Below are 142,276 nucleotides of genomic sequence, written 5' to 3'. Positions count from 1 at the left end.
CACACATAGAACACTCATAGAACACACAGAGAACACTCGTAGAACACACGTAGAACACACAGAGAACACACATAGAAAACACACGTAGAATACACATAGAACACACGCATAGAACACATGTAGAAAACGTAGAACACACAGAGAACACACATAAAACACAGAGAACACTCAGAGAACACACATAAATCACAGAGAACACACGTAGAACACACGTAGAACACAGACTAGAACACACAGAACACTCATAGAACACATAAAACACACAGAGAACACACATAGAACACACAGAGAACACACAGAGAACACACATAGAACACAGACAACACTCAGAACACACATGAAACACACATAGAACACACATGTAAAACACACATAGAACACAGATGTAGAACACACGTAGAACACAGACGTAGAACACACGTAGAACACAGACGTAGAACACACATAGAACATACATAGAACACACAGAGAGCACTCATAGAACACACATAGAACACACACGTAGAACACACGTAGAACACATGTAGGACACACGTAGAACACAGAGAACACACATAGAACACTCATAGAACACATAAAACACAGAACACACATAGAACACACATAGGACACACGTAGAACACACACGTAGAACACACAGAGAACACACATAGAACACACAGAGAGCACTCATAGAACACACATAAAACACACAGAGAACACACATAGAACACACGTAGAACACAGACGTAGAACACACAGAGAACACATAGAACACTCATAGAACACATAAAACACAGAGAGAACACATAGAACACACATAGAACACAGACGTAGAACACAGAGAACACACGTAGAACACACAGAACACACAGAGAACACACATTGAACACACAGAGAACACTCATAGAACACACATAATACACACATAGAACACACTCGTAGAACACATAGAACACAGACGTAGAACACACGTAGAACACAGACGTAGAACACACAGAGAACACACATAGAACACACATAGAACACTCATAGAACACAGAGAACACACACGTAGAACACACAGAACACACAGAGAACACTCAGAACACACACGTAGAACACACAGATCACACAGAGAACACTCATAGAACACACATAGAACACACGCATAGAACACACAGAACACATGTAGAACACTCAGAGAACACACAGAACACACACGTAGAACACACATAGCACACATATAGAACACACATAAAACACACGTAGAACACAGAACACACATAGCACATACATAGAACACACAAAGAACACACATAGAACATACATAGACCACTCATAGAACACTCATAGAACATACATAGAACACACACTGCCGCTCTGGGTTTAGTTCTCAGATACACTGAGATCATTCAAACATTAAAACAGTATTAATATTCAATTCTGAGTTAGGTTTAGGTCTAGGAGATTAGGGTTCTGGTTAACCTGTCTAAATCCAGCCTCCGTCTGTTGGTTCTAGTTCCTGGATTAGGGTCAGGTCTAGTGGGTTACTAGGTTAGTGGTCTAGTGGGTTGGTGGGTTAGTGGTCTAGTGGGTTATTAGGCTAATGGTCTAGTGGGTTGGTGGGTTAGTGGTCTAGTGGGGTGGTGGGTCAGTGGTCTAGTGGGTTACTGGGTTAGTAGTCTAGTTGGTTGGTGGGTTAGTGGTCTAGTGGGTTACTAGGTTAGTGGTCTAGTGGGGTGGTGGGTTAGTGGTCTAGTGGGTTACTAGGTTAGTGGTCTAGTGGAGTGGTGGGTTAGTGGTCTAGTGGGTTACTGGGTTAGTAGTCTAGTTGGTTGGTGGGTTAGTGGTCTAGTGGGTTACTAGGTTAGTGGTCTAGTGGGGTGGTGGGTTAGTGGTCTAGTGGGTTATTAGGCTAATGGTCTAGTGGGTTGGTGGGTTAGTGGGTTAGTGGTCTAGTGGGGTGGTGGGTTAGTGGTCTAGTGGGTTACTGGGTTAGTAGTCTAGTTGGTTGGTGGGTTAGTGGTCTAGTGGGTTACTAGGTTAGTGGTCTAGTGGGGTGGTGGGTTAGTGGTCTAGTGGGTTATTAGGCTAATGGTCTAGTGGGTTGGTGGGTTAGTGGTCTAGTGGGGTGGTGGGCTAGTGGTCTAGTGGGTTACTGGGTTAGTAGTCTAGTTGGTTGGTGGGTTAGTGGTCTAGTGGGTTACTAGGTTAGTGGTCTAGTGGGGTGGTGGGTTAGTGGTCTAGTGGGTTATTAGGCTAATGGTCTAGTGGGTTGGTGGGTTAGTGGTCTAGTGGGGTGGTGGGTTAGTGGTCTAGTGGGTTACTGGGTTAGTAGTCTAGTTGGTTGGTGGGTTAGTGGTCTAGTGGGTTACTGGGTTAGTAGTCTAGTGGGTTGGTGGGTTAGTGGTCTAGTGGGGTGGTGGGTTAGTGGTCTAGTGGGTTACTGGGTTAGTAGTCTAGTTGGTTGGTGGGTTAGTGGTCTAGTGGGTTACTAGGTTAGTGGTCTAGTGGGGTGGTGGGTTAGTGGTCTAGTGGGTTACTAGGTTAGTGGTCTAGTGGGGTGGTGGGTTAGTGGTCTAGTGGGTTACTAGGTTAGTGGTCTAGTGGGGTGGTGGGTTAGTGGTCTAGTGGGTTACTAGGTTAGTGGTCTAGTGGGGTGGTGGGTTAGTGGTCTAGTGGGTTACTAGGTTAGTGGTCTAGTTGGTTGATAGGCTAGTGGTCTAGTGGGTTACTGGGTTAGTAGTCTAGTGGGTTGGTGGGTTATTGGTCTAGTGGGTTGGTGGGTTAGTGGTCTAGTAGGTTACTGGGTTAGTAGTCTAGTGGGTTGGTGGGTTAGTGGTCTAGTGGGTTACTGGGTCACGGGTTCTGGTTAACCCTGTCTAAATCCAGCCTTCGTCTGTTGGTTCCAGTTCCTGCGGCTGTCCTGTGACACCCCCCCTCAGATCGTCTACACCCTGATGACGGCCCACTGGAACCTGCCTTCACCCAACCTGGTGGTGTCGGTGGTGGGGGGCGAAGGCCACGAGAAGATCAAGACATGGGTGAGAGACGTGCTGAGGAATGGGCTGGTCAGAGCTGCTCAGAGCACAGGTGAGAACACCTGGAACACAGGTGAGAACACCTGGAGCAGGTTAGTTAGTAGAAACCTGGTTTGTGTTTTGTCTCGTTGCTCAGAGATCATTCCTTACAGTAGAACACAAACTAGAACACAGGAAACATTCAGGTCACTTCCTGTCCAGTCTGACATCACTAAGGCAGAGCAGGAAGATGGAATCTGGAGTTAATGATTTACTGTGAAATAAATCTGTAGCATCTTCAGGTAAAATGCCGACCCTTCATGAAGAGATTCTCATTTCTATTTGTCTCACTAAAACAAATGTTGCTGAATCCTTTATGACACTGACATGTAGAACTAAATGATCAGTGTGTTTGATCAGTGGTTCTGGTTCTGTTCTGGTTGTGGTCCTGGTCCGGTCTGGTCCAGGGGCCTGGATCCTGACTGGGGGCCTGAGGGAGGGCGTGGCCCGCTGTGTGGGGGAGGCGGTGAGGGACCACGGCGCTGCAGCTCCAGCTCTCTGCCATAAGAAGGTGATCGCCGTGGGTTTGGCTCCATGGGGTTTGGTCCACAACCGGCAACAGCTGGTCAACGCCAAGGTACCGCCCCGTCCAGGTGTGCAGGTGTATCTGGTAAGCGCGGCAGCTGACTCTTGTGTCTGTCTGAAGGGCAGCTTTCCTGCTCGGTATTACGTCCAGAACACGTCCCGGGACTCCTGCTGCCTGGACAACAACTGCCAGGCGTTCCTCCTGGTGGACGACGGGAGCATCGGCCGGCGGGGAGGAGAGACCGCCTTCAGGGCCAGTCTGGAGGACTACATCTCCCATCAGCGCACCGGCATCTGGGGTGAGATGTTTGAGGTCTCTGTAGTCCTGCAGCTCAGAACTGTTCAGAGACTTTTAATTAACGTCAGCGATGATAGAGTTCACCCAGAGGAATTAGTTTCTCTCATTTACATCCAGATTATTACCTGTCAAGTGTTTTAGTCCACAGTGGAGAGAGGAAGCATTCTGAAGAAGTCCTGGTTTGGCTGAGCAGCTGGTTCTCGTAGTTTTTTATTTGCTTAACCTGAACCCAAAATAACAGAATCAGTCTTTAGGATCCTTTTTACTGAACAACTCAAACGTCATGTTCTGGCTTCATTTGATTTTCTTTCTACTGATGATTTTAAAGCTCTTCACTGGACTCCTGGTTTTTATTTGACTCCACATCTGGAGCTGACAGAAGCTTCAAGGAGCTGAAAGTCTGAAAACAAATCATAAAATCTAACAAACTGAGCAGACAGAAGATCGAGTTTACTGTGAGTATTTGATGGCTCCGTGTTATAAATCACACTCTGGTGTTTGAGGTAGGAGCTGAAGGAGCTCATCACCTGATGGTAGATAGTCTGGTCCGGAGGGAACACCCTGTTAGAACCTGATGTTAGATCGTCTGGTCTGGAGGGAACACCCTGTTAGAACCTGATGTTAGATCGTCTGGTCTGGAGGGAACACCCTGTTAGAACCTGATGTTAGATCGTCTGGTCTGGAGGGAACACCCTGTTAGAACCTGATGTTAGATCGTCTGGTCTGGAGGGAACACCCTGTTAGAACCTGATGTTAGATCGTCTGGTCTGGAGGGAACATCCTGTTCGAACCTGATGTTAAATAGTCTGGTCTGGAGGGAACATCCTGTTCAAACCTGGTGGCTGAAGACCACAGAGCACAGAGAGGACAGAACATAGAACACTGTGATTGGATGTGAGAAAGTTTCTCTGCTTGTTGGTTCTATGGAGGACTTTTCTTCTCACCTGTCTTCTGGCTGCAGGTAGCGGCAGCATTGAGATCCCGGTTCTCTGCATGCTGATCTCTGGAGACGCCAGCATGCTGGAGGTGAGGAACCTTAAACACTCAGTGGTGGGTTCCACGTCTACCTCTACTGTATCTGGAACCTGCTTGTTCTGTTTGTTCTGGGAGGTTTAGTGGCTCCTCCCTGGATAAATACAGGATTAATTCTGATCCGTTTCCATCCAGAGGTTAGACGCCTCCCTGAGGAAGGCTACGCCCTGGTTGGTTCTGGCCGGTTCTGGTCCAGCTGCAGATCTGATCAATGAGCTGCTGGTGGACCTCCCCTCCGTCCCCCTCAGCCCTGCCTCCCCCCCAGTAGAGGGGGAGGCGGCTGAGGGTCCGAGTCCAGAGCTCAGGGACCGGGTCCGAGAGAAGGTCCGGAGACAGTTTCCATCTGAAGCTAAAGCTGAAGCCGAGCTGGACAGACTGGTGGACAGCGTGAGTCCCAAAAAGACACTTCTATCAGTTATTAACAGTTATTATACATACGCAGACAAAATAATAATATTATACATGATTATCTTTTATTATTCATGATTATATTCTATTATTCATGATTATATTCTATTATTCATGATTATAATATAACATTATATATGATTATATTATATTATACATGATTATACAATAATATTATACATGATTATATTATAATATTATTCATGATTATACAATAATATTATACATGATTATCTTCTAATATTATTCATGATGATATAATAATATTATACATGATTATACAATAATATTATACATGATTATATAATATTATACATGATTATATTATATTATACATGATTATATTACATTATACATGATTATATAATATTATACATGATTATATTATATTATACATGATTATATTATATTATACATGATTATATTACATTATACATGATTATATTATAGTGTTATACATCATTATATTATAATGTTATACATCAATATATAATAATGTTATACTTGATTACATTATAGTGTTACACATGATTACATTATAGTGTTATACATGATTATATTATAATGTTATACATGATTATATAATAATATTATCCATGATTATATTATAATGTTTTGCGTACAGGTACACACACTTTAATAATATCATCCATGCTGTATAATATTATACATTCTTGCTATTATGCATCATATAATAATATTATTAATATAGATACTATATAATTTTTTTATAGATGCTGTATAAATCTGGTGGACAGTAATCAGACATTTAGTCAGTTATTTAAGGTTTTTCACTGGTTCTGAGCTTTAACCTCTAAACTAAATGATTCAAACTGAGTTTTTTATTGTGAGAATCCTGTAATAGCTGTGATACTGTATGAGATGATAGAATTAGAATAATCTGGGTCATGAATCTCCAGAACCTTTCTGTTCTGCTGGTTCTGTTCATCTGTGAACTGATCTCCTGTCTTTAGGCTCTGAGTATTTACCAAAACCGAGAGCTCATCACAGTTTTTCATGGAGAACAGGAGGGTTCTGATGACTTTGATACGGTTCTCCTCAAAGCCCTGGTTAGAGGTAAGTCAGAAAACAGTTTATTCACAATAGACCTTTCATTAAACTGCAGCTTTAAGGGTAGAAAGAATGAAAACTCCACAAATCTAGGTAAAATTCCAAACTTTCAGAAGCCCAGTCTGCTTTAGGTTTAATCCTGGAGTGAAAAACAAACCCTGAAGCTCCTTAAAGAACAAGAACTGATCAATAAATAACCAGTGAGGTCTTTATTTAAGCGTCATCTCAGATTTAGACAGAAACACAGGAACAATAGAACAGATAATGAACACTGACTGAGAACTGATCGATAAGGATCGCTGCCTTTAGCTGCAGCATCGGGTGGGATTTTCAGACCTTCTCTTAGATTTCATGATGCATAAAACCAAGAAACCATCAACTTATTTAGAAGCTTTTATCATTGCATTGGTCCTGATGTTCGGTTTAGTTCCAGACTGTAAATCATCCTTTCTTTCGGCTCCTCTTCATAGATTCAGTCTGAAAACATCCGTTAGAGTCTGTTGGTCGTCAGCTTCCTGTTCATCATCAGACTAACAGATAATAATCAATGAGCTGACTTCAGCTGCACATCTTTAAGTGTCTCTCCACAGGTTTCTTGGTGTTTTATTTCATTTCCGTGTTTCTAAGTGAAGTCTTTCTGTTTGTTCTGCCTCCGTCCTGCCTGGAAACGCTGCTTCATGCGTGTGAAGCCAGTAAACGTGTTTCCAGTGAAGCCAGCGAATGCACTGAAGAGCTGAAGCTGGCCGTGGCCTGGAATCGGGTGGACATCGCTAAAACGGAGCTCTTCAACGGAGACATCCAGTGGAAGGTCAGAGACTGGTTTAAATCAGCCACATTTACACACCAGAAGGTCAGAGGAAACCTGTGAAATGTGACCTCAATCCTCAGATATTCCAGTAAAGACAGGTTGAAAAGATGAAATTTTGTAATTTCTGGCTAAAACCTCCATAAAAACCAGAGATTGACCGAACACGACTCCAGCCACGGCCTGGTTTTAATAAACTGCAGCTTCCAGAAGTGTTTAGACGACTGAAGTACGCTGTTTTAATGGAAATAATCTGCACTAATAACCGTCTGAAAGCGTTTCATGACTTCATCAGTCTTTCTGTGAGTTCAGTTTCACAGCTTTCTCTGTGACGATGTACTGCAGTGTAACAGCAGTACTGGAGGAAGTATTCACAGCCTTCACGTACATGGAAGTACTAATACCATGCAGTAAAGTACTTTTTACAGATAAAGTCCTGCATGTTTCATTAGCTCCCAGCCAGTAAACAGCTGTTATCTCATCCACTAAACTCTGAAACTGGTGGAAATCTCCTTTAACAGGAATCTGAAGAAGCTAAATCTGGAAACAGACGTTGATTTTCTGTTCTTTTTGTTCTTCGTTCTAAATCTGCTGAGTTCTCTGCATGTTCTACAGCAGCTCTGATGAATGATGATGTTTTCAGTACGACGACCTGGAGGACTCCATGACCGACGCCCTCGTCAACGACAAGCCCCAGTTTGTGCGTCTGTTCTGTGAGAACGGGCTGAACATCCTGGACTACCTGACCTACCAGCGCCTGGAGAGCTTGTACCGCTCGCTGGCCGACAGCTCTCTGGCCTACATCCTCCTCCAGAGGCGTCTGAACGAGAGGCAGAACCTGGCCGGATCTCCTCCAAACCCAGATGGTCCTGGATCACCGCTGAAGAGTCCGCTGAGTGCTCTGACCGGACCGGCTTCAGCCACGGAGCTCAGCCTGTACGAGGTAAGAGCAGCTTCTGGTCTGTAGTCTCCTGGAGCTGGACTAGGATCCACCTTCAGATAACCTGGACCTCACTGAGGAACCAAAACATCTCAGAACCTGAAGATTCTTCAGTAAACGGCTCCTTTCTTATTTTAGATGCTGCACAGGTTTTATAGTTCTTTACATCATTAGTAATATTATCATGTCCATTATTTCATTTCCATGTGTTAAAACAGCATCAAACACAAACATGTTGTTCTCCTATAATGTGTTCAAAAGCATGTTGTTCTCCTATAACATGCTCTAAGCATGTTATTCTCCTATAACGTGTTCAAAAGCGTGTTGTTCTCCTATAACGTTCTAAAGTGTGTTGTTCTCCTATAACATGTTGTAAAGCGTGTTGTTCTCCTATAACGTGTTCTAAAGCGTGTTGTTCTCCTATAGCATGTTCTAAAGCGTGTTGTTCTCCTATAACGTGTTCTAATGCGTGTTGTTTTCCTATAACGTGTTCGAAAGTGTGTTGTTCTCCTATAACGTGTTCTAAAGTGTGTTGTTCTCCTATAGCATATTCTAAAGCGTGTTGTTCTCCTATAACGTGTTCTAATGCGTGTTGTTCTCTTATAACGTGTTCGAAAGCCTGTTGTTCTCCTATAACGTGTTCTAAAGCATGTTGTTCTCCTATAACGTATTCTAATGCGTGTTGTTCTCCTATCACATGTTCTAAAGCATGTTGTTCTCCTATAACATATTCTAAAGCATGTTGTTCTCCTATAACATGTTCTAAAACATGTTGATTTCCTATAACGTGTTCTAAGCATGTTGATCTCCTATAACATGTTCTAAGCATGTTGTTCTCCTATAATGTGTTCTAAGCATTTTGTTCTTCTATAATGTGTTCAAAAGCGTGTTGTTCTCTTATAACGTTCTAAAGCATGTTGTTCTCCTATAACGTGTTGTAAAGTGTGTTGTTCTCCTATAACGTGTTCTAAAGTGTGTTGTTCTCCTATAGCGTGTTCTAAAGCGTGTTGTTCTCCTATGATGTGTTCTAAGCATGTTGTTCTCCTACAATGTGCTCTAATGCGTGTTGTTCTCCTATAACGTGTTCTAAGCATGTTGTTCTCCTATGTGTTCTGAAGCGTGTTGTTCTCCTATAAGATGATGCAAAGCGTGTTGTTCTCCTATAACGTGTTCTAAAGTTTGTTCTCCTATAACGTGTTCTAAAGCATGTTGTTCGCCTATCACGTGTTCGAAAGTGTGTTGTTCTCCTATAACGTGTTCTAAGCATGTTGTTCTCCTATAACGTGATGTAAAGCGCGTTGTTCTCCTATAACGTGTTCTAAAGTTTGTTCTCCTATAACGTGTTCGAAAGCGTGTTGTTCTCCTATAACGTGTTCTAAAGCACGTGGTTCTCCTATAACGTGTTCTAAGCATGTTGTTCTCCTATAATGTGTTCTAAAGCGTGTTGTTCTCCTGTAGCATGTTCTAAAGCATGTTGTTCTCCTATCACGTGTTGTAAAGCGTGTTGTTCTCCTATAACATGTTCTAAAGCATGTTGTTCTCCTATAACGTGTTCTAAGCATGTTGTTCTCCTATAATGTGTTCTAAAGCATGTTGTTCTCCTATAGCGTGTTCTAAAGCATGTTGTTCTCCTATCACGTGTTCGAAAGCATGTTGTTCTCCTATCACATGTTCTAAAGCATGTTGTTCTCCTATAACATATTCTAAAGCATGTTGTTCTCCTATAACATGTTCTAAAACATGATTTCCTATAACGTGTTCTAAGCATGTTGATCTCCTATAACATGTTCTAAGCATGTTGTTTCCTATAATGTGTTCTAAGCATGTTGTTCTTCTATAATGTGTTCAAAAGCGTGTTGTTCTCATAATGTTCTCAAGTGTGTTGTTCTCCTATAACGTGTTGTAAAGCGTGTTGTTCTCCTATAACGTGTTCTAAAGTGTGTTGTTCTCCTATAGCGTGTTCTAAAGCGTGTTGTTCTCCTATGATGTGTTCTAAAGCATATTGTTCTCCTATAATGTGTTCTAAGCATGTTGTTCTCCTACAATGTGCTCTAATGCGTGTTGTTTTCCTATAACATGTTCGAAAGCGTGTTGTTCTCCTATAACATGTTCTAAAGCATGTTGTTCTCCTATAACATATTCTAAAGCATGTTGTTCTCCTATAACATGTTCTAAAACATGTTGTTCTCCTATAACGTGTTCTAAGCATGCTGTTCTCCTATAACGTATTCTAAAGCATGTTGTTCTCCTATAATGTGTTCTAAGCATGTTGTTCTCCTATAATGTGTTCTAAAGCGTATTGTTCTCCTATAACATGTTCTAAAACATGTTGTTCTCCTATAACATGTTATAAAGTGTGTTGTTCTCCTATAACGTGTTCTAAAGCGTGTTGTTCTCCTATAACGTGCTGTAAAGCGTGTTGTTCTCCTATAATGTGTTCTAAAGTGTGTTGTTCTCCTATAACGTGTTGTAAAACGTGTTCTTCTCCTATAACGTGTTCTAAAGCGTGTTGTTCTCCTATAACATGTTCTAAAACATGCTATTCTCCTATAACGTGTTCTAAGCATGTTGTTCTCCTATAACATGTTCTAAGCATGTTGTTCTCCTATGTGTTCTAAAGCATGTTGTTCTCCTATAAGATGATGCAAAGTGTGTTGTTCTCCTATAACGTGTTCTAAAGCATGTTGTTCTCCTATCACGTGTTCGAAAGTGTGTTGTTCTCCTATAAAATGTTCTAAAGCATGTTGTTCTCCTATAGCGTGTTTTAAAGCGTGTTTTTCTCCTATAACGGTTTCGAAAGCATGTTGTTCTCCTATAACGTGTTCTAAAGCAGTTTGTTCTTCTATCACGTGTTCGAAAGCGTGTTGTTCTCCTATAACGTTCTAAAGCGTGTTGCTCTATAGCGTGTTTGAAAGCGTGTTGTTCTCCTATCACGTGTTCTAAAGCATGTTGTTCTCCTATAGCGTGTTCTAAGCGTGTTGTGATGCTGCAGGTCTCCCGTCTGCTCTGGGACCTCCTGGGTGACGTCTGCCAGCCGTTTTATTACGGACCTCTTGAGCTGAAACCCAAAACCAGCACCAGAAAGGCTCTGAAGGTCAGAGAGGAGGAACATGTGGTCTGGGGTGATAACATACATGACACAAAGCTGCTTTTTCTTGTTTAAATATCAGATGAACATCCTTCTTCCCAGGCCACGTTAGCGGTTAGCATCTGAACCAAAGATTTCTGTGGTTCTTATTCTTTTAGAATGGGTCCATTATGAGCCCACAGTTTAAATCAAGCAAAAAATGAAACTTCTAAACTTCTAAAGTTTAGTAGAAATCTGGACCCAGTTATTGTCTGAGCATCATTTCAGTGATGATTGAATATAAGTTTAAATATATGAGTGGAATGATGTAATTTTAGCTGCTGAGGATCAATGTGGTCCATGCTGAACCCAGGTCTGCACAAAAAGGTTTTTAAAGGTTGCTCTCTCTCTCTTTCTCTCTCTCTTTCTCTTTAACGCATTCATTTCGATTAATTAATTACAGCGAAAATGACGCGTTAAAAATAACGTAATTAATTGCACCCTCCTCAGTTCCCTCATTTCTGGCACACAGGTAACTCTGATGAACACTCCAGCCCAGTAGGTGGCGGTAATGAACCTGAAGTCTGTCTGTAGCCATGAAGAAGAAGCACAGGAAGCACTGAGTGAAGTCAGGCACTGGTGAACAGTGAAGGAAGAAGAGATTGAGCTTGTTGGGCAGAAAGTTTTCTTTTAAAAATCTTCCCAATGGCAGCTTGGATAAAAGACTGGTTGTGTGTAAATTGTACAACAAAGAGTTTTGTGATTACTGCGTCACTTCAAGCCGACGGTATCATCCATCCATCCATTATCTATACACCGCTTAATCCTCACTAGGGTCGCGGGGGGTGCTGGAGTCTATCCCAGCTGACTCGGGCGAAGGCAGGGGACACCCTAGACAGGTCACCAGTCTGTCGCAGGGCTACATACAAAGACAAACAAGCACTCACACATTCACACCTATGGGCAATTTAGAGTAATCAATGAACCTCAGCATATTTTTGGACTGTGGGAGGAAGCCGGAGTACCCGGAGAGAACCCACGCATAAGATAAGATAAAGTTCTTTATTTCTCCCCACTCCAGGGGAAATTTACATTGTTACAGCAGCTTTCTTTACAATATATACAAGGGTGGCAAAATTTTTTAACAGAAAAAATAAAAATAAAAATAAAGTTTAAAAGTGCAGAGATGTGCAGTGCAATGCATAGGGAGAACATGCAAACTCCATGCAGAAAGATCCCGGGAAAGCCGGGACGCGAACCAGGGATCTTCTCGCTGCAAGGCGAAAGTGCTAACCACTACCCAGCCCCCCCGACGGTATCGCCTCAATGTAAAACATGTTGCTGTTAGCACCAGAGCTAACGTTAGCTACGAGTCATGCTAACGGCTAACGGTGTAGCCATCCCATAATAGACCACTTTTCTAGACAGTGCTTGAGTTTACAGAAAGTCTTAAAATGTTGAATAAAATCGCTATAATTGCACTTAGATTTGCAGTAATCTGTGAATGTAGCAGACAGATGAAAAATGCAGATAAATAGAAATGAAACATTTTTGTTTTTACAGTTTCAAGTTTTTACTCCGTCGAGGCTCTGCCTCCTTGGAGGAAGAATAACCTAAACAACAAAAATATCTCTATTAAATAACTTTTAATTATAAACTTTTTGTTTATGAAAAAATAGATGAATAAAAATTGATATTCCTATAAAAGAACCATCAAAATTACACCATTTATCAGACCCAGAAAAGATGAAAACAGAATGAATCTGTGGATTTTCAACTTTCTGAAGCTCCTTGAACTACTTATGCTGATTTTATGTGCTATACAGTGGAAAAAACAACTAAATTCAGGCTTTAAGTCATCAAAATCACTTTTTCATATATGTCCCATTTTCCTTTTTTTAAATAAATTGTAAATTATAAACACGTATGTCTAGTCATTGATTCAACTGTCAACCACAATTTTATTTGAACTGAAAAACTTCATTTGTTGTGTCAAATATTGCTATTTGACAAAACTGCAATTATTGCGATTAATTAATTACAAAGTCTGTAATCAATTAGAGTAATTTTTTAATCGCATCCACCACTGAGATATATATATATATATATATATATATATACATATATATATATATATATATACATATATATATATATACATATACATATATATATACATATACATATACATATATACATATACATATACATATACATATATATACATATACATATATATATATATATACATATACATATATATGCAATTATCCTATATTGCTTTTGTTATTGGTCATAAAAGTCTAAAAAATATTTGGACTTTCGGGTGCCTGTATAGCTCAACGGGTTAAGCGGGCGACCCACGTACAGGGGCTGGTCCCCAACACAGCAGCCTGGGTTCGATTCCCGCTTGCAGCCTGCATGTCTTTAACCGACTCTTCTCCCCTGTCTCTCACTATGCCTATCCAATAAAAGCTGAACAAAGGCCAAAAAATAACTTTCAAAAAAAAAAAATATTTGGACTTTATTTATGCCATGCAGAGCTGCATTTCAAAGTTTATTTTAATAGAATATATTAACTGTGAATCTTGGATCCCTACGGAAAATGAGGGAATAAAAAAGTGAGCTGATTTGTCTTTAAGCTGAGATATTCAGGGTTTTATTAGAGCTGCAATGTCACTGATACACAACTTTAATGTCTCCTACATTGATGAATCTATAATCAAACTTTGCAGGTTTCTTTATGGCAGAGCAGAGGGTTTGTGTTTGTGATGCTTGTGAGCACTAAGAAACATGAACTTTATCTGTTGTCTTCATTTGCACCTTCAGCACGTCAACAAGCTGCTGCTGGGGGAGTGTCGCTACCAGAACCAGCGCTGCTCCTCCCCCTGGGAAGCCCTCTTCATCTGGGCCGTCCTGCAGAACCGCAGTGAAATGGCGGTTTACTTCTGGGAGATGGTGAGTGGTATTTCACAGTGACATCTCAGAGGTTTTGTCTTTAATAAGTGGCTGTGAGCATCATCAGTGCTATTCATTCAGTGAGCTGCTGGAATATTTCCTCTCAGGCTGGAGAGTCGGTGCTGAGCGCTCTGGGCGGCTGTAAGATGCTCAGGGAGCTTTCAAAGCTTGAAAGTGAGACGGAGAACAAACTGGCCATGAAGGAACTGGCTCAGAAGTTTGAGAACCTGGCACAAGGTGAGTCTGACGTCCAGTTCACGTCTGCTTCTCAGATTCCACTTTTCCTGTTCGTTAAATCCACCAACACGCTGCATCCTCAGTGAGATCCACCGGAAACCTGGTCTGAGTTTAGAGGCTCGTTGTTTGGACGGACTCAGGAACAACAGGTAGAACATCTCCACTAAAACCAGGTGTTTGTGTCCAGATGTCTTCGGTGAGTGCTACCAGAACAGCGAGAGTCGCTCCTTCACTCTCCTCATCAGGAAGTCTCCAGTGTGGGGCGGAGCTACCTGCCTGCAGATGGCCACAGCGGCCGACGCTCGACTGTTCTTCAGCCACGACGGTGTTCAGGTACAGGTGTTCTTCTACAGGTGTTCAGGTACCTGAACTAGTTGTTTGGAACAGGTGTTCTGTTCCAGTCAGGGTATAACTAAATCATTTCTTAACTTGTTTGATTTGAAAATAAATAAATGACCTAAAATGTTACATTTATATTAATAATCCCTTGAATGAATCTGGCTTCTACTGTTGACGGTGTTCATGTGTTCATGTTGGTGTTCACATGTTCATGTTGATGTTCATGTGTTCATGTTGATGTTTATGTTGGTGTTAATTCATGTTGATGTTAATGTTGGTGTTCATGTGTTCATGATAATGTGTTCGTGTTAATATGTTCATGTTGGTATTCATGTGTTCACATTGATGTTCATGTTGATGTTAATGTTGGTATTCATGTGTTCACATTGATGTTCATGTTGATGTTAATGTTGGTGTTCATGTTGGTGTTCATGTGTTCATGATAATGTGTTTATGTTGATGTTAATGTTGGTGTTCATGTGTTCATGATAATGTGTTCGTGTTAATATGTTCATGTTGGTATTCATGTGTTCACATTGATGTTCATGTGTTCATGTTGGTGTTCATGTTGGTGTTCATGTGTTCATGATAATGTGTTCATGCTGATGTTAATGTTGGTGTTCATGCGTTAATGTCCATGTGTTCATGTTAATGTGTTCATGTTGATGTTAATGTTGGTGGTTCTCTGTAGTCTCTGCTGTCTCAGATCTGGTGGGGCGACATGGACAGAAGCACTGAAGTCTGGAAACTGGTCCTGACCTTCTTCCTGCCTCCTCTGCTGTACACGAACCTCATCAGCTTCAGGTCAGGGTTCTGCTCTCACTGAGTGACGATCATTTAGGGCTGACCTTTTAGATCATCAAAGAAGTTCATGTCTTTGTATTAGGTTGAAATGAAACCGCCACAGGACAGTCCATGGTTCTGAGACATTCGGACTGGAACCAGGATGAGATTAACATGTAGCCTCCTACATTAATACAACATATAAACTACATATTTAACAAAGTCAGGAACATTGTTCTCATTTTAATTCATATTTTTATTGGTTTAACTTAAGAAAACGTGTTTCCGTTCCAGGGAGCAGGAGGAGGAGGTGAAGTCTGTGGGGATCAGAGACACCGACAGTCTGGATGGAAACGATGCCAACGACAACACCGTCTTTTCTTTGGCTGACATCATCCAAACGTAAAGACAAACATTCATTCATCACACCATGCTGGGTTCTTTTCAGCTTTAACCAAAGGCTGTGGTTCTCTCTGGCTGCAGGAACGAAGATGCAGAGGAGTACAGGGCTCTGAAAGAAAACCCAGAAGGTTGGTTTGGATCATGGTTCTGCTGCTTTTACTGTTTGTGGTGGCTTCTTATAGGTTCTCCTCTCTGCAGGAACAAAGAACTGTTTAAATGCTGAAGACACGTTCATCAGTCCAATGATAACTCTGGTCTAATATCGTTGTTGTGATTTTAATTTCACTGTTTGAGTTTGATGAGTTTGGAGAAAAAAAACTACAAGTGATGTGTTCCCACTGTTTAATGAATGTACAAGGAGAAGCTGTTTACAGGACGTATCAATTAATAAGGATTAATGGGTTTTGTTGTAAAAATAAGCCTTTAAATGGTGCTGGGATGGCAGCCACGTTCCAGTGTGTTTGCTTCATCAGGCAGCCACCTCGACACAGTTTTATAGACATTTTCTTCACAAACCCAGAAAGTTTCTGGGAGATCTTAGCTGAGGAACAGTAGAGGACATGGAGGAGGTTCACATGTGAAGGTCCAGCTGTAGCATTATAAACTCACCTGCCAATCTCTGCTTCTAACCCAACAAAACAGACGAGCTTCTCATCAACAGAACAAGGGAACTTTCTCAGCTTGTTGCTCTGTTTAACTGAATCCATCCAATGGTGGTTTATATCCGTCCTCAGAGCAAAGTGCTCCCAGGAAAATTAGGACAGAATGTTTTTCATTAATTAAGGCAGGAAATGCTGCAGCTTCAGCTCGGAAACCTTCTTCATAAAGTGAATGTGATGTTCTTCACTTTGGGAACGCTGCTGCCTCATCCTGGTCCAAAGTATGGATGTCAACCATCACCAACCAGATAAATGCTTTGGAACAAAAGTACCCAGACTTACTTGAAATGACTCCAAGGGACTTCAGACTGAACCTACAAAAGAGTAAAACATGTTCATCAAAAGAATCTTCCCACTCAGGACAAGTGAACACTGAACTACTGCTACCTTTATGAAGATGCTGCTGCCTGTAAATCTGAAGAGAAGCACCAGTGACTGTTCTGATTGGATGATCTGAAGTGTTTTTCAAGTTGTGATGGCATCCTGGACAAACTGACAGACAGTAGGAACATTCAACCACTCATAGTGCTGTTGAACATGCAGAGCTGCTGAAGGATCATCTCATGTCCTCCGTCCTCCATGAGGCAGCTTGGTGTGTTACTGCCCTCCACAAGTACACAAAGTAAAACAGTGACGTAACTATCACAGTCCTCAGTACCGTCATGCTAGAGACCCTGGAGTCCAAACTGTCCCTGTATCTCCACTATCAGCAACTTCCTGACAGGAAACTGTGGGTGAGGCTGGGAAAGTCAGTCAGCTCCCGGAGGACTAGTCTTCTTCTTTATCTACACCAAAGGCTGCATTCAAGGACCCAACTGTTGAACTCCTGACGTTTGTAGGTCGCCCTACAGTCATCAGACTGTAGAGTGACCTGCCAGGATGGCGACATGTTTAGTTTGAAGAGTTCTGCTGCAGTCAGAGCGACCTGGACCTGGACCAACTCTCCAGGCTTTGCAGAAACTCCTCAGCTCTGCTCAGAGCTGCCGAGTCCTTCAGGCTCCTGGAGCTGATGGTCCAGGACTACAATCATCTGCTGATAATCCTCCATCATGATCTGGTTCTGAGCAGCCCAGAACTGGACAGAAACCATCTCCAACAAACAGTAAGAACTGCAGGAATGTCAGCGGTGCTTCTTTCAGGACCTGAACTCTTCAAGAACCAGGAGATTCAAGTATATTTCTTGTCATTTCCACAACATAACTTTGTTGGCACTTCAAAAAACAAAACAACATAGGATAACAAACAACAAACAGCTGTATAAAACAAGTATTAAATATATATATATATATATATATATATATATATATATATATATATACAAGTAAATAGAAATAAGTATGACAGTAGAACAAGTATAGATGGGAAGGAAAGATTATTACAGACACTCACCACAGCAGGCGCCACAGAGTCGTGTTTTCCAAAGCTGCCAGAACCAGGAGCAGGTTCTTCTGTGAAGACTTTATAAATACCTGAATAGATTCTAAACTTCTACATCTGATGCCCATCATTCTCTTTGCAACACAACAGACACATTTATTCAGATCAACTGTTTAGAGTTTGGTCACTGTCTGGATTTTAACCACAACTCAGCAAATCATTTGCTAATATTGCACAAATCACACACATGTGATGAGGTAAAGTGATGTCACTTCGTGTCCAAAAGGTCAGGGGTCAGTTTCACTGTGACATCATCAGGTTAGCTCAGTGGTTCCCAACCTGTTTGGCTTGGAGTTAGGTTTGCCACCCGTCCCTTAAAATACGGAATCGTCCTTTATTTGACAATTAATTGTTGCGTCCTGTATTGATTCAATACGGGACGCAAATTGTTCCATATTTTCAGAAATGTCCCGTACATGTCTGTCACACACTCATCCAAACTGTATAATGAACAAAATAAAACACAGGAAATATTAAGGGCAGCCAATTTCATCTTCGTAGGACCTTTGTAGCGAGGACCCGATGCCAGGTCCAGCGGAGCAGATAGACCTTCTCTGTGTGTCTGGTCCTGCCCGTTCCTTCGCGGGTTGCCTGGTTACAGTTGCTGCTGCACCTGCACGTTTAAAAATGTTCACACCCTGAGTGCCTGTATAGCTCAACGCGTTGAGCGGGCGACCCATGTACAGGGGCTGGTCCCCGACGCAGCGGGCCCGGGTTCGATTCCCGCTCGCGGCCCTTTGCTGCATGTCTTCCCCCAACTCTTCTCCCCTGTTTCCTGTCTCTTTCTCACTGTGCCTATCCAATAAAGCCGACAAAAAGGCCAAAAAAGTAACTTTAAAAAAAAAAAAAAAAAAAAGTCCACACCCGAAACTCCACGACGTCTACAGAAGCAAAAACGTCTGCAAATGTACAGACATGATTGGGAAGACTGGAACCCCTGGCAGTGGGTACGAGACAAACTGTGTTCTCTGTTGCTCATGGACTGGCTGAAGTAAGGCAGCATCAACATGTAAGAACCATGAGAACAGTGAGAACCCAACCAGCAGGTTGTATGTAGACTGTTGCATTTCTGTAGCTTGAAAGACAGCTACTTTTGATTAAACTGGGCTTGTAGCATATTGTCTACCTTACAACGATGGAAAAGAGGCATCGTTTATGTTTAGACAACATATATTTAATGAGTTATTGATGCCGGAAGTCCAAATTTGTGAATATCCTTCCGACTTTACCAAACTGTGTTTTGTTTCCTGATGTCGCCGTAATTCGCTGGCTTGATGCTGTCAATTACGAGCATTTCACTACAAATAACATAATTCTGTCTCGTCCTTCAATAAAACCAAATTTAAGGTAACTCTCGAGGTATAGCCGGAGTTTTTAAGGTACTGATGAATCTTCACCCATTTTGCGTTTATCAGACATCGTTCCCGTCAGTAATTTTCTAACTGCACACAAACTAATGAATCTGGATGAACTAGAAGCTGACCTGAAGAAAGCGTGGAGAGAAGTTGAAAGGTCAAGGAGGTGTGGCCATCGAAGCAGCAAAGGATTTTTGAAGAAAGACCAAATAAATGTGTTTTAAAAATGTTTTATAGGTAGACTTGTGATGACACAGTGAGTCTGTTACGCTGATTTTATCCAGAATGTAAAAATCTATTTTTTTTATAACATCACAGCCTCAGAGCAGACAAAGCTTCGCCCCCCCTCAGATCTCTGGCGCCCCCCCTGAGGGGTGTGGACCCCAGGATGGGAACCACTGGGTTAGCTCATAGTTCACGCTAGCCGATACTGAAACTGTGGTGACTAATGACACTTCCTGAGGAGGAACATTTACCTCATATTGTGATAATCGGTCAATAATAACAACAAAACATACCAATAATCATAAAAAGGTCAAATATCAGCCTCAATAATGGGTTGTTCCAATAATCCCTGATCTGACCTGGACTGGTTGGTGGAAGCAGACGTGTTGTTGGTCAGATTTTCCTAAAATTTCAAAGCTTCACCAACAATGACATTTTTATGGAGAATGTTTGTCTGTTCTTTTAAAAGTTTGTGTTCTTAAATACGAGCCAATGAGAATATAAATATGCTAATATACAACTGTAAGATAGTTTTGAAGGTTCTAACATTATTGATAATGTTAGAATTCATAACAGCGGTGTATTCAATTTTACGTCCCTTTCCTCCAGGTTCTGCTTCATCCACCTCCAAAAGATCGTTCACTGTGTCGCGGTGGAGACAGTTCTGGTTCGCTCCCGTCACCTCATTCCTCGGCAACGTGCTGATGTACTTCCTGTTCCTTTGCCTGTTCGCCTACGTTTTGTTGGTGGACTTCAAACCGCCGCCTCCAGACGGTCCTGCCACTCTGGAGTTTGTGCTTTACTTCTGGGTTTTCACCTTAGTCTGTGAAGAGATCCGGCAGGTTGGTAGTTCCTGTACGACAGGCTGCACAGAAACTACATAATAAAATGCATCAGCCACATCCAGGTCCAACATGTCTGATATGTTCTGTGGTCAGAGCTTCTTTGTGGGCAGCACATTTGTCCTCCAGAGGATCAGGAACTACATCCAGGATGTGTGGAACAAATGTGACCTGACGGCCATCGCTCTCTTCATTCTGGCTCTGTGCTGCAGGTCATTCTTCTTCTTCGCTCTGAATATACTACTATCAGCCCTCCATGTATCTGTGCAGACAGGATTTAAAGTTGCTCCTTTTATCTTTCTTCTTGTATTTCTTCCTGTGAGCTTGGATAGGATCATAATATACAGTAGGTGGATATTGGAACTATGACCCCTAACTGGCTGCTTTTGTTTTCCAGAATGTTTCCCTGGTCGTATGATTTTGGCCGAGCTGTGATGGCCATAGATTATATGGTCTTTACGCTACGTCTGATCCATATCTTTGCTATCCACAAACAGCTCGGACCCAAGATTATCATTGTTGGCAAAATGGTAAGAATACACAAACTGACCTACAAATGACAGAAATACGAGGAGCAGAAAAACTCCCTCCTGGTATTCCTAAATACTACTTCAGTGTACAGTGAGATGTGGAGGACTAGAGGCTGGTTAGAGGTGTTCTGAGAATAAAACTAATATAGAGGGTTAAACAGAACAACGTGGTCCCTAAGCTCAGCAGCCATGTGTTGGGATGATGAAGAACGCCTGATGTTAACAGTAACTGTGTACAAAAACCTATGAAGAGGATGTTGCTGCTAATTCCACCTCTTCAGTATAAATGTCTGGTCAGAGGTCAGATCCTTCCATCAGGATTAGCCCTAAACCTAAACCTGACCCTCTACAGTACTCATCACATAAGAACCAAATGGTCCTACAGACACATCCTGACAGATTTACTTTATATTTCAGTCCATTAGTGTCTTGACTGGAAACAGCAGATCTTCACACTAAAGCCCTCTGTGTCCTTCAGGTCAAAGATGTTTTCTTCTTCCTGTTTTTTCTGGCGGTTTGGCTCATGGCCTATGGAGTGGCCAATCAGGCGCTCCTCTACTCATATGATCCTCGCCCTAACTGGATATTTCGCAGAGTCTTCTACAGACCATATCTGCACATTTTTGGACAGATACCCATTAATGAAATGGATGGTGAGTGGTACAGTCTCTGGTGAACTTCCTCCATATTTGTCCAGAACATCAGTTTACCTTTTAGACTTCAGCCTTACCACATTCAGAAAGCTTTCATTTCTGTCAGTTCATCTCCTGTTCAGGTCAAATCAATTAAACACTTCTTTATTATAAGATTTGCATGATCTTTTTAAGACACAATGTCAGAATGTTTCTTAAGATGAACGTCCACATTTGGTCCAGCAGCTCACACTGATTGGTCAGATTGCAAGTTTTCTTAATCGCTTTGGTACATTTGGTACAAATAGCAGAACACCATGGATTACCAAATCTTTAGTTCATCTCTCAAAGTAAATATGTGTCAGTGAACATGTCAATGGCATCAGAATGACCAGTCCTGGTGTCGTGTGGATCAGACGGTCAGATTACTGAGTCATGTTGTCATTACAACAGTGTTCTCTGGAGGGATGTTCTGATTAAACTATGGATGAAGTGTAATGACAGTTTTTGTAAACTGTAAGTTCCTCCTTAGTGTATGTGGGAGATTGATTCCAAGAGACTGGACAAGATTCACATTTAGGCTTTCACTGTTTGTGCTGTAATTTGTTGACAGACCACATCATTGTAGAATATAGAATATAGAATATTCTTTATTGTCATTATACAATGTATAACGAGATTGCAGAGCTTCTCCTTTTCAGTGCAAGGAAATCTTAAAGATAGTGCAAAAACAATATATTTACATATATACAGTATAAATAACAGAGATAAATAACGGAATGAATATAAATAACAGTGAATGAGTCAGTGGTGTACTATATTGCACAGATACACTATATTGTTGGCTTTGTGTGAGACATGTGAGAGTTCAGGGTGGTGATACAAAAAGGAAAACAGCGCTGCATAGCACAAAGAAAAAACTACAGTAGAAATGTGAACATAGGACAATCTCCTGAGGGAAAACTGTACATACAGTGCTGTAGGAATTACAGTTCAGTCTTCCTACACCTCCTGACATTCCTGTCTGTTGGACACAAGTTCTCATCCACATCATGAATATCTTCTCTTGTGTCTTTGAATGATTTCAGAAAACCCGAACCCTTCACACATTTCCCTTTGTAGAGAAATTCAAGATTCACCTGGGAGCAATTTACCAACTCAGGACAGATTTAGAAAAACATCTAATGGAAATGTATAGAAACATCCTGACATATTCTGACAACTTTTTTAAAGACTGATGTGATGAACTAATACCTAAATGTTGTGGGGGGTGAGACTATTCAACAGAGACCCATTAGAATACATTTAGATCAGCAGGACATAAGCAGCTGATAATGGAGGAATCAGCAGAGAACTGGACAGAATCATTTGCATGGATGAACCAAAGCATTTACAGCTTGTTCAAAGAAATGAGAAACTGCCTTTTGATGTGAACAAGAGACACAATGATGTGAAGATTGAAGAAATAGTTTAGAGAATTTCAATTCTGATCTGAGAAATGAACCAAAGCCACTGAAAAAAACTGTAATAGTATAGTTAGTTAAATCTGGGACATTACATTACAAACCATTATAATACAATGAAAGGCATAGTACTTTAATGAACCTGTGTTGTATCTGGAAGCTGGTGCTGGTTATACAATCATGCAATAATAATACATTTCCCAACATCCCTTTCAGTAGATTAACGCTAGTACTGCAGCAGCACCACGACAACACTGGTCATTGTGTCCCTGAATTATTGGATATTGCAATATTTAATGATAGAAAATGAACACTTTATCAGTTATTGCTGCCATCATTGTTACGGTGGATGTTACTCTTTCAAGTCCTGACGTTTCCTCATGTGATGTTCTGAACTTGTGCTCTGGGTTCCAGCTGATAAATGGGAGGAGGTAAACTGTACAAACAATGCTGCAGAGATTGAAGCCGGAGCAGAGCCTTGTCTGAGCACCTACGCTAACTGGCTGGTGGTCATCCTCCTAGTCATCTACCTGCTGTTCACCAACATAGTTCTGGTCAACCTGCTCATCGCCATGTTCAGGTCCGTCTACAATGATCCGTTTCACTTCCTGTGTTGTTGTAGTTTACTGCTGCTTCCTGTAACCTTCTGAATATCCATGATAGCGTCTGAATTCACTGTCCACAGCTACACCTTCTCCAAAGTGCAGGAGCGCAGCGACACCTACTGGAAGTTTCAGCGTTACAACCTGATAGTGGAGTACCACTCACGGCCCTGCCTGGCTCCACCCTTCATCATCATCTCACACCTCCACCTGTTCATAAAGAGATACATCCGCGGCATCACCTCCGTTAAAGTGAAACACTTTGGTGAGAAACATTAGAGAATGAAGAGTAAAGAGGTCTAGCACTGATCCTGGATGTAGGGTTAGGGTTTGGTCCAAAGTCTTCTGATACGTTAAGATCTGAGAGGAAACTGTCATCAGATTAGAATCAGTTCAAGTGTTTGATCAGTTCAGGTACTGATCAGTGTGAACCTACTGTAGTGAACTGAAACTGATGGAAAGGTTCTCATTGGAACATTTGATCTTTATTCAAACGATCCATAAGCAATGCTTCAGGTATTTACCAAGAAAAATATTGATCGCTGCTGAAATTAGATTTCTGTAAAGAAAAATACACATTTTTTGTGAAAACTTGGAACAAAGAACAAAGGAAGCACATTAAATGTGGACACACACATTAAAGTATTTCATCCCACAGATGGATCAGAACCGGTTCTGTCACATACTGAGCTTTAAGGAACAAACAGAGATGAGCTTTCTGTTAAGATTCAAGATTCAAGACATGTATTTGTCACAAACACAATTATAAATCGTATAATGCGCAGTGAAATGCATTGTGCACCTGTTCCAAAACTGAAACAATAAGAATAACGAAATAAAACACACACAATTATGTATACATACATACATACTCACATATGTAATGCATACATACATACATACATACACATATACATACATACATACACCCATATACATTGAATATATACATATAGATATAAAGATAGAAATGAACAAAAAAAAAATATAAATCAAAGTGAAGTAGTGCAATAATGTATTTGTACAAGGTGAAAGTGAACAGATATTGAACACAGTTTGCAGGTTGGTTGTCTACTGAGTCTACTGTTTCAGGTTCAGCAGGAGGACAGCCTGTGGGAAGAAGCTCCTCCTCATCCTCTGTATTTGCCTTCAGGCAGCAGTAACGCCGCCCTGGTGGCAGCAGAGAGAACAGTCTGTGGCTGAGATGGGTGGCCTTTAACCTGCAGCGTTTGTAGTAAATGTCCTGCAGGTTGGGGAGGGTGGTTCTGATGGTTCTCAGTCGAGCGGACCACCCTCCTCAGGGACAAGAAGTCCTGCTGGGTGCTGCTGCCCATCCAGGTGGAGATACTCCCATCCAGGTGGAGATACTCCCATCCAGGTGGAGATACTCCCATCCAGGTGGAGATACTCCCATCCAGGTGGTGATACTCCCATCCAGGTGGAGATACTCCCAGCCGCAGGTGTAGACGTTCCTGAGCACCTTGAGAGGGAGCTTGAAGTCCCTCAGAGACACTGTGGAGCTTTCTTTACCAGGGTGTTGATGAGACAGGATCATGTCAGGTCCTGGAGATGTTAACATCCAGGTACTTGAAGCTCTCCACTCTCTGATCCTAAGTGGGTGGTATGCCCTCTGCTGCTTCTTGCTGTAGTCCACCATCAGCTCCTTGGTCTTGCTGATGTTCAGGAGGAAGCTGTTGTCTCTGCACCTGTCCTCCATGTTGGTGCTGTCCATCAGATAGTCCTCCTGGTTGTTGGAGATCAGACCCACCACTGCTGTAATGATGTGGACAGACAGTCATGAGTGTGCAGTGAGTACAGCAGAGGGCTCAGCACACAGCCCTGGGGGGCACCAATGTTCAGGTGAGGGGGACAGGTGTTTTCCCACTTGAACCACCTGTGGTCTGCTGGTCAGAAAGCTGCAGATCCAACTGCACAGGGAGAAGGTGAGTCTGAGGTCCTGCAGCTTAGTGACCAGTCTGGAGGGGATGATGGTCTTGAATGCTGAACTGAAGTCCACCAACAGCATTCACACATAATCCCCTTCCTAGTGTCCAGGTGGACCAGGGCTGTGCAGCAGGTGGTTGATGGTGTCCTCTGTGGATCTATGGGGCTGGTATGCAAACTGTAGGGGGTCCAGGGAGGCAGGTAGGGAGGAAGTGATGAAGTGTCTGACCAGTCTGTCCAAACATTTAATCACCCAAGAGGGGAGAGCTGTCATTCAGACAGCTGGGCTTGGCTTTCTAGGGGCCGGAACAATGACAGACTGCTTCAAGCACCTGGGGATGATGCACTGGGAGAGGACAGGTTGGATATTTCTGTGAACACCGGTGGTAGCTGGTTGCACAGGCTTTCAGGACACGGCCTGTTCTACCGTCAGGTCCTGCAGCCTTCTTGGTATTCAGGCGTTGAAACATCAGCCTCACATCATGCTCCGTCACGGTTTGTCTCCTCCTGTCGGCCGGGCAGGATGTACGCCTCTCTGCTGGGAGCCTCAAAGCATAAAAGTTGTTGAGTTGGTCGTCCAGAGAGATGTCATCATGGGCATCGGTGTTACTTTATAGTCTGTCTCAGGTCTTAGTCCCTGCCATAGTCCCCTGGTGTCCCTCTGTGACTCCAGCTTCTCCCCGTACCTCTGTTTGGCCTCCCTCATGGCTCTGAGGACGCCGTACGTAGCGGCCCGGTAAGGTCCCATCTCTCCGGCCCGGTAAGGTCCCATGTCTCCGGCCCGGTAAGCTCCCATGTCTCCAGCACGGTAAGGTCCCATGTCTCCGGCCCGGTAAGGTCCCATGTCTCCGGTCCGGTAAGCTCCCATGTCTCCGTTGGTGAGTCCTGTGTTGTAGGCGGCGGTGCGAGACTTCAGAGCATCTAAAGCAGATGCCTTTGTTTATCTTCTGGTTGGGAAACTCCCTGATGGTTCTTTTGGGGATAGTGTCCTTCACTAGTTTCCCAATAAATCCTACAACCGTCTCCATAAACACGCTGACATCATCACCAGAGCTGGAACATTTCCCAGTCTGCTGTCTCCACGGCGTCCTGCAGGGCAGCCTCTGATTGGTCAGACCAACACATCACTTCTCTCTCCACTGGGGCTGTTGGCTTCAGCCGCTGCTTGTACCTGGGCAGAAGGAGGATGGAGGCGTGGTCTGACCTGCCCAATGGTGGCTGAGTCTTTGCTGCATAGCATCTCTGAAGGGAAAATAACAGCGGTCCAAAGTTTGGTCTCCTCTAGTAGGGAAGGTGATGTGCTGGCGAAGTTCCGGCATCACCTTCCTCAGGTTGGTGCTGTTAAAATCCCCGACCATGAGGGCAGCTTCCCGGTGGTTAGCCTGCTAGCTGGAGATAGCCTCATGTAGCTCGGATAATGCAGCGTCCGTCTGCGGGTGAATGTAGACAGCACTGAGAATGGCGGAGGTGAATTCCAGAGGGAGGTAGAAAGGGCGGCATTTGATGGTTAAAAGTTCCAGGTTGGGCGAGCAGGACTCTGAGAGATAAATAACATCTCTGACCAGTTGCTGGTCATGAGACAGACCCCCACCTTTAGACATTCTGTCCATAAGGTGAACTGAAGAACTCTGCTGGTTGAATGGCGTGGTCTGGGATCGTGGGGGACAGCCATGTCTCCGTGAGGCAGATGATACTGCAGTCTCTGGTGTCCCTCTGGTACCGCATCCTGGCTCTGAGCTCGTCCAGCTTGTTGTCCAGGGACTGGACGTTAGCAGCAGGATGCTAGGTAGTGGTGGTCGGTGTGCTCAGCCTCAGCCTGTTCCTTATGCCGGCTCGTTTCCCCCGGGGCCCGTTATGCTGCCAGTGTCCTTTGTTGTTGGAGGGGCACCGCAGGATCTCACTGGGCAAGGATGCATCAGCAGTAAAAATCAGAGAATATGGTGAAAAACCAATATTCACCAGTGTGTCTCTGTCGTATTTGATACAACCAGGAGATGACATGGTGAATGCCGTTCAAAAAATTAAATTAAAAGTAGTGGTGGGATGCGATTACAAAACTTAATCTAATTAATTACAGGCTTTGTAATGAATTAATCACAATTAATTGCAGTTTTGTCAAATAGCAATATTTGACACAATAAGTTAAGTTTTTCAATTCAAATAAAATTGTGGTTGACAGTTGAATCAATGAATAGACATATACATATTTATAATTTAAAATTTATTTAAAAAAAGGAAAATGGGACATATAGAAAAAAGTGATTTTGATGACTTAAAGCCTGAATTTTGTTGTTTTTTCCACTGTACAACACATAAAATCAGCATAAGTAGTTCAAGGAGCTTCACAAAGTTGAAAATCCACAGATTCATTCTGTTTTCATCTTTTCTGGGTCTGATAAATAGTGGAATTTTGATGGTTCTTTTTATAGGAATATCAATTTTTATTTATGTAATTTTTTTATAAACTAAAAGTTTATAATTAAGTTATTAAAAGAGATATTTTTGTTGTTTAGGTTCTTACTCCTCCAAGGAGGCAGAGCCTCGACGGAGTAAAAACTTAAACCACAAAAATATTTCATTTCTATTTATCTGCATTTTTCATCTGTCTGCTACATTCACAGATTACTGCAAATCTAAGTGCAATTATAGCGATTTTATTCAACATTTTAAGACTTTCTGTAAACTCAAGCACTGTCTAGAAAAGTGGTCTATTATGGGATGGCTACACCGTTAGCCGTTAGCATGACTCGTAGCTAACGTTAGCTCTCCATGTTTTACATTGAGGTGATACCGTCGGCTTGAAGTGACGCAGTAATCACAAAACTCTTTGTTGTACAATTTACACACAACCAGGCTTTTATCCAAGCTGCCATCAGGAAGATTTTTAAAAGGAGACCTTCTGTCCAACAAGCTCAATCTCATCTTCCTTCACTGTTCACCAGTGCCTGACTTCACTCAGTGCTTCCTGTGCTTCTTCTTCATGGCTACAGACAGACTTTAGGTTCATTATCGCCACCTACTGGGCTGGAGTGTTCATCAGAGTTACCTGTGTGCCAGAAATGAGGGAACTGAGGAGGGTGCAATTAATTACGTTATTTTTAATGCGTCATTTTCGCTGTAATTAATTAATCGAAATTAATGCGTTAAAGTCCCAGCCCTAATAAGAAGTTAAATAACAATAAAAAATGTTGTAGCAGTGCTCGAGCATGTACGACGGCGGCCGCACTCACCAGCGCCATCTAGACCGTCAGAACAGTGTCATGTTCCGCCATATTCAAGGATCATGTTCTTGTTTCCAGGTTACACAGATCTCCATGTGCCTGAGCTACATGTTTGGTGATCTTCTCTCTCCTCAGCTCTGGAGCTACGCAGCAGAAAAGCAAGTCGACTCAACACATGGGAAGCAATCCAGAAGGAAAATCTCCTCTCAGCTCAGAACAAGAAGCAGAGGGAGAGCGACACGGCCAGACTCAGACACACTTCGGTCAAGTACGTCCAGCAGACCTAAAGATGTAGAAGACCGTTGTTGTCTGGAGGCTACAGCTTTACCTTCAGGTCTACAAGTAGATATGACCCACTGCTGCCATGGTACTGGTACTGGTGCTGGTACTGGTACTGGTGCTGGTGCTGGTCCTGGTGCTGGTGCTGGTGCTGGTGCTGGTGCTGGTCCTGGTCCTGGTGCTGGTGCTGGTCCTGGTGCTGGTCCTGGTCCTGGTCCTGGTCCTGGTGCTGGTCCTGGTGCTGGTGCTGGTCCTGATGCTGGTCCTGGTCCTGGTGCTGATGCTGGTCCTGGTCCTGGTCCTGGTGCTGGTGCTGGTCCTGGTGCTGGTGCTGGTCCTGATGCTGGTCCTGGTCCTGGTCCTGGTGCTGGTGCTGGTCCTGGTCCTGGTCCTGGTGCTGGTGCTGGCAGTGGCGTGCAGACATTTTGGGGGGCAGGTGCTCAGTGGAAGAAAAAGGGCACCTTGTGCAGCGTGTAGAACCACTGGCTTATGCTGCTTATGGCCTATTGCAAACAGCAGAAAGAAGCAAATATGTTTCTTAGATGAGACTGCTTGGTGAGAAGAGTCAGCGCATTACAACACTAAGATCACCACACCAGACTGTAAATGCCATGACCTAAGTTCAATTCCCTATTTACACAGTTGTGTTCTGAAGACACATTTTAATAGGGTATTTAAGTTATCATTGTCAAAGTTTTAATAATAGCCTATCAATGTAAATACAAAATTACTGCAAGTGTTGTAACGTAGAAGTGACTCATGGTTAGTACTAATACAGCCCATTGCCTGATTTAGTTCCATCAAATCACTTTGTGTTGACAAAATAAATCAGGAACAGTTTTTAAGATATCTCAATAAAATTAGAGGAAAAGGCCCTAAACAATTAACATGACTCTAATGTTGACTCTGACCTTTGTTCCTCATGATCATGATCTTTCTCCTCATCTTCCTTAGATGTTTTTTTAATCCAGGAGAGCAGAGAGCTGCTTCCCTGCTGTAGCTCCCTTTCTTTGTCTCTCTTCATCCTTTTCCTTCTGGGCATGCTGCGATTGGTAAATTAAAGGAGATCGACAATATCCAGACTGATTCCTGACATTAGGCTCCAACAAGGCAGAAAGATACTTTTTCTTTTTGTCATTTAGCAAATAAGTCACAGCAAGTGTTGCCTCTGCCTAATGTAGGCTAATAATATACCTACACAAACTAAATATTCAGTTATAGTATACCGATCATATGCTGTACCAGTTCACCAAATAACATTGGTTGTGAGGTCATCGTCGTCACGTTATGTCGATTAATTGATTATTATTATGGGTAGCATGGAGCTTGTTAAGCGGGAGGGCTTGTAAATATAAGAACTGGAGGAAGTTGCATACACCATGTACAGAGAAGTCTGACTAGACTTTGATGAGCTTTGCTGCATCTTTTTGTTTTGTTTTTTTTTACCTCTGACATCTTCTAAACTGTTAATCTTTTACATGATAAAACAAATATAGAAATTCTCTGTGACTTTGTGAGATACAGAAAGAACCTGGTACAGATTTTTATTACAATCCTGTAATTTTGAATATCATACTATAATATTAGATAATAGTTAATAAGTAAAACAGAAGTGAATTGTATTGATTATCCATCTCTGTTTTTCTAACTTCAGTTTGCTCCTCATGTCAGTGTTTCTCAGTTCCTGTTTCTCTGCAGGTTTTAGACGTGTACTGAGCTGAACTCTTTCCTGTCTTGGCGTTTGCAGGGTGGACAGTGTGTTGAAGCAGATGGCAGAGATCCGAGACCATGACCGAAGGATGCGTTTGCTGGAGACAGAGGTCAGATCAGCAGCACCCTGGATATTTATACTATATTTACTTTTTCCTCTTATTGTAGTCAGAATGTTTTTAAAAATCTAAAACATCTTAAATGATCTGGTTTAAATCCAAATCAAATCAAACTAATACAGTTGAAAAAAAGTTCTTTAAGTTGTGCAATGTCTGCATGCATGGCTGGACTGATGAGGCATCTTAGTGCACGTTAGTGCATGGTGTGTCTGGTTTCTGCAGCTGCTAGCTCAGCTATCTGCTAACTCTGCGTCTCTGTGCTGGTCAGATGGAGTACTGCTGCAGCGCCCTCTCCTGGATGGCCGACGCTCTGTCTCAGAGCAGCCTGATCAAAGCCGGCCGGCCTCCTCCTCAGCTCAGAGGTAAAACCATCGGACCACAACCAGTTCTGTTGTTTCAGTTAAATGATTAAAGTGGAAAGAGCATCTCTTTTTGTACCTGCTTGTTCTGCCACGGAATCGATCTTTTGCCTTTTTGTAGTTTTTATTTGTTGTTCTGCTGCAGATCTTCCTCCTCTTTCTCCGAGCTCACAGACGTCATAGGAAGCCTTCAGAGATCCCAACAGCTCAGAGCTCATCAGAAGCACCGTGTTCCACAGGTGCTTTTAATGTTTCTCTGATGTTTTCCACTGTATGTTGTTTAAGGTGTACATTAATCAGGTCAAATAACATTCTGCATTTGAAGTGTACTTTTTATACGTCATCTCTTTTATTTTCTGTCAGTGTTTGATTCTCCATCTTTAAAGTGCATTAATAGAGCTTTGAGCCCCAGATGTTACCAGATGTTGTGCCTTGTTAAGATGACTATCTAAGACAGTCATTCCCTTCATCAATCAAGGATTAAATGCTGTTGAGGACCACAGCATTTTCCAGGGAATCCACCCTGGCTCATCAAAGTTGCACTAATTGATATTTTTATGGAACAAATGGCTTCATGAAAGAATCTGACCCTTTTAGTCTCTTTGAGCTCATTGTTTTGCCTTTTATCTGCTTAATTCGCAGCAGCTGCTGTCTTTGAAAAGACTGAAAGGTCATTTAATGACCTTGTTGAGGTGTCTATATGGTATTTTTTATGGTTGAAGACATAACAAGAACCAGAGGAGATATTTTCATACTGTTACTGTTTTCTATGTTGTTTTTTTGTAAACCAATATGTGCTTCTGTTTTCAATCACAATGCAGATATTCAGATTTTATTCAAATGGACCAAAATTATTGTCTTCTTGATCTAATTGTATCTCATCAATAAAGATTGTCCATAAAAATGTAGGTCTCATGTATCGTTAGTAGCTAAAAGTCAGTCAGCATGTGCTCCTAGTTTTATTTTACTCTCACTGAACAGAAACAACTGTGGAGGATAAAACTCTGAGGATCACCAGAGATATTTCAATGAATCTGATTTCATCAGTAGTTCTTCAGCTACTTCAGTCTGTTTCTGTTGATAGAGTTGAAGCCCTTTAACACTGACGGTGTTAGAGATCCTCCTTAGATCAGTCAGAACATGAACAGACACCGAAAGGGTGGAAATGACCTGAGTGATATTCACTGAGCACTAAATATCCCTACTGGTGTTTAAATCAAAAAGTAATGTCAGGTTTTCTTGGGTTTCCTGTTCAGGAATTAGATCAGTCAGAGTCCAGGTCCACTAAAATGAAATGTGGATTTCTGGAGAGAGAAGTGAAGTGTGAGATAAAACCAGCTCAGATGGACTCTAAAACAGCGACAAACTGACTGTGTCGGTTACAACCTGCAAACTGCACACAAACCAGAACCCACAACTTTAAAATGATTTATTAGTGTTCAGTATTATTGATTATCGATTTGGTTAAAACTAGAGTTATCAGTCTGATGTCTGATTATCAGGAGAAGAGATGGTCATTCATTATTAGTCCTTAAACCTCAGACACACACATACACACTAACAGTAACACACTAAGAGTAACACACTAACAGTAACACACACATACACACTATCAGTAACACACACACACATACACACTAACAGTAGCACACACTAACAGTAACACACATGCACTAACAGTAACACACACTAACAGTAACACACTAACAGTAACACACACTAACAGTAACACACACACACACACTAACAGTAACACACACTAACAGTAACACACACACACACACTAACAGTAACACACACTAACAGTAACACACACATACACACTAACAGTAACACACTAACAGTAACACACACATACTAACAGTAACACACACACACACACATACACACTAACAGTAACACACACACACATACACACTAACAGTAGCACACACTAACAGTAACACACACACACATACACACTAACAGTAGCACACACTAACAGTAACACACACACACTAACAGTAACACACACACTAACAGTAACGAACACACACTAACAGTAACACACACACACATACACACTAACAGTAGCACACACTAACAGTAACACACACACATGCACGCTAACAGTAGCACACACTAACAGTAACACACACACGCTAACAGTAACACACACATACTATCAGTAACACACACACACACATACACACTAACAGTAGCACACACTAACAGTAACACACACACACTAACAGTAACACACACATACACACCAACAGTAGCACACACTAACAGAACACACACACTAACAGTAACACACACATACACACTATCAGTAACACACACACACACATACACACCAACAGTAGCACACACTAACAGTAACACACACACGCTAACAGTAACACACATACACACTATCGGTAACACACACACACACATACACACTAACAGTAGCACACACTAACAGTAACACACACATACACACCAGCAGTAGCACACACTAACAGAACACACACACTAACAGTAACACACACATACACACTATCAGTAACACACACACACATACACACCAACAGTAGCACACACTAACAGTAACACACACACGCTAACAGTAACACACATACACACTAACAGTAACACACACACATACACACTAACAGTAGCACGCACTAACAGTAACACACACACATACACACCAACAGTAGCACACACTAACAGTAACACACACACGCTAACAGTAACACACATACACACTAACAGTAACACACACACACATACACACTAACAGTAGCACGCACTAACAGTAACACACACACATACACACCAACAGTAGCACACACTAACAACACACACACTAACAGTAACACACACACATACACACTAACAGTAACACACACTAACAGTAACACACACACACTAACAGTAACACACACACACACACACACACACACACACACACACTAACAGTAACACACACACACACATACACACCAACAGTAACACACACACTTCCCTCTTTAGACTGGGTTCCTTACATGGAAGCAGCTCAGGGTTAATTTGGCAGCAGATTGAATTCAAGCAGGAAACAGAATCCTGATGTCAGATCTGGTTGATGAATAGTCGGGGAAGTTCTCTTCTGTCAGCTCTTCAGCTCCTCCAGACATTCTTCAGACCTGCTTGAGGTCATGTGTTCACATGGCCATCATCTAAAGCAGACTCAGTCAGTCAGATTCAACTCTGTGATTATTCCAACCTGACACTATCCAACCATAACAATCAAAACCAACCATGACCAACTATAACCAACTATACCCAACCATAACAACCATAACCAACCATAACAACCATAACCAACTATAACCAACCATAACAACCATAACCAACCATAACAACCATAACCAACCATAACAACCATAACATCCATAACCAACTATAACCAACCATAACAACCATAACCAAATATAACCAACCTTAACCAACCACAACAACCATAACCACCCATAACAACCATAACCAACTATAACCAACCATAACAACCACAACCAACCATAACCAACTATAACAACCATAACATCCATAACCAACTATAACCAACCATAACAACCATAACCAACTATAACCAACCTTAACCAACCATAACAACAATAACCAACCATGACAAGCATAACCAATCATAACCAACCATAACAAACTATAACCAACCATAGCCAACTATAACAACCATGACCAACTATAACCAACCATAACCAACCATGACCAACTATAACCAACTATAACCCACCATAACAACTATAACCAACTATAACCAACCATGACCAACCATAACCAACCATGACCAACTATAACCAACTATAACCAACCGTAACAACCATGACCAACTATAACCAACCATAATAACCACAACCAACAATAACCAACTATAACAACCATAACAACCATGACCAACCATAACAACAATAACCAACCATGACAACCATAACCAATCATAACCAACCATAACCAACTATAACAACCATAGCCAACTATAACAACCATGACAACCATGACCAACTATAACCAACCATAACCAACTATAACCAACTATAACTAACCATAGCCAACTATAACAACCATAACCAACCATGAACAACCATAACAACCATAACCAACTATAACTAACCATAGCCAACTATAACAACCATAACCAACCATGACCAACTATAACCAACCAAAACAACAATAACCAACCATAACCAACTATAACAACCACAACCAACCATAACAACTATAACAACCATAACAACCATGACCAACTATAACCAACCATAACCAACCATGACCAACTATAACCAACTATAACCCACCATAACAACTATAACCAACTATAACCAACCATGACCAACCATAACCAACCATGACCAACTATAACCAACTATAACCAACCGTAACAACCATAACCAACTATAACCAACCATAATAACCACAACCAACCATAACAACTATAACAACCATAACAACCATAACCAACTATAACCAACCATAACAACCATAACCAACCATAACCAACCATAACAACCATAACAACCATAACAACCATAACCAACCATAACCAACTATAATCAACTATAACCAACCATAACAACCATAACCAACTATAACCAACCATAAAAACCATAAACAACTATAACTGACTATAACCAACCATAACAACCATGACCAACCATAACAACGATAACCAACTATAACCAACCATAACAACCATAGCCAACTATAGCCAACCATAACAACCATAACCAACTATAACAACCATAACAACCACAACCAACCATAACAACTATAACAACCATAACAACCATAACCAACCATAACAACCATAACCAACTATAACCAACCACAACCAACCATAACAACCATAACCAACCATGACCAACCATAACAACCATGACCAACTATAACCAACTATAACTAACCATAGCCAACTATAACAACCATAACCAACCATGACCAACTATAACAACCATAACAACCATAACCAACCATAACCAACTTTAACCAACTATAACCAACCATAACAACCATAACCAACTATAACCAACCATAACAACCATAACCAACCATAACAACCATAACCAACTATAACCTACCATAACAACCATAACCAACCATAACAACCATAACCAACTATAACCAACCATAACAGTAACCAACTATAACCAACCATAACAACCATAGCCAACTATAACAACCATAACAACCATAACCAACTATAACCAACCATAAAAACCATAACCAACTATAACCGACTATAACCAACCATAACCAACCATAACAACCATGACCAACCATAACAACCATAACCAACCATGACCAACCATAACAACCATGACCAACTATAACCAACTATAACCAACTACAACCAACCATAGCCAACCATAACCGACTATGACCCACATAACCAACCATAACAACCATAACCAACCATGACCAACCATAACAACCATAGCCAACATAACCAACCATAACCAACTATAACCAACCATGACCAACCACAACTGACCATGACCAACCACAACTAACCATGACCAACCACAACAACTAACCATGACTAACATGACCAACGATCACTAACCATGACTGACTGGTTTTCTGTCCTGGCCTCCTGATAGCAGGGTTAAACAGTAAACAGCTGAGTGGTGGATGCAGGCCGACTGCAGGTCCAAACTGAGAGAAGACGTCTCTGGAATGTCTGAGCTCATCTCCACTTTCAGCCACTTTGCAGTCTTCATCTTGATCTGATCTCCTCTTTCCATCTCAGCTGTTTCTCACTTCCACTGCTCTGTCACTACCACCAACTGTATGATGACCCTAAAGCAGACATTATGGGCTGTATAAAGCAGTAAATAATGATCTGCTGAGGATGATACCAGGCTGAGTCCTGACGGCTTTGTTGGCTCTGACCTTATTCAGAGAATCCAGGTCAAGATGAAATCACAAACCAGCTTTCTTCCACTCATCATGTTCTGGTTAAGGATGTAAATGACTGGTCATTGGTCACTGATCATTGGTTGATCATGATTAAATACATTTAGTGTATTTTTGCGTTTGCTCACCTGTTGGTTATACATTTATTTGCTGTTACGCTTCAACAACGTGCAGGTCTGAGTTCCTCAGATCTTTTTAAAGATTTAACATCACGTACAGGAAGACATTAGTCCTGCTTATTCAAAGTAAATATCTTGTTTTTATTATGGATCATTCAATCAGACTGATTTTAACAATCAAGAAGCTCAAAGATAGTTACACATTAACCAAACTGTAATCCTGACTGGTAAAAACATTGAAAGTACACGTAAACCCCTGAAACCCTGAGCAGAAAGTAAAGCCAGGATGTGGGGCAGGATTTTAGTTTTAGTCTACAGCATGAGTCCAGAGCAGAGTTAATGGAGAACGTCACACAAAGTAGTAGCAGAAGTATTTCTGGACTTCAGTTTGTTTTATAAGGTGTTTCAGAGGTTGCTATCAGCAACCTATTTCCTGGTGGAGGTGAGAACTGACGGAGGGTGTGGATGCTCACATTACACTGACTCTGACACTGCAGGGTTTTAAATAGAGCAGTTGTCAACTCCTCCCTGCACAAATCCTATTTTAGGAACAGTGAGTAGGGGGAGGGCAGTAGATGGCCCACAGATCAGTGTCTTGGCCTGAACTCTTGATAGAGCAAACGCTTTGGCTGCATCAGCATGATGGAGATACTTGAGGTACAAGATGTATTAAAACATGCTCTGAAAGTGTCCCAGTAGCTCAGAATAATGAATATTTGAGTCTGACAGTCCTAGTAGCTGAAATGTTCATTACACGTCATAATGGAGTTACACAACAAAGCGGTGACTTGGCGTTTCTCAGAAATAAAAACATTTGACCTGAGATCAGCTGACGGACCAGGATCATAGAAACCACTTGGAGTTATATCCTCAGAATGGCCGTCCTCCCATTGGATCCTGGGATAGTCAGACCGGTGTCTCGAGGAATTAGGTTCTGTTTGGACCATTGAGTAGAGCACCATTCAGGTCCACTGCCAATGTTAGTGCAGAGAGTAGGATAGCCTTTGTGTCAGTGGAGAGTATTGGGGTCAGTTTGCTGTAAGTCAATCCCTTTTCCAACATAAAATGCGCTTTAGAGAGGAACTCCATAGCAGAAGGGTACCTGACAGTTGGTGTTGTCTGAAACCGATAATCTGACATTCACACCACTTCATACAATACCTGACCAGGTGAGAAGGACACTGACAACTACTGCTACTTCCTGTACGTACAAAGAAGTAAAACACCATGAATCTGCTGATGAGGAACTTCCTCGTTTGGTCCTCACCCTAAGCAGCCATTAGAGCTTTATTTTAGGTGTGGTGGGACAACACTTCCTTCAGAGTAGTTTATTTAAAGCAGACTGCAGCGCTGAGCTCATGATGCTGGTCCAACTTCACAGATTAACCTTAATGCAACCTCTATCCATCCTTCATGTTTGAACTTGAACCATTCCACACTTCATTGGTCAATAGCACGAAGAATCCTAAAGTCGCTATTCATAGGTAATTTGTTTGCCTCAAAAAGCATCAGGATTCATCTTCATACAAACATGAATGTCCTCAGAGGAATGACCTAGAAGTCAAATAAGTGGACTGGAAGGTTGTTCCAGGGGAGATGTTGGACTCTACACTACAGGAAAGGTCAGGGAGTCACTAAAACCATAATGATCCTCCTTTGAGGGTGTAAATATCTGGACCAAACGCTGTCATACCTACACTGTGCTCTGCTGCTACTGAGGCTAAAAGCTCAGCCACCTTCTTCTATCAGAACCAGCCTGGAGCTTGTACAACTACAAGTCCAGTATCCTGACAGCTCTACAAGAAGTCCTCCTCCTTACGTTCCCTGGCTGGACCAACTTCTGCCATGTGCCTCCCTGAAGTTAAGCCTCACCATTTGCTCTAAAGTTAAACTTAACCATTTGATGATGATGGAAAAGTGAGTACGCTCCACTTGTTCCTTATTCCCCCCGCCCCCAATCATTCCCCTCTTCTGTGAGTAGCCTAACTTATGGATAGCCCAGACCTGCCCACCAGCATTTGCCCCTGTCAGTCAGTCTAACTGCCCCCCTTCTTCTCAGCTTACCCAGGAGGTCGGTCTCACTCTTTTTCTGTCGCTCACATTAGTCCTGTATGTGTCTTCAGCGTTGACTCTCAGCTTCTTACTGCACTTTTACCTGATCACACTCGTGCTGCTCTGGACTTAGGACACCTGTCGTATTGTGGCCCCGGTTCAACGGTAGGACACCTGCTCTTCTGAGGATCGTTATAGCCAGGACTTGGCAACAGGTATCTGGATCTCAGGTGGGAATATTTTCTGTGCACTGGACCTTGTCCATTGGATGCTATTAGAGCTGGTGTCCATTGCATCCTGCAGCAGCCTGTCTGAGTGTGTCTGAATATCTGCGGTTGTGTGCGGGGGACAAACAGTGAAAGGCTGCAGTGCTGGACTCCTGCAGTGATTCCAGGTAGATTCCTCGTTAGAAGGCCCAGTCTGTCAACATGGCATCGTTGAGAAGTTTGATTCTGGCTCTGCTGCTGACGCTGCTCTGCTCCTTCCACACCCCAATGGCTCCCACCGCCAAGGCCCAGGACGTGCCGCTGCGCTCCGAGCAGGGCCTGGTGGCTGACGACGACGACGACGATGACGATGATGATGATGATGATGATGATGATGATGATGACGATGACGATGACGATGACGATGACGATGACGATGACGATGACGATAATGATGATGACGACGACGATGATGACGACGATGATGACGATGACGACGATGACGACGATGATGACGATGATGACGACGACGATGACGATGATGATGACGACGACGATGACGATGATGATGATGACGACGACGATGATGATGACGACGACGATGATGATGACGATGACGACGACGATGATGATGACGATGATGACGACGACGATGACGAAGACGATGACGATGACGACGACGATGACGATGACGACGATGATGATGACGACGACGATGATGACGATGACGACGACGATGATCATGAAGGTCAGTCCATTCAAAATTGTTCTTGTTTTGTCACATCTGTGCAGCTGCAGCTCTGCTAACTGTGTTCAAGCATCAGCCGTCACTGACTTCTGAGTTTTACTGACTTCTGCTGCTTGTTGTTCCTGGTCGGCTGTAAATTGAAAACATAGAAGCGGACGAATACATCACGTGATGAACGTAAAGTCGGAATGTCAGTGATGGCTGATGTGAAAAGGGGAGGGGCTAAGAGAAATGTTAACAGCTCCCCTCTCTTTAACATTTGTACAATCTTATCATCTCTTTGTCGACCGTATTGAATGTCTTAGAGCTCGTAGGTAATCAACGTCCCTCCTCCACCCCTTTCCAGCTGTCCATTTCCCCTGCTGTCTCTGACACTGTGTTCTTTTCCCTGCTTAACTAGAGTTATGAGCTCTCTGGGGAAATTGAACTGGCCCATCTGAAGTCCAACTGTCTGAAGTCCTTCGTACAGTACACTAGATATGAACTCAAGGACTGCAGAAGCTTTGATTTGAGAGAGAAAAACAACAAAAAACCTATTTCACACAAGCCAAGCCTGACTTGGAATTCAGTCATTGGGGTCACTAGTCTGAGATCTTTTGATTTGTGTTTCGTTTGAAAGAATGGTTCCTCCAGAATGGTTCCTCCACTAGTATCTTCCTTTCTCATTTGTTTTGGATCAGACTGACCTGTATTTGTGTCTTTATGCGAACCTACAGAGAAAGAAAGAGAGACAATGATATTGGGAGTGAGTTGGGGGATGGAGGTGTTACAGAAACAGCCAGAAGGAGAATAAAGCCTGAGGGAGGTGCAGGAGGGCCACAACCAAAACTCATTCATTTAGAAGCTTCAATTAGCAGCAACTGTGAAGTTTCTCTCTTTCTCCATATCTCTTAATCTCTTTCTTTCTCTGTGGAGTATTTCTGCCGCTGAGTGTTGAAGAGGCATATAATGCACTGATATTATTTTTCAAGCCTGGTGTGTGCATTTGTAAAATTGCTAAAGACAGATGATAGAATAACTTTCAGTTTATCTATGAACACTGTAATTATCATACCTCATTTTATTTTCTAGAATGCTAATGTTCTCAATCATTAGGTTAAAAAAAGAGTTTTCATGCACATTTCAGTAGCTTGCATTAATGGTGAATATTATTTTGGAATCTTTTGCATTTTCTTCCCTTATGATTCAATGCTTATTTGGAACTTCTATAACTGATGATAGATATTTGAGTCCTGTGTAAAACAAAATGAACTGATGTAAAACAACTTGTTTTGAACTCGTGGATTTGCTGCTGATTTTTCAGACCTTAAAGAGTGTTTGGGAAAAGAGAGAAACATCTCTTTGTATAGAAATATCAAACTGTCAAGAGATGAAAGGGTTGTCTGCATTTTCTCTTGTTTAAAAAACAGATTTTTGATGACTATGAACTTGTGGAAAACATGACCATCACCACTGTCCTTATATCTTTAACCCGACTTTCATTCATGAAATAAATCAAATGATTGTAAAGTGCCTAAATGTAAATCTGTTACCAGAGGCAGAGGATTTGTATTAGAGCAGTGAAACTGCATGGAGAGCATGAATGTTTTTACCAAGATCTGTACAATGTGTTTGATAATCTGTATAAGGACCAGAGCTGCAGACTGTTGACACCTGAATGTCTGAGTGAGTATCTGCTCTGACCAGTCGATGTTCTTTATCACCTATTCTATCGGTGCTGATCTGGGTTTCAGTAGTTTGGGGATCTGGCTGGTGGTTTGAAGCAGTTGGGCACAAATGTAATATAACTGCATCAGTCTTAATTAAAATGAAGGGTCAATCTCGGTGAAACTTTTTATTTTATTCATTTACAAAGTCATTTTTATCATTTTGAGATCATCTCAGTAATGATAGAGTCACCTAGTGAAGATGCAACAGACACTCAGAGCTGCATGTTCAGACATTTCTTCTCAAATGTTGCTGGTGAAAACAAATGCAGGGTCTTTTTATGTCAAAAAGTTCTTTGCAACACATTTCTATTCCAATATCATTGGATCACTTCAGAGGTTTTATGTCCACCTCAAAAAAACACAACCAGGTCATGACATCTCAAAGGGAGAGCAGTCAACAAGTTCCGCTCTAACACATGGATCCGAACAGGAGTTTACTGCTGAGGAGGTCACAACTGGAAATCCATGCACAGCTTCATGATTGTCATGGAGACCAGAAACAGATGAGGATGAGCGATTAGTGACGTGAGGAGAACCGGTGAGGAACATCTGTGTGAGTGAGGGCTGGGGTTGTTCCAGCTCAGTAAAGTTTAGGATCTAACTGTTAAATACTGGAGGAGATGCTGCAGGACGACCGACTAATGGATCAGAACCTCAGATCTGGACCCAGAGTTCTGTCGGCACCAGTGGGCCCACAAGAACCACAAGAACGTGCTGCTGAGGACAGAACCAAACCAGTTGTTAGACTCACACAGTTCAGGCCTGTTGCACACGAAGTCCATCAAACCTCTGGGAACATGCCTTTATTAGTTCCTCTTTAACGTCTCTATACGAGTCTGCTCATTTCTACAACTACAAATGAATATTTTACATCCAAATACATTAGATTATTTACAGCTTGAACTAACCAGTAGAACTAATTATCCTACAAGGTTCAAATGCTAAAGGACTTTTAGAATATGCGGTATATGAACACAGACAGGCACCATTTTACTGAAGCCTATCACCGGTAACATCTATCCTGCTTTACTTCAGAGCTTTAAATATCTGAATCCTCTGAGACTTTTACTTACCATCAGTTTGTTTTACACTGAACTGAAAAATCTTTCAAATTAAAGAGTAAAGAAAATGAAGTCAGTGGAGCTACACAGATTCCAACCTGAGCAGAGAACTCCAAATACATAGAGCTTCATTAGATCTGTAGTCTGACTGGCCATCAGTCCCTGAACCACACCGAACAGAGTTTCACTGACCTAGTTCATAGATCACACTGTGTCCTCTAGCCTTTATTTCCTAGTTTTGCCGATTCAGTCTCCATTGTTCTCCAGGTTGTTTCCAGAGTTCTTCAATGCAGTTTTCATCTGTGTGATCTTCAAGAGCTTCCACTGAATGCACACCTGAAGCTAAATTCAATTCAATTCAATTCAATTTTATTTATATAGCGCCAATTACAGTCAAATTGTCTCGAGACGCTTTACAGAACCCATATGCCTGACCCCCAGAGCAAGCCAAAAGGCGACAGTGGCAAGGAAAACACCCTTTTAACAGGGAAAAAAACCTCGAGCAGAACCCGGCTCTAATGTGGGGGGACCCATCTGCCTGCTGGCCGGGCGGGTTGAGAGGGACAGAAGAGGTAGAGAGGTAGAGATAGAGGGGTAGAGATAGAGATAGAGGGATACAGATAGAGGGGTAGAGATAGAGAGGTGGGGGGGTGGGACACAAGGACCATAAAACACAGCCACACATCTGAAGCATCCAGCATCCAGCTCTGGGACCAGGGACACTCGGAGAAAGGACACAGAAAGAAACAGAGTGAATGTAATGCAATAATGGTATATATAGTAAATACATAGGTAGTTAGAGAAGGGCTCAGTGCATCCAGAGAGGTTCCCCAGCAGCCTAGGCCTATAGCAGCATAACTAGGGGCAAACTAAAGGGACGTCAAGAGGGGAAGTCAGTTGTGCAAATGAAAACACCAGCTCACCCCGTCAGGGTCACCCAGTCAGCCCCAACTATAAGCTTTGTCGAAAAGGAAGGTTTTAAGCCTGGTCTTAAAAATAGAGAGGGTGTCCGCCTCCCGAACCCAAACTGGGAGCTGGTTCCACAGGAGAGGTGCCTGATAACTGAAGGCTCTGCCTCCCATTCTACTTTTAGAGATTCTAGGAACAACAAGTAAGCCTGCAGTCTGAGAGCGAAGAGTTCTGCTAGGGTAATATGGTACTATCAGGTCTTTAAGATATGATGGAGATTGGTTGTTAAGAGCTTTATATGTCAGAAGAAGGATTTTGAATTCTATTCTAGATTTAACAGGGAGCCAATGAAGAGAAACCAATATAGGAGAAATATGATCTCTCTTGCTAACTCCCGTCAGTACTCTGGCTGCAGCGTTTTGGATCAGCTGTAGATGTTTCAGAGAGCTATTGGGACAACCTGATAATAAGGAATTACAGTAGTCAAGCCTAGAAGTAACAAATGCATGGACTAGTTAAAAAACACACATTCTTTACTTACACATAAAAAATGGTAGAACTTGTTCTGCTGTAGAACCACTGGGGAATTCATCTGTTAAAGCTGTGATCAGGTTCCATGTGGGTTCATTACTGGTGATATTTAGGTGTCAAAACGACAAAACCCAACCAAAGCAACATTTCACCCATTTAACAACACCAACAATATCATCAATCCATCATCCATCCATCATACATCCATCCATCTTCCATCCATCCATCCATCCATCCATCCATCCATCCATCCATCCATCCATCCATCCATCCATCCATCCATCATACATCCATCATACATCCATCCATCCATCATCCATCATCCATCCATCCATCCATCCATCCATCCATCCATCTATCATCCATCCATCCATACATCCCTCCGTCCATCCATCCCTTCATCCATCCGTCCTTCACTTCATCATCATCCATCCATCCATCCATCCATCCATCCATCCATCCATCCATCATCCATCATCCATCCATCCATCATCATCCATCCATTATACATCCATCTATCCATCATCCATCCATCATACATTCATTATACATCATCCGTCCATCATACATCTATCCATCATCCATCCATCCATCCATCATACATCATCATACATCCACCCATCATCCATCCATCCATCCATCCATCTATCCATCCATCCATCCATCCATCCATCCATCCATCCATCCATCCATCCATCCATCCATTATCCATACATCCATCCATCCATCCATCATACATCCATCCATCCATCATACATCCATCATCTATCCATCCATTGTACATCCATTTGTCATTCATCCATCCATCATCCATCCATCCATCATCAATCCATCCATCATCCATCCATCCATCCATCCATCCATCCATCCACCATCCATCCATCCATCATCCATCCATCCATCCATCCATCCATCCATCCATCATACATCCATCATCCATCCATCATCCATCCATCATCCATCCATCCAACATCCATCATCCATCCATCCATCCATCATCCATCCATCATCCATCCATCCATCCATCCATCCATCCATCCATCCATCATCCATCCATCATCCATCCATCCATCATGCATCCATCATCCATCCATGATCCATCCATCCAACATCCATCATCCATCCATCCATCATCCATCCATCATCCATCCATCATCCATCCATCATCCATCCATCCATCATCCATCCATCATCCATCATCCATTATCCATTATCCATCCATCATCCGTTCATCAATCATCCATACATCATCATCCATCATCCATCCATCATCCGTCCATCCATCCATCATGCATCATCCATCATCCATCCACCACTTAATTGGGTCGTGGGGGGTGGAGTCTATCCCAGCTAAATGAGGGTGAAGGTTCACCTGGACAGGTAACAGTCTATCTCAGGGCTATATAAGACAAACAATCACACCTACAGACAGTTTAGAATCACTGATTAATGTCAGCATGTTTCTGGACTTTGGGAGGAACCTGGAGAACCTGGAGAACCCAGCAGGGAGAACATGGAGACTCCACGCAGAAAGATCCCAGTAAGGCTGGGGTGCGAACCTGGGACCTTCTAGCTGTGAGACGATGTACTAATCACTGATCCACTGTGCAGCTCTCTCTCCCTTGAAGAAAAACATTTTTAAAATCTGATCAGAACACACCAACAACAAGAGCTCATAAAACCCAAAACACCAGCTGAGCTGTCTTTTAAATCTTCCTCCTGATTGTCCTGTTTCTAGCTTTAGTTAACACCCAGAGGAGAAAATAGAAACACGTTATATTTCTATTCATTCAAGATTTTGAAAGTTCTGAAAAAAATCTTTGAATGGCAGCAGAGATCCAGCTGTGGCATTTCTAAAATACAGTTGTTAGAAGGAATCCAGACTGGTTTCATAGGTTTTCTTTATTTACTGTCAATGTTGTGTGTAGATGACAACGATGATGATGACGATGAAGGTGCTTATCACAAAGGCTCTCTGTGCTCATACTGTGAATTCTGTGAGGTAAGTGATTCGGCTTGTTAAATTGATGTCAGTTAAATCCAGATAAAATAAACCTCTCAGAGTAGCGATGTGAAGCTAAAGAGTCGGATTAGTTTCCTTCTGACTGCTGATCCTTCTAGATGTCTGGTTAACTCCATGTTTTTCTTCTTCCAGCACTGTGACAGCTGTGATAAATGTCCTTGTAAGGAAGGAGACAAGTCCGACCACTGTGAGGACTGCAAGGTGAGGAAACATTGATCCCCCAACCACAGATCATCAGCTTTGTTTTTGTCACATGCACATTCTGCAGTGAATTAGCCCGCTAACAGACTAGACTGAGATGAAACATGAGCTGCTATTACCATCAGCTTCTTCTAGTGCTTCAAACTCCCATAACTCTGGGCTGCAGATTCCTGAGTTCTGGTTCCGGACCGCCAGGAGCTCTTAAGCCCAATGACAAAACACAAACCTGAAAAACCAATAAGTCCACCTGTTTGATGTTGTGTAGATCCCTGTTGAGCAGCCAGAGCAGCTCTGACTGACTCTGAAGGTCTCCATTGGTATCAGACACCAAAAAAACAGGAGATCCTTCAGTCCTTAAGGCTGTGAGGGTTAGGGTTCCATGGATCAGATTTGTTTTTATGGTGCATCCAACAGATGTTTGATCAAATTCAGGTCAAGGGAGTTTGGAGGCCACATCAACTTCTGGAACTCTTTGTCATATTCTTTAAAGCATCACACTGTCTGCATAGAACATCACACTGTCTCCATAGAACATTACATTATCTCCATAGAACATCACATTATCTCCATAGAACATCACACTGTCTCCATAGAACATCACATTATCTCCATAGAACATCATATTATCTCCATAGAACATCACACTGTCTCCATAGAACATCATACTGTCTCCATAGAACATCACATTATCTCCATAGAATATCACATTATCTCCATAGAACATCACACTGTCTCCATAGAACATCACATTATCTCCATAGAACATCACATTATCTCTACAGAACATCACACTGTCTCCATAGAACATCATACTGTCTCCATAGAACATCACATTATCTCCATAGAACATCACATTATCTCCATAGAACATCACATTGTCTCCATAGAACATCACACTGTCTCCATAGAACATCACACTGTCTCCATAGAACATCACATTATCTCCATAGAACATCACACTGTCTCCATAGAATTCAATTCAATTCAATTCAATTTTATTTATTTAGCACCAATTACAGTCAAATTGTCTCGAGACGCTTTACAGAACCCATATGCCTGAACCCCAAAGCAGCTCTAAGGAGACAGTGGCAGGAAAACACCCTTTTAACAGGGAAAAAACCTTGAGCAGAACCCGGCTCTAATGTGGGGGGAACCATCTGCTGCTGGCCGGACGGGTTGAGAGGGACAGAAGAGGTAGAGAGATAGAGATAGAGGGATAGAGGTGGAGAGATAGAGATAGAGGGATAGAGATAGAGGGATAGAGATAGAGGGATAGAGGTAGAGGTAGAGATAGAGATAGAGGGGTAGAGGTAGAGATAGAGAGGTGGGGGGGGGGACACAAGGACCATAAAACACACAGTATAATACATGCATATAGAACATTATATTATCTTCATAGAACATCAGATTATTTCCATAGAACATCACACTGTCTCTGTAGAACATCACATTGTCTCTATAAAACATCACAGCAGCAGCATCCCACAGATGGAGATTAGGCCAGTTGGTGGGAGAACCACCACAGATCTGAAGCATCCAGCTCTGGGATCAGGGACACTCAGAGAAAGGACACAGGGAGAAACAGAGTGAGTGTAATGCAATAATGGTATATATACTGTATATTAAATATAATGGTAGATAGAGAAGGGCTCAGTGCATCCAGAGAGGTCCTCCAGCAGCCTAGGCCTGTAGCAGCAGAACTAGGGGCAGAACTAAGGGACGTCCAAGAGGAAGACTCCAGCTGACCCCCTCAGGGTCCCCCAGTCAGTCCTAACTATAAGATTTGTCAAAAAGGAAGGTTTTAAGCCTGGTCTTAAAATTAGAGAGGGTGTCCGCCTCCAGAACCCAAACTGGGAGCTGGTTCCACAGGAGAGGAGCTGATAACTGAAGGCTCTGCCTCACATTCTACTTTTAGAGAGAAGTTACAGGTCACTTCTTCAAGTAAGCCTGCAGTCTGAGGGCAAAGAGTTCTGCTAGGATAATATGGTACTATCAGGATAAGATAAGATAAGATAAGATAAGATAAGATAAGATAAGATAAGATAAGATAAGATAAGATAAGATAAGATAAGATAAGATAAGATAAGATAAGATAAGATAAGATAAGATAAGATAAGATAAGATAAGATAAGATAAGATTTATTTATTTATTACTCCCCAGGTCAGGGGAAATTTCCAGTGTTACAGCAGCAAAAATCTTTCAGAGCAGCACTAACCATGTGTACAGTAAAGATAATAATTATAATAACAATAATATATACAAGAATGAAGAATAAATATATACAGAATTACTACACTATAAGTGACATCAGCATAAAGTGGCTTGTGGAATAAATGTAACTGTAAAAGTGCAGAAAATGCCAGCAGTGCAAGGAATTGTTGTGCAGATTTTACCATGATTTAAGATGATATGATGTAAGTCCAGTTTATGTTAACATCAGCCAGTGATGCTGGCTTTCTGTGTCCTTTCTCCGAGTGTCCCTGGTCCCAGAGCTGGATGCTTCAGATGTGTGGCTGTGTTTTATGGTCCTTGTGTCCCACCCCGCACCTCTCTATCTCTACCTCTACACCTCTATCTGTATCCCTCTATCTCTAACTCTCTACCTCTTCTGTCCCTCTCAACCCACCCGGCCAGCAGCAGATGGGTCCCCCCACATTAGAGCCGGGTTCTGCTCGAGGTTTTTTTCCCTGTTAAAGGGTGTTTTCCTGCCACTGTCTCCTTAGGGCTGCTCTGGGGGGTTCAGGCATATGGGTTCTGTAAAGCGTCTCGAGACAATTTGACTGTAATTGGCGCTATATAAATAAAACTGAATTGAATTGAATGTTGTAAAGTCTTACAGCAGATGGAATGAAGGACCTGTGATAGCGCTCTTTCTTGCAGGGTGGATGTCTCAGTCTGCTGCTGAAGGAGCTGCTTAAAGACCTCACAGTGTCATGCAGTGGGTGAGAGGGATTGTCCATGATGGATGTGAGCTTTGCCAACATCCTCCTCTCACCCACCTCCTCTATGGAGTCCAGGGAACAGTCCAGGACAGAACCTCCTCCTGACCTTCTGTTCAGTCTCTTTCTGTCCCTTTCAGTGCTCCCTGTTCCCCAGCAGATGATGGAGATATGCTGGAGATTGGTTGTTAAGAGTTTTATATGTCAGAAGAAGGATTTTGAATTCTAGATTTAACAGGAAGCCAATGAAGAGAAACCAATATAGGAGAAATATGATCTCTCTTGCTAACTCCCGTCAGTACTCTGGCTGCAGCGTTTTGGATCAGCTGTAGATGTTTCAGAGAGCTATTGGGACAACCTGATAATAAGGAATTACAGTAGTCAAGCCTAGAAGTAACAAATGCATGGACTAGTTTTTCTGCATCACTCTGAGACAGGATGTTCCTGATTTTCACAATATTTCTCAGGTGGAAGAAGGAAGTCCTACAGATTTGTTTTATGTGCGAGTTAAAGGACATGTCCTGGTCAAAGATAACAAGCTATTTCTTTGGAAATGTTCACAGAATTGATTTCCAATCCTTCTCTTTAGAATTTTAGAGAGAAATAGGAGGTTGGATATCAGTCTATAGTTACCTAAAACATCTGGATTAAGAGTAGAACATCACCCTGTCTCCACAGAGCAGGGGGTTCTATGCTTTTCTCAGTTAGCTCATGTGGATCTCCACAGCTGCAGATTGGTCAGAGTCCATCCTGACCCAATGCACACCAGAACCTGCTGTTCTGGAGATGTTCTGACCCAGTAGCCATCACAACTTGCCAAAGCTGCTCAGATCTTTATGATATCCATTGTCCTTCTTCAAACACATCAGGAACCTTGCCATGCTGCCTGACCCTGTCTGTCCCACCTCATGGAGTTATTCTACTGTAGAGCTGATAGAACCCGTTAATAACTCCACTAATCACACAAACAAATACAGCTGGCACCAGAACCACTAAATCAAAATGTATCAGGTTTGTTTTTCCAAATGGAAATCCTAATTAGAGCTGAGTGAAGCTGAGGTTCCTCTGCAGCGATGAATAAAGAAGAATAAACCGTCCACTTCATGAATCTCTACTCGTATGTTTTATGTGACCCACTGGACTAGAAACTAAAAGAACTTTCTTCAGGAAACATTTTCTTCATGATGACATGTTTATTTCAATACTCTGGTTTGGTTTTTTCCACAGATGTGCAGTTTCTGTCATGTGTGTCCTGTTTGCCAAACAGTCTGTAAGCCAGGTGAGTGAATGTTGGAGTGGAAGTAGCTCTGATGTTCCTGCTGTAGGAGCTCCTAGCTCTAAAGATCAGGAGACCCTGAAGTCCTAGAAGGTGACGGTTAGACGTAACCTTGTTATATAGTCACATATTACTGTTGTTCTAACATGCTGGATCCTGACAGTCAGATCTGATCAGTAAACTACAGTTAGAAGAACGCTGAGCAGAAGCTTTGCTGGTTTTTGTTCTGTTTCATCAAAATGACTAAAAAGGAAAACGCTTCAGAAACTTTCATCTTCCACATTTCCATCTGTCACTTTCTTTTCTAATTGTTAACTCAGAGGTTGTTTAATTTTCAACACAAAAATGAGTCCTTAGTCTAATTTTGTGTTTCTGTGTTTTGTCCTTGTGGTGGCTCATTAGCGCCCCCTGGAGGAGCATGAAGCTGCAGACTCTTAACTGCTGGCTCTGACCTGCTTCTTACTTTTTCTCTTCTCTCCAGGAGGATTTCTTGACGAAGTGACCGGATCCATCTATAAGTAAGTTCTCTTTCCACTGACTTGGAGCATCTTTATGATGTTGTTGGTAACTGGCATCTCTTCGTCCTCAGGACTGTCGCTGATGTCTTCAATGATGATGATGACAACTGAACCCAAACATTTGTTGCCACCATGTGGCCAGAATAATATATTTAACCTTCACTTCTGATTTTAATTGTTATTTTTGTCTTTTTCCTTGAGAACATGACACATTTGTTCAACAATGACTTAATAGAAAATGTTAAGAGTGTACTGTTGTTACCGGACAAATCTGAGTCGTACTTTTAGGGAAAATATAATTGAAGTCATGCTGGATTGTGTTAAATAAAAAAGGAGACATTTTCATGAACTGATTCATTCATTTCAAAGGTTCTTCATTCTGAATGTTACAGCAGTTTATTCAATAAGAAAAAATGAGAAAACGGTTCCTGCAGAATAGAACTTCTCTATATGAAAATTCTGACTGAAACAGAACATTTTATCAGTACTTGGCTGCGACTATCACATGACCTGGACTTGAATAAAACAGTCTAATGACTTCAGACTTCAACTTGGTGAAATCAAAACAAACTTTCAGCTCAGCTTTGTCTTTGCAGCTTGTGACTGTACTTAGACTATTAGACTGAGAAGGACTTGATATTGTCCATCCATCCATCATCTCGACACACTTTGTCCTCCATCCCGGAGTCTATCCTGGAGTCTATTCTAGGGTCCATCCCGGAGTTTATCCTGGAGTTTATCCTGGAGTCCATCGCGACTGAGGGTAAAGGCAGGTCAACCTGGACAGGTCCTTTATATTGTCCCCAGCTGTAAATATGATGCTACAAAAAGTGTGCAGATTCACTTTGTTTCTGTAAATGCTCTGACCAAATCCTTGACAAATGATGAGAGAATATTTAGAAAATCATCTGCTGTGTGCTGCTGATATCAGCTCTGACAGAGTTGAAAAATTTAACATCACCGGAGGTTCATTCACCAGTTAAATGTATTGTGTGACTCTGAAGTCCTGCTGCTGCTGCCTTACATCAGGTAACAACTAAAGCTTCCCTGGTTATTGAGGACAAACATTATAAAAATGCATCTATTTGTTATTTAACTTCCACTGCAGAATGATCTAAAAACACAAATACAAACCCTCAGGAGCAGAAGTTCAGACAGCAAACTGACTGAATCAACATGAAATATTGATTCGGTGTTTCCTAATAACTTCCAGTCCAGTTTATCTGAGGGGGATCCTGGGTGAAGTTTAGCAGATTTATGATGTTCTCAGTCATCGCTCTAATAAGAGAACTTCTGCTATAACCCTGTGACCCCGATACAGGGTCAAAAGTGACCCATATTCATTCTCCATGTCAGGAACTGTGGTTATCTTTCCGGGAGAGAAATTCTCCTTCAGGCCTGCTCCATGTTATATCATATATGCTTTATTGAGCAGGCGCTGGTGGGTCTGAAATGATCCATTTGTTATCAATACTCAATAATATCATTCAGTCAGTCAGTCAGTCAGTCATGGGAGCTGCTCCTTCAAGTCAGGGTATATTCCCGGACAACTGCTCACATGTAAGTCTTGTTTTACAACCTAAGTAAATATTATTTGACAACATTTGTGACAGATAACTGTAGATAAAATGTATTTAGTTTCAGGTTACGTTGAGCAGTTAACCTGGCTGGAGCGCTCCAGTTTAGTCACACTATTTAACCAAGACACCAAGGTAAAACTGTGTGTGTGTTCGTGTGTGTGTGTTCGTGTGCACCTGAAAACTTTACTGTGTTGTCGACTCTCTTTATCCAGAGCACAGCTGGTCCCAGCTCTTCAGCTGAGACTGTACCACTGAGGCTGCTGGAAGAACCAAAGGAGGTGGGTTGGAATGATGGGTTCATTCCTCCTGTTTTTGGAAGTTCTGACGATGATGATGACGATGGTGGTGGTGGTAGTGACCCAGAAGCTTTGCCACAGAGTCAAGCAGGAACTGCCAGTCTGTCAGGTCTCCAACAAAATGATTCATCTGGTGACATGGAGGTCTCAGGTCACGAATCTGATGGGTCCTCTGACGAGGAAACTCAGACTGATGCCAAAAGATTGAGTAAAATTGGATCTTACTGGCGTGAGAATCCCTCCACCCATGCCAGAAGAAGAGGGGATAGCATTCTGTAGAGCTGTCCAGGACCTGCATCACCATCTGTTTCACCGAAAGATGCCTGGAAGGAGTTCATGACTGATGACATCATTGAGAATGTTGTAAAGTGCACAAACTTAGAGAGACAGAGAGCAGCTACAGTTAAAGGGGGAGAATGGAAAAGCTTAGATGCACTAGAACTCACGGCCTTCATTGGTTTGACCCTCTTCACAGGCGGGGAGAAGAGCTGGGATGTGTCTTTGCGTGAGCTGTTTCTGGATCCACTGCAAAGTCCCATTTACAAGGCCACCATGTCGCTCGGCAGATTTGAGGAGATCCGCCGTGCCATACGGTTTGACGACAAGAGAAACAGGGTTTTGCGAATGAAAACAGATCACCTGGCACCATTTAGGGACGTGTGAGACTGTTTCCTGGAGAACTGCAGAGGCCAGTTCAACCAGCAACGGTGTTACCATAGATGAACAGCTTGTGCCATTCCGAGGCCGATGCAAGTTCTTCCAATACAGGCCCAGCAAACTTCTGAAATATGGGCTAAAAATCTTCTGGCTTTGTGATGCAAGGGTATCTTATGCAATAGATGGAATTGTCTATACCAGGAGACAGCCAGGAGAGGAGGCTCATCAGAACCTTGGAGCGAATGTTGCACACCAGTTGTGCAGTGAAATCATTGGGACAGGTGAATATACAGCACAATACAAAAATGAATTTTTTATTATTTTTTTTTTTTTTAGCCTTTATTTAACCAGGTCAAGTCCCATTGAGATACAATGACCTCTTTTTCATGGGAAGCCTGGCCAAGACAGCAGCCAGAGAAACATTAAAAGTGCAACAATTAAAAACAGACAACACCAACTCACTCAACAAAATAAATAAAATGCATGCTAGATTAAAGCACAGGATTAAGAATTTACATTAAAACAACAATTGTGAAAAGTAGCTGCTGCAAGATCTTTCATATAGTTTTAAAAAATTCCAATAATGATGAGATCCTTCAGATTCAGTGTCTTCTGCAGTGAGTTCCAGGCAGCAGGTGCAGAATACATAAAACAGTGTTTCCCTAATTCAGAATTCTCCTTTGGCACGTTTAACAAGTATAAATCATTGGAACGTAAGAAGTAATTGCTGTGGGGTCTGGAAATGTAGTCACATAAATAACGTGGAAGTAGACCCAGGATTGCTTTATAAATAAAAGTGTACCAGTGGATCAGACGGCAAATCATCAAAGAGGGCCATTCAGCTCGATCATATAAGGTGCAGTGGTGAGTGAGGGCTCTGCAACCCGTGATGAACCTTAAGGCATCATGATACAGAATCCAGTGATTGCAAACAATTCGTTGAGGCATTCATGTATAATAGGTCGCCATAATCAAGCACAGGGAGAAAAGTGGCAGCAACCAACTTTTTCCTGGCAGCAAAAGAAAAACAAAATCTTGTAAAGATAAAATGCTGGGAGGGGGCTCAGGTACTTTTCTGCCATTAGAGAAAATGATCAGTTTAGTTTTGGCAGCATTTAAAACAAGTTTTAGCTCAATGAGCTGACGTTCCACAAGGTTAAAAGCAGTCTGTAATTTGTCAAAGGCCTCAACAAGGGTTGAGCTACAGCAGTATAGGACTGTGTCATCAGCATAAAAATGAAGTTTGGCATTAGGGACACATCTGCCCAAAGTGTCCACATAAATAGCAAACAGAAGTGAGCCCAGAACTGAGCCCTGGGGCACACCAGCACAAACATTTAGCATTGTAAATAAACACATTGTTTTCTGTCAGATAAATAATTATCAAACTAGCCAACGGCCTGCTCAGAAAACCAATATCAAGCAACCGCTGCTTCAGAATGGAGTGGTCGACTGAGTCAAAGCCTTAGAAAGATCAACAAAGAGGGCTGTACAGATTTGATCCAGCGTGTCTGTTCTATCATTGGTGAATGTGAGGGAGGCTGTGATAGTGCTGTGTTGTTTCCTGAAGCCAGATTGATATGGGGAGAGAATATTGTTTGTATGGAGGAAAACCTTCAAATGATCATTAACTAGACATTTGAGGACCTTTGACAAAATGGACAACTTGGATATGGGTCGATAATTATTCAAGCAGGTAGGGTGCCCCCCTTTTAAAGGGGTAAAACATAAGCAACCTTCCAAATTTCAGGAATACAATTTGTCGTAATAGTGAGATTAAAAAGACACTGGAGGGGTTTAGCAATAAAATCAGCAGCTAGTTTTAAGAAATAAGGTTCTAAACAATCTGGGCCTGCAGTTTTAGTTATGTCCAGAGAGAGGAGAGCTCTGCGGACCTCTTCCACTGAGAACAACCTAAAACTAAAAGAGGGCTGACTAGCAGACATGTGGCCAGCATCTGGAGCACAAGGCACAGGATTAACAGCAGGTGCAGCTATCGGTGAAGAAGACCTGGAAAATAAGGAGCCTGAGGCAATAAAATGCTTATTAAAACAATCAAGCATGGAAGCCCTATCAGTTACAGTAGTGGCATCATTAACAATACAGGGTGGGAGTTCACTATGATTATCTGTGCCTGAAATGGATTTGATGACTTTCCAAAATTTTTTGAGGTCATTTAAATTCTTGGTTGTTGCAGAAAGCTAAAAATCAGACTTGGCTTTTTTGACAAGAAAGGTAAAACAATTCCTGAGTTGCCTCAATATGAGTCTATCTGCCTCAGACTTGGTCTTTCTAGCCTTAGCCAAAGCAAGGTTTCTATTATGCAGTAGATCGGCTAAATCAGGCGTAAAACATGGATTATCCCTCCCTTTGATCTTATACCTTCTGAAGGGAGCATGTTTATCAACCAGAGAGGAAAAACTTTCAGAGAAGAACTTCCATGCAGTCTCCACAACATTAATTAATTCAATATGTCCCCAATTAAAATTATACAGATCATGGAAGAACCCCTGTTCAACAAAGGCCTTCATGTTACGTTTTATCAAAATACGGACATCGGTTTTGGGGACTTTGGCATTTCTGACTGCAGCAATCACACAGTGATCACTTACATCATGTACAAATTCTAGCACAATAACTGTGAAATAACATAAATTCTCTCCTCCCTTCACCATACCATCACCATAGGTCGCAACATCACAGTGGACAACTTCTTCTCCAGCATGTCTCTTGCTGGGAGTCTCCTCAAGGAAAACTTTACAATCGTTGAAACACTTCATCAGAACAAGCCAGACATCCCACCTATCACGCAGCCGTCCAGATCAAGGGAGGTTTATAGCTCAGAATTCAGATTCAATGGCGGCATGACCATGGTGAGCTATGTGCCGAAGAAGGGAAAGGCTGTTGTCCTCTTGAGCACTATGCATCATGACAAAGCAGTGGATGGCAGCACACAAGAAGAAACCAGAAGTCATCCTCTACTACAACAGGACAAAAGGAGGGGTGGACTTAGTGGATCAGATGGTGAGCAACTACACATGTAAGCACAGAACACGCAGGTGGCCCTTGGTGCTCTGGTACAATATGTTGAATGTTTTGACTCTAAATGCATACACAAACTACACTCTACAACATCTGGATTACCATGTTGGTGTGAGCAGTGCACGCTGGCTATTCATCAAAGAATTGTGCAGAAAGCTTGTCATGCCACACATGATGAGGTGCCTGACAGACATGTTGAATCTCCCAAGACCTATTATTCAAGCAATGGAAAGATGTGGGTTACAAAAAAAAACAAAAAAAACAAAACACAGCCACCACTGAGCCACAAGATGACATCAGCTAAGTGTGCCAAACAAAGAGGAAGATATGCACGATCTGCCCATATTCCAAAGACAGAAAAACTGCAAGCTGGTGTTCCCAGTGCACCATATAGTGGTGACCTGTGATTTGTGCAACAATTAAGACGGAAATTTGTGCTCAAGTGATGTGACAAAATTGCAAATAAACATGTTAAAAATATTCCGTTTGGTTACACTCACTGCTAAAGATCACACAGAGTCACAGAACAACAAAATACAGCAGTCAACGTAATAATAATGGTAATAATTGTTACAGCAGGTTCAAAAGGCTCAGGAGCAGGAAATGAAACAACACCAGCATGAACATTTTAAAAATGCTTTTATTCACAAGAAACTCTATACAGTAACCGGAACTAGAATCTTAGACAAAGAAGAACTAAACTACTACTAGAACTAAAAAACAAAAACCATCAAGTGGTATGGAGGAATAACTACATGAACATGGAAACTGAAACTAAGGTTAACCCACGTATGGTAACACCAAGGTAGGGAAACAACTGAAAATACGAAACTAACCCAGCCTAGACCACCAGTAATTATGAGCTGAAACCCCAGACTAAAGCTATCCTATGCAGAGCATAGGATAGCTTTAGCTAAGTTTCCAAGCATAGGCTTGGAAACTTAGCTGATGAGCTGAGAACAGTTCTTTTGGTTTGGCTTCATCCAGAACTCTCCCTCCAGGTGTTCACCATGTGCTTGGTAAGTTGGTATCAGTAGAACCCAGTCGTGGCAGATGTTTCCAGAGAAAGTCCTCTTTCCAGGTGTACGTTGATGGTCCCAGGTTAAGCTGGCGACAGGTGGAAATCCTCCGGAGAAGAAGGCAGAATCCGTGGCTGGGCGGAAACCAGCAGACGAAGGAACCCAAGCAACTCAGCAGGCAGGAATCAGCTTTCTAAACACAGAAAACAGAATTACTGGCAATTCTAGGCTGGTGGCAAAGACAGTTCTACTCCCAGCACTAACTGGAGATTAGACGACGGTCCAGCTTCAAATGACAGGTGCAGTCTGCTTTTATGGAGACGCCCAGAGACCAGTCACTCAGCTCCACCTGCAGCTCATCTGCTGATTACGATGCAGCACACCTGCTGCTAGCTTCACCTAGAACACACCTAGGAGAGAGAGAACAGGAAGCACTACCACAGTCCACAGCCTTAAACTGTGGCTGTGACAATGATAAACTTATTTATAAAGCCCTTTCAGGCAAAGTGCTGTACATAGAGATAAAAACAGTAAAAACAGAAGAAAAAAAACAAGAAAAAGACATCAGTAAAACAATGTGCATTAAAAGTCAAGAAATAGATAAAGAATCTAAGAGAGTGTCCAAACATGTTTGCAAATATTGTTGTAGCACATTTGAATAAGCCATTCAGTGTGTTTTGGAAATAATCAGTCAAACTTTATACATATAGCACTTTTCATGCAACAAAAATGCAGAAAAGTGCATGAAAATGTAAGAAAAAGTGCTTAAAAATAAACTTTATTTCAACTGTATTGAAGGTGTTGTTTCTTAAAGACTTAAAGAGACTTAAAGAGACATTGTCATTGTTCAGAAGTACAACGAAATTTGTCTGAAGAACACGACAATTAGCCGCAGTGCAAATAATCAAAATAGTTAAAAAATACTCTTAAAAAATTTTCGACAAAAGATGGTGGCAGATACCCACCTGTAGGAGACAGCAAAAAGCTCCAGAAAAAGGTCCAGCGGGTGCCAGCTCCATCCTAACCCCGGAGATGAGATGCCACTCCGGGTTGTGAGTCTGAAGATTTCTCAGTGTGAAGAAAAGATCCAGAAAAAAAAAAACACAATGTGTGTGATCTAGCTGTAGCCAGAAATAGATGCAGATGTCCCGATGAAGAGCATGAAAAAATTATTTTAAAAAAAAAAAAAAAAAAAAAAAGTCTGAAAAAAACGCAGCGGGATTACCAGGGCCATGAAGAGGTCTGCTCAAGCGCTTTTCCCTGCTTTGCTTCCACTCTCTCTGGCCACACACCCCGGGCCGTGGAGTGGGAGGCTTAAGTGTGGGTGAACAGGGTGTCCTGGAGGGCCAGGTAAGCCAGGCCTGTCCCAGCTGGAGTGCACGGCGTGGGTGGACAGGGTGTAACGGAGAGCCAGGCGTGGAGCTCCTGCCGGTCCAGGAGATCCAGTCATGAGTGGAGTTCTCCAGGCTGCTGAGAGCCGGGCCAGCCTGGCATGAGTGAAGCTTCACTGTGTTTATTTTTTGTCTGTACATCAAAGGGTTATAAACATCAGCAAACATTTCCAAAAAGTTCATTTAGGCAATTTCATTTCAACATGTCTGTAGATCCCCAGTCTTCAGGGCATGGTAATCATAGGAGCTTCAGTAGAAACCAACTGGACTCCACCTTCATCCATGGTTCTTCTTCTGTTCTAACAGACTAATGAGGAGCTCCAGAGTTTATAGTCCCTCCAGCTCATTTGTCTAATGGTCCATTAACCACCAGGACTCACCTGTCTCCAGGTGTGAATGCTGTGAAACCAGGAGGTCCACCAACAACGGCAGCAATCATGGTGGTGGAGCTGCAGTTTACACAATAAGGGATGAGAATCTGTGGAGTCAGGAGAGACTGGAGATGTTCAGGATGGAGAACCTTTCTGAGGAGAGACCTGATCAGTGCGTTGTAGGTGTTTGATAGATGGAGTCATCAAGCCCTCCTCTGGTTAGACCTGATGTTCCAGTTATGGATGGCTTCCTTCACTCCTCTCCAACCATCTGTCTTTGTCAAAAATGTGTTCACTGCTGTTCTCAAAGGAATGTCCTTCATTCTCCAGATGCAGGTGGATGCTGAGTCTTGTTTCTCCTGTGTTTGGGGTTAGATGATGAAGGTCCAGGTAGCCACAGTTCCTCAGAGCTTTCCTTTTCCTTTCCCTCTGCATTGGAAGAAACATTCTCAGCCCGGTGCTTTGAAGTTCTGATGAACCCAGTTTATGTTCCAGTGGATGGTGGGAATCTAACAGGAGATACTGGTCTGTGTGAAGGTTTTCTGTAGACTTCAACGTTGAGGCTTCCATTCTCCTCAATATGCACAGCAAAGTCCAAAAAAATGGCAGCTGGGCATGCTTAATAACTTCTGGAGTAAAAACTTGATGTTGTTCACTGAGTTTATGTTCTCCATGAAGGTTCTACGTCTTGGGCTTTCGTTTTGACCCGGGTGTCGTCCACATATCTGAATTAGAGTTGTTGTCTCAATGGGTGAACCAGGGGAGCACATGGACCATCTGAGCTTCTGTCTGTAGAACCCTCCGTTGTATTTGAAATGGGTGGTGGTTATCCAGCAGGCTGCACACCTGGATGGGGGTGAGGTTAGTTTTGTCCCATTCGTTCCCATTTATTTCAATGTGCATAATATTTACCAACAAACTATTAAATGTACTAGTTTTAGGTTCAACTTTATATCACTGCATATATTAAAAATGAAACTAGTCCATGCAGTTAGAACTTCTAGACTGGACTACTGTAGTTCCTGATGATCAGGATGTTCCAATAATTCTCCTAAAAAAACTCTAGCTGATCCTAAATGCTGCAGCCAGAGTTCTGACAGGAAAAAGGAACACAGATCGGAGTTGTCCTATTAGCTTCTCTTCATGGCTCCGAGTAAAATTAAGGATAGAATTTAAAATCCTTCTTCTAACGTCTAAATTCTTAATAAGCAGCTCCATCGTATCTTACAGACCTGATTGTTCCAGATCATCCTATCATAACCCATCCCTCTCAGACTGCAAGTTTACTGCTGATTCCAGAGGTTCCAGAAGCAGAACCTTCAGTTATCAGCTCCTCTGTTGTGAAACCAGCTCCCAGTCTGGGTTCTGGAGGCGGACATCGTCTCTACTTTAAGATCTGGATTAAAACTTTCCTCTGTAAGGAAGCTCAGAGAACATGTCGGTCAAAAGACAAAAACTTAAATGAACATAAAAACTTGAATGAACATAAAAACTTGAATGAACATAAAACCCCATTGGCTCTGGAGAGTTTCTCTACCGAGTCCTGATGAACAAAGTGTTGGAGGAAATTCAGACTGTGTGGAAAAAATGGTAGAAATTAATTTCGATAGATAGATAGATAGATAGATAGACAGACAGACAGACAGACAGACAGACAGACAGACAGACAGACAGACAGACTGACTGACTGACTGACTGACTGACTGACTGACTGACTGACTGATTGATTGATTGATTGATTGATTGATTGATTGATTGATTGATTGATTGATTGATCCCTGCTGCTGTGTTCTGTTGATGTAAACAGCTCTTACCGCTGCTGTCCACCAAGGGGCAGTAAACTGGCTTGACTCTAACTTCTGAACCACAGAAGAAGAACAACCTTCCGGTGTGTCGTCCGGTTATAAAACCTCCGCTGAGCTCCGGAACCGGACCGAACCTCACAAATCGGCTTCTTCTGCGTAGCAGCGAATGGGGTTTGACAGGTTCTGCAGTCTGGACCGGTCCGACCCGTTCTGGGTGAGTTTCTTTTCATGACCTTGTCGTGTTTTCCTCCAGGTGTTGTTTTACCGGCTCATGCTAACGGACCGGACCGGAACATTACCGGCAACATCCCGGTACCAGATATACATTTATACCCACCACAGACCAGAACCAGAGGCTCTGTTCTGGTCCTGGTTCTGTTTCAGACCTGAGGACTTTATTTATTATACTTATTAGAACAGATTAATGAACCAATAATCATAAAGTTTCAATAAATTAACTGGATTTCTGTCGAGGCTGGTTTCAAACATAAAGATGGAAAAATTAATACAATAAAACTAGAACTAATGGATCCTGGCTGGGCAGAGCTGCCCTGGAGGCTGTTATTTAGTGAAGTTCTCTATCAGAGCTTCATAGCCAGCTGATAGCTAGAGTCTGTTTTAAAGTGTTGGATCGTTAATCATCTTTATCCTGTGAACAGAGGAGGATCTACTGATATCTGGAGGTTCATATTCCAGTCTGAGCAACCTTTCATAGATCAGGAGGACTTCTACATGTCCTTCAGTCCCTCCTGGAGGCTGATCTTCTACTAACCTGACATCTTTCCTCCTGCTGACAGACCTCCAGGTTCAGTGGGTTCATCCTCCAGACTATAGATTAAACCATCAGACACTAACTGTTGCTTTAAACTGCAGCTGAAATCACTTTATCTGGAGTCAAGTGGTTCTGGGCTTTCAGACTGAGGTCACATTAAAGTTCCTCCTTCAGACCAGAACCTGGTATTGATCAGTGATTAATTAAACATCAAAAACTAACAGCAGCTGATCCAGAAAAACAACATTTACCTCTGATTATCTGGAGGGGTATATGTTTACCTGTGGCTGGTACACAACTGGTAAATGATAAATAAACAGCTGGTAAACAGTAAATAAACAGCTGGGAAACAGTAAATAAACAGCTGGTAAACAGTAAATAAACAGCTGGTATACAGTAAATAAACAGCTAATAAACAGTAAATAAACAGCTGGTAAACAGTGAATAAACAGCTGGGAAACAGTAAATAAACAGCTAGTAAACAGTAAATAAACAGCTGATAAACAGTAAATAAACAGCTGGTAAACAGGTAATAAACAGTAAATAAACTGTTTACCAGCTTCCTGCTGGGTTCTCCAGGTTCTTCAGGTTCTCCAGCTTCCTCCCACAGTCCAGAAACATGCTGGGTTTAATCAGTGATTCTGAACTGTCTGTTGGTGTGAATGTCTCTATGGAGCCCTGAAATAGACTGGTACCTGTCCAGGTGAACCTGTGATAGACTCCAGTGAACATAATGAGGATTAAACGGTGGATGGATAGATGACAGATGGATGACAGATGGATGATGGATGGATGAATGAATGATGATGGATGAATGATGATGGATGGATAGAAGATGGATGGATCGATGGATGGATGGACAAATGATGATGGATGGATGATGGATAAAAGATGAATGATGGATGGATGGTGGATGGATGGTGGAGGATGAATGATGATGGATGGATGGATGGATGGATGGATGGATGGATGGATGGATGATGATGGACGATGGATGATGATGGATGGATGGACAATGGATGATGGATGGATGAATGATGGATAGAAGATGGATGATGGATGGATGATGGATGGAATGATGATGGATGATAGATCAATGATGGATGATGGATGGATGGATGGATGGATGGATGGATGATGGATGATGGATGATGAATGGATGATGGATGGATGGATGATGATGGATGGTGGATGATGGATTGATGGATGATAGATCGATGATGGGTGGATGGATGATCGATGATAGATGGATGATGGATGATGGATGGATGGATTGATGGATGAATGATGATGGATGGATGGATAATGGATGGAGGATGGATGGATAATGAATGGAGGATGGATGATGGATGGATGATGCATGGATGGATGGATGGAGGATGGATGACAGATGGATGGAGGATGGATGATGGATGGATGATGCATGGATGGTGGAGGATGGATGGATGGATGAATGATGATGGATGATGAATGGATGGATGATGGATGGATTTATGATGGTGGAGGATGAATGATGACAGATGGATGGATGAATGATGATGGATGATGGATGGATGAATGATGATGGATAGCCCTGAGATAGACTGTTACCTGTCCAGGTGAACCTTCACCCTCATTTAGCTGGGATAGACTCCCCCATGACCCGATTAAGTGGTGGATGGATGATGGATGGATGATGGATGATGCATGATGGATGGATGGACGGATGATAGATGGATGATGGATGGATGTATGATGGATAGAAGATGGATGGATGGATGGATGGATGGATGATGGATGGTGGAGGATGGATGGATGAATGATGATGAATGATGAATGGATTTATGATGGATGGATGGATGATGGATGGATGGATTTATGATGGTGGAGGATGAATGATGACGGATGGATGGATGAATGATGATGGATGATGGATGGATGATGGATGGATGAATGATGATGATAGATGGTTGGATGGATGATGGATGGATTTATGATGGATGGATGGATGGATGGATGATGGAGGATGGATGGTGGAGGATGGATGGATGATGGATGGATTTATGATGGATGGATGGATGGATGGATGGTGGAGGATGATGGATGGATGGATGGATGGTGGAGGATGGATGGATGATAGATGGATGGATGGATGGATGGATGGATGATAGATGGATGGATGATTGATGGATGCAATGATGATGGATGATAGATTGATGATGGATGGATGTATGATGGATGATGGATGGGTGATGGATGGATGGATGGTGGATGATGGGTGGATGATGGATGGAATGATGATGGATGATAGATCAATGATGGATTGATGGATGGATGGATGGATGGTGGATGATGGATGGATGATGGATGGTGGATGATTGATGGATGATGGATGGTGGATGATGGATGGTGGATGATCAATGGATGATGGATGGTGGCTTGATGGATGATAGATGGATAGATGATGGATGGATGATTGATGGATGCAATGATGATGGATGATAGATTGATGATGGATGATGGATGGATGTATTATGGATGGTGGATGATGAATGGATGATGGATGGATGATAGATGATGGATGGATGGATGGATGGTGGATGATGGGTGGATGATGGATGGAATGATGATGGATGATAGATCAATGGTGGATGATGGATTGATGGATGATTGATGGATGATAGATCGATGATGGGTGGATGGATGATCGATGATGGATGATGGATGGATGATGAATAATGGATGGATGATGGATGATAGATGGATGGATTATGATGGATGGATGGATTGATGGATGAATGATGATGGATGGATGGGTAATGGATGGATGATGGATGACAGATGGATGGAGGATGGATGGATGATGCATGGATGGATGGATGGCTGGATGGTTTCTGACTGCGTGTTTCTTCTTCCAGGACTGGAACCGGACGTGGAACACACCTAACCCAGACGTGACTCCGTGTTTTCAGAACACGGTTCTGGTGTGGCTGCCATGCCTATACCTATGGATCAGCGCCCCTGTCTACCTCATCTACCTGCGCAGCCACAACCACGGCTACATCTGCATGACTCACCTGAACAAGGCCAAGACTGTGAGTCCACTCTTTCTGCTTGTTGTGTCTTTGTTCCTTCTCTGGTCTATCTTCTCTTTCTGGAGCTGAATGAAAACTCTGAAACATCTCAGTTCTGCTCAGCATAGAGGAGGTGGAAACATGGAGGTTCAGATCCGGGATAACGGCGGTTCTGAAGCCAACATTAGTCAGCTGTAGGATTAATCTCCATCTGAGTTCCTCTGCAGCCTTCACCCGAAACCACAGAATTAAGCATCAGTATTTTTTATCATGGAACAAGGAGCTTTAGAGAAGATCTGGACTCACCAGGCTCAGGGAACAAATGAGTGAAGACAGCAGGGCTTTGTAGGGAGCTCCTGGTCAGTGATGGAGGTCAGGAAGGTCATCCCAGGTGTTCTGGACCAGCAGGAGGTCCCAGATGGACCTCCTGTCTGGGAGGAGGAACCATCTGATCTAGGCAGTCAGAACATCAGACCCTGATGTATCTGAGGGTTTAGAGTCCCACTGACCTCAGTACAGCTGCTAGTCTACAGCTCTGGAAGCCCAGCTAGTCCTGCTGGGTCACATGGTTCCTGATTTTAGTAGTGTGGGTCCTGGTGCTGGTCCTTTTTCTTGTCCTGGTGCTGGTCCTGGTCCTGGTCTTGGTTGGTACTGGTTGGTTCTGGTCCTGGTCCTGGTTCTGGTCCTGTTGCTGGTCCTGGTCCTGGTTGTTACTGGTTGGTTCTGGTCCTAGTCCTGGTCCTGGTCTTGGTTGGTTCTGGTCCTGGTCCTGGTCCTGGTCCTGGTTCTGGTCCTGGTGCTGGTCCTGGTTGGTCCTGGTCCTGGTTGTTACTGGTTGGTTCTGGTCCTGGCGCTGGTCCTGGTTGGTCCTGGTCCTGGTTGTTACTGGTTGGTCCTGGTCCTGGTTCATTAATAGTGCATCAGTACCTGCAGCAGTTGACACCTCCAGAACTTCTAAACCTGCCAGAAGAACCAGACTTGACTTTGTTCTCCTCTCCTCAGGCCGTGGGCTTCCTGCTGTGGATCGTCTGCTGGTCGGACGTCTTCTATTCGTTCTGGGAAGCGAGCAGCTCCAGCGTCCCGGCAGCGGTCCACTTCGTCAGCCCAACCTTACTGGGCCTGACCATGGTGAGATCATCTGTTCACCCATTTCCCTCATGACTAATGAAGTATCTATCAGCCTTTATTTACACCGTTTCTCTGGACGTTCCTCTGATTGTGCTGAACTATAGCATGTTTAATCAGTCCGTTGTTGTACAGTCTGTGTGATTCTGATGATTTTATCCTGTATAATCTATAACTATTCTGTTTCTCCAGCTGTGTTTTACTTAGTTAGTTGTTGTGATATAACATCTGTCCCGGTATCTCCAGCTGTGTTTTATTCAGTGAGTTATTCTAATATAACATCTGTCCTGGTATCTCCAGCTGCTGGCCGCCCTGCTGGTCCAGTATGAGCGGATGAAAGGCGTCCAGTCTTCTGGGGTGATGCTGATCTTCTGGCTGCTGACTCTGATGTGTGCCTCCGTCAGCTTCAGGTCCAGGATCCTGCAGGCTCTGGACCAGGTCAGAACTCTGAGCTGGATCACTGAAGTTAACGTGACTCTGTGCAGGTCCAGGATCACTTTGCTGCAGAAACAGTGAGTGTGGTTGTGTGGATCAGTGTGTGTGTGTTCTGTGTTTCCAGCCTAAGATGGTGAGTGTGTGGAGATACACCACCTTCTACATCTACTACGCCCTGCTGCTGGTGGCCCTGGTCCTCTCCTGTTTCACCGACCGGCCGCCGCTCTTCTCTCAGACTGTCAAAGACTCGGTGAATCTCTCCTTCGTTGTTCTTTCAAAGATGTTTCCTGAAGTCTGGTTAAACCGTGTCCTGTTCATGGGTTCTATCTGAGGCGTTTCATCGGCTCTAATGCCGTGTTTCGTGCTTTAAAGTCATCTCTGAGTCTAACTGAAGGTCTTTCTGTCCAGAATCCCTGTCCTGAGCCTGGAGCTTCGTTCCTCTCCAGAATCACCTTCTGGTGGATCACCAGGTGAGCAGAGCTTCAGGTGTTGGAGCAGTGGCATGAACGCCAGATGGGTTTTACTCTCCAGATAACAGGAATGCTCAGACTGAACTAGTATTCTAAATTAGTTTGTCTTCTCCATGTTCAGGTCTTCTGCAGGTGGTTGGTTTGTTTGATTTTACAGAATCAACCAGAGACTAACTCTGGAGTTTTTCAGAGAAGGACAGTGTTTGGTTCCATCGGGGATTTTAAAAGTTCAGAATGATCAGGAATTATCCAGAACCGGTTCCTCTGTCCATATAAAGGTCTAAAGCTGTCTGGTCTCCAGCGGTGGTCCAGTTAGTAGAGATCTGCAGACATGAAGACCTTCTGACCTGCTGGTTCTCAGTTCATCTCATTTCTTCTTTTCAGAAAATCTCTGAACCATCTTCAGCTGCTTTCTGTCCCGCTGCAGTGAATCCTCCTGTTTTTCCTTAACCCCCGACACCTTTTAATTCTCCAGGAAGGTTCTAGGACGGTTCTTCCTGGTGGCTTCACTTCCTTTTTCTGAACACTTTAACTGTCTGTTTATGAATGCTGGAAGACCAGTCCGATCACTTACCAGCTGCATCTCTACAGCTGTACTGAACCAGGATCAGCTCTGAGAACTCTGATCTTTGAAGGGAAACGACCTGGTTAAAGTTACTAAAGTTACTCTGTACGGTTAAAGTTACTCCATAAGGTTAAAGTTACTCCGTACAATTAAAGTTACTCTGTACAGTTAAAGTTACTCTGGAGGGTTAAAGTTACTCTGCCTAGTTAAAGTTACTCTCTATGGATAAAGTTACTCTGCCTGATCAAAGTTACTCTGTAGGGTTAAAGTTATTCTGTACGGATAAAGTTACTCTGTACGGTTAAAGTTACTCCATACGGTTAAAGTTACTCTGTACGGTTAAAGTTACTCTTAACAGTTACAGTTACTCTGTATGGTTAGTTAAAGAGGAAATGTGATTACAAACAGCCCATAATGTCATAAGAGTTGTAGACCTTCATGATCTGTCCCTTCTCTGTTCAGGACCTTCTCCCCTTCTCCCTGAGACACTAGATCTTCTACTTCAGACTCTAGATCTTCTACTTCAGACTCTAGATCTTCTACTTCAGACTCTAGATCTTCTACTTCAGACTCTAGATCCTCTGCTTCAGACTCTAGATCCTCTGCTTCAGACTCTAGATCCTCTGCTTCAGACTCTAGATCTTCTGCTTCAGACTCTAGATCTTCTGCTTCAGACTCTAGATCCTCTGCTTCAGACTTTCATCTGTCTTTTCCAGGATGATGGTGACAGGATACCAGCGCCCCCTGGAGGAGAAGGACCTGTGGTCCCTGAACCCGGAGGACCGGTCCCAGCGAGTGGTTCCTCAGCTGGTCCGTCGCTGGAACTCAGAGTGCCAGAAGGTCAAGAGGTCAGGAACCAGTAGAAGCTGTTAGAAACCAACCAGGGAATAAATGAAGGTTTTAGTAGCTTCAGCCTGAAGGTTCTTCATGTAGAACTCTTCATTCATCAACACGTTTATTAGAAACACTCTGACTAATAACGGATTGAATGTTTCAGGACGGAGCAGGGAACTCTGTACTCCCCGAAGAGAGTTGCCCACCCTGAAGGCAAAGAAGGCCAACCGGTGGAAGAGGCTGAGATCCTGCTGGTCAAAACCCCCAAGAAGACCAAGGAGCCGTCGCTGTTCTGGGCATTGTGTCTGACGTTTGGACCCTACTTCCTCATCTCCTGCCTCTACAAGATCATCCAGGACATCCTGATGTTTGTTGGGCCTGAGATCCTCCGGTAACTAGATCCACCTGATCAGAGCAGAGGTTGAAGGATCTGTTGGGTTTTCTCATGGTTTAGGAGGTGAATGTTTGGAGGAGGACTTGGTCTGCTGAATAATCCTCTTCTATCTCATCTGTCTGGTTCCTCCTCAGTTCCTCTTCAGAAGTTTCTTCCATTTTCTCCCCATTAAAGAGATCATTTCTGGGTTTTTCTGTTTAAGGACAGAATGTGTTTTATTCTGAAGAGAAACCAAACCTCTGGCAAACATTTTATTTACTAATGTGAAAAGAGAAGGCCAGATGTGGACACGCTGTCTGGCTGCCGGAGTTTTATTTCTGTTTCCCTGTGAGGTTTGGTAGTGAGATGATCTGGACCAGTGGAGCTGTTGAATCAAGGAATAAATGTTTATAGATCTGTTAGCTGTGTTATTTACAGCATCATGTCTGGGTTGTTTTATCTCTTCCTGGTTCCATGCAGGCTCCTGATCCGTTTTGTGAACGACCCCAGCGCCCCCTCCTGGCAGGGCTTCTTCTACACAGCTCTGCTCTTCCTGTGTACCTGCGTCCAGTCGCTCATCCTGCAGAGATATTTTCACGTCTGCTTCGTCTCTGGGATGCGTCTGAGAACCGCCATCATTGGAGCCGTTTACAGGAAGGTAAAACCTTCAACATTCTGGAGACAGGAAATGAACCAGGTTCTGCTGCCTGGTTCCTCCTGAATCAGACCAGAATAATGAGCTCAGATCATAACCGTCTGTCAGTTTTGTTGTGAAGGTGGTTGAACTACTGCTCTTCCAGGCCTTGGTCATCAGCAGCGCCGCTCGTCGGACCTCCACCGTAGGAGAGATCGTAAACCTGATGTCTGTGGACGCCCAGCGCTTCATGGACCTCATCACCTACATCAACATGATCTGGTCGGCTCCTCTGCAGGTGGTTCTAGCCCTCTACTTCCTCTGGCAGGTAGGACATCGGATCCTTCAGCGGTGGCTTCATGACGTTGGAGACTGTGTGAATGTCTGGTGGAACATGGACTGTGGGGCTTCTAATCTGCAGGTTGCTCCTTTTCTTAGCGGTTCGTCTTTGTGTTCTGCTGTGTGTGAACAGAACCTGGGTCCATCGGTTCTGGCTGGAGTGGCTGTGATGCTGCTGATGGTTCCGGTGAACGCTGTCATCGCCATGAAAACCAAAACCTACCAGGTTGGACTTCACCACAAACCTCATGATCAGATTGACTGTTTAGAGTTCAGACGGTTCTCAGAGCTGTTGGTTGTGTTTAGTCAGTAACAGTAAGACAGAACCAGCAGAACCAGCAAAACCAGTAAAACTAACAGAACCAGCAAAACCAGTAAAACCAGCAGAACCAGTAGAACCAGCAAAACCAGTAGAACCAGCAGAACCAGTAAAACCAGCAGAATCGGAACCAGTAGGACCAGCAGAACCAGTAGAAGCAGCAGAACCAGTAAAACCAGCAAAACCAGTAGAACCAACAGAACTAGTAAAACCAGTAGAAGCAGTAGAAGCAGTAGAACCAGTAGGACCAGCGGAACCAGCAGAACCAGTAAAACCAGTAGAACCAGCAGAACCAGTAAAACCAACAGAACCAGTAGAACCAGTAGAACCAGCAGAACCAGTAGAACATTCTACCAGTTCAGAGTGTGTTCCTGCTGTGGTCGTTTCTCTGAATGTTGGTTCTTCTGAGCAGGTGGCCCAGATGAAGAGCAAAGACCAGCGCATCAAGCTGATGAACGAGATGCTGAACGGCATCAAGGTGCTGAAGCTCTACGCCTGGGAGCTGGCCTTCAAGGACAAGGTGTCGGAGATCCGTGAGAGCGAGCTGAAGGTCCTGAAGAAGGCTGCCTACCTGGGGGCGGTCTCCACCTTCACCTGGGTCTGCGCCCCGTTCCTGGTGAGTGCAGACCTTCATCAGTCCATCCTGTAGAGCAGATGGATGGGATGAGGAGACGATACATGAAAATCTCAGAACATCTGAAAACCAGCTGCTCTGGAAGATTCAGTTCTTCTGCTGCATCTAATGAGGCTTTCTTCTGTCCTACCTGCTCAGGTTGCTCTTTCCACCTTCAGCGTCTACGTGCTGATTGATGAACACAACATCCTTGATGCTCAGAAGGCCTTTGTTTCTCTGGCGCTCTTCAACATCCTGCGTTTTCCTCTAAACATGCTACCGATGGTGATCAGCAGCATGGTGCAGGTCTGAGCTGCTGTAGTCCTCACGTCTGGTCTAAAGATGGTAGAAGTCTGTCATTGACCTCCTCCTATCACCAGGACGGATACGGACGTTAAATCTGCAGCTAAATGAAGTCAGATGAAATGATTCAGTCCATTTTTACTGTACAGATGGAACACAGAACAGCTAAATTAAAGATAAACCTCCAGGTTCTGAATTCAGTTTAACCTCCTGCTGAAATGTGTCCAGACTGTAGAAAACATTCAGACATAAATAAAACGTCTGGTTTATTATCTGTGGATATGAAGAGAACTCAGACTGGAAACCTGATGATGTTCATCTGAAGTCATTTTTATCTGGTGAAGACATTTATTTATTCATTTTGTGGGTTTTTCATTAACAGCCACAGAAAAACTGTAATACAGAGAATAAAAATACTTTATTCATTCTGTTACCGAACCTGAAGTCCTGATATTTCACTACAGACACGTTTAATTAACCATTAATTCGTTAATACAGACTTCCTGCCTTTAGAACCAAACTGTCCTGAATGAATAAATCATAAATAACTAGTTTTACTGCCGCTGCTGTCTCAGAGCTGGATGTTGATTAGATCTGTGGGTTCTTCTCTCCAGGCCAGCGTTTCTCTGAAGCGTCTCCGAGTGTTTCTGTCTCATGAGGAGCTGCAGGAGGACAGTGTTGAACACAAAGCGGTGGCAGGCTGTGAGTTCCTCTGGTCTCCTGATGTAGGTGGAGATGTTCCACACGCAGCGTATTAATGTTCTTCTCCTCACAGCTCCTCACAGCATCACCATCGAGGACGGAGTCTTCAGCTGGTCCAGAACCGAGTCACCGACGCTGAAGAGGTGAGCTTCAAAACATCACTTCATCCTCAAGAAGAAATCAGTAATCAGGAGAATATTCTAGAGAATTATTACAGAATCCACCTCATTTAGCCTCAGTGAGGAAATATCCAGAGGAAATATTGTCCCTAAAAAGTTTAATTAATGAAAAGACGAAGCAGCAAAATGAAATTATTACTTTTATTAATGTGGAAGTTTTTATCAACCAACATTTACTGGTGTGTGTGTTACTCTGTGCTTGTTACTGTGTGTTACTCTGTGCTTGTTACTCTGTGTGTGTGTGTGTGTGTGTGTGTGTGTGTGTGTGTGTGTGTGTGTGTGTGTGTGTGTGTGTGTGTGTGTGTGTGTGTGTGTGTGTGTGTGTGTGTGTGTGTGTGTGTGTGTGTGTGTGTGTGTGTGTGTGTGCGTGTGCGTGTGTGCAGGCTGAATGTGTGTATCCCAGAAGGTTCTCTGGTGGCGGTGGTCGGACACGTTGGATCAGGAAAGTCTTCTCTGCTTTCTGCTCTGCTCGGAGAAATGGACAAACTGGAGGGAACTGTAGCTGTTAAGGTGACAAATACACACAATAACACACAATAATGCACACAAATACACACAATAATACACAGTAACACACAATAACACACAATAATGCACACAATAACACGATAAGACAAAATAATACACAATAACACACAATAATACACGGTAACACACAGTAACACAGTAACACAATAACACAATAATACACACAATACACAGTAACACACAATAACACACAATAACACAATAATACACACAGTAATACACCATAATAAACAATAACACACAATAACACAGTAACACACACAATAACACACAATAACACAATAGTACACAGTAACACACAATAACACACAATAATACACACAATAACACACAATAATACACAATAATACACAAATACACACAATAACACGCAAAAACACAATAATACACAATAATACACACACACACAATCCCTTACCCTGTCCCAGGAGGAGGTCAGAGTTAGACTGTAGATCCTAGGAGGAGGTCAGAGTTAGACTGTAGATCCTAGGAGGAGGTCAGAGTTAGACTGTAGATCCTAGGAGGAGGTCAGAGTTAGACTGTAGATCCTAGGAGGAGGTCAGAGTTAGACTGTAGATCCTAGGAGGAGGTCAGGTTTAGACTGTAGATCCTAGGAGGAGGAGGTCACGGTTAGACTGTAGATCCTAGGAGGAGGAGGTCAGAGTTAGACTGTAGATCCTAGGAGGAGGTCAGAGTTAGACTGTAGATCCTAGGAGGAGGTCAGAGTTAGACTGTAGATCCTAGGAGGAGGTCAGAGTTAGACTGTAGATCCTAGGAGGAGGTCAGAGTTAGACTGTAGATCCTAGGAGGAGGAGGTCAGAGTTAGACTGTAGATCCTAGGAGGAGGTCAGGTTTAGACTGTAGATCCTAGGAGGAGGAGGTCATGGTTAGACTGTAGATCCTAGGAGGAGGAGGTCAGAGTTAGACTGTAGATCCTAGGAGGAGGTCAGAGTTAGACTGTAGATCCTAGGAGGAGGTCAGAGTTAGACTGTAGATCCTAGGAGGAGGTCAGAGTTAGACTGTAGATCCTAGGAGGAGGTCAGAGTTAGACTGTAGATCCTAGGAGGAGGAGGTCAGAGTTAGACTGTAGATCCTAGGAGGAGGTCAGGTTTAGACTGTAGATCCTAGGAGGAGGAGGTCATGGTTAGACTGTAGATCCTAGGAGGAGGAGGTCAGAGTTAGACTGTAGATCCTAGGAGGAGGAGGTCAGAGTTAGACTGTAGATCCTAGGAGGAGGTCAGAGTTAGACTGTAGATCCTAGGAGGAGGTCAGAGTTAGACTGTAGATCCTAGGAGGAGGTCAGAGTTAGACTGTAGATCCTAGGAGGAGGAGGTCAGAGTTAGACTGTAGATCCTAGGAGGAGGTCAGGTTTAGACTGTAGATCCTAGGAGGAGGAGGTCACGGTTAGACTGTAGATCCTAGGAGGAGGAGGTCAGAGTTAGACTGTAGATCCTAGGAGGAGGTCAGGTTTAGACTGTAGATCCTAGGAGGAGGTCAGAGTTAGACTGTAGATCCTAGGAGGAGGAGGTCAGAGTTAGACTGTAGATCCTAGGAGGAGGAGGTCAGAGTAAGACTGTAGATCCTAGGAGAAGGAGGTCAGAGTAAGACTGTAGATCCTAGGAGGAGGAGGTCAGAGTAAGACTGTAGATCCTAGGAGGAGGTCAGAGTTAGACTGTAGATCCTAGGAGGAGGTCAGAGTTAGACTGTAGATCCTAGGAGGAGGTCAGAGTTAGACTGTAGATCCTAGGAGGAGGAGGTCAGAGTTAGACTGTAGATCCTAGGAGGAGGTCAGGTTTAGACTGTAGATCCTAGGAGGAGGAGGTCACGGTTAGACTGTAGATCCTAGGAGGAGGAGGTCAGAGTTAGACTGTAGATCCTAGGAGGAGGTCAGGTTTAGACTGTAGATCCTAGGAGGAGGAGGTCATGGTTAGACTGTAGATCCTAGGAGGAGGAGGTCAGAGTTAGACTGTAGATCCTAGGAGGAGGAGGTCAGAGTAAGACTGTAGATCCTAGGAGAAGGAGGTCAGAGTAAGACTGTAGATCCTAGGAGGAGGAGGTCAGAGTAAGACTGTAGATCCTAGGAGGAGGAGGTCAGAGTTAGACTGTAGATCCTAGGAGGAGGAGGTCAGAGTTAGACTGTAGATCCTAGGAGGAGGAGGTCAGAGTAAGACTGTAGATCCTAGGAGGAGGAGGTCAGAGTAAGACTGTAGATCCTAGGAGGAGGAGGTCAGGGTTAGACTGTAGATCCTAGGAGGAGGAGGTCAGAGTAAGACTGTAGATCCTAGGAGAAGGAGGTCAGAGTTAGACTGTAGATCCTAGGAGGAGGTCAGAGTTAGACTGTAGATCCTAGGAGGAGGAGGTCAGAGTTAGACTGTAGATCCTAGGAGGAGGTCAGAGTTTGACTGTAGATCCTAGGAGGAGGTCAGGGTTAGACTGTAGATCCTAGGAGGAGGAGGTCAGGGTTAGACTGTAGATCCTTGGAGGAGGAGGTCAGAGTTAGACTGTAGATCCTAGGAGGAGGAGGTCAGAGTTAGACTGTAGATCCTAGGAGGAGGAGGTCAGAGTTAGACTGTAGATCCTAGGAGGAGGTCAGGGTTAGACTGTAGATCCTAGGAGGAGGAGGTCAGGGTTAGACTGTAGATCCTAGGAGGAGGAGGTCAGAGTTAGACTGTAGATCCTAGGAGGAGGAGGCCAGAGTTAGACTGTAGATCCTAGGAGGAGGTCAGGGTTAGACTGTAGATCCTAGGAGGAGGAGGTCAGAGTAAGACTGTAGATCCTATGAGGAGGAGGTCAGAGTTAGACTGTAGATCCTAGGAGGAGGAGGCCAGAGTTAGACTGTAGATCCTAGGAGGAGGTCAGGGTTAGACTGTAGATCCTAGGAGGAGGAGGTCAGAGTTAGACTGTAGATCCTAGGAGGAGGAGGCCAGAGTTAGACTGTAGATCCTAGGAGGAGGTCAGTGTTTTGGATCCAGGACTTTGGTCTGTCTGATTTCAGCCACTAAAGGGTTGGAGATGAAGCTCTCGTTGGTGTATTTTGCTCCTCAGGGTTCTGTGGCCTACATCCCCCAGCAGGCCTGGATCCAGAACTCCTCCCTGAAGGACAACATCCTGTTTGGTCAGGAGAGGAGGGAGGCCTGGTACCGGCAAGTGGTGGAGGCCTGCGCTCTCCAGCCGGACCTGGAGATCCTTCCTGCTGGAGACGAGACGGAGATCGGAGAGAAGGTATCAGGATGTAGGACTCTACTGGTGACCTGGTTCTGTTTCTCTGCTGGTTCTGACTCTGCTGGTTCTGTGGTTCTTCCAGGGCGTGAACCTGTCTGGAGGTCAGAAGCAGAGGGTGAGCTTGGCCAGAGCCGTCTACTGCGACCGATCCGTCTACCTGCTGGACGATCCACTGTCTGCTGTCGATGCTCATGTAGGGAAACACATCTTTGATTGGGTCATCGGCCCTCAGGGGCTCCTGAAGGACAAGGTGAGGGCCCCTGGAGCCTCGGCTATATTCTAATAATCTGAGATGAACTATAAATCATAGGTAGAGTTTTTACAGTGTGTTCTAGTTTTTATATCTAGTTCTGTTTATTCCATGCAAGTTCCACTGCTGAGATGTTTGTCAGCATCTGAAACAGAAAAGTTTAGATTCTATTACTGTCCAAAAGACTAAAATATTTCACTTTATGTGTAATAAATACAGAAAATATAAAACTTCACCCTTTTGAACTAAAGAATGTGGACCTCCAGCTGTTCTACTGAGGTTCTACAGATGTTCTTCTCAGATGTTCTCCTCAGATGTTGCTGCTGGAATGATCAGAAAGATCTCATGAAGGTTCTGTTGGACGGATCCTCAGCAGCTCCAGATGGATCAGAAACAGCTCTGATGTAGAACTAGAATCTCCAAATGCTTTAAAATTTATTTAAAATATCCACAAAACTCTGACAATCCATGTGTAGTGTTCTGGACCAGCTTCTCCGTCCTCAGATTAACGCTGGTTCACTTTATCTGACAAACATTTGATGGTAAAAGGTTGCAATGAAGAACGAATCTGTTTAGTTTTATAGTAGTGTCTGATAAAACAGGAAGTGCTGCAGTCCTTCACTGACTCTCTGTGATCCTGGATGTGTTCAGACCCGGGTTCTGGTGACCCACGGGCTGAGCTACCTGCATCAGGCCCACCTGATCCTGGTCATGCTGGATGGGGAGATCACCGAGGTGGGGTCCTACCAGCAGCTCATGGCCACAGATGGAGCGTTCGCAGAGTTCCAGCGAACTTACGCTACCGTCGACCAAACTGAAGACGATGGTGAGAGACAGAGAGCTGGAGGTTCAGATATCTAGCATGGTCATTACTGAGGACCGCAGAGTTCAGGATCGACTCATTAAACCTGTTTCCTTCCTGCATTTAGAATCACCTCCAAAGAGTGGAGCCAAAGGGAAGGAGAACGGCAGCGTGATGGCTCTGGTTGGGTGAGGAAGTCCTCGTTAATGTCTACAGGAACACAAACTGCTAGAAGGTTCGCCTCAGATACTGTTGTAATAGTGTTAACTTCATCATGTATGACTGTTTCTGCAGCAGTCCAGGAGCGAACAGTACTTCTAAAGTGTCTCTGATGGAGAAGGAGGAGAAGCAGCTGAACCAGAAGACCAAGGACCTGAAGGTGGGGAAGCTGACGGAGGCTGATAAAGCCAGCACTGGGAGGGTAGGTGAAGCTTCACTTGTTCATCCACAGCAGAGAACCCAGCAGCGTCAGGTCCAGCTGAAGACTCCAACCTCTGGTCTGTCCTCAGGTCAAGCTATCGGTGTTCTGGTCCTACCTGAAGGCCATTGGACTGGCTCTGTCCTGCCTCAGCCTGCTGCTGTTCCTGGCCCATCACCTGGTCTCCATGTTCTCCAACTACTGGCTGAGTCTGTGGACCGATGATCCGGTGGTGAATGGAACTCAGCCGGACCGCCTGATGAGGTTGGGGGTGTATGGAGCTCTGGGTCTGTCCCAGGGTGAGCTGCTTTCACTCATTCGTCCTGTCTCAGAAATAACATTCCATCTGAGCTGTTTCTGGTTTTTATCGTCCTGCTCCTTCAGATCAGCTGCAGAATTAAAAACAAGCTCTGATCTCTGAAACTGTTTCCTTTGAGAACCTCTCAGTATATTCCAGCCTCAGTAGGAGTGTTTCAGGCCTTGTGTTTGCTGCAGCGGTAAAGTTCAGACAGATGTCCTCCATGAACTGTCCTGCAGGTGTGGCGGTCTTCGGTTACTCCCTGGCCATGTCCATCGGTGGGATCCTGGCGTCCCGGTTCCTCCACCAGTCCATGCTCTACGATGTCCTGCGCTCTCCCATGTTCTTCTTTGAGCGAACTCCCAGCGGAAACCTGGTGAACCGCTTCGCCAAAGAGATGGACACCATCGACTCGGTGATCCCCAGCATCCTGAAGATGTTCATGGGCTCCATGTTCAACGTTCTGGGCTCCTGTGTGATCATCCTGATCGCCACGCCGCTGGTCGCCATCATCATCCCTGTCCTCGGTGTGCTCTACTTACTGGTGCAGGTTAGTTGGAAACGCCAGACTTTGTTCTTTTCATACATTTTCTCTGCATTTGGTTCTACTGTTCCTGGAGAACTGAAGCTCCCAAATGGTTCCTCTGGTGAGGATCTAAATGGCCACTGTTCCTCTGGGTCATTAGAAGTTCTGGACTCGTCTGTCTTTGCTCTGTCCAGAGGTTCTACGTGGCGTCGTCTCGCCAGCTGAAGCGTCTGGAGTCCGTCAGTCGCTCGCCCATCTACACCCACTTCAATGAAACGCTGCTGGGAACCTCCGTGATCCGAGCGTTTGGAGAGCAGGAGCGCTTCATCCGAGAAAGCGACCGGCGGGTAGACCACAACCAGAAGGCCTACTACCCCAGCATCGTAGCCAACAGGTTCGTGTTCTACTCCTACAGCTAGCATTCAGTTCAGCCCAGAATCAACTCATTTAGCTCCCAGGGTTCCTCTGAGCTGCTCCACGTCTTCACCTGCTGTTGATGAATGTGTCTGATCAGGTGGTTGGCGGTTCGTCTGGAATTCGTAGGAAACTGCATCGTGTCGTCTGCTGCGCTGTTCGCCGTCATAGCCAGAGAGAGTCTGAGTCCAGGCATCATGGGTTTGTCCATCTCCTACGCCCTGCAGGTAAACTCATCTGAGTTTTCATATTCAGAGACCAGGCTCATCAGTCTTTGGTGGTTTCCATCATTCTCACTGAGAGGAACCAAAGGAACCTCTAGAACATCTCATGACAGCCGACTTCAGTTTATCTTTAAGGATCTCAGCCTGCTGGTCGTTCCTCAGATCAGGTTTTAGCAGCAGACCTTAGTGGGGATTTCTTTTAATTTCTAGAATAAACAAACATCTGAAATGTTTCATCGATCTGGATCACTGAGGTTGAACTCTATCAGGACAATCTGAAGTACTTTAATGCTCAGTCAGCTGCTAGGATCTCCGTTTGTTTCCATGTCGTTGCTGTGAGGCAGAGCTGAGATCAGGAGTTACTCATCTATAGAACATTAAACTGACCTCCGTGTTGGTTCTGAACCTCCAACGAGCAGCTCACCGCCTCCCTGACCTGGCTGGTCCGGATGTCCTCCGACGTGGAAACCAACATCGTGGCCGTGGAGAGAGTCAAAGAGTATTGTGACACCGAGAAGGAGGTACCTAGTACTAGTACCTAGTACCACCTGTGTGTTTTTGATACTGTCTGCTGCTGTGTTACAGCCAGATGTTGGTTCTATCTCCAGGCCCAGTGGACCCACCAGGCCTCCAGTCTTCCTCCAGGCTGGCCCACCACCGGCTGCATCGACATCAGAGGCTTCGGTCTGAGATACCGAGAAGATCTGGACCTGGCCATCAGGAACATCAGCATCAGCATCTCTGGAGGGGAGAAGGTCTGTGTACTGGTGTGTACTGGTGTGTGTACTGGTGTCCAGTCCGTGGACCTACTTTTCATTGCTCCTCCACCAGGTGGGCATCGTGGGCCGGACCGGAGCAGGGAAGTCCTCTCTGACTCTGGGCCTGTTCCGGATCATCGAGGCGGCTGAGGGGAAGATCTTCATAGATGGGGTGGACATCTCCCAGCTTGGCCTCCACGAGCTCCGGTCGAGAATCACCATCATCCCTCAGGTCAGTGGTCCGAACCAGGGTTTGAACACCTGGTTATGTAAGGTTCCAGGTCGAACATCTGGAACTCTGCTGGTTCAATCAGTCTGGAGAAAGGGTTCTGTTGATGTCCATCACAGCTCCGTTCAGACCTCCAGACCTCCTCAGAGATGATATCTGATCAGGATCATGAGAAAACAGATGAATTCTAACAGTGTTTGTTCAGATGCTTCCAGCTGCTTTCAGATGAACAGAGTTTAGTTTCAGTGACTGCAGAAGATAAAGCTGGAGTTCAGCAGCTTCTGCTTTGGTTCCTCTGAAGGTTTCATCAGAAGATAAAGCTGGAGTTCAGCAGCTTCTGCTTTGGTTCCTTTGAAGGTTTCATCAGCTGCTGCTCTCAGATCTCATAAATCCAGATGTTGAAGCTCTGACAGGACTCTCCTTCCTCTCCAGGACCCGGTTCTGTTTTCAGGCTCTCTGAGGATGAACCTGGATCCTTTCGACTCGTACTCTGATGAGGAAGTGTGGAGGGCTCTGGAGTTCTCCCATCTCAAGAGCTTTGTGTCTGGTCTTCCTGACAAACTGAGCCATGAGTGCAGCGAAGGAGGAGAGAACCTCAGGTAGGACTGCTTCAACCTGCAAACCACCGAAGCTGGAGTCAGGTCCATAAATATCTGGACATTAAACAGTTCAGATGTTCTTTAAGTTCAGATGTTCAGACGTTCAGCTTTAATCTGAGTTTTTACACCACCACACCAGGTGACCAGAGGAACTATAACACATTTCAGAAGAACCCTCCACCTTTATAAAGGACCAAATGTGTTTGGATGAACTATCGTGAGGATAAATCAAACTGTCACTTTTAACATGTGGAACCCATAGACGTCTCCAGATGCTGGGTTTGGTTCATGGTGATGTTCTACCAGGAGCTGACCTCACCAGATTCCAAACTTAAAATTAATTCTAGACCTTTAATCTGCTCCTTGTAGATGAAATAATGAGGGAATAACTCAAACCTGACCCTGGATCAGCTGAGCAGCCTTATAAAGATGGAGGGTCCTTCTAAAATGTGTTTTAATTCCTCCATGTTCACCTGATGTGGATGTAAACACTCCCAACTAAAGCTGGAAGTCTGAACTTGAAGAACATCTGGATGGTTTCATTTCAATCCATTGAGCCCAAATGCTGTAAACTACAGAGTTCATGTCTTCAGCACAAACCAGTAGATGGATCCATAAATACTGAAACTAACTCAGCAGGTCAGCTGGACTCTTTGCTGCTCTGCAGTCGCTCCTCCAGAGTAAAGCAGGAGTTCTCTTTCTGCTGAAATCCATGAAAACACCTGATCAGATGATCTTCTGGTAGCTGATCTTCAGGTGGCTGATCTTCTGGTGGCTGATCTTCTAGTAGCTAATCTTCTGGTAGCTGATCTTCTGGTAGCTGATCTTGTGGTAGCTGATCTTGTGGTAGCTAATCTTCTGGTAGCTGATCTTCTGGTAGCTGATCTTGTGGTAGCTGATCTTGTGGTGGCTGATCTTCTGGTAGCTGATCTTCTGGTAGCTGATCTTGTGGTAGCTGATCTTGTGGTGGCTGATCTTCTGGTAGCTGATCTTCTGGTAGCTGATCTTGTTGTGGCTGATCTTCTGGTAGCTGATGTTCTGGTAGCTGATCTTCTGGTGGCTGATCTTCTGGTTCCCTGCAGTGTGGGTCAGCGCCAGCTGCTCTGTCTGGCCAGAGCTCTGCTGAGGAAAACCAAAATCCTGGTTCTGGATGAGGCCACAGCAGCTGTAGATATGGAGACAGACAACCTGATCCAGTCCACCATCCGGTCCCAGTTCGAGGACTGCACCGTCCTGACCATAGCTCACCGCCTCAACACCATCATGGACTACACCAGGTACTGACTCCAAGTATTTCTGAGTACCAGATTATGAAGTAACAATACTTCACTATCTGTCAGTATGTTTGGTGATCTGGAGTTTATTATTTACTGTAGATGTCAGATTCATCCATGATCTGAGACTAAAGTACAGGTAGAAGTCGATATTAGTGATCACTGAAGGAAGAGGAGCCGCTGCAGTGCTTCTTTGAGTTTCCTAGTTTTTTGTGTTTCTTTGTGGTTTTTTGTGTTGTTTGTGTTGTTTGTGTTTCTTTGAATTTCTTTGTGTTTCTTTGAGCTACTTGAAGGAAAAAACTTTGAACATCTTGTGTGTCCCTCAGGGTTCTGGTGTTGGACAAAGGAGAGATGTCCGAGTTCGACTCTCCTTCCAGCCTCATCAGGCAGCGGGGAACCTTCTACCAGATGGCCCGGGACGCCGGTCTGGTGTGAAGCTGGTTTTGACTGTCCAGCTGCTCTGAGCCTCGTTTAGCTGCAGAGCTTCTGGGATGATGGGACCGAGCAGGTTGTTCAGGTGTTTGAGGTGCTGATGAGACCAAGGTTTAGTTTGAGATGTTCCACCTTCACCTCCGTCCTCATGTAACAGATCCACGCTGCTCCCTGTCGACCCAAACACGTCCACGTTCTCCAGTTCCCACCAGATTCCCTTGGTCTCCCTGCTGTCTGACAGGAAGGGGGATAATGGATCAGTTCTGGTTCTGAGGTCCGGACAGACAAACCTGGACCTGGAGGAAGATCATATGTGCCAAATACTGCCTTTAAATCCTTCATTTGCTCAGAAATGCAGTTTTTAAACATCAGCGATGTGAGAAGAAGGCCGAGTCTTCAGATCCCGTTTAAACAGACAGCACATTAAAATGTCTTTAATTAATGTTATGGTCTGTAAATGTAGAATATTACATGTACAGACTGTTTATATGAAGCCTGGACAGAGTTTCAAAGCAGGTTGCTCATATTTCTGTCTTCATCCAGCAGAAATCACTGGTTTTATTTTACATCCCATAAACACCAGCAGTCACCTCCAGGCTGAGGAGTTCAGCTCCAGTCCAAGTTCTCAGAAAACCTCTGAAATGATCCATCAGTGAAGGCCGCTGGGTTCTTAACAGTCGGATCATTTTAGAGATGCTACATTTAGGGAGTGAAAAGGAAGGCAGAGCGTTGAAACATTTATTACCCAGGATGTTCAGTATTCCGTACTCATAGATCCGTGACAATCTGCTGTGAGGTTTCAGGTACTGTAGACTTTATATTCTACCATCAATCAGCGGACTCACCTGTCCAGCAGGTGTTTCAGTCAGACCAGAGTTCTGACCCTGTAGCTGCCGAAGTTAACTGACATGTCTGAATGTAAAGAACGTTTTCTGATCCATCTTTATCTCTGAGAGCCTCTCCAGGTGTTCCAGCAGCAGGTAAAGAAAACCACCATGACACGCACAACCTGCTGTGGAATCAGCTGAATGGATTCACTTGACTGTTACTCTAATTATTTATTGTGTTCTTGTTCTTTCTGCAACAGCTTTAAGTTGGTGTGTTCTTGCTGCTCATTATTTAGAGGCTTTACTCTATTAAAAGCTTTTGGAGCTGAATTACTTTGATTATACAAAAGTTTAGTTCCAGGAATTCTGCAGTTTCAGGAAAATGATCTTGGGTCTTAAAGAAAACTTCAGACTTTCAGAACAAACTCAGTTCAGTTCTCAGTTCGGTACTTTTATTTTTTAATCAAAAGGTACTGAATGTGCATTGGATGGACATTACTATTGAGTTTTACTGTCTGTTACGTATCTTTGAATTGTTTACAACTAATAAATTATAGAATACTTTTCCAAAGACTCTTCATCTCCAACAGCAATTTAAGTTGGGTTGATGCCTTCATGCTTCTCTGCATTGCTGTATTTAATTCAGTGAGTTTCTGTTTTTTTTGAATAAAGGTGCAAAATGAATGTTTTAATTCAGATCTGTTCAAAAGACACCCAGAAATAAATCCTCCAGTGTGTAATGAGAACAGCTGACATCAGAAAAAGAATGTTTCCTGATAAACACAAATCGAATTTATGCTTTAATGAGAACTACATTTCATAAGGCATCAGATTATCTGAAGGTCATTTTTCTAACTCGTGTTAACATCCATTTAGAACATAGACCTCTGTAGAATATATGCATATATGTATATATATATATATATATATATATATATATATATATATACATATATATATATGTATATATATATATATATATATATATATATATATGTATATATATATATGTATGTATATATATATATATATATATATATATATATATATATATATATATATATATATATATATATATATATATATATGATCATGTTTTATTTAACTGAAGAAAAGTTTCTATCAAACATGTTGTTGAGCAAACATCTAAATGAGTCAGCTGTTCCACATTTGGTTAATTATTTATCTCCTTATAAGAGCTTGTATTTCGTAGTCTTGTTCCAGTGATCTACATCCAGCAGGTGGAGGATGTTGAAGCTTTTAGAGGTTTAGTTTCCTGTTTCTGACAGACTACTTCCACCTTTGGATTATCACCCAAACATTATAAACTGCTGGTTTTTAACCAGCGATGGCTGCTTCAGGATGAACATTTGGCACCATTTAAAGTAAATCAGATTTACCTCAAAAACAAACTCAGCCACTATTATGGGATGCATGAACTCGGTTTGAAAGAAGCTCCACACATCATAGTGTTGAATGAAAACACAGTCTGACAATGAATGCTGTAGTTTATTAGCAGTAACCAGAAACAAACAGATGTTAAAGCAGCATTTGATTGGACTACATGACAGGATTAACACATATGTCTGAGGTTTACTCCTCTCCTTCCTCTCCTTCTCCCTCCATTGAATCAACTCCAACCTCTTCATAATCCTTCTCCAGAGCTGCCATGTCCTCTCTGTCCTCGGAGAACTCTCCCTCCTCCATCCCTTCTCCTACGTACCAGTGGACAAAGGCCCACTTGGCGTACATCAGGTCAAACTTGTGGTCCAGTCGGGCCCAGGCCTCGGCGATGGCGGTGGTGTTGCTCAGCATGCACACGGCCCTCTGGACCTTGGCCAGGTCTCCTCCAGGAACCACGGTGGGCGGCTGGTAGTTGATGCCCACCTTGAAGCCAGTTGGACACCAGTCCACAAACTGGATGCTGCGCTTGGTCTTGATGGTGGCGATGGCGGCGTTGACGTCTTTGGGCACCACGTCACCTCGGTACAGGAGGCAGCAGGCCATGTACTTGCCATGGCGAGGGTCGCACTTCACCATCTGATTGGCCGGCTCGAAGCAGGCGTGGTGATCTCGGCCACAGTGAGCTGCTCGTGGTAGGCCTTCTCAGCGGAGATGACTGGAGCGTAGGTGGCCAGAGGGAAGTGGATCCGAGGATAGGGCACCAGGTTGGTCTGGAACTCCGTCAGGTCAACATTCAGGGCTCCATCGAAGCGAAGAGACGCCATGATGGACGACACGATCTGGCTGATCAGCCTGTTCAGGTTGGTGTACGACAGGACGCTCGATGTCCAGGTTCCTGCGACAGATGTCGTAGATGGCCTCATTGTCCACCATGAAGGCGCAGTCGGAGTGCTCCAGGGTGGTGTGGGTGGTCAAGATGGAGTTGTAGGGCTCCACCATGGCAGTAGACATCTGGGGGGCTGGGTAGATAGAGAACTCCAGCTTGGACTTCTTGCCGTAGTCCACAGACAGACGCTCCATCAGCAGGGAGGTGAAACCAGACCCGGTTCCTCCACCGAAGCTGTGGAACACCAGGAAGCCCTGAAGGCCGGTGCACTGGTCGGCCTGAGGACAGAAGAGAAGCAGGAAACCAAACATAAATACAAAAATCAAACTTCCTGCTCAAGGTGACGATAACAGCTCTGAAGCTACACACCAGTTTGCGGAGTCTGTCCAGAACCAGATCAATGATCTCTTTGCCGATGGTGTAGTGTCCTCGGGCGTAGTTGTTGGCAGCGTCCTCCTTACCGGTGATCAGGTGCTCGGGGTGGAACAGCTGGCAGTAGGTTCCGGTACGAACCTCATCTAAGACATTCAGTCACAGTTTCACCAATTGAGCTCAGAAACAGGCCAAGGCACCAAATCACAGAGTTTATTTACCGATGACTGAAGGCTCCAGGTCCACGAACACGGCTCTGGGAACATGTTTCCCAGCTCCGGTCTCACTGAAGAAGGTGTTGAAAGAATCGTCTCCTCCTCCAGTAGTCTTGTCGCTGGGCATCTGTCCGTCCGGCTGGATCCCATGTTCCAGGCAGTAGAGTTCCCAGCAGGCATTCCCGATCTGGACTCCAGCCTGACCCACGTGGATGGAGATGCACTCACGCTGAGGAACAGTTATAGAAGGTCCTTACATTATTCATCACATCAGGAAGTCACATCTCAACCCTAACCCCAGAACATAGAGGAAACACGATTACATTCTTAAAATACAGCTCTTGATCCATGAAGACATGAAAACTATCTGACACCAAAACTACACAGAAGAGGAAAACACTCTGAGTCACTTTTATAAAGTCCAACCGCCGTTTATGTTTAATTATAATTTATACTAATAATAAGAATGTTGGACAGGAAGTAAACCTCCACACACTTCCTGTTTTTACATTAACTTCAACGACAGTCACCGAATATTTAAAATCAGTTAAATCGGTTAAAATCAGACTTGATGTCAGAGAGCTGCTTCCGGTCCGGCCCTGCTCGGTACCAGCTTGGAACCAGGTCCAAAGGAGAACACTGAACAATCTCTCACCATGCTGATCTGCAGAAATAGAACTAGACAGAACCTCGCTGATCCCCAGAGCCTGTAGAACCTGTAGAACCTCCAGAACCAGTAGAACCTCCAGAACCTCCGGACCCTCTGGGGACAGCAATGGAGGATGAAGCAGTCCGCGCCTTCCAGCAGAAGGACCGAACCATTTACCGACCAGAGGGGAGACAGACGTCTTTGTAGATTTATTTTTTAAGTCAAAAACATCAAATTGAAAACACCCAAACCCGAAATTCTGATGGTTCTACTGATAATAGCAGTTTATTGATTTAGTATTCGGATTATAACGCCATATTTTAGGACTTTTTAACAAGCTCGTCAGTGACAGCTGTTTGGAACCGTCCTGAACTCTCATCCGGAATGCTGCCTCTACATCAGGGGTCCCCAAACTTTTTCCTGTGAGGGCCACATAACTTTTCCCTTCTCTGATGGGGGGCTGGGGTCAGTTTGTAACAGAAAAAGTGTGACAATCGCAGGGGTGTCTAAACGTAAACATTTATTGTTTTCCAGAAAGCCACACATAACCAAATCTTAAAATAAATAACAACACTATTAATGAAATACATAACACTATTTATGAAATAAATAAAAATCAAATAACCCTCTCTGGGTTCTTCACAGAAAAAAAGGTCAGGAAATAAATAACACTATTTGTGAAATAAATAATAACCAAATAACCCTCTCTGGGTTCTTCACAGAAAAAAAGTCCATGGAACATTAACTTTCTGTTGTGCCATGCACAATCTTAACAGGTAAAAGTTCAGCTTAGTTGTCAGAGCAGAATCTCTTACTTAAATGACTCATATGAGCAGTCTCCACGAATAAAAATGAGCAGCTGCGCTGTGTCCTGCACATCCGTGCTCTCATCCAGTGCTAATGAAAAAAAGTCCAATTCTTCCGTCTTCTGCTGCAGCTGGGAATATACATAACCCCCGATTTCTTCAATGCGTCTGGTGATTGTATTCGCCGAGAGAGTCACGGCATTAAAGACATCTTTCTTCTCGGGACACACCTCCTCTACGACAGCATTCAAACATTTCTTGACAAATTGTCCATCAGTGAAAGGTTTACCGCTGCTTGCTATCAGTTGAGCAACCCGAAAGCTGGCCCGAACGGATGACTGGTTCAGCTGAGCTTGGCGTACAAATGTATTCTGCTGAGCTAACAGTCCACTTTTTAGCTTTGAGAGTTGTCTGCTCGCATTTGGCCTTGCAAGTGATCATACTTGTCTTTGTGACGGGATTCATAGTGTCGGCGCAGATTGTATTCTTTGAATACCGCCCGCCTCTTGACAGATGAGACAAACAGCCTTTTCTTTGCACTGAACAAAAAAATAATCGTTTGTCCACTGCAGGTTAAATATCCTGCATTCTGAATCAGTTTTTCTCTTACCAAACCTTTTCGCCATTACTCCGTTTTATTTGACAGGGGCGAGTCTAGACTGCAGAAGGGTGGAATAGAATGTCACATTCTGTGTGTATTAGTCTTGATCGCGGGGCCAGACTGAAAAAAAAATCACAATGCGTCTCTGGTATTGTTCAGGGGGCCGGGCCAAATTGGGAGGCGGGCCGTATTCGGCCCACGGGCCGTAGTTTGAGGACCACTGCTCTACATACATAGATAGATAGATAGATAGATAGATAGATGGATGGATGGATAGATAGATAGATAGATAGATAGATAGATAGATAGATAGATAGATAGATAGATAGATAGATAGATAGATAGATAGATAGATAGATAGATAGACAGTGTCGTAGTTTCTCTTAGACCTCAAGGATGTGCAGATGTTGAAGAAAACGTCCGTTGACACTGTTACTTTTATAATATAATTTTATTACATGAAAAGGACAGCATCTGAACAGGCACCATGGTCTGCCTGTGGAGAGTTTCCCAGCCAATATGAAAATCCCACTTGAACAAAGGGCTGGTGGTCATTTTATACCCTCTGGTAAAGGATAGAATTACAACATCTGGTTCAAACCCCTACTCAAGAACAATACCTCCTCAGACGAAAACCCTCTACTCTGCACATTCCCTAAGGGTCACAGGTCAACTTTAGCTTGACAGTGGACCCCAGTGTCAATACAGCATAGAGTTTCTTGGGCTGGAAACACATACCAATGAAATTACTAACAGCTGTTAGTCAAAAGTTCACTTTATGGTCAACAACTATCAGGACTCAGATCAGATACTACATCATCCCCCCTTCGAGACATTTGTCTAGCTAATTATCGTAATATTGAGTACATAAGAGTCACACACAGAATGTTTATGACATTTTCTTCTGTTCATGCTAATCACAGCACAAGCTCAGCAATATAGTAAATTTATGGAGTGTGAGAGCGAAAAACCTGCCAGGCAGCTATCTTTCCCAAATTATCCATCAAACAATCAAGACAGGAAAATTCTCTCACGGTCCCTCTGCCTAGGCGACCACATATGGTACTCCAAGCCAATCGAAAGAGGTTCAAACGATTCTGTGAAATAAGTGGAAGTAAATCCATTTGGGAATCACAGAAATAAAAATCAAAAATTGTCCAAAGTCAGGCTGGTCGACCCATCGCACCCTTCAGTGGACCTCCTCCTGCCTAACATCACTGTCCCTAAGCAATTGAAAAAAAAGAAAACACCTGAGATCCCAATGTACTCACCTCCTAGGAGAAAACATCCAAGTAAATGAAACCCCCTTATCATAAACACTTCATATCAGTCATATAGGCATAAAACTCAAAAAGTAACATATTAATGTTATCACTAACTCAGCTCACTCGGATGACACTCAGCACCTAATTCAAACCCCTGTGTTGTCAGATGTCAACAGAGCAGTATATCAACATACCATTAATTTCCTCTGTCTTCTTCTTTTTTTTTTTTTTTTTTAGCAAACACCTTGACATTATGAATGGTAGATAGCTCCCAAATACAGTTCAGTACTTAATTCTGTAGGACTAATCTTCACCATTTTACCTGCTTATGGCCCCACTTAACAAAAACCCCAACACCAAACTTAACAACCAACTTAACAAAAACTTAACAACAGACTGAGTATCCAAAACACCTTACAATATTTATTTGCAAATATAAGAACTATGTAATTTCTCTACACTTAGTGAAATACTGAAAACTCTACTAAAAGATCTGGCACTCTATACTCCCAAATCATATATCACACAATAAGAATCCTCTGGCTGTTTCACTGACTGTAGATGTATGTTGCTCTCAGGATTCAGACTCACTTCTATAACAACTACTCACTACAAGTCTCTCTCCTAGTCTCTCTCCTAGTTTCTACCAGCTGCATCTGATGTAGTTTCCTAAGCATCTCCTCGTCCTGCTGTTTCTGAGCACGCTCCTTCTTCCTGTGTAGCTCCACCAGATGAGCCACATGATCTGTGTAGGCAGCTCTCATCATGCTTCCCAGAGAAACCACCTCTGCCAATCTACTCCTCACTGATAGGGGCAGCCCCCTCTGTATTTTACCTCGCAGAATCAACTTCTCCATCTGGTTCACATCTGGGTCGTTTCCTGTGACATTTCTCCATGCCTGATGAGCCCTGGACACATAGGCCCTCGGATTCTCCTCTGGACCCAGTGGCTCAACCAAAATATTATCTGGATGTATGTTCGTTGGGAACGTATCTCTCAATGCTCTCCACATCCGACCTCGACTGGCAGCAAAGAGTTCTGCATCATTCACCTCAGTTGCCACATATCTGTTAAGACCCGCTTGTTGTAGGATCTCCTCCATCACAGGAACTCCCAGGAGACTAGCTAAGAGTCGCTTAATGTCTCCCATGGCAGGTTGTGTTCCCACCAGGACCTCCTCTAGCTTTGAAATCCAAGGATATGCCCCATCTTGAAGAGTCGGCAACTTCTCAAGTATATCTGACATATCAGTATTCTGCCAAGGCTTGTATTCCAGATTCTGGCCTCTAACAACCACTGGACACATCTTATCTAACACCTTTCCTTTCCTACTCTCAACTTCTCTTAAAGCCCACTGTCTCTCACTCTCAGAATCTCCATCACTGTCTCCATCCTCACTCTCATCAGTCTCCTTCTCTCCTAGACCTCCTCTCTGCACTCTCTCATCACCTCTCTTCTCTGCTTTAGCCAAAATCCTTCTCACTGCTGGATCATATCCTCCAACAGCCTCATCTCTGATGCAACAGTCACCCCCCTTTCTAAGCACTGGGAGCTGAGGATAAACATCAGCAAACTTCACCTCCTTCTCCTTAGGTGGGGGCTTCTTCATTGAAGCCACATGTGAGAAAGGTACATCAACCTTCTCCACTAGCTGATCTGCTTCCTTGACCTTCTGCTCTCTCCTTTCCTTCACAGCCTTCAACAACTTCTGTCCTTCATTTTCAAACAACTTCAGCATACCCAGCTCCATCTGTCTCTTCTCCATGCGTCTCTGTCCTTTCTTCCCTTTCTTCTGGCCTGCTTTATGGGTGGACATCAGCACCTGCATCGTCTCTATCACATCAGGATTGAGAGTCCCCTCTACCGGCCAAGGTCGGTCGATATCAGGCCATCGCTTGCTCCACTTCCCTGACATCTCTACAATACCTTTAACAAGCGGATTGCTCCTTTGGACTGCATCAACCGGCGTAATCACTCTCCTAACTTCACGGTCCATCTTTGACATCATGCACTCAACAGTCTTCAAGCCAAAGCAACCTCTCTACAAATGTTTAACAATCCTCTAAATCAGTAATGATTTACTCATCAATTAAATGGTCAGATGGTCAGTCTGTTGCCAAGCTTCCTCTCCAATCAGTGAAACATCCCCTCGATGTATACACAGATGTCCTTCATTAACCCCAAACTAAAGGAAACACTGTAGGCCTATATGTGAACAGACTAAATATGTGTCCCCAATATCAGCAATAAATGTATGTGTGTGTGTCCATAAGCAAAATAACATCAAAAACAGTTTGTGGATAAAATCACACTAGCCTGGATGACGTCGGACACCAGAGCCACACATGTTGTCATCCACAAAGCTTCAGCTCTTGTAGAGCACCGTCAGCTGTCCACTCATCTGTCCTCTTGGGGATCAGAATTCAGACACATTCCATCTCCTCAGTCTCCTTCACAATTCTCATACATCACAGTCGAACATTGGAAAACAAAGAAAACAAAGGGTTAATGTCATATGATCACCATCAATCTTACACATCACCCAAAAAACAACTCGTTGCAATTTGCACATCTCTGTCAACATTTAGATCATTTTCATCTTCCCCATCAGCAGCTAAAACACAGAATTCAGAATGTGTCCTCTAACAGTTAAACTATTTTCCCAGTTTTAACAAACTCTATCAGGAAACTTCCTCTGTCACTACTCATCATCTCAAGTATTCATACATGCTCATGCACACAGAATGTCCTCACTGGTCTCTACTTCTCTTCAGACTCAACAAATGCTCCAATATATTCATCAGATGTATACACATCCACTATAAGGCTCAGATACATTATCAATTCACAATAGTCCTCTTATAAGGCTCATAAGGATTCAGCAAATTCATAAACGTCCCCCTGCAGAAGGGATCATAGGTATTTAACAGTGAGGAGGCAAAAATCTCCTATAGCCAATCCCAACCTCTACATATACCTATTTAATAGGAAGTCTATTCTATATCAAACAAAGACACACTACAGCCTTCCGGACTCAGCTATAGCACCACACACACTCACACAGAGACAGACAAGACATTTAACAGACAAAAACCACCAACAGCACTTAATCCTCAATTTAAAGTCTACTCAATCAGACATGTCCCCTATTCCGTTTAGTCATTCATTATCTGTTTCTCTTATTAACCCTCTCATTTTGGCAGAGATCTCCCACACACACAGTCGCTGCAGCATACGCACACACAGACAAACACACATCAGGGAGGGGCTGGCGTGCACTCCAGACCCAGACCCAGATGCAGACATAGGCGCCGACACAAACTCACAGAATAAAGCACACACATCAAAAATATCAAACTCACAAAATAAAACACATAGGCCTATTCAACCTCATCCACAACACTCTCAGCATCCAATCCCAGCGTCAAGTCATTCACACAAATCCTAAAAGCATGCTTAAGCTGCTCCTTTAACTTTCTCTCTCTCTTATCATCTAAATTTGTGCTACCATCCTGGGATATAAATCATTCAATCAAGAAGCGCATCGGACACCGTGACGTCTTTCGGTGGGAACTTGAGAGGGAACTTATTTACGATTGAATATAATCATTTATATCCCCAGTTCTATGAACTTACCTGCTACATGTAGGCTATTCACATAACAGGGTTTGTGGCCAGTGCTACCTGCCTCCCAGAGGGCTTTGTTCAAATCTGTGGCTTCCCTTGTTATCCTCATTCCTCTTTTTCTCAAACTCTATTTCTTTTAGGCCTCTTTTCCTCTTCTTCACTTGGTCTCTCTTCATCTCTATATTTTCATTTTGCCAATTGACCTCTGGGCCCAAAGGTAAAATCTACTCTGTCCTCTTTTGTTTCTGAGCACCAATTCAACTACTCAAAACCCAACTTTCACTTAAAGCGTCTAATTTACACGTCTTACCGGTAACAAGATTCAGGCCTGTCTCATTAATCTTGCATGGTTATTTAGCTTGCTTCATCGTTACTAGTTCAGCTATTCTACATTTACCTCTTTAACTTCAACATTTATCTCTCTTCAACTTCTTTTCTCTTCTCTACTCTACTGCTGCAGCATCATTTCTCTTCACTTCTAAACTCTCTTCTCTCTATACTTTTTTCTCTCTTTAACTCTTTACTTTTAACTCTTACCTCAACTCTAGCTATGAGCAATAAACTCCCCAATTTAGACCGAATGCTATTCTAAACCTCAACACATCCTGGAAAGGCACACATGATCTGTTACAGTGCAGCCAACCACCCCCAGCTTCCACGCACTAACCAGCACCCCACATTGTGAGAGAAACATACTCACTCTTCTGACCGGTCCTTTTTCTTTGAAGCGGTGTGAGAGTGCGCTGGAGCTGTCGGTGACCTCAAAGGAGACCACAAACCGATCCCATCCTTGTCGCCACTGTTTTGTCGTAGTTTCTCTTAGACTTCAAGGATGTGCAGATGTTGAAGAAAACGTCCGTTGACACTGTTACTTTTATAATATAATTTTATTATATAAAAAGGCAGCATCTGAACAGGCACCATGGTCTGCCTGTGGAGAGTTTCCCAGCCAATATGAAAATCCCACTTGAACAAAGGGCTGGTGGTCATTTTATACCCTCTGGTAAAGGATAGAATTACAACATCTGGTTCAAACCCCTACCCAAGAACAATACCTCCTCAGACGAAAACCCTCTACTCTGCACATTCCCTAAGGGTCACAGGTCAACTTTAGCTTGACAGTGGACCCCAGTGTCAATACAGCATAGAGTTTCTTGGGCTGGAAACACATACCAATGAAATTACTAACAGCTGTTAGTCAAAAGTTCACTTTATGGTCAACAACTATCAGGACTCATATCAGATCAGATACTACAATAGATAGATTAATTATTTATAGTTTATTCATATCGCTGGAAGAAGAACCAAGTTAAGGCTCAATAAAAACAGATGATGTTAGAATAGAATCCTGTAGTTCCACTTTGGAAACCATAAAATGTAAAACTTCTGCTGCATTTATTAGTCAGTAAGAAAACAGAGATGCCATTTAAAATAGTTGTTATTCTGTTTTTAAACGGGGAATGGGTTCTTTATATATATTATAATGTAGATATCTTGAAAAAGAAACCCACTAACATCTGATCTCAAGAATCTGTAATTCACAGCTAGAGGTTCTGGTTTGAGTCTCTCTGTCTTTCAGAAACATGCTGAGGTTACAGAAGATTAAAGCTGTGGATAAAACCTTCTACAGAATACAGCTTACAGACAACGGAGGGATGATGAGCTTTAAACGAAAAACAAATCATGTCCGACTGTTAGAAATGGACAAGAATCAAAAGAACAAATACTGAACATTGTTCATTCATTTATTATTTAACCGTCAACCATCAGAACCAGACCAGAAAGTTTTGTAATAAATAAACAAACTATTTTCTCATCATTCAACCTTTGTATCAATCAGTCAATTAAAGTTTATTTCTATAGTCCTTTACAAGAACTCAGCACAGTGGAATATCTAAAATAATAACTTAAAGACAGAGAGAGCAGTAAAATATACAATAAAAATAAACAGCAATAAAACACTAAAATATACAATAAAATAAACAGCAATAAAACATTTAAATAAACATCTAAATTTACATCATCTAACACTGATCTGTGTATTTTTACGCTTCTCTCCTTATTTCTTTTTACAGTTAAATTATTTGTATTGTTTCACACCAGTCTGTGATATTTTTGTCCCTTACTGTAAACGTTTGATGTAAATAAAGTTTTAAATCTTCTGACAAAACTCGGTTTCCCATGATTCCTAGTGTCCGGTCTGAGGGAGGAAGATGGCGGTGGCTAACGGAGGAGGGCTGCCGCTTTAAACCGACCAGAAGCAGCTAAAGCTCCTCTTTACCGGCTGCTTCACTGAGTTTAACGGATTCCGGTGAATCAGAGCGGCTGTCTGCTGCCAGATTGAAGGCTAAAGGTAACGGATTAGCATTTAGCTCCTACTGGAGTCTCATTACTGCTAGCTGCTGGAAGCTAAGCTAAGCTAGCCGCTAGCTAACCCTCTGATCTCAGATCAGTCGTTTTTATTTATATTCATGATGATTTATTTCACCATCAGCGACTAAAATGGACTCAGAATTATGAATTAACGAGACACCGCAAACAACCAGATGTTCAGCCGGAACCAGCGGCGGGAACCGGCCGGAAAGCGAAAACATTCCCGTTAGCACCGTTAGCTTCAGACACGAAAACACACCGAGTCAGAGACACACCGAGTCAGAAACAGAAACACACCGAGTCAGAAACAAACACACCGAGTCAGAGTCAGAAACACATCGAATCAGAGTCAGAGACACATCGAGTCAGAGACACATCGAGTCAGAGACACACCGAACAGACCAGAACTGTTGAAGCTCCACGTTAGAAAATTCAACTGATTTAATGAACAGCAGTGAAATGGAGAAACAAAGATATTAAACCACATCATCAGACTGTAGGTCCACCTGTACTGCCAACCATGCTCAGGGCAGCAGGTGGTGGTCGTCCAGGTGTGGGTCGTCCAGGTGTTGTAAGTCCAGCTGTGGGTCGTCCAGGTGTTATAGGTCCAGGTGTGGGTCATCCAGGTGTTGTAGGTTGTCCAGGTGTTGTAGGTTCAGGTGTGGGTCGTCCAGGTGTTGTAGGTCCAGTTGTGGATCGTCCAGGTGTGTGTTGTCCAGGTGGTGTAGGTCCAGGTGGTGTAGGTCCAGGTGTTGTAGGTCCAGGTGTGGGTCATCCAGGTGTTATAGGTCCAGGTGTGGGTCATCCAGGTGTTGTAGGTTGTCCAGGTGTTGTAGGTTCAGGTGTGGGTCGTCCAGGTGTTGTAGGTCCAGTTGTGGATCGTCCAGGTGTGTGTTGTCCAGGTGGTGTAGGTCCAGGTGGTGTAGGTCCAGGTGTTGTAGGTCCAGGTGTGGGTCATCCAGGTGTTGTAGGTCCAGGTGTGGGTCGTCCAGGTGGTGTAGGTCCAGGTAGTGCTGGCGAGATGAAGCTTCATGAAGCATTGAGGCTTTCCATCCAGTTGTTTCACTCATGGTTCGAAGCTTCGTGGTGCTTCATTTGCTCTAATGCGCCATCAACTGGACAAATAAAAGTAAAACAGACAGAGTGCCTATAGTGACACACTAGCTTTGCTATGTGAAGCTTTGAATTGTGCTTAAATGATAATGCCAATAAACAAGTAATATACTTAATATAGTGTCTGCTTTTCCTGATAGCAGGAACAGAGGGGGAAATGGAAACAAATTGGGGAGAGATTTGAGATTTGTAGCTTGACTGCTTGATTGATGTCAGGTTCTGGCTTTCTGTAATGTGCTTAGATATCTTTAATTGTAATAAGGGCTATATAAATAAAATTTATTGTGCTTTTGCGACTTGCTGTTTTGTGACTTTGCGTGTGGTACCAGTGACAACCTGTAAAACAAAAGTAGGGACAACATTTTATTTGTTTTTATTAGTGGTGGGACGCGATTAAAAAATTTAATCTAATTAATTACAGGCTTTGTAATTAATTAATCGCAATTTAATTGCAGTTTTGTCAAATAGCAATATTTGACACAATAAATGAAGTTTTTCAATTCAAATAAAATTGTGGTTGACAGTTGAATCAATGAATAGACATATACGTGTTTATAATTTAGAATTTATTTTAAAAAAGGAAAATGGGACATATAGAAAAAAGTGATTTTGATGACTTAAAGCCTGAATTTAGTTGTTTTTTCCACTGTGTGGCACATAAACTCAGCATAAGTAGTTCAAGGAGCTTCAGAAAGTTGAAAATCCACAGATTCATTCTGTTTTCATCTTTTCTGGGTCTGATAAATGGTGGAATTTTGATGGTTCTTTTTATAGGAATATCAATTTTTATTTATGTAATTTTTTTATAAACAAAAATTTTATAATTAAGTTATTAAAAGAGATATTTTTGTTGTTTAGGTCATTCCTCCTCCAAGGAGGCAGAGCCTTGACGGAGTAAAAACTTAAACCACAAAAATGTTTAATTTCTATTTATCTGCATTTTTCATCTGTCTGCTACATTCACAGATTACTGCAAATCTAAGTGCAATTATAGCGATTTTATTCAACATTTTAAGACTTTCTGTAAACTCAAGCACTGTCTAGAAAAGTGGTCTATTATGGGATGGCTACACCGTTGGCTGTTAGCATGACTCGTAGCTAACGTTAGCTCTGGTGCTAACAGCAACATGTTTTACATTGAGGTGATACCGTCGGCTTGAAGTGACGCAGTGATCAGAAAACTCTTTGTTGTACAATTTACACACAACCAGGCTTTTATCCAAGCTGCCATTGGGAAGATTTTTAAAAGAAAACTTTCTGCCCAACAAGCTCAATCTGGTCTTCCTTCACTGTTCATCAGTGCCTGACTTCACTCAGTACTTCCTGTGCTTCTTCTTCATGGCTACAGACAGACTTCAGGTTCATTACCGCCACCTACTGGGCTGGAGTGTTCATCAGAGTTACCTGTGTGCCAGAAATGAGGGAACTGAGGAGGGTGCAATTAATTATTATTTTTAACGCGTTTTCGCTGTAATTAATTAATCGAAATTAACGCGTTAAAGTCCCAGCCCTAGTTTTTATTCAAAAATATCAATTTTTCCACAGTGCTGGGATTCAGGTGGCTTCTTTTTTTGGACAATATTTCTCTAGCTCCTTGGAACACAACAGACACTTCACCTTTTAAAATACCAGAAAAAGAAGAAATTAGAACAAGCGGTGTGTGGTGTTGTCACAGTTATTCATATTACACTTCACTTGTTATGTGCCTACTTTATTAGGAGAAATCAGGTCAAAGTGTTCCCAGACGGTAAAATCTTCTCTTTCTGACTGGTTCTATAAAAAAAAAAAGAGTCTCAAACCAATTGAATGCAAAGATACAGCAGGTAAAAATCCAACAAATGTGAACGGGGAATCCATTTCGCTGCCCCTTATATTTTGAATTGCACGTCAAACCTGCGAACCAGTTCCTGAACCAGTCACGCGGTACGACCGGCTTGCGAGGCTTCGAACGTCATCATTTTGGCTCCTCCCCTAAATGAAGCAAGCCTCAATACGCGCTTCGTGGACATGCCCCCCCATTACTTGGCACACGCTTCGAAGCCTCGGCACATCTTGTAACATCACTAGGCCCAGGTGGCGTAGGTCCAAGTATGGGTCGTCCAGGTGTTGTAAGTCCAGGTCGTGTAGGTCCAGGTGTGGGTTGTCCAGGTGTTGTAGGTCCCGGTGTGGGTCGTCCAGGTGTTGTAGGTCCAGGTGGTGTAGGTCCAGGTGTCGGTTGTCCAGGTGTTGTAGGTCCAGGTGGTGTAGGTCCAGGTGTCGGTTGTCCAGGTGTTGTAGGTCCAGGTGTGGGTCATTCACGTGTGGTACCATAAAGTGATCGGCTGCAGGAGAACTGTCTGTGCTGGAGTTTGTTTTAGTTTCAGGAACCAGTCATTGGTTGGATCCGTTGTAGATGATGGCACCAGTGAAGTCCATTCAGCGTAAACACACCGGGCCGAACCAGAACAAACACGGTTTGAACTCTGTTTTGAAAAACACACTACAGCAGCACAACTCGCTGCAGAAAACAAGGACTTGATTCTGCGTCTTCTTCTGCTCTGTCCACATGTTTTATCTCAGCTACGTGTAGATAATGATGTAAGATGACGCCTGTCCTCTTTTTTTCCTCTAGGTTTGTTCCTGGATCCCTGTCTTCTGTTGTGGACTAACAGCCTCCAGGTCCAACGGTCTGACAGCTGCACCTCCAGTTCTCCTGGCCCATGGACTTGACTCCAGCACAAGGCTTCAAAAGGAGGCCTGCTGCCTCCTCTTCTCCAGGAGGAGCTGGAGAGGCTGCCAGGAGTCCTCCTCTCTGCTCGCCCTCCCTGTCTCTGTCGTCTCCTTCATCTGAGCCATCCTCACCGTTGTCTACGTCCTCCTCTGTCTGCGCCAACTCATCGGGTTATCAGAACCATGTGAAGAGTCGGACTCCGGGGACGGAGGTGGCCAGGGTCTCCTCCACTTCTGCCTCTTCAGCTGCACCTACGTCCAACACCACCTCCTCAGACTGCTTACCGCACACTTCGATGCAGCCGAGCGTTGATTGTGAAGAAGTGGACCAGAACAGGGAAATGTACGATCCTTTCCACCCAACCGATGGAGACCAAGAGGGACGGGTGAAGGGAGACGAGGGGGACGGGGAGAAATATGACCCTTTTGACCCCACTGGTTCCCCCGCTTCAGATGTGGATGGTGGGAGTGGAAGCATCAGGATGGTGAAGAGAAACAGTGACAGGGAGGTTGAGGAGAAGGAGGAAGAACCTCCTGATTCTACAGACACCCTGACGGAGGCCTGCCTGCCCACCCAGCTCCCTCTGAGGAGGAGGGTGGACTATAGCTCCTCCAAAGCTGGAGGCCAGAGTCCAAACTCTGACCTCTCCGAGATCGAGGAGGGGGAGATAGTTGGAGTGGCTGACAGAGATGGAAGCAATAAGAGATCTGCTGAGGAAGTCCTCCCCGTCAACTCCCCCAGCGTCTCCTTCTTCGGTTCAAAACCAGAGCGTATCCTCCGGGTGCTGGACGAGGACGGCTTCGTGTCCGTGTGCACGGAGGGCAACTGGGAGGTGGACCGGGAGCTTGAGGAGGAGCCGGTGGTAGGAGTGGAGGATCTGAGGAGGAAGCTGGTCAGCAGAAGGAAGGAAAGATATATGTCCTTTCCTGCTCCTTCTGCTCTCTCTCCTCAGCTGCCACCTCCTTCCTCCCATCCTCCAGCCTCTGCCTCCTCCTCCCCTCTCACACCTTCAGCAGGGCAGGGCAGCAGGAGCCACAAGTCCTCCAAGACTTCCAAGGAGTGTGACCGACAGAAAAGCAAAGATAGGAAGGCAGATGAAAAGGAGGTGAGGAGGAAAAAGAAAAGGAAGGGCAAAGAGGGGACCCACGAGAGGAGCAAGGAGAAGGAGCGAGGACACAAGGCTGGGAAGGAGGTGAAAGGAAGGAATAGCAGCAGGAGCAGCAGCCGGAAGAGAAAGAAAAGACAACACAGCAGTCCAGAGGCATCACGATCCTACAACTCCTCAGGACGAGGCCACGCCAGACGCTCCTTCTCCAGCCTGTCAGAAGAAAAACACAGAGAGAGGGACAGAATCAGAGACAGAGACAGAGAACAGAACCGCACCAGTAGCCTTAGAAGAGACGACCGAGACAGAGATTCCAGCTCTAGGAAGAGGGAGAGGAAGGGAAGACATCATTCTAGCAGCAGAGAGCGAGGCCTTTCAAAGAGGTCCAGGGGAAGCCGGGACAAGAGGGACGCTGACCGAGACCGGCAGCACGAGAGGGACCGGAGACGGGACGGCCGGCCTGTCGTCCCTCCATCCATCCAGGACCTCAACGGCTCCGACCTCTTCGCCATCAAGCGAACCATCACGGTCACCACCACCACCACCACCACCACTGTCCCCGGCTCCCCCAGACTGGCCCCTGACTCCCCCCAGGAGCCCACCCAGGACTCTGACAAACCTCATAAGAGGAAGAAGAAGAGGAAATGGCACTCGGCCGGGGAGGTGGAGGACCGGGAAAGTTGTCGGAACCGATCGCAGTCGCTGTCACCGCCGAGGTATCACAGCTATGAATCGGACCGCTACTCAGACAAACTTGAGATCGATGTGTTGTCTTTGGACGGTGAGGCTTTGGACTCAGACTACCCGTCTCTAGAGGACACGCCTCCTGCTGCTCTGCCTCCAGAACCTCCTGTCCTCAGCCCCAAAACTAAAGCCACAGCCAAGACTGGACAACATCACCCCAAAAAAAAGTCTCGCACGTTAAAGAAACTTGGCCAGTCTGAGTCCTCCTCCTCTTCCAACAGAACCAAAAGCAAATGCCTGTCCTCCCTGATGGTCAGCTCCGGCTCGGGCTCCGTCCCAGCGGGCCTCCCGTCAGCCAAGAGAGCCAGAAAGATGGGGAAGGACAAAGAGCGGGACAAAGGCAGCAGAAAGGACTTGAGTCGTTCTGGCAAATCCAAGAAGGAGAGTGGCGGCAGTCGGAAAGGTAAGCTTCAGTCCAAAGTGTCAGTGCTGGTCCGTGAAGGTGTGAGCAGCACCACAGGTGCTTCGGTTGGCTCTGGGAAGCTGGGCATGGACCTCCTGGGTCCAGGAGGGACAGGAGGTGGTGCTGGGGGCTCAGTGGTGGGTGGATCTATAGCAGTGGTGTTCTGCAGGGACAATGAGAGCAGATCTCCATTCCTCAAACCCTGTTCAGAGCCGCTGTCGCTGAGCGGCCGCAGCAAAGACCTGGCCGGCATCGGAAAACGAAGCAGCATGTCTGTACCGCCGTCGTCCTTAGCCGGTCCTGCAGGGCTGAAATCCAAGAAAACCAAACCCAGCTCCATCACATCCACCTCCTCCTCTGCCTCCTCTCCCTCGTCTTCTCTGGCGACCAAGCGCCGCCGTCGCCTGGCCAAGAAGACAAGAGAAAAAGGAGGCACCGCGGGGCTGACGGCTGGAGACTCCACCCAGATGAAGGCCAGGTCCGAAGGCTGGGGTGGAGCCTCCTTAGATGTTCAGTCAGCCGGGGGAGATGGAGGGAAATCAGTCAGTCCACATACTGGCCAAGCCGGTCCTGTACCCTGTTCCTCCTCCTCGTCCTCCTCCACCTCCTCCTCCACCAGTGTGCTGCCTCCTTCCTCCTCTCCACCGCACACTCCTCCTCCGTCTTCTGCTCCTCTGCGGGACATGAGGGAGTCTTCTCCAGACTCTCAGACAGTAGACAGCAGCTGTAAGACTCCAGACCCTTCGTTTCTGGCTGAGGACTGTCCAAACCAGACCAGTCCCCCCCTCCCAGCGTCCAGCCCGTCCAGCCTGTCCACACCTCAGGGTGTTGGACTCAACGCCTTGTCCACTCCCACTGCCAAGCACTCGCCTCCAGATGATGCTCCGAAGTCTCTGGCCTCTCCTCCCAGCTCGTCCTCGTCTGCAGGCTGTGGTCTCACTTCTCTGTCTCTGCCCATGTCTTCGTCTGACCCTTCCTCCTCCTCCTCGGTTTCCTCCTCATCTGCCAGTAAGCCTCCTCCTCCTCCTCCTCCTCCTCCTCCTCCAGCAGCTCCTGCCCTCCCCTGGAGTCTGCAGACCGGAGTTGACTGCACAACGGGAGGCGTCTTGGCTCGTAAGTTCACTCCTCAGTCAGCCACGTTTTTACCAACAGCCATTCAATTCAATTCAATTTCATTTATATAGCACCAAATACAGGTCAAAATGTCTCAGGACGCTTTACAGAACCCATATCACCTTGAAGTTAAAGACATCCTTTAGAGACGGCTCCTGGACTCGGTTCTGTTTCATAGCTGGAGCTTCCAGACTTTTGCTTGTGACAGAAAAGCCGTTATTTTATTTTTCTATGGATACAGGAGAGATTTATTCACTTCAGACTGCAACCAGTGATGGTTTACATGACGTGTTTATTATAAAATATGTGTATAAATACTTGGAGAGGCTCTGTTATGCTCTGAAGATGTTCAGTAAGAAGGTGAATCAGGTAAATGATACCAGCAGGATGTTCTAGTTGATGTTCTTTAGTCAGAACATCTTCATTTCTTCACTCAGGCTCCATCATATAATAATGTCCATAAATGTAATATTGTCCATAAATATCCTGTCTTCTAACATGGATGAGCTCCATGAACCCTCAAAAGGAATTTAACTCTAAATCCAGTTATAAATGATTTGACCTCATTAAGTCCTCGTGTCCAGGTTTAGTCTGGTCTGGAGGTTCATCTGAAGTCCAGTAGATGTTCCAAACACGTTGCTTTATTCAGTCCTTAATAAGGGCTCAGATATTACATTCTGCTGCATTTTCATGTCTCTGTTTTTGAGCTTTTGGTGAAATAATGGTGTCATTCTTCCTCTCAGTGACCGCTCTGCTCTTCAAAATGGAAGAAGCTAACATCGCTAGCAGAGCCAAAGCACAGGAGTTCATCCAAGCTACCAGCCAGGTGAGATATTCTGTCTTCAGGTGTCCACGTCCTCTGTCTTCATTTACAATCAGCGTTTCTGTGTCTGACATATAAAACAGAATGTCTGGCTGCTCTTCCATAGAAGTTAAATCTGATCTGTTTGTTTTGGTGAGCTGTAGATGAAGCTGAGCCGCTAACGGAGAAGTTCAGGTTTTTAAATGAATTTCTCAGTCTGGGTGTCTCCTGGTTTCATATTCAAGCAAAACTAAATTGAGTTTCACCGTCTAGCAAAACTGTTCAACATTAACATGTTTAAATAAATCTAAGCTTCAAACCCCGTTAATAAACGGTCCTGTTGTCACCACCGTTAGCAGCATGTGGAGGTGGGTTTATAGTCTCAGTACTTCCTCTGCAGTTTGGTTATTAAAGCCTGTAAACATTCAAACCTCAGACTGATGGAGCATTTAGGAGGTGGAGAACAATATTTGAGGTATTAGATTATTCATTTGACTGAAGCTGCAGTCGCTCCCCAAGCATGATCTTAAAGTGTTGAAACGTACTGCAGACCAGAACCATTGGAGTTCTAAATGCTAAACCCATCAGTCACCACATTAAACCAGCTGCTGATGATGCTCAGACCTCTGGAGGTCCTGGAGTAGCAGCAGATCCTGGAAGAAGCTGAGACTGGATCAGACCCGTTTTCTGGTCAAAGGAACCTGGAGGTCAGTTCCACATGCTGAACTCTCCATTATGTTCCTCAAACGTTCTCTGAACAGTGTTTGCAGTGTGGCAAGAAGCATCATCCTCCTGGAGTTCACATGTTCTGAACAAAGTTTAAACGAGTCAAAGCGACATCCAGATGCTGTCAGAGGAGCATTGAGTGTTCAGGCAGGTGTACAGCATCTCCTGGACAGGATCAGACCTTCTCATTTACTGCAGCATTCTCCTCAGAAAACATGAGACACTTGGCTGGGTCAGATTTAAATTGTATGGAGAGTAACAGAGTTCATACAAACACAACAGCTTCTACAGTAAACAGGCAGTGAACAGGTGTAACGCTGGTATTGTTTCCATAACAACCAGAGACCTTCTTTCCTGTTGGTCACTGATTGGTGGAAATAGAACGTATTCCGATTAATCCTTTTCTCAAAGTGGACTTTAGAGACACTTGAGATTTCACTTCCCAAACTTTAACCAGATTGAAGGAGGTGAATCTGACAGGAAACACAGAGACGCATTTCAGTGTTGGATCATCTGAAACTTTCCTTCCTAACCTGTGAGATTCATGCTTTTCTTTACGTGTTGCTGAGCTGTTCGTGTTTCATGAATGATGCAGCTCAGCTTAGTTCATGTCTGTAAGCATGTGATGCCCTCCTGGTTTTAGAATTCTTCTCCATGACAGTCCACATGTTGAACCTCCTCAGAACTGGTTTTAGAAGCTCTAACCCGAATTAACTCTGTCTCTGGTGCAGATTCTGTCCCAGGCCAACCAGAACCAGACCCAGCAGCATGCTCCTCCTTCCTCAGCCTCCTCTTCCTCACAGATGCCCCCCACTCAGCCCCAGCCTCCTGCTCTGAGCCCAGCCCAGTTCATCCTCCACGGCTCCCTCCCATTGGTCGGCTGCACCAAAACCCCCCCATCCCACCTGCACCCCTCCATAGCCAGTGGCTGTGCCCAGACTCCCCCCTCCATGATGCCGGTGGGGCTGTCTGGAGTCACTGGGAGCTCTGGAGACTCCGGCTGGGACACGGAGAGCAAAGACCCTGATAAGGTAACGGATGGCAGCCTTCAGTAGCACCCTGCTAGTTCCAGACATTTCTCTGAGAAATAGGGTGCAGATAGAGCTGATCTTTTTGGCACATTAATGGATGCAGTCAGCATAACTGTAAAGGAGATTAGTCCTCCATACGTCACTATTATTTTCGTATTTCTCCTGCGTAGAGTTCTGATTTCCTAACTTGTATAATTCTGATTATTATTTAGTACCTGAAGAAGCTGCACACACAGGAGCGAGCTGTAGAGGAGGTGAAACTGGCCATCAAACCTTACTATCAGCGCAAAGACATCAACAAGGACGAATACAAAGACATCCTCAGGAAAGCTGTGCACAAGGTACGATTTACGGTGTCCCAGACCGATAGCAATGCTGAGAGAATGGTGGAGATGTCTTTGGTCTGGGCTCTAAATTGGTGGTCCTATGTTGCACTGAGAGACAGGTTCAAGGACGTCTGTTGTCATGGCGACCAAAGACAAGCTGCCATAAATTCTGGGTGGTCATCTCAGTGTGATGCTGCTGGACCTACGACAAGTAACTAACCAATAGAAATGCAGGATGAAATGATGTACTGATCAGTAAACCCAAAGAGATGATTTGGAGAAAGATGTTTGGCTAGTTTCGCTGTGATTGTAGGGTTCATGTGTGGCTAGTTTCCCTGTGATTGTAGGGTTCATGTCTGGCTAGTTTCCTGTGGACGGCGCACGCTGATGACGATTTCTTCTTCGTTCACGTCGACTCACATACATCGTAGGCTGAGATTCAGCTGCGTTTTCATCATTAATCTGCACAGAGCAAACTTCACATCGTGCCCAAAGATTATTAGATTCATGTGGTACAGTGGAGCAAGCTGGGAACTTAGAAGATTAAAACCACACAGAGTGTAGAGGCCTTTAGGGATGCTTCCTGACAGCAGCAGGAATAAGGAAAGCACGTGAACTGTTTTACTGACTCCTGTGTGTGTTTCCTCAGATCTGCCACAGCCGAACCGGAGAAATCAACCCCGTCAAAGTCAGCAACCTGGTGAAGCTGTACGTTCAGCGCTACAAATACTTCCGGAAACACGGACGCAAGATGGATGAAGAGGAGAGGGATGACAAGGACCCGGGAACATTGCATTCCTCTGCCTGATCGGAAACTTTTTATAAATGTTCTGCCCTCCTCTCAACATTTGGGCTTCATTTTTTCATATTTCATAGCCCACCTTGTCTATACTTGGTCATTTTATGGAAGTTTCTCCTTGAATCTCTGCACTCACTGTAAATATGTCTGACATAGAAACGTTATCATGAAGGTTCCACCAGAAAACAGTCAGTATTCAACCCTGTAATAAATACTCAGTTTGTGAAGCTTAAAGTTTTTAGTTTTGTTGACTGTATCCATTAGAGGTTTCGCAATCGTGGTACTAATTACAGGGCTATTTTTAATAGCATTGAATTAGATGTTCGTGCTAGTCTGTCTCCACCAGACCATTTCTATCAGAATCTGAGCTGATGTTGTTGGATCCTGAAGACGCTCCAGACACTACAGCATCCCAGACTTCTGTGAGACTCTACAGACAGTATGCAAGCTGGAACTGATGGTTCAAACAGTCCTCAGTTCTCCATTCTGCTCTCTGTGTCATGTATGCATGTGTTAATGAGGCTGAGGAACTTACTAAATCTCTTTATAAAATGACCAACAAAATATAAATGTTGCTTGAAAACCAAAACAGAACCGTGGTCTTATTCCTTCAGTTCGACTTCTGGCTTCACTTTCTGTGTTCTGCTGAAACTCAAACGGTTAATAATAAACTTTGATGTAAAAAGTTCAGCTGCTTGTTGCTGACGCTCACCTGAACGGTTTCAACAGAATTTACTGTGCATCAAGCAAACCTAAAGAGATGGTTATGATGCTAACATGATGCTAACATATATACAGTGAGGATTACTGATGCTAACATATATACAGTGAGGGTTACTGATGCTAACATGATGCTAACATATATACAGTGAGGATTACTGATGCTAACATATATACAGTGAGGGTTACTGATGCTAACATGATGCTAACATATATACAGTGAGGATTACTGATGCTAACATGATGCTAACATATACAGTGAGGATTACTGATGCTAACATGATGCTAACATAAATACAGTGTGGGTTACTGATGCTAACATGATGCTAACATCTATACAGTGAGGATTACTGGTGCTAACATATATACAGTGAGAGTTACTGATGCTAACATGATGCTAGCATATATACAGAGTTATTGATGCTAACATGATGCTAGCATATATACAGTGAGGGTTATTGGTGCTAACATGATGCTAACATATATATAGACAGGGTTATTGATGCTAACATGGTGCTAACATGATGCTAACATATATACAGAGAGGGTTACTGATGCTAACATGATGCTAGCATATATACAGTGAGAGTTACTTTTAACATGATGCTAACATATACAGTGAGAGTTACTGGTGCTAACATGATGCTAACATATATACAGTGAGGGCTATTGATGCTAACATGATGCTAATATATATGCAGTGAGGGTTATTGATGCTAACATGATGCTAACATGACGCTACTATATATACAGTAAGGGTTATTGGTGCTAACATATTTATAGAAAGGGTTATTGGTGCTAACATGATGCTAACATAGTGCTAACCTAGACGCTGCCATTCTCTCCATTGACTGAACTTCAGCTTCTGTTTTACGGCAGGTGCGTCGTCTTACGGCAGCCCGCCATTTTAAGCAGAGCCTTTCTTGGACCGAGCTTCTTGTGGCTAGGCTAGTTAGCTGCTGCTGCTGTGCACATTGAGGTTGTTCTGATCCACTGCCTTTTAAGTACTGCTGGTCCGGTCGTGCAGCGGCCCGTTTCAGAGACCTGCCGGCACCGTGCGGTTCTTCCTTCGGTCCATGGTGTGAACTTTGCCGACCCCCGGAGGAGAGAAGGTAGGAGCCTCGCTGGAGGCTGGCTGTTAGCATAATGAACTACGTGGCTAATGCTAGCTGCTCCTGTAAAGTTTGAAGCTGGAGCAGCCTGAAGAGGTTTAACAGGTCATACCTGCATGGAACCGGTTACCGGAGAACATCTGGCGGTCGTTTCCGCCCTGTTTGAAGAGTTTGACCGAATGAACGGAGCACATGACGACAACAGCTAGCATCTGAAGCTAACCGTGTGTTTCTGGTCTGACCTGAGCTGATGGAGTCATTCTGCTCTCTGTTCAGGTGAAAGATGACGCAGTTCTTACCCCCGAACCTGCTGGCCCTGTTCGCCCCGCGGGACCCGATCCCGTTCCTGCCCCAGCTGGAGAAGCTGCCCCATGAGAAGCACCACAACCAGCCGTACAGCGGCATCGCTCCGTTCATCAGGCACTTCGAGGTGAACCTGGAGCTCTGGAGGCTCTGCAGATGTTTCATCCACATGTTTCTCCTGTTTTAATGCTTCTTTTTGTGATCAGGATCCCAGAGATGCTCCTCCACCAACCAGAGCAGAAACCCGAGAGGAGCGTCTGGAGAGGAAGGTGAGAAGAAACTTCCACATGTTCTCCACCTGTTCTCTACCTGTTCTCCAGCTGTTCTCCACCTGTTCTTCTAGCATTTATTTCAGACCTGTGTTCTGCAGGGTTAGGGGGTTAGGGAAGGTGGTTCAGACCTAAACGTGTTAAACAGTTTTGCAGACATCAGTAGATGATGACGTTAAAATGAGATGTTTCTACAACAGAAGCTCATTCTGTGGACTTCTTCATACTTCTGTTAGCACATCAGAGATAAACTGTTAGTTCATTATTATGTTTAGTTTGTCTCTTATTGACTAGTCTTGTTTCAGATGGATCTTCGGCTACCCAGCCCTGTTTTAGAACACACAGATTCCTGATCTAATGTATAAATATCCTCAGCACCAGTCCATCCTTTAACACAGAGCGCTGCTTCAGGGTTTGCTGAGGACTGACGGTAAATCTTTGACTTTTCAGAGGCGAGAGAAGATTGAGCGGAGGCAGGCGGTGGTGGAGACAGAACTCAAACTCTGTAAGTTCGTGACAAACTTCTCACTGTATTTTGGTGAAAACCTTTCAGATGCCTCCAGGTTTGGTTGTATTTAGAAAAAGGCCCTTTAAAGTTCATCATATTTGAAATGGATTTCATACCTTCTGATTTGCCTCCAGCTATGGGTCTGTCTGTCTGCTCTGCCTCGGGAGGTCTTTATCCCTCCTCCTGGACCTGGAGATGTTCTTCACTCTTTCTAATGGAAACTGACTCTGAACACAAACTGTTTCTGTTATTATTAGAACTAGTCTTGGAAAAACCAAACCTCAACTAATTAGATCTAAACGATTTCTGTCTCTTTTCCTAGAATGTGTTCCACGCTTAGCTTCTGTTTCTTCAGTGATAATGTGTAGAAATTCCAATCAGGCTTTAGACTCGTCATCTGTTCAAAGATTCTAATGACTTCCTGTCTGGAGACGCTGATGGTTGTCGTATAAACCTGAAAGAACCTCGGTTACATTCATCCTCAGCTGGTGAAATGCTGTAAATAATAAATAAAATAGAAGAGGAGAGGTTGTTGTGGAACGCTGCTCAGTCGACTTCTAACCTCCTAAATTTGATCTGGTGAAAATCTGTGTTTAAATTTTGCCTTTTTAATGCCCTTGAACTGTTAAAGCTCGGAAAATATGAAAATACTTTGTTCTACTCATGTTTTAGGTACTGGCAGCATTTAATATTCATTTAGTTTTAGAAATTCATCATTAAAGTTCATATTCTTGTTTGCGTCGGGCTTTTTTGCACATATTCTAGTTGTTGCTTGTTTTACAATATGTTCCGTTTTAGTCAGTTTAGTTTTTAAAGAATCTGTTCTACAAAGAGAGTTTGACATCAGATTTATGGGTCCAGAATAATCCTGGTTTCCTGTTTGTCTGGTTTCAGGGGACCCCCATAATGATCCCAATGCTCAAGGAGATGCCTTCAAGACTCTGTTTGTTGCCCGAGTGGTGAGTTCCATCTCGCTGTGTTTAAGGACTCTTTTAGTTTAGTTTCTATGCAGCTCTGTGATAAACATGGTCTGTCTTTGTTGCAGAACTATGATACTACGGAGTCGAAGCTTCGCCGTGAGTTTGAGGTCTATGGGCCCATTAAACGGGTGAGTTCATGTTCTCTTTATTTATTTACACCCATTTACAGTTACTGTAAAGACTACACTTTATAAATGTTCAAAACCCAGCATAAAGAGAGTAATAATATTAAATGATCCAGTGGAACATATGAGTTCTTACATTTGGGTCTGAATTTATAATAATTAATAATAGTAAATCTAATTTTACAAATATCTACTATTCAGCTTAGAATTAATACAGGTACTGTAAGGTAGTTCAGTTTGTCATCATTTGACCTTTAATGGATAAAACTCAGGAGTGGATTTCCTCCTGTTGTATTTATTATTCAGCTAACTGAACCTTAAAACATGCAGAGTACTCAGAGGCAGGATGCACTCATGGAAAGTCTAAGTGAAAGAAGTGATTGTAAAAGTAGAGCTGCTTGTATCGTCCGTTATCCACAGAGCTTCTATCTGGTTTAGCAAAAAGTCGATGTTTTTTCGTCATGAAGCTGATTTATGTTAGTTTCTGTGTCTCTGTGGTTTGTTCCAGATTTACATAGTGTACAACAAGAGGACGGGGAAGCCTCGCGGCTATGCTTTCATTGAGTATGAACATGAGCGAGACATGCACTGTGAGTACCGACAGGCACAACCCAAAGCTCTCTGATAGAATCATGAACTCATTCTCTTTATTTTCTGAACGATGCTACCTACCTAATGAGAACACCGATGCTTATGGCATCATGCAGTCAGTTCTTTACAGACGTGTTCTCCAGTCTGCTGTGATGTGTGAATGTCAGCAGCTGACTAACGGTCTGGTTTAGGAGGGGATCCGCTTCATTCATTGGGGGAAAGTGAGATGACTAAGAAGTAGAAGTGTTTCATCTGTGAACCTGAACATCTTGCCTGTCAAAGGGCACATTGTCTTTTAACTGTTAGGTGTTGTAGCTCTGGAAGGGCAGCTCTCCTGGTTGGACTGATGGTAAGCACAAGGTCAGACTGGTCACCAAGCATTCAGTGGGTTTTAGCAGACATGAAACCTATCTGTGGAACAACTAGGTACTGAGGTTGTTCATGTTCTTATCGGTGGTCTCCAACCCTGGTCATGGTGAGATTAGTTCAGCTTCACCACCATAGAGAGATCTTTGAAGCTAGTGGTGATGCCACAGTGAATGCTGTCTCTTTGGACATCTAGCACCAAAACAGCAATCAGCTCTTCAAGACCAGAGTTGCTGAATCACAGTTAGTAGTCAGCAGGGGGTGAACTGAGGGGCGATGTTGGGGTAAACAGTATATTAACTGTGTGTTGTTCTCATTGCCACTGCAGCCGCCAATCTGTGATGGCTATTGGCCAGAGCTGGCTGGCAGATGATGATGGTTATGATACATCTACACCCTACTACCACAGCTCAGTATATGGTTGGTATAATGGGTTTGTATGATGGGTAAGATTTCTTTCCACCCTCCATCTCCTACATAGGGAAGAGGAGCTACGTTCAATGGGTAAAGCATCTTCTTGAAGGCCCTAAAAAGCTTTTTGGTGAAATTCCTGCTCCTTGGATCTTAGGCTTTGACCATTGAACGCACCCCTGACCACTAGTCTGTGAAACGTTGCCCGGTGATTCTGGCCTTTCTGTTAAAGCCACCTCATGTTTGCTGCAGCAGAGACTGAAGTGTGTGGAGTCATGAGGAGAATCCAGATAATCTCTTACCAGCTGGAGGTTATTAGCAGTGTGAAGATCGACTGAACGGGTGGGAGCAGGAGTTCCACTCTTATTCTAATATTCAGTCATGTGTTAAACAGTTTCCAGGAAGTCAGTCGTCTGAAGAATGAACAAATGATCAGATATTTATTTTTAATAAATGACAAAATAAAGACTGGAGCAGAGGTTAGTTTCTACACTTGACTTTTTTTTGTCAGGAATTCAGAAACAACTGTGGTTTGTTTTGTTAGCGTCCTGAAACCTTCAAACTTCTTCTCTGTGCAGATAAATTACACTATCAGTTAGAAGATCCTTTCATCTCGTTCCTGTCAGGGTCCAGTACCTCCTAAATATCAGTAATTAAATTGTAAACAGGATGTAATGAGTTTAATGCAGTCCACAGCCTCATTTAGGAAGCAGGTACATTCAGTCTGAGCTGGCTTTAATAGAAGAGGCTGATGAGGGCAACTGTCTTGGAAATTCTACTAAATGGGTTGTTCATACATTATCTGTATACTACACAACTAGGTAGATATTCATTAATGCAGCTTTCCAGAGTAGACCATAACACCAGTAAGGTCATGATTTTTGGAGTATTAGTTCTTACAGTTTCAGCTTATTCCATATCGGTAAATAAGTCACTGAACAATGTGATGTTTCAGGCCACCCTAGATATGTCAGAGTTAGGAACATGACTGTAATGATATTTTAGTAAATATTTCGTACGTTGGGGTTGGGATGTTTCAACTCTTTCAATGAAGGTAGCTCCGTTTTTGTTTGTTTCTTTTTCCTTTTGTTTGTTTTTTTTCAGTCAGTCTGTTGGATAGGACTAGTGGGGGTTTGGTAAGGCCCTGTCATTGGAGGGGTTGTTGTCATCCTTAGTGAAACAGGAAGTGGAGGGGTTCTGGTAAGGCCCCAGTAGAGGTGTTGTGCCAGTCCTCTAGTGTGGAGGTGGTTGGTAAGGCTTTAGACTGGGCAGACATCCAGTCGATAGTGAGGGAGTCTGGTAAGGCCCTCTGTAGGATGGATGGGGTTGGGTAAGGCCCTCTGTAGGACGGACGGGTTGGGTAAGGCCCTCTTGGATGTAAAGTTTTACCCTCTGGGATCATCACCACAGCAGACCAGGGTAGCAGTCAGGATGGACTCCTGAAACTTGCCACATCCTTCCATCATACCAGATGGATCCAAGACTGTTGTGTGCTATCAAGGGCCGAGGTGTCGGACCAAGCCTGAACGTACATCCCAGTTGAAAGTCCCTTCCTGTTGATTCCATTCATGTTGTCTCTCCTTTAGCTTGTAGAAGGTTTCAGTGGACTAAAGACAACGGAACACACTAGTGCTTCTGACAAAGACAAACAGAACTTGCCTGACTACTGAATTATGTAGATATTGGAGGTCTGATCCATACAAACTGTAGCTGTTAGTTGGTCAAACGGCAAATGTTAAGATGATGTAGAAACATCCAACCGCATTGCTTTTATTTGTAGAAGACTAAACGGTCAACGTTCCCAGCTGGTTGGGTTTACATCAGAAAAGGCTTAAAGAAAATAAAACTTGAGATTAAAGATCTACCACTGGAGAACTTTAGTTTGTCTCAGTCCATGCTTTTTTCAGACTGAGGCAGAAGTTTTTGCTTCTTCAGTTGTAATGAATATATTTAAAGAGATCTCAGGGAAATGGAAGTTAAATTACAACGTTTGAAGACAATCTGGACTACTGAAAATGGCTCCAGTACCCTTTATAACCTGGTAATTAATGCAGACCTCGTAAGAAACGGACTGTTTAAAAGATGCAGTTATAAATGTAGCGCATGAGTCAACGGGTGGAAGGAAGTCTACTCCATTATCCTCGGGTTTTACCCAGAGAGCAGCCATCTCGGCCTCGCGTGCTCCTGGTCAGTATAATAAACCTCTGTCTGTTTCCTTGGCCACCGTGCTGCACGTGGACTCCATCTCACCTGTCCACCTTCTCCCCTTCCTCCTCTCTAGCCGCCTACAAGCATGCAGATGGGAAGAAGATCGATGGGAGGAGAGTGTTGGTGGATGTGGAACGAGGACGAACAGTCAAAGGATGGCATCCCCGCAGGCTGGGTCAGCTGCTTTATATCTCATGAAAGGAGGAAAACACACCTCAAAGTTTAATTTTTATTTACTCTGATTTATGAAAATTTTCCTCCTGTAACCGTCAACCAGAATCACGTTTTATCTTTAATGCCTTTAAGCATCAGATAGAATTAAATGGTGTAAAACAGACCCAATCACAATAGATGACATTTTAGCAGCATCTCGTTCAAAACAAGTTACTGACTGCAGAATTAGGAAGTTCAGTTTTCTGTTGTTTCTGCTAAAGTGAAGCCCTTTGAGCACCGTGGAGGTAGAAAAGTGTTTAAATTCAGTCCATTTCCAGCTCAGCAGGTTAAATACATTCATACAGGCCTGTATGAAGCGCCACAGGACTATGAACTGCTGGCTAGCATTCAGGTTAGCATAGTAACCATAGCAACACATCCACTCCACTACCGGTTCAGGTCTAAACATTGGTGTTTCCTGTACAGGCGGTGGACTGGGAGGCACCAGGAGAGGCGGCGCTGATGTCAACATCAAGCACTCTGGTCGCGATGATGCATCCCGGTACGATGAGCGTCCGCTGGGCGGGTGAGTACCGTCAGACCGCTGGTAGATGATTCTACTGACCGGGTGGAAGACCGTTAGACCGCTGGTAGATCATTCTAACTATCACTGGATAACCAACCGACTTTGTTCTGCTGTCCTCAGCGATCGAGAACGTGGAGACCGGAGGGAGCGCAGCCGGGAACGCGACCGGGACAAGGACCGGGAGCGCCGGAGGTCCAGATCCCGCGAACGCCGCCGCCGCACTCGGTCACGTGAGCGAGAGAGGGAGAGGGACAGGCAGGTGGGAGCAGGAGAGGACGGCGGCAGCGGAGGAGGTGGAGGAGGAGGCAACCGGCGGAGGGAAAGAGAGAGGGAACGTGGAGGGGCAACGGGAGGAGACAGCAGGAGTAGGGAAAGGAGTCGAGACCGAAAGAGGAGGAGCAGGAGCAGAGATCGTAAGAGGGACAGGGAGAGAGGAAAGGGGCTGGATGGGGAGGAGCTGGGCCAGGCAGACGGAGCTCCGGAGGCGGAGAACAGGATCCTGGAGGAGCACGAAGCAGAGGTAGGTGAGGGCCTAGAGGAGCGCAGGGACAGAGACCGGGACAGGGACAGGAGGAGGAGCCACAGGGACAGAGACCGGCGCCGAGGAGACCGCGACAGAGACCGCGAACACAAGAGGGAGCGTGGAGACAGAGACCGGGGGGAGCGCAGGGAGGAGCGCCACGGGGCCGGACGAGACGAGATGGGGCCCCAGGACGAGCTGGGCCCCGAGGAGGACGGCGCTCCGCCGCAGAACATGGAGGAGTACAGTCAGGACGGGATGATGATGGACCAGCAGTCCGTCCCGTCCGCCGACTGCTACGCCTCCAGTGAGAACGGCTACAAGATGGAGGCTCCAGGAGATGAGTACTGAGGCGACTAAATAAATCCGTAGTTTGATCGTGTTCGGGGCCTGACTGCCGAGGGAACGATGTCTGGGCCTCCCTTTGGACCAGACATCTAGCTAGCTTTCCTGTACGTCTGTTAAATATTCCATTTGGTATCATTGCACGCGCAGTTGATGCATCTAACAGATGGATCTCACCCAGTAGGAGTTTCCCTGCATCACCCAACTAATCCGTACCACTAAATGTGTTCAACCCTAGTCATAGGTCTGGTTTTTTTTTTTACTTGGAATGAACTTTAAAGGGGCTTTATTTGGAGATAGTAGGTTGTGTTGTCTTTTATTTCCAGATCTGTCAGCGGTTAGATCGTACGTCTCTCGGACCCGGTTATAAATTCATGTGAGACTGAAGGAAATGAAGTGTTGACAGTTTAGAGCTGTTCTGTTATTCAATCTGGAGTAATTTTTTAATTCAATCTGCTGTTTGTATGTTAGACTGGCAGGGTCCTTTTAATAAAGATGTGAAATCCAACCAGAGCGGCTCCAGCGTGCATTTATTATTATTATTATTATTATTGTTTCATCACATCTTCATCATGTATAACAGCAGTAATTAATAAAAACTTTAACAGCTCATACAGTCTCATGTTCTGCTCCTGGAGGTGTTTAAACTGGGATAAAAGAAGAATGAAAGTTCGGATAGATGTGATAGTTTCTAATCCTCCTCTGATGGTAGATCCTCTAACAAAGGACTAGATCTGCTGTGTCTGATTTTCTGGTCTGACCGTGAACAGAGCTCAGCTGATGATCACGTCTGAAGCAGGTGGAGCCTCCCGGTTCCTCATCCGGTCCTTCCCGGTCCTCCGTCCTACCGAGCAGCGGACTGATGGAGGCCGCCGCGCTGTGAAGGTTTCCTGGCGGACTGCGTTGAGGAGCTCGGTCAGACCACCATGATGTCTTCTTACTACCACCCGGCCAAGGAGGCGGACATGGCGGCCATGACGGAGCCGCTGTGCCTGGAGAGAGGTAGGAGGAGGCCGGAGCCGTTAGTATCAATGGTACCCTAACGGATAACGGCGGAATAACGGTAGAACAACGGCTCATTGTTCTAACGGCTTCATTTAGAATATTAAGGAACATTAGTCTCCATTATTAGAATTCCTCACGAACACATGATAGCAGTAGAGGGATGATGGTTAAATAGTTGGATGATGGATGGATGCATGGATGATTGATGGATGGATGATGGTTAAATGGATGGATGGATGATGGATGAATGGATGATGGTTAAATAGTTGGATGGATGATGATGATGGATGGATGATTGAGAGATGGATGATGGTTATATAGTTGGATGGATGATGGATGGATGGATGGATGATTGATGGATGGATGATAGTTAAATAGTTGGATGGATGGATGATTGACGGATGAATGGATGATGGTTAAATAGTTGGATGGTGGATGGATGGATGGATAGTTGGATGATGGATGGATGGATGGATGGATGCTTAATAGTTGGATGATTGATGGATGATAGTTGGATGATGGATGAATGGATGGATGGATGATTAGTAGTTGGATGATTGATGGATGGATAGTTGGATGATGGATGGATATGAATAGTTGGATGATGATGGCTGGGTGGATGATGGGTGGATGGATGATGGATGAATAGTTGGATGATGGATGGATGGATAGTTGGATGATGGATGGATGATGAATAGTTGGATGATGGATGGATGATAGATGATGGATGGATGATTGATGATTAAATAGTTGGATGATGGATGGATGGATGGATGATGGATGGATGGATGGATGATAGATGATAGATGATAAATAGTTGGATGATGGATGGATGATGGATGGATGATGGTTAAATGGATGGATGATGGATGGATGGATAATGATGGCTGGATGGATGATGGATGAATAGTTGGATGATGGATGAATAGTTGGATGATGGATGGATGATAGTTGGATGATGGATGGATGGATGGATGATGGATGGATGGATGATAGATGATGGATGGATGATTGATGGTTAAATAGTTGGATGATAGATGGATGGATGATGGATGGATGGATGATAGATGATGGATGATGGATGGATGGATGATTGATGGTTAAATAGCTGGATGATGGATGGATGATGATGGATGGATGGATGATTGATGGATGAATGGATAGATGATGGTTAAATAGTTGGATGGATGGATGGATGGATGATGGATGGATGGATGATAGATGATGGATGATGGATGGATGGATGATTGATGGTTAAATAGCTGGATGATGGATGGATGATGATGGATGGATGGATGATTGATGGATGAATGGATAGATGATGGTTAAATAGTTGGATGGATGGATGGATGGATGGATGGATGGATGGATGGATGGATGACTGTAGGCATCCATCCACTGTTCAGGCAGTTGCAGGCCCAGCCTCTCAGCACCACTGTGGGTCCTCCAGAACCACAGAGGAACGTTCCAGTAATCTGGTTCCCTTCACCTGGATCTTCCTCAGGTGTTTGTCCTCAGTCAGCTCCAACCACACCACCTCCATCCAGACTAGAGGTTCAAGCAGCAGCGTCTCACTGGTTCCGTCTGGTTCTGCGTCCTCCCTGATGAGATCTAGCTCTGAAAGGTTCTTCTAATCGGCTGCTATCTTCCTGATGGAAGTCAAAGCGTAGATTTATGGCAGAACTATAGAAGAGGTTTCAGTCAGAGAGGAAGCAGACTATCAGCTGATCAGGGTTTCCTGTCCTCAGCTGTAGAACTCATGCGTCTGTAGATGTGTCCTTGGATAACTTCAGAGTTTTTGCTCAGATGTTTGCAGAGTGATTGAGCTGCTGGACCGACTGCAGCGGACCGGAGAGCTGCCTCCTCCCAAACTCCAGGCCCTGCAGAGAGTCCTGCAGAGTAAATTCTGTGCCGCCATCAGAGAGGTAGGAGGATCTTCTTCTTTTCTTCTGGTTACCTGAAAAACTGATAAACTGACTGAAAGTTCTCATGAAGCTGAAGGACGGGTTCAGTCTGACCTTCTAAAGCAGCTGTTTCTGTTGGACATTGAGCAGATGATCAGCTCCTGACAGTGAAAAGCCCAGTGGTTGTTGAAGCTCCTAAATAAAACCAGATGTTCACTAACTGCACCTTCTTCAGCTTTTACAGACTGAAAAGGACCAGAAACATGTAACCTTCATTAACATTCAATCAAATAATTCATCAGTAGTTCATTCATTTAACTGAAGAATAAACTAAATAACAATATAAAGGATTAGTGAGCAAACTGTTGACCTAGCTGACTAAAAACTACACCTCTGATCTCTCCTGGAAGCCTGTAGAAGAAGACTTCACCTGTGAAGCTTTTTCAGATCAGATTAACCTCCTGTGGAGCTGTTGGGGAACTAAAGCTTTATTCTGGGATTTTTCCAGTTCCTCTGACTCACCTGAGCTCTGGTCTGCTGCAGGTCTACGAGCAGCTCTACGACACTCTGGACATCGTTGGAGGACCAGAGGTCCGAGCTCAGGCCACAGCCAAGGTACCACCAGGATCCTGACTGACTCAGTGTTACATGAAGGATTTTACAGTTTAGTGGAATAAAACATAAAGATCTTAACCAGTTACACCAGCAGCCTGACTGGTCTGAAACCAGAACCAGAAGAATGACAGCAGCTGAACATAGAAGGTTTTCTCCATGATGTCGAGGAGACCAACCTGAACATACAGCAGATCTTATGAACAGATATGAACCAAACACATAGAACAGGACAGAGAACTTCTGAGGACCTGGTTCTGGTTCCTCCAGTTCTCCTCTAACTGCCCGTGAAGACTCAGGGTTCATGAAGTTGCAGGTGAGGGTGGGACAGGTACCAACATGTAGACCTCTGAAGATGTTTCAGTCCACTTTCAGCAGAACATCTCACTCTGTGTTGCTTCATTTGAATGAATCTTCAGCTGTGTGTTCCTGAGCTTCATGGTCTAGAAGACCGTCCTCTAACCCTCTGGTTTCTGTCCTGGTAGGCCACAGTGGCGGCGTTTGCAGCCAGCGAGGGTCACGCTCACCCCAGGGTGGTGGAGCTGCCCAAGACGGAGGAGGGTCTGGGCTTCAATATCATGGGTGGCAAAGAGCAGAACTCGCCCATCTACATCTCCAGAGTTATTCCAGGAGGAGTGGCCGACCGCCAGGGAGGGCTGAAGAGAGGAGACCAGCTGCTGTCCGTCAACGGAGTGGTGAGAAGCTGCACCTTCACTCAGGTCTCTTCCTGCCTGTGAACCGCTGCAGACGGTGAATGTGTGTCTGCAGAGCGTGGAGGGGGAGCACCATGAGAAGGCCGTGGAGCTGCTGAAGGCTGCCCAGAGCTCCGTGAAGCTGGTGGTCCGCTACACCCCCAAGGTCCTGGAGGAGATGGAGGCTCGCTTTGAGAAGATGAGGAGCGCTCGGAGGCGACAGCAGCACACCAGCTACTCGTGAGTTCCTGACATCACATGAACAAAGATCCAGGAGTTCATGTCGTTATTCAGGAATACTTCTGTTAGTGCTGCGCCCAATTAGGGGCTCAGAAACACAAGACAATATAGAAACATAAGAAGAAAAACTAATTCTGAAAGACAACAGTAGTAGAAACAGAACAAGCTTAAATGTAGAAAATAAATCATCAGGAAGCATAATATTCACATTACTGAAGTTAAAATCTATATTTCAGATTCTTCATCTTAGATTCAGGATCCACAGCAGGAACTGAGTGGAACTACAGAGAGGTTCTCTGGTTCCTCCTTCAGTCCTCAGCATGGAGGAACCAGAGTCCACTCATTTCTGCTCACATCTTCTGACATTCTTCTCTGTTTTATTGAGCCGCTCTTTTCTGGAGAGGTTGTGTTTTTCCACGTCCCTCTGGAGAACACCATGAAGGTTCCGTCATAGGGTTAATATATGTAGTAAATGTAGTACAGCATGTCTTCAAAAATCACAGAAACAGGCTCCCCCAGTAGATCCACAGGTTGGAGCTGCAGTCTGTAACCCAGAGGTTTTGTTTCCAGACCAAGGTTCCAGATTCAGGTCCTCCAGAAGTCTTCTCCCTGATCTCCTGTCCTCTTCTCCCTGATCTGCTGTCCTCTTCTCCCTGATCTCCTGTCTTCTTCTCTCTGTTCTCCTGTCAGTAAAACCAGCAAAGGCCAGAAATTAACTTCAAAAATGACAGAAACGTCGGAGTATAGTATGTTATCAGAAACACAGAAAAACACAGACAGACACATGCAGTAAAACATGCAGTTTGGCTCCATGTCTGTATAAATATTCTATATATGTTTATTTATTCATTCCAGTGTTTTCTACGTGATAAATCTGCATCATTCTGTGGTTTCTACACACAGATCACATGTTAGTAACAGGTGGATCTAAAGGACCAGTTACTGGAACCTTATTTAACCCAGTTTAACCATTAACAGCTTTAACTGGGATCCACAGCAGGACAGAATCAGTGAATCAAAGAATCAGAGAATCAGTGAATCAAAGAATCAGTGAATTAGAGAATCAGTGAATCAGAATCAGAGAATCACAGAATCAGAGAATCAGTGAATCAGAGACTCAAAGAATCAGTGAATCAGCGAATCAAAGAATCAGTGAATCAGTGAATCAGAGAATCAAAGAATCCGAATCAGTAAATCAGAGAATCTGAATCAGTGAATCAGAGAATCAAAGAATCAGAGAATCGGTGAATCAAAGAGTCAGAGAATCAAAGAATCAGAGAATCAAAGAATCAGAGAATCGGTGAATCAAAGAGTCAGAGAATCAAAGAATCAGAGAATCAAAGAATCAGTGAATCAAAGAATCAGTGAATCCGAATTGTTCTTCTCATTCATCTGAGGTAGTCTTCATGAAATGTTCCATCATCTGACCATCAGCTGGTTAAATCCAGGGCAGGTCTACTAGATCTTCATGTCTTCATGTTGCTGCAGGTCTCTGGAGTCCAGGGGTTAGAAGCTAAGACCTCCATCCACCTCCATCCAGCCCTCCTGACTCTTCTGTTCCAGTGGAGGCAGAACGTAGAAGGAAGAACCAAACCAAAGTAGCCTTCAGCAGCTGCTATCTGAGCTTCTCATCGAGCCACACTGTAGTTTTGGGTTTCCTCCTCCCTGGTTTATGTCTGGTAGAACATGGTGAGAGACGAGCTGTCAAATGGTCCTCCTGGTCCTCCTTATTAACCCTGTATCTTCCACCGTTCATCTCGTGTTGAAGTGTCTCCATCAGATGTCCCAGCTACAGGGCTAAGGGTTAGCTTCACTCCTGTAGGTCAGGTCCAGATGTTTTCTACTCATGTATCTGTGTTCATCTTTTGGCATCGTCCATGAAATAAAGTCTGTGGAACATCAACGCTGTGTGGTTCCTGCTAAATGAAGAGAACACTCATCCCAGTGATGTCCTGGAGATGAAGGATCAGGGTTAGCCTCATGTGGTCCTACTGGAGATGGAGAAGGTTGTTGGAGGTGCAGATGTTTCATAGCTCAGGATGAACAGTCAACTCTTTAGGGACTCTTTGATTGAACCTTTAGATTTAAAGCAGCTTCCATTTTCACAGTAAAATAGAGAAATTCTACAAAAACATCAAGGAAAAGTCTCAGTTCTAGTAAGGTTCTTCACAGAAGTCTTTAGAGGAACTGACCAGATGTTTGTCTGGAAACAGATTCAAACAGGAAGTCTAAAACAGCTGACTTCCTGTTTGTCTCTGAGAAGCTTTTCTGTGAGTTTGTGATGAACTGAAGCTGATCGATGCAGATTTAATGAACTTTAATGAGCCGTTAGACTCAGTAATGATCTATAACGCCATAAATAACAGAACACACTAAAACTTTATCATGGAGGTCCAAGAAGTCATTTCAGGGAGGTTAATTAAAGGACGAGGTTCACTGTTTCTACGGTTCCTGTTTATTTAGTGGAACTTGTTTCTGTTGGTTTGAGTGTTTGTTTCATTAAAAGGTTTTTGGTGGTTTCAGGTCTAGGAGGAGAAACTTGGTTTATCATCAGTTATTTATTACTTTTGGGTTTTATATACAAAAGGCTGCGTTTTATGGGTTAAATTATCAGTTCCAGCAGCTTTCCTCAGCAGGTAGATGATGGAGACTCAGGTGAACCTTCACCTGCATGGAGACCAAACCTCAGTTTCAGGAAACTTCAGGATAAACTCAGCAAGAAACGAAGCGGTGACAACGTGGCGATTAGCAGCCAATAGGAGCTCGGTGTGGAGGGTAGTACTCCAGCGTCTCTCTTCCTATTGGTCATTCTCTGCTATAGGAGGCCTCTGATTGGACCGCTGGGCAGTAAGTCCCGCCCCCCAGCCTCCCAATATTTAAATGCCTGAGTGCCAACGCGGACCGAAGATCTGCAGAAGGAGAAGGTAGGAGATGAAACCATCATTTATTAGGTTTACCGGAGTTTAGAGACAGAAACCGTCTAAAATCTGATGAATGCGGCTTTAAAATGTGTTTTTAATGAAGTTTACCGGTGTTTTTAACGGGTTTTAATGTGTTTAAAATGTTTAACGGTGTCTGATGTGTTTAATGTGTTTACTGGTATTTAACGCTTATAAAGCTTTTAAAAAGATGTTTAATGATGTTTTAGAAGGAGTTTAAGGGTTTTAACGGTGTTTAATGCTGTTTTCTTAAAGATGTTTAATGCTGTTTTATGCTCTTTAATGTGTTTATTGGTGTTTTTAATGTTTTTTAATGCTGTTTAATGGTTTTATTGGTGTCTGTAAAGGAAAGCTGCTCTTCATTTTATTTTCTGTTTTCTTGCTGATCAGATTCCTGCTGCTGGTTTTATTGAACTCTTTTTTCCCACATGAATCTGCTGTCAGAGGAATGAAATGAACCCAGCAGTTGGTTCTAGTTCTGGTTCTGGTTCTAGTTTTAGTTCTGGTTCTGGTTGTAGTTCTGGTTCTGGTTCTGGTTCTGGTTCTGGTTCCGGTTGTCGTTCTGGTTCTGGTTCTGCTTCTAGTTCTGGTTCTGGTTCTGGTTCCGGTTCCGGTTCCGGTTCTAGTTCCAGTTCTAATTCTGGTTCCAGTTGTAGTTCTGGTTCTAGTTCTGGTTCTAGTTCTGGTTCTGGTTGTAGTTCTGGTTCCGGTTCCAGTTGTAGTTCTGGTTCTGGTTCTAGTTCCAGTTCCGGTTCTGGTTCTAGTTCCAGTTCTAGTTCTAGTTCTGGTTCCGTTTCTGGTTCTGGTTCTGGTTCTGAACTCTTTGAAACACCTACTGCGGTTTCATCTCCTTCCAGATTCTTATTATAATTATGAAGAATAATTAATAAGATGGAACCAGATGTTCTCCATCTCTGAGCCTTTAGGTCTGAATAATTGGATTTATTCCTAAAGGAAGTCTCTCTTTCATTTTATTATTCCTGTGGGGGTGGGGCCTGTTCCAGCTACACCTGGACAGGTGAGCCGTCCATCAGAGCTACCAGTCTGACTCTAAAACAGAACCAGTGATTCTTTATCTTTATTCTTTATCGTGAAGTCTTCTCCTCTTTTCCTTCATCAGTTTCACCCTCTGACCTCATGGGGGCGCTGCAGCCATGGATCCAAAGAAACCAGTTATTCACAGAAAAGACTCCAAACCAGAACATCGTCTGAATTCATTTTAAATATGACATCAGAAACCCATCCTGGTTAGATCATCTAGACAGGAGTTAAATGAGTTCACTGTTTCAGATCCAACGATATAATAAACACAATATTATCTGTAGAGAAGGAAAACCTCTGATCACACTTTAGTTCTTTAATATTGATCAGTAGACCTCAATCTGATTATTTAAACTAACATCATCCAAAAACTCAACTGTTCAAGGGACAGACAGAAGAAAAGGAAAACTTCATGCTGAGATCTGTTAATTAGTGAGTTATTTAGTTGAATAGTTAAATAGTTAAATAGGTAGTTAGAGAGGCAGTTGTTTGATGTTGCTATTTAATGTTGTCATTCGTTGATTGCGAATTGATGCATTAAAGGTCTCCACTGCTCTCCTGGGGGTTTCCTGAGATGTTTTCTGCTCTTCTTAAGATGTTTTCTGAGATGTTTTCTGCTCTTCTTAAGATGTCTTCTGAGATGTTTTCTGCTGTTCTTGACATGTTTTCTGTGTTTTCTTCCTCCACGGTTTCCGTTGGGCTCCAGAACTCCGTCACAATGCTGCCGTCCTTCATCTGGTTTTGCCTCCTGGCTGCTGCCGTCGCCGTTCCTGCTCAGGAGAAGAGAATCCATCACCAGGCCGACCTGAGCGACCGCGCCCACGACGACGCCCACGACTTCCAGTACGACCATGAGGCCTTCCTGGGAAAAGAGGAGGCCAAGACCTTCGACCAGCTAAGTCCTGAGGAGAGCAAAGCCAGACTAGCGTAGGTTCTACTGACGTTCTAGTTGAAGGTGGAGGGCTGGTAGAACGCTGCTGTTTAGTCTCAGTGGAAAGGAAACCTGTTTGGCCTGAATACCAGAAGAGTCGGGCTGAGAGGAGAACCTTCAGGAACCGGTAATATTTCTGTTTCTATGTCTGCAGGAAGATTGTGGATCGGATCGACACCGATAAGGATGGATACATCAGCCACGCAGAGCTGCACTACTGGATCCGACACCGGCAGAGGAGGTACATCGAGGAGAACGTCAACAAGCACTGGCACGACTACGACAAGAACCAAGATGACCGGATCGGCTGGGAGGAGTACAAGAACACCACCTACGGATACTACCTGGGTAGAACTAGAACTTCTTTACCACCAGTTCAATCTTCTTCCTGTGACTGGTTTCATGTCCTTGATGACCTGCTAAATGATTTAATGTCACCAAATATTAAGTTTAGAAACAAAGAAACACAGCAATCGGGCTGTTTGAAGCTGAGAACTGAACCTTGTTCTAAAATGCAGAACAACCAGGGTCTCAGCAGCTGCTCTGGACCTGGTATCAGCAGCAGAACGTTTAAATGTCCTCAAAGGTTCTGTTGTAGAAGGCGCTGATTTGGTCAGAATGTTTCAGGTAGAACAGCAGGAAGCTCAGCTAGAACGGTGCTGAAACGTGTCCCTGTCCCTCCAGGGACAGGGACACGTAGATGACTCTACGTCACACACACGTGCCTATGTTCAGCAGCTAGGCACCGACTCATCAACAATTACCACTGTTTTTTGCACTACAATATTTGCACTACGTGGTGGCCCCCACCACCTGCTGCTACTGGTCACTTTATTCACTTAGTCACTTTTTTGTTGTACAGTGTACTTAGTTGTTAGTTTTTATTATAGTAGATGTTAGCTTTTATTATAGTATTTACTTTATCTTTATCTTTATTTTTATCTTTATTTTTATCTCTACTATTTGTTAAATGTTTAATGTAGCAGCATTGCACCGAGTCAAATTCCTCGTTTGTGAACCTCATGAACAATGGCAATAAAACTCATTCTGATTCTGATTCTGATTCTGAGGTGAGGAGTTTGATGACGTGGAGGACAAGGCCACCTATAAGTCCATGCTGACCCGGGACGAGAGACGCTTCAAGGCAGCCGATCGAGACAGAGATGGCGTCGCCACCCGGGAGGAGTTCACTGCCTTCCTCCACCCTGAGGAGTTCGACCACATGAGAGACGTGGTGGTCCAGGTAGGAGCTCTTTTATACCAGATATATGTATATATATATATATATATATATATATATATATATATATATATATATATATATATATATATATATATATATATATATATATATGTATATGTATATGTATATGTATATGTATATGTATATATATATATATATATGTTATTTTTATATATATATATATATATATATTATATATATATATATATACATATATCTGGGACCTTTAAGGACCGTCTGATTGGTCGACCTCAGCACTAAAACTGGAGCATGGACAGTTAAAAACTCAGATAAATAAGAAGGTTCCGACCCATTAACACCTTAAAAACAAACAATACAATGTTAAGGACAATCCTGAAGCAGACAGGAAGCTGCTGTCGACGTTCTCCTGTTTCTTAGTTCCTGTTAGAACCCAGCAGCAGCATTTAGGACCAGAAGAGACTCTGATCCAGACCACATCCAGAGGTTTATAGTAGTCCAGTCTAGATGAGAAGAAGATATGTAGGACTCTGAGTCTTTAGGGACAGATAGAACTTTAAGAATGTGGTTTAGACAGCAGAACTGATCTGGTGTCAGATTAAAACACCGTCAGAGTTTATTCCAGACCTCCAACTGAAGGACAGAAACACATTTTCATGGAGAAACTTCATCAGTTTGAACTGAACTTTGATTTCTGAACATCAGAACTCCTGATTTCTTATTAAACTGCTGTGAATATTATTATTATACAGTTACTATTATATACAGTTGTTACTATATAAATATATTATTATATAGAGTTATTATTGTATGTAGTTATTATTATATACAGTTTGTGTTATATAAAGTTATTGTTAGATGTAGATTATATTATATAAATATATTATTACGAGTCAAACAGTGGAGCCCTACCAGCTCTTTAATGAATCTTTCCTCCTTTAGGAAACCGTGGAAGACATCGACAAGGACGGAGACGGAAAGATCAACCTGAACGAGTACATCGGTAGGTTCTGTCCTTCAGCTCTGACCCTGGACCTAGACCCTGGACCTAGACTCTGGACCTAGACCCTGGACCTAGACCCTGGACCTAGACCTAGACCCTAACCTTAGACCCTGGACCTACACCCTGCAGCTGATCTGAGCATCTGTCCACAGGTGACATGTTCTCACCTGAGGACGGAGAAAGTGAACCTGACTGGGTCCAGACGGAGAGGAAACATTTCTCAGAGTTCCGAGACACCAACAAGGTAAAATCTGCTCACCAGATGTTAGCAGCTGCTGTACATCCCATAACAGCTCCCACGATGCACTGTGACGGCTGGTGAGGATGCAGCTGATGAGTCAGTGAAGGATCGGTGGGATTTCTACAGATTTCTGACAGATAATTATAGATATTTATATATTATTTACATTATATTACAGCGTTATGTTTTTCTATATGTGTGGTTTGTTGACATGGTAACAGAAACGAGATAAATCCATGAGTTATGGGGAAAAATATTACATTAAACTAATAATTAGCTCTGACGTGTTTCATTGAAGCAGACAAACAAGATATTTTCTTTCATTCATTTTTAAAAATCCATTTACGGTAGTCATCTCTGCACTTTTAAACTTATTTTTATTTTTATTTTTTCTGTTAAAAAATTTTGCCACCCTTGTATATATTGTAAATAAAGCTGCTGTAACAATGTAAATTTCCCCTGGAGTGGGGAGAAATAAAGAACTTTATCTTATCTTATCTTAATATAAATTTACCACCAAAGACCTGACCGGTTCTCTGCCATTGATCCGATATAGTTTAATTAAGTGACAGCAGTTTATTAATATTAATCCACCAAGACGAGAAGACAATCTGAAAGTTTTAGTTCTGAGGAGCTTCAAGCAGTCGATGGTTTCAGACTCTGATGTGTTCAATGTGGCAGAAACCAGCAGCAAACCACTGAAGTGGAGCATCTTCTGAGGACTTACAGCAGATTTACAGCAAACATACAGTAGATTTACAGCAGATTTAATTCAGATTTACAGCAGATGAACAAGCCATGCTGAGCTGCTCAGGTGTGGATGTTACCTGGAGGTCTGTAGAGTCCATCAGTACCTTTGTGTTGTGCAGGATGGGTACCTGGATGGTTCTGAGGTGGCCCACTGGATCCTCCCAGGAGAAGTGGATCACGCTGACAACGAAGCCAAACACCTGATCCATGAGACGGACACCGATAAGGTAGAGAACCTCTAGCTGCTCTCAGTTTGAAGGTTTCTGACGTTTCTACAGGAAAACCCACAGAGCTGTAAAACATTTCTGTTAAAGAGCAGGAAGTGGAGCAGCAAAGTTCAGAGAATAAACCAACAACGAGCCGCTTCAGTTTAAATAAATAGAGGTTTATTGTAGAGAAACATCAGATCTGCTGCAGTCACAAAGAACTGAAAGATGAACAATAAGAACAAGAAATCATTCCACCAGTTCCACCTTTTATCTCTCAGTTTATCAAGTAGAGGCTGATTAAAGTGTTTTAGTTTGACTCTCAGCAAATCACTGAAGATTAATTAATTAGTTGCATTACTTTAAGCAGAAACACAACATGAATCCTGATTTACAGAAACCAGAAAGTAAATGCAGAATAAACCTAATGAAAGGAGCTGAAGGTAGAACAACTCTCTACACAAACTGTAATATTCCATTCAAACTGTGCTCTAGCTGCTTTTATCAATGATGGAAATGATCTGAGTAATTCTGGGTTAATTAATAACACGCTTCTCTCTGTTTTCATCTCTTTCTTCTTCTTCTTCTTCCTCCTTCTTCTATTATGGGATGGAATCTGGTGATCAATCAACAGGATGAGAAAATAACCAAGAAGGAGGTTCTGGCCAACTGGAACATGTTTGTCGGCAGCCAAGCCACTAATTATGGTGAAGATTTAACGAGGAGACACGATGAGCTTTGATGTTCCAGCAGAAGCACAGATGGTTCATATTTGTGTTGTTTTAAGGAGAACCGGGTTCTGGTGGTTCTGGGTTTGGGTTTTTACCCAGTCATCCATACTGTGTATGTGAGGACGGGTTCCTAATGAACGGATCTGAAACGTTCTAACAACCAGCTGGGCCAGGACGTTCTCCTAGGAGAAGCTGTGATCATGTTAGTGAGAAGGAAAGCTGTCGCTGATCAGAGCTCTGTTAAACATTAAAGCTGTTTTTTCTACTAATGGGTTTTATTTTGTATAAATCTTCATGAATCTTTTCTCTAATTCTGATAGTTGACAAGTCGAACACATTTCATCTGAACTGTTTTAATCATGAAAACTTTAGTCTGAGGTTATTACAGTTTTATTATTATTATGTTAAACTTCACATACATTTATATTCATCAGGTCAGAATATTGTGATGCTGATTTGATTAAAGGTGGTTTTACTGTGAATGATTCCAAGCAGCAGCTGGAGTAACTAACGCATTAATAATCCACCGTCACAGAGTTTATTACAGCATTTATTTAAACATCTCATGTTTTATAGATTATTCACAGAAACTGCTGACTTGAATTAATAAGAACATCATATACAGCATTTGGATTCATGTTCTAGAAAACTAGAACTGCTTTGTTCCTGATCTGATCCTTATAAGATCATAAAAATAAACACGTCACTTAGAGTTTCCACTAAAGGTTAACTGGATGAAACAAGATGGATATAAACCCTTATTAACTCAAAAATATATAAATACTATAAATACTGTATTAACTCTAAAACATGCTGATATAAACACTCCTGTATGAACACTAAAATATTAATCCTGTATTAACTCTAAAATATTAATCCTGTATTAACTCTACCCGTGTGGAAAAGAAGCACCTGAGCAGGTAAGAGGCTGGATGGTGAGAATTCTTTAAAATGGAGAAGATAAGTTTCCTACTGAACCAGTATTTACCATCCAACCAACCACTGCTTCTAACTTAGGACCAGGAGTTTAGACCATATGATGTCACTTCCTGCCAGGTGAGCGCAGAGCAGGTGTGTCTGAGATCAGCTGCAGGAATCAAACCGTTTCAAACCAAACGAACCGGTGAGCTGCAGATTCTGAACGTTCATCATCTGGAGACAAAACTTTTTATTTGAATCTGAGATTCTTCTCTGGTTTCTGCTCTAAAATAGAACCTTTAGTCCAATATCCGGTACCAGAAGATCTGATGTTTGTCAGAACCAGAAGATCTGATGTTTATCAGACCATCTGAGGGTTCAGTCATCCCAGAGCTGCTTCAGAGCACAGAATATAAATCTTTTTCTTCACTTCCTATTAAATTAGAAATAAGCACCTGAACGCCTCTGATCAGTTGCTTTCTAGTGGACTTGTGTTACTTCGGTAGCTCCTCAGATGTTCTACAGCAGGTTGAGGATCCATCAGATCTTCCTCACCAGTCCTCTGCTTTTCATCTTGGAAGTTCCTAAATTTACAAATGATAGAAAAGAACTAAAGAATAGTTGAACTGCGAACGTATGGAGAGAACCTGAGCTGCTGTGATCAGAGAAGAAGCTGCAGAAACCTTCATAAACTGGACATCACATCTCCAGCTGGATAAACTACTGAGCTGTGGTCAGAGTGGAGAGAAACATTCAGGATTAATAAAGTTCTACCTCCTGAAAATTAACACCAACATTTCCCACAGACAGCGACAGAACTGAGCAGAGAAAGAACTAAAGTAGATAACTGGTAGAAGACCAGGAAGGACCAGGAACATGGAAGGAACAACCAGACTTCAGGAGTTGATCAGATCTATGAGTCTAACTAGGAGGGTTCCTGGCTAAACGTCCACCAATCAGCCATGACTTTAAATCCAGTCAGACTGTAGTCGAGATCTGACCCGGGAAAGACTTCACAGACCTCTGAAGATCTGAAGTAATCATCACATCCATCTAGTCCAGGAAGCAGAAGACAGATAATCTGACAGAACCAAAGGTTTCCCAGCAGAAAACTGTGCAGAACATCACCCTATCTCCATAGAACATCACCCTGTCTCCATAGAACGTCACATTATCTCCACAGAACATCACATTATCTCCATAGAACATCACCCTGTCTCCACGGAACATCACATTATCTCCATAGAACACCACACTATCTTATCAAGAGCTTCAGTAGGTCTTCTGTGGGATCAACTGGTCTTCCGTGGACTGACCTCCACCAGGTTCTAACCACTGATTAATAAATACTTCATCAGATCGACAGTTCTGAGATGTTCTAACATCTAAACTTCATCAAAGCCTCTCAGATCCTTCAGCTGTTCCAGTATTTTACTTCCTGTTTGTTCCAGCCTCAGGTTCAGTTTAACCAGATTTAACCTGACAGTTCTACAGCGTCTGTTTGGTTCAGATTTAACCTGACAGTTCCTCAGCGTCTGATTGGTCCAGACTATATGAGGTATTATTACTTTAATGCAGTGAAGCAGCTGCAGCTCTAAAAATCACCAACAGGAGAACCTGGTCCTGGTTAGGAGTCTCACAGTATACCAAGTACTTTTACTCCTCAGCTGTACTTTTACTCTGAGATACCTGAATCTTCTCCGTTCTTCAGGATGGACGTCTGACCCTCTTGGAGATGCTGGAGCACATGGAGAACATCAGCATCAGCAGCATCACGGACTACGGAGGGATGAAGGTGGAGGACCACGATGAGCTATGACTCCTGTTGATGAGTCTGATGGATGGAGGTGGTCAGGATGAGCTACAGTAGAACAGCTTCTGTTTCCTGTAGATATGGTGGCTACTAGCTGATGTTCTGTTCTAATCAGAATAAAGTGGTTTCTGGATTTTAACGTGTCAGATCAGATTTATTGTCTCAGCCTGAAATGTTGTCGGTTCTAGAGACACTCAATGAAGACAACCATTATCTGAAGAGTTTACATTTATTTAGAATGAAAAAAACAAAACAATTTAAAGCAGTTAGAGATTCATCTCATCAATCAGTTGGTGGGAACACTTAGAGAATAAATGAGCTTCAACAGAGGACTTCCTGAAGACCTGCAGCCTCCAGCTACACCTGCATCACTGGACGAGCTTCTTTAGCCCTGAGGTCCACTCCAGAAGCTGCAAACCCGGTTCCACCCTGTCAGAACGAGTCTGTCAGAACCATCACAGTGCAAAACAGAAGAAAGCAGAGAATTCTGGTCCTGAACCAGAGAAGGTCCAGGTTCTGTCTGAGCTCCTAAGATCTCAGAACAACAGAAACCATCAGACTGATGGTTTCTGTTGTGTTGCTCCTCAATGAACCAACACATATTAAACACTAACGGTCTTTAAATAGATTTCTGGTTCTTTGGTTGTTTTGGTTCTGATGCAGCAGCTTCCCTCCATCTGTAGAAACCTGAGGAACATCTCAGCTCAGAAACATCTGGTTGGTTTAAGGTCCTTAGCTGAAGATTGGGTTTCTCTTTAATCAAACTGAAATCTTTAAACCAGCTCTGTGTTTAGGTTTTAATTAAAGCTCTGACTGTGTTGGAGGTCTACATGATGATTGGTTCATGGTTAGAACACACTGATGAGGTCTTCATTCTGGTGGAGCTCCTCAGACCCTTCATCACCGAACCCTTTAATAAAGATGGAAGTTTTTCTATTTCCATAAAGTATCTATAGTCTATCTATCTATCTATCTATCTATCTATCTATCTATCTATCTATCTATGTATAGTCTATCTATCTATCTATAGTCTATCTATAGTCTATCTATCTATCTATCTATCTATCTATCTATCTATCTATCTATCTATCTATCTATCTATCTATGTATAGTCTATCTATCTATCTATAGTCTATCTATCTATCTATCTATCTATCGTCTATCTATCTATCTATCTATCTATCTATCTATCTATCTATCTATGTATAGTCTATCTATCTATCTATAGTCTATCTATCTATCTATAGTCTATCTATCTATCTATCTATCTATCTATCTATCTATCTATCTATCTATCTATCTATCTATCTATCTATCTATGTATAGTCTATCTATCTATCTACAGTCTATCTATAGTCTATCTATCTATCTATCTATCTATCTATAGTCTATCTATCTATCTAGTCTATCTATAGTCTATCTATCTATCTATCTATCTATAGTCTATCTATCTATATATCTATCTATCTATCTATCTATAGTCTATCTATCTATCTATCTATCTATCTATCTATAGTCTATCTATCTATCTATCTATCTATCTATAGTCTATATATAGTCTATCTATCTATAGTCTATCTATAGTAATAATAATAATAATACATTTTATTTATAGGCGCCTTTCAGAACACTCAAGATCACCGTACAGAGGAGAAACAGATAAAATCAGATTCAAATATACAGTATAAAATGTAAGAATTTTTTTTTTTTTAAATTAAAAGAAGAAAATTTAGCAATTTTAAAACAACAGAAGGAGAAGGAGCAATGGAAGTCAAAGTGAGTAGGCTTGTTTGAACAGTTTGAACAGTCTATCTATCTATAGTCTATCTATCTATCTATCTATCTATCTATCTATCTATCTATCTATCTATCTATGTATAGTCTATCTATCTATCTACAGTCTATCTATAGTCTATCTATCTATCTATCTATCTATCTATCTATAGTCTATCTATCTATCTATAGTCTATCTATAGTCTATCTATCTATCTATCTATCTATCTATCTATCTATCTATCTATAGTCTATCTATCTATCTATCTATAGTCTATCTATCTATCTATCTATCTATAGTCTATCTATCTATCTATCTATCTATCTATCTATCTATCTATCTATCTATCTATCTATCTATAGTCTATCTATCTATCTATCTATCTATAGTCTATCTATCTATCTATCTATCTATCTATCTATCTATAGTCTATCTATCTATCTATCTATCTATAGTCTATATATAGTCTATCTATCTATATATAGTCTATCTATCTATAGTCTATCTATAGTAATAATAATAATACATTTTATTTATAGGCGCCTTTCAGAACACTCAAGATCACCGTACAGAGGAGAAACAGATAAAATCAGATTCAAATATACAGTATAAAATGTAAGAATTTTTTTTTTTTAAATTAAAAGAAGAAAATTTAGCAATTTTAAAACAACAGAAGGAGAAGGAGCAATGGAAGTCAAAGTGAGTAGGCTTGTTTGAACAGTTTGAACAGTCTATCTATCTATAGTCTATCTATAGTCTATCTATAGTCTATAGTCTATCTATCTATATCTATCTATCTATAGTCTATCTATAGTCTATCTATAGTCTGTCTATAGTCTGTCTATAGTCTATCTATCTATAGTCTATCTATCTATAGTCTATCTATCTATCTATAGTCTATCTATAGTCTATCTATGGTCTATCTATAGTCTATCTATCTATAGTCTATCTATCTATCTATCTATCTATCTATCTATCTATAGTCTATCTATAGTCTATCTATCTATCTATCTATAGTCTATCCATCCATCCATCCATACATCCATCCACTGACCCTCTGCAGTGGGATGATGTCTCTGTCCGTCAGCTGGTCTCCGGTCTCTGGATCCGTCATGTCCTTCCTGATCAGCTTCTCCACGCACTCCTGAGTCACCACCGTCCCTCTGAAGAACATTCAGGGTTAGAGAGCAGCAGAACACCAACATCTAACATCTGGATGAGAAGCTGAGGCTGAAACTCACGAAGGTCTGAGAACAGCACAAGGAACGCTATTTCCTAGAACGTCTCTGGTCACGGCACAGACGTATCTGTCCTGAGGAGAACACAGGAACATGAACACAGCTGAAGGTCCGGGAGAAGGTCACCGTTCACCTGCTCACTGAGTCCATCAGTAACCACAGCAGATATCAGGTTTTAATTATTTTCTCCCTTTCAGCAGAATAAATGCTTCATGCTGCAGTTCTTCACTACAAATCAACATCCTGAGGGTAAAGAGTTTTTAAAGAAAACTTCTATCTGCTCTACAGAGCTCCTCGTTGATCTTCACATGGAGCTGGAGGCGACTGATCTTCAGGGTTGATCAGCTGCACCAACTCAACCAAGACCAACTGAAACCTCCCAGACACGATGAACTGAAGCAGACAGACCTCCAGAGATCATCAGAGAAACACGATAAAGTGAAACGAAGCTGCTTTTATTTATTTACTTATTTGACCGAATCAGATCAAAGCTCCACATTCAGAACTGGACCTGGTTTACTGTTAACTATTAACTTCACTGAAATCTGGTTTCAGTTTCACACCCATGATTGTATAATACAGAGGGTTAGGGTCTAACCCTCTGTATTATACAGTCTATGTTTCACACCAAAGAGTCTTTTTAGGTAAATTTAGTCCAAAAATCCAAAATAAATTGACCAGAGAAAAGTTTTTACAACCAACATGAATCCTGCTGGTCTGAGATCAGACTCCAGCTGCTGACCTGATGGTTGGACAATAAACTGACCTGACGGTTGGACAATAAATTGACCTGATGCACGGTAAACTGACCTGATGGTTGGATGGTAAACCTACCTGGCGGTTGAGCAGAGCCACTCGGTCAAGGCTGGAGTCCAGAGGAGTGAAGCGGACGGAGATCAACTCGTTCATCTTGATGGGACGACCGGACATCGGACACAACACGGCTTTACTCTGATGGACGCAGAAACACAGAGAAAGAAGATTTATGAGAGAAAGTCTGTCCAGGACCAACATCAGAACCCAGCAGTGGAAGGATCTGAGGTCAACCTGCCTTCAACAGACAAACAGAGAACATGATGACCTCCAGAGTCAACAGATAGACCTGGCAGCAGCTCCAGGTGAACTCTGAACGTTAGATACACCTGCTTTATTTAAAATAAAATAAAGATCAGGATTCATTATCATCTCCAGCCCTGATCACAAAGTCTCCAAACCAAGAAGGAAAAGCATGAAGATGTCATGATGGACTTACTCAGTGATGGAACTGTTTCTGAATGTTCTCAGAGGTTCTAAACAGCTGATTTTAACTTCCTGTTTGTGTTCTTTAGCACTGATTTATTGACCAGTTAATGAACTAACAAGCTGTTATTTAAGGACAAACTAACTTCATTCTCAGACCTGGACTCATGCTGACTTCTACACTGAGCAGGACGTTCAGGTTCCTGTGTAAGAGGAGCTCCTCTATGGTCCATGGCGTCTGCAATGTTTGCAGGAGAACTCACTGGTTTCTTGAGAAGGGTGGGTTTGGCCTCTGGTGTCAGAGATGGGATCCAGAAACTGGGCAGGTTCTGGCTGGACGTGGAAGCCGACCCGGCAGTGGAAGGTTCTTCTGAGCTCCTCTGGGTCTGTATCTTCTCGCACTCTTTGCCAGGTCCTGAAGGCCACAAACAGCAGTGACTCTATGTCCACAAAGAGCTGTTCCAAAGAACATGAACCCACGATAGAACCCCTAAACCTGAAGGAACCTCAACAGATGAATAAACTGTTTGTCTCCACAGACTAGTTGGTTCAAACTACAGAAACATGTTCTGGACAGAAGATCTGATGAGGATCTAACAACAGATGGAGGTCTCTTCACTGGACCTATGAGCTGCAGTCACATTCTACATGTATGATTTCAGTTATCTGGTTCTACTGAGTGTTTCTGAGAGGAACAGACCAGAGGAGAACGGGTTGATGGGTTTGGACACGATGCTGTTCTCTCTGCTTTTAAATCGTTCCACTCGTTCTCTCTCCTCAGATCTGGACTCCAGCTGGCTGCTGCTCTTCTGGGCCTGTTTCTGCTTCTCATAGGCCTGATAGAAATAAAACCTAAATATTACTGGATTTATTACATTATCCATCAGAGGAAGAGGAAAAAACATTACAGAGAACTTATTATATAAAAATATAGCCTTACCTTCATTTTTTTGGCGATTTCTGTCTTCTGATGGAGAATATATTCCAGGATGGCCTGTTTCTCATACAGGTATCCATCTGGACTGAACACAAACACAGAATATTCAATAATAAACATTTATAATCATTTATAGTGTGTTTATGCAGGCTGTTTGATGATTAATAACCGAGTTTAGATGAACGACAATCTGAGGACCAGCAGATGGAGCCCTAACCCTCTCACTGTGAATCCGATTAATGGAAACTGCAGTGTGACAGCAGATTCTTGAATTTCCCTCTGGATTAATAAAGCATCGATCTATGAAAGCTTCAGATGGACTTCTCTGCACATCTTCTTTCTTTTTTCTAAACTTCTGTGAAACAAATAAAAACTCCTGAATCACGAGATTCATCAGTTTTGGAAGGGACTACTGGAAGGATTCATGACTGACAGCAGGAAGTTCACACGCTGTAGTTTTATGATTAGCCACATGGTGGTGCTGTCACAGCTGTTTCTGATGCTGACCTTTCACTGCCCCTTCTCTATTCTCTACAGTTTGTGAGATATTAATCATTAATCAGAACCAACAGCAGCTGCTTCCTGAACATGACGTTAAGTTTCAGTTTTTTATTTTCGTCACCCCCCCCATGTATGATCACAATAAAGATGTTCTATTCTATTCTGTTCTGTTCTATTCTACTTTACTGGAAGTGAAGCAGGACAAGCAGAATTACAGAAGGAAGAAGAATCCTACAGAGCAGAGATCACATCAGAGGGATTATTTCTGAAACAGGAGTTCCACCTGAAGAAGTTTAACACAGAAACAGCAAACTTGTGAACATTCGTCTGAACCTGTTCAGTCTGAGGCTGCAGATGAAGAAACACATCAGTGAACTCTAACCCTATGGTTGGTCGTATTCAAGGACAGCAGGACTCTAATTCTATGAGTTTCCTAAATAATTCTGTCCAAAGCCATGAAATCTATCAGAGTATGAATGCATTAATGTTCTGATGAAATCTGGAACTCTGAACAGCTGGACTGACGTTAACTACAGTGAAGAATCATTGAATAAACTGACCTGGATGTGTGGAGAGAAGCTTTATGTTTAAAGGACAACATTAAAGGTGTTTTACTGTTTCATCCAATTTATTACATGGCCCCAAATTTAGAATAATATCTATACTACCGTTTCACTTAGAAATGTCCTTATTTTGAAAGAAAATAAATTTTTTTCAGTGAAGATAAAATTAAATGAATCAGAAACTCAAGCAGCTCCAGAATCTTTGGGTGTTTTTCAGGGACATTCTTCTGTTCCTCAAGAGGATTTTAATCAGGAAACACTAGTAACTGCAGATTCTTGGTAAAGTTCAGGATAGAAGACTGTAGATTCTTGGTAAAGAACTTTACCAAGAATCTACAGTCTACATATCTACACTACCGTTCAAAAGTTTGGGGTCACCCAGACAATTTCACATTTTCCATGAATATTCCATTGTTAATGTGGTCATTTACTACATTAACAACGCCTACACTGGATTTATCATTCAATTAATGGTATCTTCATTGAAAAACTGCTTTCTTTCAACAATAAGTACATTTCTAAGTGATCTGAAACTATTGAACAGTAGTGTGGTTTACATAGTTTAAAAATATAACATCTGAAGACATTTCACACAGAGAGCTGAAGATCTTAGAAATCCAATAAATCAAAGTTTCCTTTGTACTTAAAGGCTACAGCTTCTTGGATAAAGAATAAACATTCAGACTTTGTTTTAACTGGGAGACGCTGAAACACATCTGGACCGAAGGAAGCTCAGCAGCTGTTTTCTGGGTTAATTAATAAAGTATCTATCTATCTATCTATCTATCTATAGTCTATCTATCTATCTATCTATCTATCTATCTATCTATCTATCTATCTATCTATCTATCTATCTATCTATAGTCTATCTATCTATCTATCTATCTATCTATCTATAGTCTATCTATCTATCTATCTATCTATCTATCTATCTATCTATAGTCTATCTATCTATCTATCTATCTATCTATCTATAGTCTATATATAGTCTATCTATCTATAGTCTATCTATAGTAATAATAATAATAATACATTTTATTTATAGGCGCCTTTCAGAACACTCAAGATCACCGTACAGAGGAGAAACAGATAAAATCAGATTCAAATATACAGTATAAAATGTAAGAATTTTTTTTTTTAAAAATTAAAAGAAGAAAATTTAGCAATTTTAAAACAACAGAAGGAGAAGGAGCAATGGAAGTCAAAGTGAGTAGGCTTGTTTGAACAGTTTGAACAGTCTATCTATCTATAGTCTATCTATAGTCTATCTATCTATCTATAGTCTATCTATCTATAGTCTATCTATCTATCATCTATCTATCATCTATAGTCTATCTATCTATCTAGTCTATCTATCTATCATCTATCTATCTATCTGTCTGTCTGTCTGTCTGTCTGTCTGTCTGTCTATCTATCTATCTATCATCTATCTATAGTCTATCTATCTATCATCTATCTATCTATCTATCTATCTATCTATCTATCCATCCATCCATCTATCTATCTATCTATCTTTTGTCTATCTATCTATAGTCTATCGATCTATCGATCTATCTAATACTCCAGCTGATGGACCAGGAGGAGCTTCATCTGGTCCTTCCTGAAGGACCTCTGGAGGTTGAACTTACGTCACCATGGGATCTTTGCAGGGCTGCAGCGACAGACAGCAGCAGTCGAAGTCTTTGATGGCATCTTTTCCCAGACGGATGCTCTGAGTCCCGTAACCCGACGCCGCTGAGGAGAACGACACGAGATTAGACACAAGGTCACCTCCACCTGGACCACCTGGACCACATCTACACCTGCTCTCCTAGATTCACATCTAAGCTTCATCTGGACCTTCATCAGTACGATTAAACTCACCGATAGACAGCTAATGTTAGACCAAACACTGAGAAAACACTGGGAGAACACTGAGAGAACACTCCCCCTAACCACTGCAGAGGAGCTCACAAACATCTGGGTTCTGAAGGTTCTGGAGGTTCTACTATTAAGACTTTCTCTGTTCCTCCATCAGAAACGACTTCTGATCCAAATCATTAGAAAAGTTCAGACACCAGCAGGAAGAGCAGAAAGAGAAAAGTTTCTCCTCTCTGATGTTTACGGGAGCTGAAGTTTGGTTCTTCCAGCAGTTTAACATCTGGAGGATGAAAACGGAGCAGCTGCTTCTAAATTTAAAATTAATAACTAAATAAATACATTACACATTGAACAATAACTTCACTGATCAGTCTCAGTGTCAACGATCCATCTAAGAGCAGCTGGAACATCTGGTCCAGCTGCTTACTGTTTATCAGCTGTTTATTTACTGTTTACCAGCTGTTTATTTACTGTTTACCAGCTGTTTACCAAATGTTTATTTACTGTTTACAGCTGTTTACTGTTTACCAGCTGTTTACCAAATGTTTATTTGCTGTTTACCAGCTGTTTTACTGTTTATTTGCTGTTTACCAGCTGTTAATTTACTGTTTACCAGCTGTTTACCAAATGTTTATTTGCTGTTTACCAGCTGTTTTACTGTTTATTTGCTGTTTACCAGCTGTTGATTTACTGTTTACCAGCTGTTTACCAAATGTTTATTTGCTGTTTACCAGCTGTTTTACTGTTTATTTGCTGTTTACCAGCTGTTTATTTCCTGTTTACCAGCTGTTTATTTCCTGTTTATCAGCTGTTTATTTACTGTTTACCAGCTGTTTATTTATTGTTTACCAGCCGCAGGTAAACATATACCCTTCCAGATAATCAGAGGTAAATGTTGGTTTTCTGGACTCTGATCAGCTGCTGTTAGTTTCTGATGTTTAATTTAATCACTGATCAATACCAGGTTCTGGTCTGAAGGAGGAACTCTAATGTGACCTCAGTCTGAAGGCCCAGAACCACCTCTCAGCAGGGTTCTGCTGGAGGAACCTGAAGCTCCACTGAGGTGGATCAGCTGAATGTTCTGAAGGAGGTTCCTGGACTCACCTGTGTCCTTCTTCTTCTCGTGGTAGGTGTACACAGCTCCAGCCGTGCAGTTCTTTCCGTGGCGGGTCATGGAGCCGCTGGAGAACCTGGAAGAACCTGGACGGAAACAAACAGTGGAGATGCTAATGTTAGCCGCTAATGTTAAATATTCATAAAGAGTCACATTCTAAACACACAAAAACGCGGCTGTGGTTAAAACGCAGCTTTCTGAAGATCTGTTACCTCCGCTGGTGGACAGAATCTGGAGTTAAATCCTGAATTTAGAGTTTTAATCCCAGATCTGATCCTCACCGACGATAGCTTCTTCTTCGTTGGTATAAACCCGCTCCGCCTCCTTCTTCTTCTCCTGTTGGGTGATGCGCTCTACTGCCCCCTCTGGTGACCAGGATGAAGCTGCTGGTGGTTCAGTGAAGAGTTTCTGTTCAGAAAACACAGATTTATTCAACTGTTTTCAGACACACGGTTCATATTTAATATTAATATATAATATTACATTTTAAATAGTAAATATTTGATTTGTAAAATCATGTTTAATATATATTTTTATGCACTGTTGGTCCAGTTGGTTCCTTTAACTCTTCAGTCCATTTAAATGCTAAACTGACATTTTGTTCTGAATTCATTGTTCAGCTCCATTTTCTGTGAATTCTCCTGTAAACCAGCATCAGATCAGTTTGTGTTTAAATCAGCTGAGCAGATCTTTTAGTCTGAAACTACAGAAAAACTAAAAAAAAAACACTGATGTGAGGTCAAATACAGCAGAAAGAACAAGTTAATTAATTTAATTACAGCCCGAAACTGGACTCAAACATCCGTACAGACATTATTTTAACACTCCTCAAATCACACTCAGCTCAAATTTCTGGGTTGCTAAATACTTTAAGACTTAAATACGTCCAATGCTCACATAGAACAGACAAGAAGCATTAATAAACATGAATAAATGTGAATAAATGTGAATAAATATGAATAAATATATCATCTGCAGCTTCCAGAGCCTGTAAAAGTTTTCACCCTCAGAGGTTTTCCTCATATGACTTCTGAACATAATAATTTATATTAAAAAAAGACTCCTTCATGTCAAAGTCAATCAGGTTTCTGTGTTGTGGTTTATTTTTTTAATTAAAACTGCCCTCAATGTTTCCTGCAGCTGATTCATGTAAAGTCTGGTTGATTTATTATTATAATTTATCTCAGTTCAGTGTTGGAATAAATGTTTTGTTTTGAAGGAAACCTGAACACCAGGAAGAATAGCTTTCTTCTGCTTATTAATAACTTTATTAGAATCAGACTCCTGATGCTTCGTTTAAACCAGAAATATTAAAACAATGAAAGCAGTGAAGCTTT

General features: G+C 43.1%; 8 protein-coding genes and 1 pseudogene across 11 annotated transcripts in view; 7 read left to right on the top strand and 2 right to left on the bottom strand.

Moving 5' to 3' along the window:
- Positions 1-32,191, top strand: part of trpm4a (transient receptor potential cation channel, subfamily M, member 4a) — a 43,617-nt gene extending 11,426 nt beyond the window's left edge. Inside the window, exons 4-28 of the mRNA XM_055005122.1 lie at positions 2,874-3,054; positions 3,449-3,618; positions 3,688-3,865; positions 4,826-4,890; positions 5,032-5,283; positions 6,279-6,381; positions 7,065-7,183; positions 7,824-8,123; positions 11,113-11,214; positions 14,017-14,145; positions 14,253-14,382; positions 14,570-14,715; positions 15,413-15,525; positions 15,799-15,906; positions 15,988-16,034; positions 20,192-20,424; positions 20,521-20,636; positions 20,822-20,954; positions 21,433-21,607; positions 23,464-23,629; positions 23,735-23,916; positions 28,952-29,084; positions 30,843-30,915; positions 31,193-31,286; positions 31,429-32,191. Of these exons, the coding sequence (XP_054861097.1) occupies positions 2,874-3,054; positions 3,449-3,618; positions 3,688-3,865; positions 4,826-4,890; positions 5,032-5,283; positions 6,279-6,381; positions 7,065-7,183; positions 7,824-8,123; positions 11,113-11,214; positions 14,017-14,145; positions 14,253-14,382; positions 14,570-14,715; positions 15,413-15,525; positions 15,799-15,906; positions 15,988-16,034; positions 20,192-20,424; positions 20,521-20,636; positions 20,822-20,954; positions 21,433-21,607; positions 23,464-23,629; positions 23,735-23,916; positions 28,952-29,084; positions 30,843-30,915; positions 31,193-31,286; positions 31,429-31,466 (3,486 nt within the window). The 3' untranslated portion in view covers positions 31,467-32,191. The remainder of the gene's footprint in view (positions 1-2,873; positions 3,055-3,448; positions 3,619-3,687; positions 3,866-4,825; positions 4,891-5,031; positions 5,284-6,278; positions 6,382-7,064; positions 7,184-7,823; positions 8,124-11,112; positions 11,215-14,016; positions 14,146-14,252; positions 14,383-14,569; positions 14,716-15,412; positions 15,526-15,798; positions 15,907-15,987; positions 16,035-20,191; positions 20,425-20,520; positions 20,637-20,821; positions 20,955-21,432; positions 21,608-23,463; positions 23,630-23,734; positions 23,917-28,951; positions 29,085-30,842; positions 30,916-31,192; positions 31,287-31,428) is intronic.
- Positions 32,192-39,368: 7,177 nt separating this feature from the next.
- On the top strand, positions 39,369-51,872 carry LOC111586246 (germ cell nuclear acidic protein). Its single transcript, XM_023295943.3, has 6 exons — positions 39,369-40,351; positions 46,490-46,563; positions 46,717-46,785; positions 50,953-51,004; positions 51,483-51,519; positions 51,591-51,872. Exons 1-6 carry the CDS (start codon positions 39,826-39,828, stop codon positions 51,628-51,630), a joined length of 798 nt encoding a protein of 265 aa, XP_023151711.2. The 5' UTR covers positions 39,369-39,825; the 3' UTR covers positions 51,631-51,872.
- A 9,881-nt stretch (positions 51,873-61,753) lies between these two features.
- On the top strand, positions 61,754-83,881 carry abcc1 (ATP-binding cassette, sub-family C (CFTR/MRP), member 1). Of its 3 annotated transcripts, none has more exons than XM_023295946.3 (31): positions 61,754-61,894; positions 65,350-65,526; positions 66,508-66,633; positions 66,931-67,068; positions 67,190-67,315; positions 67,474-67,535; positions 68,817-68,948; positions 69,098-69,325; positions 69,788-69,965; positions 70,108-70,269; positions 70,414-70,506; positions 71,012-71,215; positions 71,372-71,518; positions 72,130-72,217; positions 72,291-72,360; positions 72,780-72,906; positions 75,970-76,146; positions 76,229-76,396; positions 77,048-77,222; positions 77,326-77,386; positions 77,493-77,619; positions 77,708-77,915; positions 78,154-78,464; positions 78,635-78,834; positions 78,955-79,081; positions 79,498-79,599; positions 79,687-79,833; positions 79,910-80,068; positions 80,498-80,664; positions 81,747-81,941; positions 82,265-83,881. In XM_023295946.3, exons 1-31 carry the CDS (start codon positions 61,847-61,849, stop codon positions 82,371-82,373), a joined length of 4,539 nt encoding a protein of 1,512 aa, XP_023151714.1. In that variant the 5' UTR covers positions 61,754-61,846; the 3' UTR covers positions 82,374-83,881. The 3 variants fall into 3 exon arrangements, with proteins under 3 accessions (XP_023151714.1, XP_035797742.1, XP_035797741.1); XM_035941849.2 differs by having other exon boundaries at positions 70,084-70,269; positions 77,496-77,619; XM_035941848.2 differs by having other exon boundaries at positions 70,084-70,269.
- An 806-nt stretch (positions 83,882-84,687) lies between these two features.
- LOC111586242 (tubulin alpha-1B chain-like) lies at positions 84,688-94,074 on the bottom strand (annotated as a pseudogene).
- Positions 94,075-95,222: 1,148 nt separating this feature from the next.
- Positions 95,223-106,958, top strand: scaf1 (SR-related CTD-associated factor 1). The gene is made up of 6 exons (XM_023295942.3): positions 95,223-95,376; positions 99,121-102,584; positions 103,328-103,410; positions 104,844-105,143; positions 105,356-105,484; positions 106,119-106,958. The coding sequence occupies exons 2-6, from the start codon at positions 99,209-99,211 to the stop codon at positions 106,275-106,277; spliced, it is 4,047 nt and encodes a 1,348-aa protein (XP_023151710.2). The 5' UTR covers positions 95,223-95,376; positions 99,121-99,208; the 3' UTR covers positions 106,278-106,958.
- A 937-nt stretch (positions 106,959-107,895) lies between these two features.
- Positions 107,896-115,973, top strand: snrnp70 (small nuclear ribonucleoprotein 70 (U1)). Its single transcript, XM_023295939.3, has 10 exons — positions 107,896-108,100; positions 108,377-108,530; positions 108,610-108,672; positions 109,123-109,177; positions 110,075-110,139; positions 110,226-110,288; positions 110,794-110,875; positions 113,935-114,036; positions 114,501-114,600; positions 114,721-115,973. The coding sequence occupies exons 2-10, from the start codon at positions 108,384-108,386 to the stop codon at positions 115,469-115,471; spliced, it is 1,428 nt and encodes a 475-aa protein (XP_023151707.1). The 5' UTR covers positions 107,896-108,100; positions 108,377-108,383; the 3' UTR covers positions 115,472-115,973.
- A 162-nt stretch (positions 115,974-116,135) lies between these two features.
- On the top strand, positions 116,136-121,821 carry lin7b (lin-7 homolog B (C. elegans)). Its single transcript, XM_023295940.3, has 6 exons — positions 116,136-116,467; positions 118,277-118,395; positions 118,918-118,989; positions 119,472-119,681; positions 119,755-119,918; positions 121,407-121,821. Exons 1-6 carry the CDS (start codon positions 116,392-116,394, stop codon positions 121,426-121,428), a joined length of 663 nt encoding a protein of 220 aa, XP_023151708.1. The 5' UTR covers positions 116,136-116,391; the 3' UTR covers positions 121,429-121,821.
- A 951-nt stretch (positions 121,822-122,772) lies between these two features.
- Positions 122,773-131,852, top strand: rcn3 (reticulocalbin 3, EF-hand calcium binding domain). 2 transcript variants are annotated; one of them, XM_023295944.3, is made up of 8 exons: positions 122,773-122,842; positions 124,605-124,825; positions 124,984-125,177; positions 125,900-126,072; positions 126,994-127,054; positions 127,207-127,298; positions 128,165-128,272; positions 128,886-129,251. In XM_023295944.3, the coding sequence occupies exons 2-8, from the start codon at positions 124,617-124,619 to the stop codon at positions 128,991-128,993; spliced, it is 945 nt and encodes a 314-aa protein (XP_023151712.2). In that variant the 5' UTR covers positions 122,773-122,842; positions 124,605-124,616; the 3' UTR covers positions 128,994-129,251. The 2 variants fall into 2 exon arrangements, with proteins under 2 accessions (XP_023151712.2, XP_023151713.2); XM_023295945.3 differs by lacking the exon at positions 128,886-129,251 and adding an exon at positions 131,612-131,852 and having other exon boundaries at positions 122,774-122,842.
- A 71-nt stretch (positions 131,853-131,923) lies between these two features.
- On the bottom strand, positions 131,924-141,287 carry nosip (nitric oxide synthase interacting protein). Its single transcript, XM_055005216.1, has 10 exons — positions 141,152-141,287; positions 140,930-141,025; positions 139,594-139,699; positions 136,905-136,986; positions 136,665-136,800; positions 136,228-136,379; positions 135,560-135,676; positions 134,729-134,799; positions 134,542-134,650; positions 131,924-132,142 (listed from the first exon to the last, which is right to left on the bottom strand). Exons 2-10 carry the CDS (start codon positions 140,997-140,999, stop codon positions 132,071-132,073), a joined length of 915 nt encoding a protein of 304 aa, XP_054861191.1. The 5' UTR covers positions 141,000-141,025; positions 141,152-141,287; the 3' UTR covers positions 131,924-132,070.
- Between the last annotated feature and the right edge of the window lie 989 nt (positions 141,288-142,276).

The sequence above is a fragment of the Amphiprion ocellaris genome, chromosome 19, assembly GCF_022539595.1.
Source record: "Amphiprion ocellaris isolate individual 3 ecotype Okinawa chromosome 19, ASM2253959v1, whole genome shotgun sequence".
NCBI lineage: Eukaryota > Metazoa > Chordata > Actinopteri > Pomacentridae > Amphiprion > Amphiprion ocellaris.
The sequence above is the reverse complement of the archived record's forward strand: the minus strand, read 5'-3'. Positions and strand labels throughout refer to the sequence as shown.

Excerpts from the sequence above, each read along its gene's own strand:
- LOC111586246 (XM_023295943.3), top strand. The coding sequence starts at position 39,826 with ATGGCATCGTTGAGAAGTTTGATTCTGGCTCTGCTGCTGACGCTGCTC. Across the intron at positions 46,786-50,952 it reads ACCACTGTGAGGACTGCAAG|ATGTGCAGTTTCTGTCATGT; the intron begins GTGAGGAAACAT and ends TTTTTTCCACAG. Across the intron at positions 51,005-51,482 it reads CCAAACAGTCTGTAAGCCAG|GAGGATTTCTTGACGAAGTG; the intron begins GTGAGTGAATGT and ends TCTTCTCTCCAG.
- abcc1 (XM_035941848.2), top strand. The coding sequence starts at position 61,847 with ATGGGGTTTGACAGGTTCTGCAGTCTGGACCGGTCCGACCCGTTCTGG. Across the intron at positions 69,326-69,787 it reads GTTGGGCCTGAGATCCTCCG|GCTCCTGATCCGTTTTGTGA; the intron begins GTAACTAGATCC and ends GGTTCCATGCAG. Across the intron at positions 71,519-72,129 it reads TGATCAGCAGCATGGTGCAG|GCCAGCGTTTCTCTGAAGCG; the intron begins GTCTGAGCTGCT and ends TCTTCTCTCCAG.
- scaf1 (XM_023295942.3), top strand. The coding sequence starts at position 99,209 with ATGGACTTGACTCCAGCACAAGGCTTCAAAAGGAGGCCTGCTGCCTCC. Across the intron at positions 102,585-103,327 it reads AACGGGAGGCGTCTTGGCTC|TGACCGCTCTGCTCTTCAAA; the intron begins GTAAGTTCACTC and ends TCTTCCTCTCAG. Across the intron at positions 105,144-105,355 it reads AGAGCAAAGACCCTGATAAG|TACCTGAAGAAGCTGCACAC; the intron begins GTAACGGATGGC and ends ATTATTATTTAG.
- snrnp70 (XM_023295939.3), top strand. The coding sequence starts at position 108,384 with ATGACGCAGTTCTTACCCCCGAACCTGCTGGCCCTGTTCGCCCCGCGG. Across the intron at positions 110,289-110,793 it reads TCTATGGGCCCATTAAACGG|ATTTACATAGTGTACAACAA; the intron begins GTGAGTTCATGT and ends GGTTTGTTCCAG. Across the intron at positions 114,037-114,500 it reads ATGGCATCCCCGCAGGCTGG|GCGGTGGACTGGGAGGCACC; the intron begins GTCAGCTGCTTT and ends TTTCCTGTACAG.
- lin7b (XM_023295940.3), top strand. The coding sequence starts at position 116,392 with ATGATGTCTTCTTACTACCACCCGGCCAAGGAGGCGGACATGGCGGCC. Across the intron at positions 116,468-118,276 it reads GCCGCTGTGCCTGGAGAGAG|ATGTTTGCAGAGTGATTGAG; the intron begins GTAGGAGGAGGC and ends GTTTTTGCTCAG. Across the intron at positions 118,990-119,471 it reads GAGCTCAGGCCACAGCCAAG|GCCACAGTGGCGGCGTTTGC; the intron begins GTACCACCAGGA and ends CTGTCCTGGTAG.
- rcn3 (XM_023295945.3), top strand. The coding sequence starts at position 124,617 with ATGCTGCCGTCCTTCATCTGGTTTTGCCTCCTGGCTGCTGCCGTCGCC. Across the intron at positions 124,826-124,983 it reads GAGAGCAAAGCCAGACTAGC|GAAGATTGTGGATCGGATCG; the intron begins GTAGGTTCTACT and ends CTATGTCTGCAG. Across the intron at positions 128,273-131,611 it reads ATGAGACGGACACCGATAAG|GATGGACGTCTGACCCTCTT; the intron begins GTAGAGAACCTC and ends TCCGTTCTTCAG.
- nosip (XM_055005216.1), bottom strand. The coding sequence starts at position 140,999 with ATGACCCGCCACGGAAAGAACTGCACGGCTGGAGCTGTGTACACCTAC. Across the intron at positions 136,801-136,904 it reads AAATCGCCAAAAAAATGAAG|GCCTATGAGAAGCAGAAACA; the intron begins GTAAGGCTATAT and ends TATTTCTATCAG. Across the intron at positions 132,143-134,541 it reads ACATCATCCCACTGCAGAGG|GGTGGAACCGGGTTTGCAGC; the intron begins GTCAGTGGATGG and ends TCGTTCTGACAG.